Source organism: Neopelma chrysocephalum, unplaced genomic scaffold, assembly GCF_003984885.1.
Source record: "Neopelma chrysocephalum unplaced genomic scaffold, ASM398488v2 Primary Assembly neopelma1_75, whole genome shotgun sequence".
Lineage (NCBI taxonomy): Eukaryota > Metazoa > Chordata > Aves > Passeriformes > Pipridae > Neopelma > Neopelma chrysocephalum.
The window spans coordinates 8580393-8682590 of NW_020897736.1; the positions used below are offsets into that span (position 1 = coordinate 8580393).

Here is a 102198-nt window from a genome sequence, read left to right on the forward strand (position 1 = left end):
TGGGATTCCCCTCTGCTTACAGCTAGAAACATTCCTGTATGTCAGCAATAAGAAAAAGAAATAAAAATACCCCCATGTAATAAAGAACTCTGCTAGAGAGCTGCAACATTTAGACCCTGGCTTGGATTTTATTACCGCGATGAAATTACACAAGCATTGCCTCTCTCTCTGCCTGCTGTGCAGCTCCTCGCTCTCTCCCCTTCCCTTCGGCAGCCTCCGCACGCTCCCTCCGCGTTCTCTCCGCAGCCGGGCTGGGGGCGGCGTGGATTTAGGTAGGACGCGGAGCCCTGGGCTCCCTCCCAGCGCTGGGGTTCCTGGGCAGGGATCCCCTGGGCCGCATCATTGGCATGCGGCTCCTGGCAGGACTGCATCACTGCTAGAGGAGATGCCAGCGCAGAGCCGCGCTGCGCCGCTCGCCGCGCTGCGCCGCCCCGGCAGCCGCTCCGCCGACAACTTGGGGTGCCCGAGGTAAGAGCCCGTCGCTCCCCTCTGCTTCGCGGAAAAAAGGGGTGAGAGCTGGCAGCCCGTGGGGGCTCCGTGCCTGGGAGGCAGCTCGGGGGGGGGAGGGGGGGCAGGGGAAAGCTCTCTGCAGAAAACTAAAACAAAAGGTGCCACTGAAAACAAAGATGCTCAAGGGCGCAGAGTCGGTTCCGGAGTTGGGATGGATCAGTAGGAACTGTAGGGACTCCCGTTAGCTTAATGAGATTGGAGGGGTCAGAGCACCAGCCTCGTTACGCTGCCCTCACTTTCTGCCAGGAGCTGCTGCGCTGTGGAGTTTTAACTTGGGCTGAAGCAATTTTTAGGAGTGCTCCCGGTGTGTGCTCAGTTTGCGGTGGACTCGGGGGGAGGAGGAGAAGGTGTTTGCTTGGGGGCAGGGACTGTCGTGTCCGGAGGGAGCTGTGTGGGACTGTGTGGGTGTTGGCACCCCAGGGCTGTGTGTGGGTGTGCCGGTGCCCGCGCACGCCGGCCCCGGTGCCGCACCCGCTGTAATTGTCCTCCCTTCATCATCCTCCCCAGACTCCAGGAGAGCTTATCTGCAGCTAAAGCTAAAAACTGCAGTTAGTTTTTTCCGACCTCCTCTGTTAGGAAGGGTTAAATGAAGCCACAGAGAGAAAGCAGCGATTTGGGAGCTGTCGCGGGATGCGGGTTCTGTGGCGAGAAGTTCCCGTGCGTGTGTGTGTGTGCTCGCTGCACATCCTGTAACACATCCACGCACACATCTCTGCAGGACTATTTTTCTTGTAGAGGGCAAGTGTTGTTCAAGGGAAATTTTTATTACATGTGTCAAACTGCAGCGATATGATCCATAACACTAAGATTCCATTAAAAATAATTGGTAAGAACTGCCTCCACAAGGATATTACTTGTCAGGGATGACCTCGTCTCAGGAAAAAATGAAAAAGAGTAACAATCTGATGATAATAATGTATAGGCGAGGAGCATGCAGTGCTCTGTGTGTGCCGAGGGGGATCCCTCACTGTGTTTAGGTCAGGCACTTCTAAGCACATGCTAGAGCTTAAAGGGGTCTCCTGCCATTGGGAGTCAGAGTAGAAATTCCAGATAGGATGAGATTAAATCTTGTGTCTGACATGACATGAAAATTGCTGTTTCGTGTCCCCTCTGTATCCCTGGTGTTATTATTTGGGGGAAGGGAGAGGAAAAGGGTTAATTCTCTGTCTTACTTAACCAGATATTGAACGTACAATAGTGCCGCACTGATCATCCCAGGCATCCAGCCGGATGTTCTGCTGTGCATTTGGAAATATACCTTGGTGCCTCTGCCTTAAATGACATGGGACCCAAACACTTCATGCAGTGGGATGTCCATGGTCAGGATAACCTGGAGGAAGGAGTGGGAACAGAGGCAGCATCCAAATCTTTTTCTACTTCTTCATGATGGAAAAGCTCTCTTCCATCCTCCAGCAGAAACAGAAGGGGAACATCTCCCTTCACTGCAAGAGAACTACCACAGGTAGCAGCACCTACAGCGAGACCCTGGGTCTCAAGAGATCCATGAGGCCCTTATTATCTCCAATGTGTTTCCCCTCTTCATGGCTTTGTTGTGAAAGGCATGTCCACCACTATTAGATGGACTCAGCTGGAGATCAGATCTGCAACGATACCTTAGGTTTTTCTAACCCAGTTTTGCAAATGCATGATGTGAGTGCTGGGGGAACCCTTCTGGATAGACACAGAAAACAGCAAACAGGAGACATCTTGCCACTTCAGCTTGCCCAGTTCTGAGAGGTCTGTCCCATGAAGTAGCTATTTGAACCCATTTGTGTTCTGTAACATCTTTAAATGAAAGTCTCTGGTACCTGACAGCTTCTGATTGAAAGAGCTGAGCTGGATATGGAAGCCCACTCAGGTTCTGATGCAGCCCTGAAGCTGCAAGTGCACAGCTGGGTGCTTCCCAAAAGTCAGCCTTGCACCTGCAGATGATTTCTGAAAATCTGTCTGCATGTCTGCAGGAAGGGTGTGGGCCCCAGCTTCTGACAGCGCAGTCAAAAGGGTGCGAAAAATCCCACAAGGAGAAGAAGAGCACATAGGGAGGTGCTTGGTATAGAGGGTGCAGGAGTTTTGTTTCAAAACAGGAATTGATCAGCCTGTACCTGCAGGGAAAAGGCAGAATGATGAAAACGCATCCCTTTCTTGCTCTGAGCTGGGAGCATTACTTTTGGTAAAATGAAGTGTGAGAGACAAAAAAGGCAGGAAAATCCATCATGATTCATGGTGATGCTGTCCCACCTGTACAGCACACATTTGGGCAAAACATGATGAGGCAGGTCTGGGGTTTGAGGCTCATCCTGCAATTGGTGCAGCATGAATCCAGTTCTTTTCCTTGCCTGAGCCAAATGAGAGCCCTCGGGTCCTCCTTCCTCCCCTCGGAGCTGTTGTGGGTGGCCCCTTCCTGGCCACCAAGTCCCAGAGATGATAACAGTCCTTCCGGGGAAGCCAAAGCCAACCTTGAAAATCCTCCTCCTGCATTGCCAAGCCAGCAAATTGATTTTCCAGATCATGAGCTGAACCTCTGAAATTGTTCTCTTCTGAAGAGATTATGGAATTACTCCTGTGCTAATGAATGCTTTAATGTTACGGTGACTAAAGTCCCATAAGGACTTTAACAGCCAAAAAAAAAAGACACTGTAGGAAAGGGGAGCCTGTGGTGATTGTGTCAGATCTCACTTCACCATCTGGGGCAGAGAGGAGAAGGAAAATGAGAGGAGGGTGAAGATGAACTCATGGTCTCCCAGGAAGCTGCTGAATCCATCAGGAATATCTTCTGCAGCTCCCAACTCTATCCCTCTGTCTTTGAGTGCAAGCAAGGAAACTATCCTAATTTTAACTATTGCTTCCCTGCTCACCAGCTCTGGTAAATACCTGTCCCCTCCCTCAACTGGAATAACCCAGCTCCTGGTGACCTGCTGGGAGAGCCCCAGGGTGGGCAGCAGAGCCAGGTCACTACTCCCAGGTCCTGTGCCAGGCTGCTCTAACCTGCCACGGGATTATCTGAGTTTAGCAATTCCCTTCTATCTTCTCAATACATTACTGTCAGGCTCTGTAGTTTGGGATCATGACACACTGGTTTCCAAATATACAGTAAGACGATATATTCCCTGACACCCCCCCCCCAAAGGAGTTTGGCATTTATCAGGGAGAAAATATGCTTGTGGGGATGAGTCTGCATTGATCCTGCTGGTGTTCAAAGAGCACAGTCTTGCCTCTGCTTTACTAACCCTGGGTTTATGGCACTGTAACTCCACAGGTTAGAAGCAGGTTGTCCCAGTTTTGAGCAAGAGCAGAGTTAACCCCTAAGCAGTGCAGGGAAAACGTCTCCATGCCACAAGAGCTGCAATGCAAGGGGAAGGCTGGTCTATATTTGGGTTACGGTCTCTGCACAGAATGGGTAATCCTCTTTCCATGAATTATCCAGGGGATTAGACAGCTTTAAACTCCCCCAGGCCTCCCTGGCTGCAGCCGGGCTCGGTGGGAGCCAGGGGGGCAATGGCCAGGGGGAGGTAGGTGCAGGCAGGTTGCTGATGACTCATTTGGCTGCTGCCAGCCTTGCCAAGCACTTCAAGAGGTCACCAGAGGCCCAGACGCAGAGTGACATAGGAGTGACGTGCAAGGCAAAAGGGAACATCCCGATTAGGAAAGAACACAGAGCTTTATAAATAATTGCAGAGACGAGGGAGTTGGCAGCAGGTAGGAGGAGGGACAGCAGACCCGAAGCAGCAGTTTTCCAAAGTGTAATATCCTCGCTAGACTTTTCCAAGCTGTTTCTCAAACCAGAAAAAGGGATGCTTTTGGAACTGCAGCCGATACATCCGAGGAGATGCTCCAAACCCACCTGCTTGGGCTGGCTCTGCAAATGCAGTTCCGGGGATGCAAGTCAGGTTCATCTATTTGGAGTGCGAATGGATCACTGTCAATACTCCATTAAAATGTTGAAGGGAGGCCAACAACACAGCTCAGGGACGGTGAGGGGGTGGGGAGGAATGAGATGCAAGGAGGGAGGCAGGCTGGATTGCACCAAAACCTGAATATTCCACACAGTTATGGGGCAAGTGCCCATAACAGATTTCTGCCCTTTACCTAATGCACAACTGCTAGAAAAAGAAGGAGTCCTGTCACTGGGGGCCTGTACATGCCATAGAAGAGACATTCTTGTCACCCCTGCGTGTGGGTCTTGGGACAAAGCTTTGGTGGGGAGATGAATGAGAAAGGCTCAGCTGTGCAGGCTGGGCTGTAGCTGACACCCACCTGTGCAGGGATGCCACAGGGGGCTCTTCCTCTGGTGCCAAAGGCAGTGGAAAAACCAGGGAAGAGGACCTGCCTGTGAAGCAGGAACAGAGTCCTTGTGTGGGAGACTGAGCTAGCTGCCACTTCTGGTTTTCTATCTGTGGGCTTGTGGTGCAGCCACTCTTTTCCTCCATTAGTCTCTAAAAGCTGGGATCTAGCTCAAAGCTAGTATGGTTTGTCTTCCTTCACTCAGTTTTCCAAGCTGTAACTAAGAAATTGGGGTTTGATTTCCCCAATTCCCTTTGCCTTCTGTTGCTGCCTGGACATCTTGCCACCTTGTCCTGGAGTTACATTCCCTTGGATACTAACCCTGTGGACCCTCATAGTACAGCTGCCATCCCCCAGACTTGCCCTTTTTCTGGACTGCAGGTTTATTCATAGGGAAGTTAAGTGCACCAAGGCACTTCATTATCCCTGCATTTAAATCAATTTATTCTACTTTCTGCCACTTATGCTACATACTCTAAGTCAGGATTTTGACCCTATTTTATTTTCCCCTGCCCAGAACTGGGACAAATTGAAAGCCTCACCCTGCTGTTCATCATTCCCTCTTTTACTCACATCATCTGGAGGATGCCATTTAAGTGATGTCAGGGGAGCTTGAGTTGAAGAGGGAATAAATGAGCAGTCTCCCAGCTCACTGCTAGGATGGGAAATTCTGTGGCTGGCCCTGCAGCTCCTGCCTTGCCCAGACACTCGAGCAGAGTCAGTGTCAACCCTAGCTTGTTTCTGCCTGTGAGGGTAGGGCTAGAAATCACCAGAGAAAGCCTGAATGGAAGAGGGAAAGCAAAGAAGGGAAAGACCGGAGAAAGTCTTTGCCTTTAACGTGAGCTAATGTCTTTCCTCCCTGCGTCGAACATCCTCAATTTCCTGTTTAACTTAAAGTCAACACATCTGTCACGTTAGCATCGCCCGCTGCCTGGTTCCCCCAAGCCACCCCCCTCCCATCTGCTCTCCCTGCTGCCTCCAGCCTCCCTCCACTCCTATTGCTTTGTGGCTGGGGGTGTGTGCCTGCGATTGTGTTTTCTGCTGGCTGATGGACTTTTCCGTTGCTCGTGATTCAGTACCTGGATGTGGTCGCAGCGGGATGATCTGCTTGGCTTGCAGAGCATTTACTTCTAATCTCCGGCTTGTGACATCCTAGCGGAAAGGGGTGACCCTTCCAGGAGCAGCTCCACAGGCTAGAAAGAGGGGAAATGGCTGGTGAATGGCTGTGATGAAATATTTCCTAGTTCTGGTAAGCGATGATGCTTTTCTCTTTGGTCTCTTTCTGGACTATCAGTCCTGCTGCAATAGTAATATGGCTTAATGGGTTAAAAGCAAAGGGAGGGGAGCAGAAAAAGAGACAGAAAAAACAGTGAAGCTCATTTGGTTTGTATTGAAGCTTTTCCAGGGGTCAGTGCTCATCAAAGCAGTTTAATTACTGTTGGTGAGAGTCTGGGAACCAAGCGGATCAATGTGTGTGCCTGGGCAGACGGGCCAGCTCTCACTCACATGCAGTTCCATTGCTCACCCTGCATATTTTTTCCTACTGGATTTCCAGCTTGATCTGATGCTTTCCATGGGGTAGTCCTAGGTGAGCTGCTACCTGAGTGCTGCTTTTTCTGCCCTGCACTTGTTACTGCAGGAGTTACAGAAAGTCATTCATAAATTCCTGCCCCTAAAACCTCTCAACCTTTCTAGCTAATAGACTGTCTCCATCATTAAGTCTAAGTGAATTTTTCACTGAAACCAGTCCCCTAGGTTTTGCCAGTATCTGTTATATAGAGAGGTGCAGATAAAGATGTTTGGGAGGAAGAGGGTCTCACTGGACTACACTCTGCTGGGACCATGAGCTATCTGGTGTCCTGGACACTGGCTTACTCTAAATGAGAGGTTTGCCAGTCAATATATCTCACAGGACTCTCAAAATGGGCGTCCTGCTTCTTAGTCAAGTGACAGCAGAGCTCTTACACTGGAGATGAATTTAGGGCCCTTGTTTAAAGAGGATCAGGGAATAATAAACCTAAGAGCAGCCTTTGCAATCTGGCTGAATTGAATCTGCAAAGGTCTGTGCGTAACAAAAAACCTCAACCAAACAAACAAAAAAAAAACCAAACCAAAAAAAAAACAACCCACAAAAAAACCCCCAAAAAACACAAACAAAGGAAAAATACAGCGGTGAAGCTTTGGCAGTTTTTCTGACAGGTACAAAGCCATGACCTTCTTGACAGACCTGTGTTTCACCCAAAAACTGACACAAAATATGGTTTGGGGATACCAAAACGATTTTTTTTTCTGGATTTCTTTATGACAGGCAGAGTTAAAAACTACTCCTGGAGAACATTGCTGATATAACTTGTTTATAAAAAATATTCCTCTCACAATGTATTCATACAGAAACCTCCACTTGCCAAAAACTCACACATTTCCTACCCTTTGATGTTTAGATACTGTGACACTGAGAGTGGGACACTCTGGGTTTTGTGCTTATTCTAAAGAAACCTCGAAGTTTCAAGCACCAGTTATATCAAATATAAAGAAAAAGATTCTCCTCTCTTGAGCAGCAAGTTTTGACTTGGGATTTTGTTTCACATGTGTTTCAGGGTGACCGTATTTTGTGCCAAATCTGTGTCTGGCAAACAGTGGGTGAAGAGGGAAGTGGAAGGGGCTTTGCGTGACTGAATCCCAGCACTGTGCAAGAAGGAGAGAGTGCAGGAGTTGCCCAATTTGATGTCTTTGGGGGGTTGATGATTGTGTCTGTGAGGAAATCCTCTTAGGACAGCTTTTGTGTCCTTTAACCAAAACACTATGGCTTTTTTCAAAAGGCTGAAAATCCTTCATTCCCTATTTCCTGCAATATTATATCTGAGCGCCAGAAATTTCTATAAATTGTTTTTCTTGTTAGATTATCTTCTAAAACCTGCAGTAATGTTGATGCCAGAGTATCTTTGCTGTCAATTTGGTGTTTGTGCACTTGACTTTTCTCTCACGTTCAGTCTGGGATGTTGGCCAGTGGTGACTGTGCTTTCCTGATCCCTGCTACAGTGCTGCCTGGAAGGGTTAATTTCCTGAATTTAATTAATGACTCTGTAATATTTATAAAGAGAAAATCATCAAACCCATCTGTGATAATTTTGGTACTTCTGCCAAGATGAAATTCTAGGGCCAAATTAATATTACAATATGGTGGATGTAGAGACTTTTCTAATGTCCTGCAGTTATTTCCTGAGGGAGCCTGATTTGATGTTGGGGAAGTGAAGGACAGATCCTTAAGTCTTTGTCTCTGGGTGGAAACAGAATTGAATGTGTTACAGGATTAATGAATGTTATTACTTTTAACTTAACTTTAGTCTTTTCTCAGGGACATTTGGGTTATAAAGGGTGGATTTCCCTTGTGAAAAAAATCCATTTCATGAGGGCAGGGAATCATGGGATCCTAAGGGAAGAATATTCCAGATCATTCCTGTGATGGCACTTGGCATTAGTGTTATCATCTCTTCAGGGCAAGGTAATCAAGGAGATGGAAGATGAAACCTTTCCTTGCCAGGGAGACTTCCACATTATTTGATTGAAATTGGAATCCAGTCACCTCATGCTTGTCTCTCCAGATTTTTCTTACCACATCTGCTAAATTACCACCAGCTATTTGCGTTTTAAATGAGGGCTTCCTCCCGCACAACCCATCTGCTCAGCCTGTTTGTTCTTCCCGTGCAGTCACGACTTAGTGATCACATTTGTGTCAGAGGAAACACACTGGTGTTGGGAGTAGAAGGAAGAGGGGATCAGAGTAGCCTTGAAGATTCCCTTGGCTATGTTGAGTTTGAAAGAGGAGCTGGGTTAAAATTGAGGGAAGAACCTCTTATGAAAGAGAATTAAGCCAGGTCAAGGGAGCTGGGAAGCTCAGGCCACTTTGAGGACGATTCTTCTTGTTTTCTAGTACTATCCCAGGGAATCTTTACAATTGGACATCATAGACTTTCCCACATCTAAGGTGACATAGCTCACCTGGTTATGTTCTTGACTGCCCTAATGCCAGGGAGGTAGGAGAAGTTAAGGCCTTTTTTGCTTGGAGGTGATCGAAATGTGTGTTTTAAGGTATTCTAATCTGCCTCACTAACATGGAGGGACTACAGGTCTTCAGAGATGCTTTCTGCTCACCTTGATGTGACAAACCTAAAGATATGACTACAGATATAGAGGGATGTGATAGAGATCTACAAAGTTGTGAGTGACATGGAGACAGTCAGTAGGGCTATTGACTATCTCTTCCAGTCCAAGACCCAGGCAACGTCAGAACTGACTAAGAGAAGCCTGGTACAGTTCCAGGATACCTCATTGTGTGGGGACTGCAGCAAGCCTGATGCTGGGCAGGCTCCTACAGGAGATCTCCAGGACTGTGCGGCAGCTGGTTCTCCGTGATTCAGTGTCTCCAGTTAAACTCAGTGTTTTGCTGTGATTCACAACAGCTCTTGTGCAAGATGGGTTTGCGGGAAGCTGGAATTCATCTGCTCCTGACTGGGTGATGGATGGATTTGTTCAAGCTCTGGTTCCCTCTGTGCTGCCAGCACAGTGGATGCCTCCTTGGCCCCCCATCCTCCCAGGCTGACAGTGAGTGAGAAGAGTGGTGTCCTCTGAGCACTACTGAAACACAGAGACTTTCCCAGTCCTGGCCTGAGGATAATCCCTGTGGCATGTTCTGTAAAATGTGAGAGGGTGAGTAGAATCCCTGCAGGAGATTTTTGACCATGGGGAAAGTACAATGGGAGCCAGTCTACTCCTGAATGTGATATGCTTTACACCCATCCTACTCTCAAGGACTGAGCTCTGGTACTGCAGTGGTAAACTGAGGACAAGTCCTCTGTCAGGACACAAGTGGTCACAGCCTGTGTCAGGGATTGCTCCCACCACATCCCTCCAGACAGCAGGGAAAAACTTGCCTCCTCCATGGGACATTTCTCTTGCCCTTTATGACAGGTGGTCAAACTGCTGCAGATTAACTGCTCTGATTAACTGCTCTAATTAACTGCTTACAGGTTCCTGACCTCCTGAACTCATATCCATGCCATTCTCAGACATGCAGGACTGTCCTGGTGTCTCTGCTCTGCCTTGGCACTCAGAGGAAGCCCCAACAGAGGAAGTGGTGGTGACTTTGAGGAATCTCAAAGATTTATGTTGCAGTCCTACGAGTAGTGATGGTCCTCCATCAAGCCTGGTGACATCTCCCGGGGGGATTAACACAGCCAGAGTATGAGGTTAGGGGCAGATTTAATTGGATGACTCCATGAGGATGATTGAGGGACTGGGGAACAAGAGTGGATGTATGCAAAATTCTTCTCCAGCTGTACTTGGCACAGAGTATCTGTTGCACCAGACACTCATACTAATGGACAAAAGTTCTTTTAGATTTACAAGCTATCCTGAGTGGCTGGATCCTGATATTAGTCTCAGGGCTGTAAATCTAGTAAAATAAGTTAAATTGCTCTGGGATTTTGCTCCTCATAGTGTCATAAACACAGAAAGTGATCACTCTGCTCTGTACACAAAGTCCAAGGGTCTCTCTGCCCTGATAGATGGGAGGGAGCAGAAGCAGGGATGATTTGGGCTCATGGCTGCTTGGGGCCACAAGAGGTGTGGGCTTTTTGCAAGTGGCAACTGGTTCTGAAATGCTTTCAGCCCACTTCAAAGGAGGAAATCTGACCCAAATTCCTTTCATCTGCTTCTACTGAAGCTGAGAGTGGGCACCAGTGAGATCAGCCATTTCTTGGGGAGGGAGGGTACATTTGTCCTTCTGCACCCCCACATCACATGCACTTGCTGCCCAAATTCACAGATATTTTATCAGGACTGCCTCATTTCAGGGATCTAGTGTGCATTAATTATGAGCATGTGTAAATGAGATGTTAAATGATTTATACGCAGACCCAGATTGAGAAATCCCAGTGGTTTCTTCTCTGGATGTGTAGCCGCTGTTGAAAAAGTCAGACTTCCCTGCATTCAGGAGGAGCTGAGGAGCCTTTTTGCTTGTGATACAGACCCAAAATTGCTGGTCTTGGTGGAGACTGAGCCTCCCTGGTGAGCCAAGGCTCACCAGTGGGGCCAGCATATGCATGAGGAATCCTGCCATCACCAGTGCAATTCACTGGCCCTCTGGGGACTGTGGCAATGCTCTGATGTCAGGCCACCCTTGGGAAGATGGGGAATGCCATTTGCATCCTCAGAGCCTGAGGATGGGAATTCAGAGCAGCATAATTTTAATTAATCTTGTATTTATTTTTTTATCACTAATTGAATATGCTTTTGGTGCTTTTTTTCTTCTTTTAGATAAGGGTGTTTAGGGTTGTTTATTAGTATCTATTTTATAATTCTATTTGTTCTTAGTAGCTCAGACAGTACAAACCATCAGAGATGCTGCCTGTGCTGTGGCCATGCCTGGATTGGTGCCCAGGGGTGCTGTGCAGCACAGGCACCTCCAGCCCAGGGTGCCCAGCAGCAGGAGAGGGAGAAGCCAGAGCCTTGTTGGGCTGCTGGGGACTGCTGGGGACTGGGAAGTTTGCAGGGCTGGGGGTCTCTGGCAGGGAACACTCATAGACCATTTCTGACCAGAAGGCATTTGGTGTTTTGACACATTTTTGAAAAGCCAGGCGTGACCACTGACTAAAGCAAGTCACTGGGTACTCCTTCTTAGGGCTTTGTTTTCAAGCAACTCTACTTAAGCATGGTGGCCACCAACAGAGTCTGCCCTGAATGGTGCAGAGCCAGCCCACAGAAGACTGATGTCCTTTCAGCTCCTGTAATCCCCCTGACACATACAGGACAGGCATGAAGGGAATGAGGAAAGATTAGGAAAAGCCTAATTTTCCACACACACACACACCCTGCAAGTTCTGCAAAGCCTTTTCTGTACCCAGGGCTTACACCCTGCCTGCTTTAAAACCAGAAAGAAGTGGGAGAAAGCTCAAGTCCTGCTGACTCACAGGGTGCTGAGCACAGCAATTTCCTAGCCATCAGTAGGAAAGAAAGATTTACACCTGGAAAGCAGCTGAGAATTTGGAAGAGAGGAATGAAAAATAAGGTGCTTCAAAGCCATGCTGTTTGAAAGCTGTTGGAGCTAAAGCAGCAGGCTGAAACAGGGCTCCTGCTTGGCTTTCTCCACAGCAAATTTGTAAAGGAGGCAAGATCTCAGGATGGAGAGATGCTTGGTGAGGGTGGGAGCACTCACCCCCGCTCGCCGGCTCTGCACCAGGCAGCTGCTGCCGGTCCCTGCTTTTCCAGGCCATGCAGCTGATTAAATATTGAAAGGGTTTGGTTGCTGTTGCTTAAAAAGCTTCTGTCTAGATGAAAATGAAGTTATGTGAGGACAAGTTTGTGCTGGTGCAATTAGTCTCTGTTTAAATACATCTGATCATAAACAGACCAAAAATAGCTTTGTGGGTTTAAACGTAAAGACACCCTCAGGACGTGGGTTTGGGTTACTCCTTCTTGGAGCCATGTGGGAGAGCTCAGGGAGGGGGGTATTGCAGATGGAGGTCAGGCTGAGTTATCAGCAACCCTGTGGCATTCGGAGGTTGTTGCAGGTGCTCAAAGGCTGGTTGTGATGGGAACCAGCACCTGAGGTTTGCGTGTTCACACAAACCCTGCTCCAGGCTCACCTCCCACACACCCCCCAGCACCCTGGGAGAGAGTGTGGTTGGATTGAGATGCAGGCAGAGAGAGGGGAGGGAGAAGGGATTTGTGATGAGTTATAGGATTAGGCAGAGGCAGGAGGGAAATTGGGGAATTCCCTTGACCACGGGAAAACTTTGGCAAAATGTTTCTTATCTTGTTAGGATAAATATAAACAGAGAAAAGATACCAGCTTGATTTAAACGCTGCTATAATCTGCAGAGATTCTGAATAATCTATCCTAAAAGCACCTGGCCACCCAGCAGGCACAGAGGCCATCCAGCCTGGGGGAACAGGACAGGCTGGTTAAAGAGCTGCTGGTCCCTCTGGGTCATGTAGGGGTTCAGAGATAGGAAGGAGAGACAGGATTTCCATCCTTCCTGCAAGGGGAATTTAGTTCTTGCATGGAACTGCATAGGTTTTAATAGATAATCATCACTGAAAATTGGTTTCTAGTTGTTCTTATCTATAAGTTAAATCAAATTTGCAATAGTGTTAATAAATATTTCTTGAGTTTGATGGTAGCATCCGATGGGAGAGAAGTCTGTAGAAACACCTGTGACTAAAGAGACAAGCAAAGCTTTGCTTTCTTGCAGCTTGAGTGAACTGGACAGTATTTGCTAAACCAAACAGGAAATTTAGCAGCTTATTTTTTTTAAATGGTAAGGAAAAAGGGATCATATTTATCTTTTTTGCTCAGAATAAGATGGTATGTCTGCAGCAGAATTTGCAGTTCACATTTTCATTATTCTTTAGACCTAATTGAAACTTGATTTCAAAAATTGCATGAATCAGCTCAGTTTATGGTAGTCATTGATCAGTTCCTAAGCATTTTTTTAATGGTGTTTCATGATAATTGTTAATTGTACTTGATTAGAAGAACATAGTCACAGTAGGGCTGATGGATGGATTCTCAGCTGAGCAAATCTGGATTAATTTACAGCCCTGAGGTTGTGATCCATAACATATTTGAAATCAAATTAAAAATCCAGACTGGTGTTATGAGAATAGAATGTGTGTTCATGGTGAAAATAATTTAATGTAATTTTGGCATCTTTTTCATTCTTTCAGAGCATCTACTTTAGCTGTTCAGTTTCAATTATTTTTTCTAATTGTTATAAAAAAGTTTTTGGCCTGGGAAATATTCCATCTGGAAGATTCCCAAAAGAAAATATTTCCTTTGGTATTTAAAAATCAAAATCTGAAACGGATTTTTATTCCTACTAGATTTAGATAAGCAATTTGATTAAAAAAAAATCCAGAATTTCTGTCTCCCAGAAGTGTACTGAAAAATGTAGGACCTGATTGTAATTATTTAATTAACCATTGTTGGGATTTTTTTCCCTCATACCTACTATGAAATAATACTGTGATTTTGGCAGGCTTACAACATCTGAGCCCCTGTGGCTCAGCAGAAATGTACGGCAAGTAAGGAAGAAACGCAGCCTGTTACATCTGTGCTACACAGGTTTTCCCTCAAGTTGGAAATAATGCTGGGTCTGACAACCCCAAAAGTTGCAATTAAGCTCCCCAGGTAAACAGGTCAGTCCCTTTCAGAACAGTCCCTTCCCAAGGGTCTTGATCTCCTGTGCATCTTCCTGGCCAAGGACTAGCTGAATGAGAGGATTTTCCTCTTTTGATGTTTTGGGAAGGCAGCAGCCTGAGGGATGTGGGGTGGGGGCTCAGGGCCCTGTCAGAGGCTGAATTATAAGAGACAACCTTTGTCTTCTTCCAGTTAACAAGTCTAGCTCTTGTTCAGCTTCTTCCTTTAATTCCTCCTTTCTATCAGTGTAAAGTGTGTGGGAGGGATTCACTGTGCAGGGATCCCTCCTGGATGGAAAGGCTCTCCTGCTGCAGGAGCGGTGGTGCAGGGCTTGGGGCAAATCCACCCACAGACATCCATCTCCCTGCCGGGAAGCTGGTGGGAGCTTCAGGGGCCTTTCAACGGCAGCCAAACAAGCAGCTCCTTGCCCTGCCTTTACAGCAGGTGGGAGGTGGCAGCTGGTGGATCCCTGCCCTGTGGGGGTACAGGGGATAATGGAGCTGCTTCCCTGATTAACTCTGGCAGCGGCTGCTGAGTTAATTAGTGGGCAGATATAGGATACAAGGCATTACTAATTTGTCCACAAATGCAGCTTGGAGCTGAGTGGGTTTGGGGTGAATTTCATTCCCGTTGTTTGCAAAAATAATTTTCAGGATCTGTTTCAAAATGAGCGTTTGAGCAGGAGATCCTTTGACTGTTTCCCGTGTGAGATTCCATTATGAGGTTTAATCTGTGTGAGATGTCAGTGCAGAGTCTCCTTCCATGGCTTCATTTTGCATCCATCTGGCCTTGTTTGCTCATGTTTGGACTGCCTTGTTCTTGCCAGGAGTGGTCATTCTGGTTTCATCTTCCCACTAGGAAGGGGAATCTTGCTTGCTCCAAGTGAGGGGGATCCAGTTAAGCATGAGAGGCTCCTGAGAGGTGTCTAGAAATAATTTATATACTGTGGTTGCAGAAGCAGAGGCTTGTTCTGACCAGCCATGCATGGCTAAAGCACGTAAAGGCAGAGAGATCTCAGAATCCAGCTGATAAAAACAAGGACAGCAGGACTCACAAAGCCTTTAGTAATTTCACAGGGAGCAACCACTCAGGTTTGCATGAACTCAGAGCATCCCAGTGAGGATTCCTGTCCTTGCAGCTGGAAAAGAGTCGTTAACAAATGTTCATTACAATAGTAACCACTTAGCCATTGGCTTGTCTCCATGCCACGATCTGTGCATCAGCAGCTCTATTTCCTGCTGGTTCAAGGTAGACAGATGTTTTCTTTGGGGGCGTTATGGAGACTGTAAATGGCTTGGATCAGGATATTGAGTCTGTGTGCATTTGTTTTCATCAGATGCTCTTCCTATAGGACATTGGAGATAACATATTCTGAGCGGGTGACAGAAAATAGGTGGAGTAAAAAGGGAGAAAGGTTGAAAACGGAGTTGCTTGTAGTTACTACTCAGTTACTCAGCACAGAGGAGGGTTTTTCTTTCTTTTTTTTCTCAGTGATTGTTGAGTCAAGTGTGCAGATCAAACTTTACCGAATAAACCTGTTCTGCATCCTTATGCAAAGCATTTCTTGCTTGAAGATGGAGTCAATTACTGTGCATGTATTTACCCTGCTTGAGGAGCCTGTCTAGTTCCCATCTATATTTCATGAGTCTCAACACTCCCTGAGGCTTGCAGCACTCTGCACTGCCTGCACTGAAGGGCTCCTCCACTGCAAAAGCAACAATGACTCAAGAGAAGCACAGAAACAGATAAAGTTCCCTGGATTTACATCCCCTGGCAGCCTTGGCCTTATGCCCTTAATGCTGGGTGGCATTTGGATGCTCTTTCAGAGCCTACCGGGAGTCAGGTACCAGCTGATGTTCAACCTACCTGCCACTGGGCTGATGTAGAGAACAAGCTGCTTCTCACACCCTATGTGAGTTGGAAGTCACTAACAGCACTAACCCCCTCTGACAAGCTCTGGTGTCTTTTCCATCTTTAATTAATTAATTAATAGAAGAGTTAATGCAAGATCTCTTACATCTGCTGGCTCGGCTGTGCGGTCAGTGCAGGTTCACACAGGTAACTGCCATCAGTTTGTCTTTGATTTTCAGCAACCCCACTGATGAGGTTTCTGTCTTTCCCCTTGAGATCCGATCCTATCCTACAGCCCCAAAATGTTGCTGTCAGAAAGCTCTGTCTAAACTTCAGTATCAGTTTGAATTTCAGGCTTTCACATCTGCTGCAAATGCCCCAGCACAGCTGGATCCAGCTTTAAACTATCCAATGAAGCCAGTGGGTTAATGGAGAAGAGAAGCTCACTATCCCTCTTTGGAGAACATGCTTCTTCCCTCTGGTCAAAGAATGTTCATCCAAACATTTTATTCTCCAAAGAAAAGAAATCTGTTCTGGACAAATTAGAAATGTTTGAGAAGCAAGTGTTTTCTTTTGTCCATTTTCACTCAATATGATTGAACCTACTGCAGAATTCTGAATCCTCAGGGAAAACCTGCCAAAATTCCAAGGAAAAATATTACTTATATGAAGAGAAAGTTTATTTGCATCTCTTTTTCGTAGAAAACCAGTCTATTTTTTTACTCTCTCTTCTTGCTTTATCTGTCTGATGAAACAAACAGACAAGCAAGGAACAGAAAACACTTCAGATTGATTTTTTTAACCTTCGAAGTTACTCCCCTGGTTTCTAGTCAATTCCCCATTTACTGGGCTCTTAGTCAGAATCACGTGGAAGAAACAATGTATGTTCCTCTCAGCAGGACTGTATTTTTAGAAGGGATGCAGAAAATAGAGGTAAGTTGGTTTTTCTTCAACTGATATATGGGCTTTCCAATGGTGATCCCCTTTTTTATTTTTTTTATTTACTTTAGGATTGAAATACTGTGGGTCTTGTTGTTATTTTGAACCCAATTATGCCAATGCGATTTCTTTATATTTCTTCATATTTCTTTATATTTCTTTATATTGCTTTTATTGTGGAAAGAATAAATGACACATCAGAGTTAAATCTTCAGTTGCTGATAGTGCAGCTTGCTTTTCTTGCAGTTGAGATCAAGCCAAAGGAATAATCATGTTTGTCTAGTCAATGCATATCTGAAATCTCCAGCTCACATTGCTCTGGGATCCAAATGCAGGTGATTTTATGACAGCTAATAACCACTGTAATTAGGAACCTAATTAAATATGCTCTGATCTTACCCTTCTCAGAGTTGATCAGCTCAGGGGCTGATTTGGATTCTCCATCTCTTTTCACCCAGTCTCCTACAGCAAGTAAAGCATGGGTGATTTTTAGCATCCTTTGAAGTATAGATACTGCTCATCAGCATCCCAAAGCTTGGGGACAAATAGACCAGCAGCGTGAGCCAATGTCTCTAGTAAGTTCCTAAAAAGCATACCAAATGTGTTAAAAAAAGAAATCACACAGAGTGACTGAGCTAGAAAGGAGCCAGGGAGGGCAGGACAGCTGGAAAGCTTTGCCACCTTTGAGTAGAGAAAGTCAGCAGTGCCTCAGCAATCTGTGGCAGCGCAGCAGGCGATTTGTCAGGTTACTGTTGAAACGAGTCTGAGAAGGAGCTGATCTGTGCCTGGGAGCAGGTGCTGAGGGTGCTGTACAGAAGGATCAGCAGTTTTGCCTTTACTTGGCAGGCAGGGTTACTCTACCAGAAGAAATCAGCCCTGTCCACGAGCCAAGGGAGCTCTCTGCATGATGTCATGCTGCAGGGGAACCCCTTGCTGCTGAGACCACAGGCAACGCTTCCCTTCTGCAAAGCACCGGAGATGGGAGAAATAGAAAAGTCAGGCAAAAATTCCCTGCCTGTACTGGGGGCTGTGTTGGCTCGGACTGGCTGTCAGGGAGAAGTGGGTGCCCTGTATAAGCAGGGCAGAAGTGGCTGTTGGGATGTAGGAACAACACTGAGGCATCCTTGGGTTTATAGCAGGCAAATATCAAGGATGAATTTGGGTTCACAAAGCTCTCCTGTTTGCAATCCACTGCACTGAGTGGCAAATATGTGCTGGCCACCCAAGTATGACCACAGCGGAGTTCCCCAGAATTTGCAACAGTCAGACACAGCAGCAGATTTGGAACCCATAGGGAGAGGCATTTTCTCAGTTTCCAACAAGTGATGACAGTAATTTCTAATGAATTAGGGGGAGTTATTTCCCAGAGAAAATCCTGCTCATCTCACGGTAAAATTCCAAGGTACATTGCCTGCAAACAGGAAATCTGTGCAATCTTCTCACTTCTGCATCAAACTCTGGTACCCCAATTCAGTCACCATGCAGCTGGTTTTGAACAGAGACCTCCTGCAGAGCCTGGATCTCCACCAGGAAGACTCCTCTTCTGCCTTGGAAGGAGAGTCTAGATGAGGACACGTGACTAGATGGGCACATGACACTTAGGAAGTGGGTAAAGCTGTTACCTGCATTCTATAGAGGAGGGACACAGCTTTTAGACACAAACTTTTATGAGATAAGGTCTTACTAAATACAAAAAAAAGAAAACGATGGACCAAATGCGTCACCTGGAGGATGTTGTACCTGGCTCGGGTTAGTTGGGAGGTGTAGTGTGTGTTTGGTCTTTTTATTGCTCTCTAGTCCTGTGGAAAAAATCCTACGTGGTGAATCCTACATGGTGCTGAGCAGCCTTGCAGAGCAGCATGTGGCCATGGAAAGCAGTGAGCAGTGAATATCCATGTGTCACATCCAGACAGCTGTGCAGGTGGCCCATGAGTGCCTCCACTGAGGGCCATAGGAGTGCACCTGCATCACAAAGGATGGGGATCTGGGCAGGACCCAGCCCTGGTCATGTCTAATTAGTGACTATGGAAGCTGCCACTATCCAAGGCATGTCTGACCCTCTGCTTCTCTGTAGGGAATAGAGAAACATGTTTAATTTGGAAATAAAAGATTCTTTTCACAGACCAGTTTTAAACCCACCTCATCCCAATCACAGCAGCAAACCCATTTACTGTGGAATAGAGGCAGGCGGTGCTTGGCCCTCTTCCAGCACTGAGCTTAAATCATAACAGGCATGTCGATGCCTTTAGCTCTCAGCTTTGTACCCATCACTAGATCAGTTGGTGATTTTCTGTGGTTTGTGGAACTATAGAGACTTGGAGCTGTCCTCGTTCCATATTCATTGCCTGGGTTCCTCATATCTGTGCCTCACTGCAGAAAGCTGGTGAGCGTATTTAGTGTTCAGGCAAAGCACCAACTCTACAGCCTTGAAAACCAACCTCCTTCACAGCACAAACACACCAGTTTTCCCAAGGAACAGCATTTTGGCTCTCCTTATCCAGCTGAAATACAACATTGTGTACCTCTGTTCCCAAGCATCTCACAACACATCTGGAAAGTAGAAAGCACTCAATCCCATTTGCAAAATGGGAAATAGAGGCAGAGACAGCAATCACACAGAACCTTATGAAAATTCTGTTGCAGAGAAAGAACTTCCTATACAAAATATCCAAAATTGATACGCTAATCAGAGGTCCATATTCCTCTCCTATCATCACTTCCTCCAGGGATCTCATACAAGCAAGAGGGGAAATGGTCATCTCTTCCCCCTTCTGCCTGGCTTGCAGTGACAGGATCTGTTCCTGCAGGCCTGGCACTGTGGGCTTCGGTGCTCTGGCTGCTTATTCCTGGGTAACCAGAAAGATTTTGCAGCCACCAGCAGGTTTTACTTCATCACTAAAATGCCATCAGAAAGCAGTTTTTTGGCTATCCAATCTGGGTTAGCTGAAAAGCTTGATATCCACCTGCTGTCTGCTGGCCATTCCCTGGCTCCCTGGCAAGGAAGTGTGATGTTACACTTTGATAAATAACTTTTGATCATCACCTCCTTCTTGCCACTTTCTTCACCTGGGAGATTTTATCCTCTTTCCCCTGAAAAGGCACTAGCATGATCTGCCTTGAAGTATTTGTTATCCCCTTGAAATTTGCCAGCTAATCCCCCCAGGCTCATCATCTGGAGGACACCTGCTCTCACACTCCATTTCTTCCTGCCTTCTCCCATATATCATGGAGGATTCCTGCTTCCAGCAAAAGTCTTGAGTTTATTTTATCCTAAATTTACTCTGGGTCTGATAGCCATGCTTCTCCCTTCCCCCTGGGGATCAGAAGCCATTTGCTGTGATATCATTATCTTCTTGTGTCATTTCTGTGTCAGTAGTCCCAGTGTAGCTGGTTAAGGGAAAGCCATTCTATAGCCCAGGAACCTGGGCTTAGATCGCTCAGGATCGCTTAGGATCGCCTCTCTAACAGTTGGCACCAGCAAATGAATCCAAGAAATCATCTTGGTGGACGGTTACAGAACAGCCCACACCAGAGTGAAGCTCTCGTGGTGTCTCGAAGAAGAACTTATTTCTCCCAATAGAAATAAAAGGTTGTGGAAACTCAAATGAAACTCATGTTTTCCTCTCCCTTAAATACATCCAATCCCTACTTTTAATGATGCCAAGGCCTTGCCTTTTATTACTAGGAGCCCCACAGGTTAGTGTGTAGGTAGAGATTTCCTTGTGCAAGATTTCTATCTCTTCCCTTTCAAATTCCCTTAATGTCCCTTTGTCTCCTATTATGGGACTGCAAGCCCATCTCATTTATGTTTTTAGGACAAAGGGACTGATTTTTTTTTCTTTTCTTCCCCATAGCAACAGATAGTTTCCATGTCCCAAAACATGCTTGGGAACAGAGCCCACACAGAGGGTGAGGAAGGCAGATACTTAGTGGAGACCCCTTAGAAGCCTGGTGCCTCATCGTGCATTTCTTTCCACCCAACATGGGGCTGAGGTGCTGATCTGACACCCACTTGGCCACCAGAGCCATCTGCCAGTGGGTGACTTCACCCAGTCCTGACAGGGCATCTCGTAGGAGAGTTGGCAGCTGACTTGGGGTTGCAGGGAGGAATGAAAACAGAGCCCTGAGCCAGCGCGCAGGACATGATCTCTGCAGCTTGGTGGGGAGGAACAGCATCAACAGTAGGAGTTACGTGTGAACAACACATTTCAGGCTGCACTGGGCTGCAGACACTGCCAAGTTCCCCTGTGAGTCCTGGGGAAAGCAGGAGCTAGAGGAAAGCCCATGCTTTCTGATCCCACACATCTGCTCATCGGAAGCCAGGTGGAGGGACACTGCTGTGGGCAGGGTTGGCAACAGGGGAGCACTTGAAGCCTGAATCCTGGCAGCCAGTCCCTAGCATGCTTTTCAAGGATAGATTTCCATGCTCTTTGAGGCCCATTCTACCTGGCACTGCAGCTCTCCTGAAGTTCAAGGCTATCAAAATGACAGTCAAAATGTCCCTGAAGGAGCTTGGCGAGGTCTGATCTCAGCGTGTGGACTGGAAGCTGGGTAATAACACGCTGACAGATGAAATCCTCAGAAGGGGCCACGTGCAGCTGCCCACCAATATCCCTCAATACTCTTGCTGACAAGAAGAGCCATGTTCCAGCTGAGGTGTGGAGAGGCATGAGGGAGAGGGTGTCCCGGTACCAAATAACATTTTGCAAGCAGGCTCAGGAGAAGTGGAGACCAGTCAACATGTACATGAGGCAGGTCCGGGACTCCCGACAGGAAGGAAGATGATGAAGTTCCTTACTGCTTAAATTTTGCTAAAAGCCATATTCCTCTATCAAACTCACTTCCAGGGAGATGACAGCTGGAATTTCTGCTGTACAGTCCCTTTGTCAGGCTTGACCTGGGTCAAAGAGACTGGGCTTTGGGAGCAGGTAGAGGGACTCCCCTCATTTCAGTATCTGCAGGAAGGAGCACACTTAGACCAGGGACAATGAGGACAGGTCGAAATATACCTGCCCTCCCCCTCTAAATGCCAGAGCATCTCCTTTGCATAGGGATCCTAGAATTTCAGGATCTGTCTCTGTTGCCTTCTCATTTTTAGGAAGTCTGATGACTATTAGTGTCCTTAGCATGTCTTCTTTGGCTAGAGCTGAAATAAGAGGAACAGAAGGAGAACTATGAAACAGGGTGGAAGTATTATTGATTCTGATTAGAAACAGCACTTTGGAGGTCATTCACAGGAGACTCTGTCCTTGCCAGGATAATTTCAAGATCACAGTGGTCTTGGCAAGGACAAGATGATGTCCAGAAAGGTGAAATTCTGAGCTCTCCATCAGTGGTAACAAGATTCCCTTTTCAGTTAGGCATGTATTTTCCCTACAGAGTCTCTGATAGGTAGAGAAAACAAGTTATTACAGGTATTTTGCAGACAATGCCTCCTAAGAGTAACTAAATGTCTTGTCTAGGGTTAATCAAGCCATTTGTGGCATTACAGAAATCTGCACAGAGTTCTTGATGTTGCCCAAGACACTAAACCATCTTTCCTCTAACCGAACCTGTCCGAGTCCTAACTCACGTCTGCACAGGCATGTATTTTTCAAAGTGTTGTGTTTTTTTTTTTTTACCCTTTTCATATTTTACAGAAGAATTCCAGGTAAAACATAAGCAGAAGTTGCCTGAATTCAACTCTCCTGGCATAAATTACCCTGACGGCAATCTGACTTTAACTCCCATCTGTACTGTCGCGCCCCTGCCCACAAGCATGAGTCACACTGAGCAATAAATAACAGCTAAATCCTTCTTCTGCCTCGACAGGTGATTCTGAGGATTTTCTCCCTGTGTACACATGAGCTATAGTGCCATAGCCTGATGATGTATTATGGCTATTAATTTGGGGAGATGAAGCTTTTTCATCATTAATGTCCAGCCTGAACACACTAATTTATTATGCTGTTTGGGAAGGAAATTCAGAGCCTTCTCAGTGCTATGAAGTGGAAAGCCTGTTTTTTTGTTGGTTTTCTTCCTTTTACTGGCTCAAGGCAACATTAGTTTCCAAGACTGGGTACTCCAGCTACTGCTATGCCTTTTCCTCTCCCTTCCTTTCTGACCTTCACTATCCCCTGCCTTGTCCTGCCTCCTTTCCCATATCTCATGCTCTGCTGTTGCTTTCTCTCATTCTTTGGCTTCTGCAGTATCTGCTCCTTGTTTCAGTGGTTTCCTCCTTTCTTTCCCTATCCAACAGGGGTATGAGCATTATTTCAAGAGACTGTGAGACAGTAGTTGACCTGTGGCACAGCTGAAAACCACATGACTTCGGGTTGTCAAGATACTGCCCAAGCTTAAGGCTCTGTGTAAATGAGGTGCTCTTGCAAAGAGCTATCCTAAAGACTCAGGCAGGAACAAGAAAGGAATGTGGGATGCTTAGGAAAAACCACTGCCAAGTAATCCAACTTCCCATAATATTAGGGGGCCCATTACATGTGCTTAAATTAGCCACACTCCTCTTTGCAAGTGCGAAAAAACCTGCCAAGGGCTCTTTTGAGTCAAAATCCTTCATGAGTATAAAACACAAGTATAAATGTAGACTTGCTATATGCAAGGTCTTATGTTGCTGTTAAGTCTGTGCCAATATATTCCAGGCCTTATGGCAATTTTAGTTTGTGCATTTAGTCAATGGAAAAAAAAGGAAATTTATTTTTATGATTTTCTTCATGATGCTGGTTTCAAAAGCAGGTTCTTCAAAGATCTGAGAATATGAGACATTCAAGATACAGCCTCCCAGCTAAGACAGGCTTTGCAAACTGCCTTCTTACAAAACAAGACATCACTTTGTGGGTATGGGGTTTTTTGTGCTGCAGTAATATATGTGGGGCATATAGTGAATTTGATAACTAGGTAATGGAATCTGTTGAATGATCATGGTTGCTGCAAGGTTCAGGTCTCCTCAGTAGTGTTTCACATTTAAAAAAAAAAGAGGTCAAACTAATCAAAAGGCTATGAACATGAATGAAACAAAAGCAATTGCCAGTACTTTCCCTGCTACTTAACCTTGAAAGGTGTCTCAGAGTGAACGTCTCTTTAAATTTGCTTCTGCTTTCACTTGTATTTCTCCACAGAAAAGGTGCATAATGAACAGCACATTTGCAATTTTGCAAGCTCTTGAGGCCACAAAACAATTGTGTTGGAGGGCTTATGCAGAAAAGGAAAAGGTTGGATTTAGCTTGAGAACCGCCCCTCTTATTTGATCTCAATCTCAGCACAATAATAACTGTCTTCCTCAGGCTTGATGTTTGGGCAGCCCCAAAGGGAAATACAGGGATCAAACCTATTAAAGAGCATGATGGAAGCATAAGGTTGGCTGTGTCCGTGACAGGCTATGGAGGATTTCTTGCAATGAGCAAGAATTCTGGCATGACCAGTGCATTCATACACTTCATTGGAGCTGGCAAGCAACTGTCTCAAGAGACTGATCATCCTGGGCTGGGAAAGAGCTGTTCCTGGTAGCAGGAGCGGTTTCTGGCAGGGAGATCTCTCAGCCTGTGGAAATGTCTCTGCTAAAACTCTCTGTTAACACACTCTGATACCATGCTGGAAAACTGGACAAACCCTGCCAGGGCTGCTGTGAGGTGCAGTAAATGATTTGTCCTTCTGTCCCAAGCAATGGGAAGGTGATCATGGACAATAACTGATGATGCTTTTCAGTACCTGAAGCACTACAGTCACTTCCCATCTGAGATCAGAAATGATGAGATATCCTGGCCACAGCACTGTGGTAACGCTAGGATAGGGTCATTTTGTGGCACAACACACTGAAGACACTTTGGCCGCATGGATCCAAAGGAAAGGGGGAACTTCAGGCTTCAGCAAGGCAGAAAGGAGGGAAGAACAAGAGCAGGGAGTGAGGGGGGAAAACAGACACAGCAGACCCCAATGCTGTTCTGTTAGGTAGGGACAGGAGGAGGACTTAGGTATTTAATTAAGATACTTGCACAAATAAAATCCCTTCTGAAAGAAAGCAGTACTTAGAAATCACTCAGGGCTGTGTCTGCTTTCATGACTCTATCACTGGAGCAAATCTATTCATCACAGGCATGTATTAATGAATTAGTTAATTAAGTGGCTCATTATTTAATAACTCAGGTTGCAAGTGTGATGAAATAAAAGTCCCGTTTGCAGCCAGAGGCACATCTTTGCCAACAAGCTAAGCAGTTTACAGTTAATAAGGGATGTTTGCTGTCTGACACAGGCAGAATCTGCTGAATTGCAGGCAGTTTATTTCCAAGGTTATTGCTTACAGTCTTCTCTGAGAGCTTGTCAGGTCTTCCAAGCCCAGTAAGGTTAAACCTAATAAGCTGTCCAAGGGCAAAGACATGTAGAAATGCTCAAATTCATTAAAGGCACTAGGGCACCATTGTTTCTGAATCAACACCAAATTACCTATTGGTTTATACTGCCAGGTGCAATCCTGATAGAGAGGTTGATTTATTAATAAACACTAAAGTCTCAAAGATTCTGGCTTGCTATGGTATTTAAAAAGACAAGGACATAACAGAAACATGTGCTGGATATTTGGCACTGATATTGCTCCCCCAGGTGATCTTGGGAAACCTCCTTGATTTATATCTGCGCTGGGATACCTCTGAGTATTACTTGGTATCCAGGTTGGGGTTTGTGCCTCATCTCCACATAAAAGAAAAGATTTGTGGGACAGCAAAGCTCACGTTTATTTTGGTCATCATGTCAAGGGTAGCTGGGTGTGAAGGTTGGAGTAAAGCCTTAGCTTACTGGTCCACAGTTGCCTTTGGAGAACGGGACACAACACACAGCATTTCCTTTTCAATTCTCAGATTAAATTATAGTCTCTCTCTGCCTCAAGTCATGATGTCCAAACCTGAGAACTTTTCCCAGCCTTTCATGGGAGCTGTGAGCACTGTAGGCTGCTTATGTACTGTGATAATGAGAGAGGAGGAGAAGAGGAAATAGATATTTAGAAGAACTTTAGAGACTATGAGTATTTTCTCAGCTAGAAGATGGTTAATCTCAATAGGATGGGCAAATTCCGGTTCAGGCACGTGCATTTCTAAGTTTTCATTATCAACTCCACAAAACTCTAGCACTTAAAACTAGACAGTGCTTTCCCACCAGTCCTCCTGCTGTGATTCTCCCCCATCCTCTGTGGTTTTGTTCTTTTCCCCTTCACCACCTCCCTTCTGACTAAGCTCTCAGCTGCGATTTCTCCCTGCATTTGCTCCTTGAAGCAAGTTTGTTCATTATTTATTAGCTACCCTACTCTTACACCATCTGTCTCAACTCATTATCCATATTCAGCTTGTCAAATTGACCTTTTATGGCCTTTCTCTGGAATCCCAATGTGTAGTCTGTCCCTCCATATATAGCTTTGTGTTGCTAAGCCATTGCTTTCCAACTCCTACTGTTAAATATTCCTCTCTATATCTTTCTCACGAACACCCCAACTTGCTAGTCTGTGTCCCTAACTTCAGAAAAGCTGTGCACTCTGCTTCAGTGATGCTTGTTCCTTGTTTCATCTGCTATCTGAGGCAGCTTGCTGCAGCACATAATTAGATACGACCTTTAAAGCATCTGCATCAACAAAGTATCACTTAAAGATATAATCTCCCTCTAACAGTCTGGAGGACTTTCTGTCCCTTAGTTCATGTCATAATATAGTGGATTACAAGTTGAATTCAGCCCACAGCCACTTGGCTGGGACAGTCACCACCACATAAGGCAATGGCATTTCAGTGTCCAATGTGCTGGAAAGCAGAAATCTCCCCCAGTGGGATGGGTTAGTATGAAAAAATGTACTGGCCTTGGAGCAGTGCAGCCAGATTCTTACTCAACATAAATCAGGACAGTTCAATCAAACAACTGAACTATTCCTGTTCATACCTCATCTGTCTCTGCTGCCAAATTCAGGAGCTATTGTAAATGCTTCATCTTCAAACGTGATAGTTTCTCTTCACAGAAGAACGTGTTGTGTAGCAAAGTAATGCAGGACTCTGGGGCCAAGTTACACAGTGCGTGTTTCTTCCTGGTGGAACAAACAAACACAGAGTGCACCTGCCCAGAAATATGTAAAACCAACCACAGATCAATAGAGGTTACCCAGGAGCTGCAAGGCAACTTCAGTTCAATAGATTCTGTAGCACAGAATTTTGAACTAAAATGCTTTGTCTGATAAATAATTGATCAGATCAACTGGTAACACACTAAATTGCTCCGGCTCTGGTTTCCCTGCATTTCTCAACATACCAGGGCTGCATCAGCACCAATCTTCTTCCAATCTACAGCATGGGAGAAGTGAATAAAGGAGTCCTGTCCTAGAGACCCTGGCAGCATCTCGGAGAAAATCAATGCTTTTTACACTGAACAGAGGACTTTTTACCCTGTGTGTCCTACCTGTGCTGCAGGGGAGCAATCAGTAGGTGCCATCTGTACTGCTGAAAGTCAGTTCTTTAAACCAGATGATTTCAAGTCAATGACTTTCAAATATCTTGCTCTTCTTTACAGAATCTGTGGCACAGATAGCTTGCTTAATAAGCTCCATGGAGAGTTTTTGAACCTGTGTTACATATCTATCAAATAATTTCTTAATAATAGAAAAAGTCTCAGGAGAAACTAGTTTTTATCCTCAGTCTTCACTTAATACAGTGCTCCCCTCAGAAGCTACAACAAAAGACAGCTCTTTATGCAGAGTTCAAAGCAAGCTCTTTTTAAGGTAGGCTCTGCTACAGCCTTTGATTTTTAAATCTCTTGTTGCCCAGACCCAGTTACCTTCCTGTAAGTGTTTGCAGATACAGTTGATTGTTGTAGCCATGAACACAACTTTGTATCTGAAAAACATATATTGACATGCCCTCACATGTAATCTTGGTGTCTTTGATGGCAAAGTATCTCCTTTTTGCTCCCAGCTACCATGTCACTGATTAAGAGAACCAGAAAACTCAGATATCTGCCTTGATTTTTTGAACAAGAGCAGAAAAGAGTCCTCAGAAATTATATCTGGGGCTGATATTCCTCCAGCTGCTAGGGATTTTCAACCTGCATCTGTGACATAGTCCTCTCTCAAGAATGCTTGATGACCATGGCTGCTTTTTGGACATTAATTGCAAGGATAAATTTTACTTCCAATCTTATGAGACGAGAGAGAAGTCAGATGGCAATTTTTTCCTAGTGATGTATATAGTGCTTCCTTACCTGTCTAAAATCATGTATAAACTTGCATCCCAAGGGCTGACTTGTATTTAAAAAAAAAAAAAGAAGACCAAGTTTTCAGCTGATTAAATCACACCGATTCACTGGCCAGTGTTCAGATCTGAGAACATCCTACTGGAAATTCCCCGGAGACTCACTGCTCATCACCACCATCTGATTAGGATATCTGATGGAAAGGCAAAGTAAGGAAAGTGACTGCTGAGAACCTGCAAGAGATGTAACCTATTTTGATACAATCACCCCCTCAAATAACAGTTAATAATTGTTTTGGGTTTGGTTTAGTTTTTTGTTGGTTTGGGGGCTTTTTGGTTTTTTTTTTTTGAATGAGTGATGTCCTCCACAGCCAACTTCTTCCAAAAGGACTCCTGTGTTCTGAAACTTTTCTCCCCGTTATTTTGGCAGTGAAAGAGAGATGCAAAAATTCAAGCAAGAATTAATAAGGCCTAGGGCTGAGCTCTAACAGAGATGGCACAGGATGCTTTTATAGTCCTTGCATATGAAGGCAAGAGCTACTGTCATTACAAAGTGGTAACTGTCATCTTTTTTCCACAGTTTTTGGATCAGTAATATGTCAGAGCTTCCATTTTTCCCTGGCTATTTCTTCATTTATTCAGAGCACAGTTTGGACCATTAATCCCTGTTCTTGCTCCTTGACTTCTGATTTTACTTGGTTACTACCTCTCTGCATTTGAAGCCCCCTCATTTCCTTTTTCTAATTTTCCTCACATATAAATTCTCTTCAGAGCCTGCCGCTTTTCCCTCTGCAGGATTCTTGCCAAGAACCCAGCGTTGCCATCTGTCCAGGAAAATGATGATACTGCTCAGCTCTCTTCTGGATGTTGAATTGTGTAGCTGCAGCAGCAATTTTAATGTTAGAAAAGAAAAAAAAAGAAATCAGAACCCAGTGGAAGAAAAGCCCTTTTCTGGCTTACAGAGGTCAGATACTTTTAGTCCTATGCATATAAATAGCAGGATTACTTTTCCTATATTATACTTCTTTATATTGCCTTCTTAAAGATGCACCTCATAATTTTTCATCCATGAGAGCAAAATCAGAGTTCCTTGTACAATTTTTGTTGATAAGAAAATGCCATTTTTTAAAACCTGAATTATGTAAGGGGAGAATATCAGTTTCAACTAAGGTTTCTAATAAAAAATGGATCAAACAGCTGACACTATGGCATTTCTTAAGTGAAATATTTGGTTTCAGGTTGAAAGAACTTTCCATGCACCTGCTTTTTTTTTTTTTGTGCCAGTGAAAAGGGCAACCTTGTACAGTTTAAGATGAAACATTTCTAATGGATCTTATCTGAAGTATTATTTTTTGTGAATTGTGGGACTGCAGACAAATTTTTTAGATTTTTTAAAAATTATTATTATTTATACTGGTTGGAAAGAGGGAAAGTTTCAAAATTCTCCTGAGGGAAAATAGTAGTTTTCTTAGGGGCAAGGGGTGGGGGGGAAAGCTAGACTGCAAGAGTTCAGTGAAAACCTGAGAAAGACTCTAGACCACTTTTCCCCAATTTCTGGTTTAGTTAAGGTTTGGGGGGCACAAGTTGCCATCTATTTATGTATCCACAGCTGCAAGGGTTTTCAGCAGCAGATCTGCAGTTCCCAGCAGGGTATAGCTGTGCTGTTCTGATGTGCAGTCCTGAGGGACACAGAGATGCCAAGAACTCAAGGGACAGAGCTGAGGATGCTCAGCCTGCAACACAGTCATCAGTCACTGCTACAGTTCTCAGCCTGATAATATTGGTGTAATTGCTGGGTGCCTGAAATCCAGGATGATCTCCCCTGGGAGCTGTGATTTGTTAGGCACCTCAAAAATCTGACCCTTTGTGTGTACAAACGGATCCATTAATTACATTCTCAATAAGAATCTGAGATTGGAACTTCACAGAAACCCATCTAAGCCATTTTCTTTCTCCTTTAAGTGAGGGACATTTCTTCTCAGGAATTTTTTTACAGTCAGCTTTGTGACTGCAGTGTCCTTATGGTCACTGTAGGATCTGGGCATCTTCACATTACTGTCAGCAGAAAGCAGCTCTAGGGGTGAGGATGTTTTGCAAGAGGAGTCGTCCTTCAGGCAGAATATTAAACTGCTCTGCCATCTGTTTTACAGGGATTATTCTGGTGAACGCTAAAGATCCCTTGAAAGCACTTTTATAGTGTGTGCCTGTACTGCTCCTTCTCCACAGCGTTCAAATAACCTCTCCCTTCAGCTGTTGATATTGAGAGTGTTCCCTTTCTGAGCACGCAAAGGCAAAGAGAAAGGATCTGGATAGCAGCTCCCAGCCTTGGCTCTCTCCCCCCTTTACACAAATCTTGTGTGTGCAGCCACTGTTCCTTTCAGCTCATGTTCCCAACAAAGCAACGATCTCACTCTCTTTACTTTTCCAGAAACTCCACCGTGCCCCAAGGTTCAATATTTCACAAGAAATCCCCACTCTATATCTGCCCTGCTCACTGGTTTGCCATGATGTCTATTCTCTGCTAGAGCTCACCTCTCTGACAAGCTCTCTTCATTTAGTGCCAGATACCAGACACTCTCCCTTCTCTGCGTCCCCTCCAAGCTCTGCTGCCCTCCAGCCCCCAGTTTATCACCTCAGCATGCCAGACCTACCTCATGTGCTCTCTCACAGAGACAGATGCAGGTGTTAAGCTGCTTTTCTTAAAACGTCCCTTTTCCTAGAGTAGATACTGTTTCTATTATGAGGATATCTAAGACTTGAGGTTACTATTTTAAGTGGCACATCTCAAATGACTGAATTCCTGGCTAAGTATGCAACATCTGAGCTGACTAAAGAGAAAAGGAGTGCGTGGTGGATAGTGTGTTTTAAAGAGCTGCTGTTAAATAAATTAGAGTGTGCAAGATGCAGGGCTAAGTGAAGGATGCTCGTAGCATCATGATAACTGATGCAATGGACTGTTTGGTGGGGAAATAAGGTTAAGGTAAATGTGAAGCAGAATATAGAGAAAAAGCTACAGTACAAAATAAGGAGAAGAAACAGCAGGGTAATGTATTGAGAAATAAATACTGTGCTATGGAGATTTACAAATGAGGAAAGAAACTTGTATTCCAGAGTTTTGTGTCCAATGCTCAGTTTAATGGCTCACTTTGGGGACACCCAGAATGAGGCTTTCCTGCCTCTGCCTTCCCTCCCCTGCAGACTCTGCCTGGTAGATCCTGACATTTGTTGTGTGTTAAAATCTCGCTTGCATGTCTCAGAAAGGGAACTGTCAGTTTAAAATTGCCCAAGGTTGTAATAGAATCATTTAGGTTGGAAAAGACCTCTAAGGTAATCGAGTCCAACCATTAAGCCAGCACTGCCAAGCCCACATCCCAAAGCACCACATCTACAATCTAAGTCCCTTAGGGCTGGTGACTCCACCACTGCCCTGGGCAGCCTGATCTTGACAACCCTTTTGGTAAAGAATTTTTTCCTAATATCCAGTCTGCACCTTTCCTGCCACAACTTGGGGCCATTTCCTCTTGTCCTGTTGCTTGTTATCTGGGAGAAGAGACTGACACCCACCCTGCTACAATATGCTTGGTGTGGTGTGTATATTTGTCTCAAGCTCTCATGCATCACTGTGAAGGGTAATTATAGCAATCCAAGCCTGCCATCTCTAAGACACATCATGATTTCGCATCTAAATGCTAAATGGGGCTGTTAATGTGAGTGAGTGAAGCTCAGCTTGAGTGAAAGGGTGTTAAAGAATCAGGTCTAGAGTGAATCAGCCTGTGCATATGTGGCAACGAAAGGAAACAAGTGGTGTGAAATATGAAAGTGTAGCATTTGAAAGTCTGAAGTTCCAGCCTGCCTTGGGCAATGCCCCTTCTCCTAGGGTGATCCTAGAAAATATCCATCCTACAAACTGAATGGGAACCCAGTGATTATTATTTGCCACAATCTTTTCTCTGAATTACATGTTCTTACCACACAGGTGGCTGTCACTGGTCTATGAGGCTCATCAGCTCATGTCGTTATTTCTTAGGCTGCCCAAGATGTAAGTGATTCCATTTGGTAAATACCAATCTTTGGTGTCAGTGAAAGAGCACAGATGCTTCAACAGGTTTTTTCCTAAGTTTGTGATCTTTGGTCCTGCTGTTGTGGAAGGCAAAAAGCCCAACTTCCAGCCTCAGCAGCTTTTTAATAGAATAAAAAAAAGATTTCTAGTGCTTGGTCCTTAAGAACATATTTTTACCTTCTGGGAAAGTAGGTGTAAGGTGAGGGGTAGGGTTTGTGAAGACTGAATCTGATCAGTTCTGTTATTGGTCAGTAGTGTTATTATTGCTTCATTTCCTAAGATGAGTGTTCTATCTAGTTCTGTAGCAACCAGAAAGGGACAAATACAGTGAGGTCACATGCTCCAACACTGGAGGTCGCTTTGAAGCATAACCTGCCAGAAGATGATATATAAAGGCTTCCAAACTAAGGCCTAATGTTCCTTAGCACATATTGTTCTTTTTTTTTTTTCCAAATAAAAGGCTCTTTTCCCTACTTTTCAAAAGAAAATATGTCTCTGTGGAACTACATTTGACTGTCTTGGAGAACAGGATGTTCAGTCATGACACAAGTCTTTGTGTAATCAAGAAAGTTGAACTTCAAGACTTGGAGGTTCTGAGACTCTAAAGTACTTTTGGATTATTTAACCATTTGAGGTGACAGTTCAGCATTGAAACAAGAGCTGTAGAACTCACTTAAGTGTTTCTGATGGCTCTCAGATGTATTAGCTCCCCTGTGCATTAATACCTCCATTGCCAATGCAAATACTTCCTTTACTGCTGCTTGCACTGTAGACTCCTGATCTTTATAACATAATCATAATGCCTTTGGGATCTTTTTGAGCCCTGGAAGAATGCTCCACTGCCTTTTTCACTTCATGCAAAATGTATGGTGTGATTCAGCATAAAGAAAGGGAAGAGGAAACAAATTGAATGCAGTAACAAATAGCAGAGGGGCAGAGAAAAGGAAGATGCTCTGGCAGGGTCTGCAGAGGCCATGTTGTAATTAAGTGCCATAAATATATAGGCAGATAAACAGAAATGCAGAGGAAGCTTTTGTGAAGTTTCTTGGAGCATCTCCCATGAGCAGCACAGGCAAGGCATGGCCATTAATCCACACAGAGAAATCAAGCCTCTGCTCCTTTCTTACTCTGAGCACCTGGGCTGCCAGAAAATCACAGCATTTGCAGCAGGAGCGATGCCCTTCTTAGCATTTTGTGAAAGTGCTACTGAATTTCTCCTCTGAAGTCATTTTAGCTGCATATAGCACTGTTATTTACAGTGTGTGCGTTTGTGTGCGCTTCTATAGGTCAACTGACTGTGTAGGTAACACCACCCACATATGGTGCCTGCCCATGTCAATCCATAGCTCATTTACACTTTATTTAGGCAAGCAGCTCAAAGCTTAAAGCAAAGTCCACGTTCTGTGCATGCCTACGCTGTGCTGGCTCCTCAAGCATGACTCCACTCTGTTTCCCACGTGCGTCTCCTTTCAAACTCCATGTCTACAGCTGTGTGTGGCAACAAAAGCAGGGGAACACTGGAGAGCCAGCTGGCTGGAAAACGCTTGAAAAATAATGGAAATCAGGTGTCCAAAATGAGTATGTGTTTAGATGTGTCTTGGCTTCCCTTGCTTCTCCCTGCAGAGAGCAGTGATTCAGTATTAGCTTTGTTTTTTGCTCTCTGTGAAAATCATCCCCTGTTGATGGTTAGATATGGGAAGAACAGAGCTTGGTGTGACTTTTGGTGACTTTATCTTGGCAGACACTGCGTGCTAGTTCTACATCTGTCATACAGATGGAGAGACACTAGAGGAAAAAAGAAGCCAATAAATAAAATTAATTTTGGGATCTAGGTGAAGAAGAAAACCGAGATCATATTTTGTCTCATTATGATGTTAGGTAGTTGTATGGAGCAGGGATGACTGTACCCTGAGTAGACGGATAGAAACATATTTAGCAACCTGAGAGGTCTGTTCCAGCAATTCAGCCCAGTGCTGTTCTGCTCTCTGTGGAAACCAGGACCACATGTGGGAGGCAGGACTTCTAGGAACGACAGAAATTGGGACCACATGGTACTTTACATTTTATTTTATGTTCCCATTGAACTTGGTACACTTTATTGATAATTTTTGCTGAGGCTTTGGGTTTTGATGATGCAAAAACATTCCTCTGTTGCCATATTGTTTCAATGGAAAAGCATGTACTCAAAATGTTGGGCATTAAACTCAGTGAATGTGTGTTTGCAATCTTACTGCTGTCTCATTCCTATTGTTTCCTCTTTCTCAGGACGTGACCTTCACCACCACAATGAATCAGGAAAAACCTGTCAAATCCTCCTAATTCCCTGGCTGTGCAATTTGCTGTTCCCTTGCTGTTCCCCAGACAGCAGCTCTTGTCACCCGAAACACAGAAGCCAGCAAGTCACAAATGACAGCTGAAAAGTGAAGCATTATCAAAAGCTGTGTGAGACTCTGTCAAAGAGAACCTTTATATAGTAATTCTCCTTCCGAGCCTGAAAAGCTGTGTATCCCATCAGTGCAAAGAACAGAGAAAAGATATGTTCGAGTAACCAACACCAGAAATTGCACAAATCTATACATATTTTAGAGTCTCTTCACACTGTCATCTACAGCATTTAGAAACCTCCATTCAGAATGGATGATGGATATAGAAACACAAACCAAGTCTCAGATGACTACAGGTACCAGGATGGTAACTATGATGCTCCCAGTGATGGCTACTACCGTGGCGGGGATGAGCCCGCTCAAGAAGAAGATGCCCAGAGTGATGTTACAGAAGGCCATGATGAGGATGATGAGGTCTATGAAGGGGAGTACCAAGGGATCCCACATCCTGATGACATTAAAGAGAAGCAGAAGAAGCGAGCTCCTGCTGTGGCTGATGAGTACAGAGACCGTGCTGACCTTATGGCTGAGAGGATGGAGGACGAGGAGCAACTTGCCCACCAGTATGAGAACATCATTGAGGAGTGTGGCCACGGACGCTTCCAGTGGACCCTCTTCTTTGTTTTAGGGTTGGCACTGATGGCAGATGGGGTGGAGGTGTTTGTGGTTGGATTTGTTCTTCCCAGTGCTGAGAAGGATATGTGCTTGTCCAGTTCGAACAAAGGGATGTTAGGTAAGTGCCGCTGGCAAACAGCTCTTCTAATGCAGTAAACAGCAGCTGGAACAGCTTTTCCTAGGGACCAGCTGATTTCAGGATCTTCTGATGATTCTCCTCTTGTGTTGTATGTCATGCATAGTCATGTCTGGGTGGATCTGACTCAAGAGGGGTTCGTGCTACTGAGAAGGCAGCTACCCAAGAGCGGTGGAATTGTACTGGATGTGCTTTGGGCCCAGTGCTGGCCACTGTGGGCTGGGTCTGAGCAAGGCAGCTCCCAGTCTGCAGCTCCACAGGGCAAAGCTCAGAGGGATGTTCAAGGACAAATAAGGGAACAGTTAAAGGTGGATCAGTGACTCAGAATTCAAAGCTTTTAGAGAGTACAGGTCTCCCTTTTCTTCAGCCCAAAGTCCCAGCTGGCAAATCATCTGTGCAGTCAGTTCCTTCTGCCTGCTAACTTCCCAGTCAGAGCAGTTTGTTCATATGTCCTGGATCTCTTTAGGTCTGTGGAATTCAATTAAAGTGCTGCATGTGGATCAAAGGCTGAGGCTACTGGCAACATCCCTTTTGCATCACTATTGACATCTCCCTGTGGTCAAAATACAAAGGCTTAGTTATTGGGAGTGAGACTGGGTGGAAAGGTTTGGATGAACAATATTTTCCTTGAACAATAGGCAAGCCAAATTCCATAAGCCAAAGACAGCAAAGCCTCCCACATTTCCAAGAATCAGGAAAGTATCCAGCATGGCCCGCAGTGAGAGCCAGTCACACAATAGTACAGTCCATCTGGAAGGAAAATAAAGTAGCTCTTGGAAGAACTGCTTTAGGAGGAATAGAGTGTGTTTTAGTGGACATCTACTGGGATTGCAGGGAATCATCAGGGCCTGTTGCTCATACATTCTGGGCCAGAAGCCCTGCCTGATGTGAGGTAAATGCAGATTTGGGACCAGACCCCAGCCCTTGACTCAATTCTATTTGCATTATTTTCATGTGACAAAGGCAATAGGTAATTTTCCCTATATAGAAGGCAATAGGTAATTTTCCCTATATAGACCTCTCCTCTTGGTGTTCTGAGGTTATAGACACATTTCTGTTTCTTCTTTTTACTTTGAACTTGAGGATCAGGATGTTTCTTGCTATAGTTAGCTAGGTTTGTTCTTAGTTTTAGTCTTTAAGGGCTTACTAACTATTTTTGCTTCACAAACCACTTGAAAATTCTAGCTCAAAATATCTCAGGTCAGATATCTAAAAGCAAACCACTCACAATTGGATCCTGGTTTCAAAGGGACTTCAGAATTCACCAGCTCCCTGTGGGACACCAGGCTTGGTGTCTTTTCAGTGATGAGACCTTTTTTGAAAAGCAGGTCATTTATTTTGGTGACTCTATGAAAGCTGAGATCTTCTGAAACTCTGACCCCATAAATATCTATCTCTGTGGAGCTCAAGCTCTGGCAGGCACCTGAATGAGAAAACTTCAAATGTCACAAGAAAATCTATCTTTGAAGTATTTCTGGCCCAGCCACAGGTAAAAAATGAACACTAAATCTCCCCAGAGAGCTCATTCTGCTTTTTCCAGCTCAGTATTTGCAAGGCTGAAAGTTCAGGGTGTTCTGATAAGCTCTGAATAAATAGGGAGACATTTGGGTCTGTATCCAATCCCGGCTCCAGCCTCCTGCGCACTAACTGAGCTAATCTGGGACTGCTAATGAGGGGAAGAGAACTCTTCTTGCTGCCTTTCCTGCCCACCTTTGAAGACAACTTGTGAGAACCTGATTTTGCAGAACAGTTTTTCCTGTTCTCAGCTTGTTTGTTTGGGGAATCTGCTGTCAAAACTTGTATTCACACTATTTGATGGCTTCAATATGAGGGGGGGAAAAAGAATTTTCCTTAAAACAATAGGAGTTGTTTCATCTTAGATTGAGGCAGAGAGGAAAGTGGATATTTATGGTAGCACTCAGTTGTTATTGACTGGTGGTGTACATGGGGCAGATCGCTGATTCACTCCATCTTATTTGTTAAACACACTTTCTTGCCTGCTGGATATTTCTCTGCTGCTGGGTCTGTGGTTTGTGAGATGACTCTTTGTGAAAATGAATTAAGTGGGGCTTAGAAAGCCTTAGATTGCACAGAGGTGCACTGATACGCGTAATGAATGCCCAGGGCATCGAGAAGCAGGCTGGAGTGGGTACAGGGCTGCTGGAGGGCATAAGAAGTGAACAGTGAAGATCTCTGGGTCTGGGCTTTCTGCCAAGCAAAGGGTGATAGCAGCAGGGGACAGAGGGTGTTGGAGGTTTGACAGGCTGCAGGACAGTGCAGGGACGTGAGGTGTGAGTGCAGATCTGCCTCCAGCACAGCCTGGCGTCCCAAGTACTGCCCCTGTAAGAAGGTTTCTTCCTTTTTCTGAGCAGCTGTGCCATGATAAATATCAGCTCTTGGAGGAAAAGGCTGGGGAAGCACTGTTGCTGGAGACGAGAACATAATCTTCATCAAAATCTTTCCTGGGTTAGCTTCAGCACCCATCCACCTGCAACTAGGAAAAAGGTATCTCCCACAAAGCCCAGAGCCTTCAACACATGCTCATCTCCCTCTGTGATTCCATTCCCTCGATGGTCTGTGGTATTGCAAGTTGATCTCACTAGAACTCAGGGATCAGTGACACTTGGGGGTTGACTTGGCAGCAAGTCAAAGAGCTCTTCACCTCAGTATCTGCCTAATGTGCAGTGACAGTCTTGCAAGAGTGTGTCTGCACAGAATGAACAGGCGGGTGATTAGTGAAGGCACAGCTTTCCCTCAAATTATCACAAGGTTTTAGGGAATCAGGGATATTTACACATGAGCTACTGCCCCTTGCCTTATCCCCATGTACCAAAAAGTCTACTGATAAGCTTGTGTTTATTCCCAAGCAACCACGTTTATCTCACCACGGTTTTGCTAAGGAAACATAACCAGGTTTTCCCAGGTGCAGTTAAGAGGCTTCCAGGCAGCTGCTAACATTTAAACACACGAGAAGGTCTCAGCCATAACAAGAGAGGCCAGCAGGGAAAAAATGGGAAATAAGTCAGGTGAGTAATCAAACTTCAGCAGAAACAGGAAGGGACAAATAAGAGAGATAAAGTAGATGCCTCCTAAAGACCAATTTAGTGAAGTTCAGCTTCTGTTAAAAGGACATTTTGAATTAAACTCTCTGCAGATTGCGTATTTTTCCTCCCTTGGAAAGCAACCATGGGAAAATATCAAGCAAACTATGGCCAAATTATGCAAAAATTACAAATAAACAGATGCCCACGGTGTTTCATGAAATGTGTGAAGGGGATATGACACATCTTAGAAAACGTTTACATTTTATTCTGAAAATAAACATCTCACCATCAGATGCAAATTAACAGCTATTTTCACCCTAAATATCCCTAGTGGGACAAAACATATATTTGGAATTTTTCTGTTATGAAAAATGCTATTTTAAAGATGATTTCAAGGGCATTACAAAAAAAAAAAAACAAGAAAAAAAAGAAGAAACAACACTATATATATTTTAGCAGTTTGATTTAATCAACTTTTAACACTAGTTGTTAAGAATAAGTTTGGTAACATATAATGACATAATTTTTACATATTCATTTGATAAATCTGTTTTGCTTGAGCTTTACCAGCAATAGTCAGAACAATAATTAAATTCTTAATTATGCTGAAAGAGAATATTCCTTGTCAGTATGATACAGCCTATCAGAAACATAAATTTTTTTATTTGCTAAGGATAATCAGAAGAGTCATGAAATTTGTATTTACTTATTTGCTGAAAGGCACATTATCATTATTTGGAGGAACTTCTTATAAATATATATCTTCAAGTGCTATAAATCACCTCTCAGAGGATGAAATATTATATTTGCAAGCACAGAGCAGTAAGTACACAGCAAATATAAAAGATGGTGAAATAGTAATGTTTTAAACTTCTTCACGTCCTGCATATAAAAAATTCGAGGCAGATTTAAAGCATCAGACCCCCCAGATCCCAGAGCTGCAGTTGTGTTATCGTCATTTCACAGCTCAGTAAACTGAGGAAATCTTTAAGGGCCTTGCCCATAACTGTAAAACAGCCACAAAAAGGCTGAGAATAAAATTGCTTTTTCAGGCACACAGCTCTCTATTCCTTTTTATGATTTAATAATATTTTTTTAAGGAGAATATCATCTTACAGACTCTTAACCTCACAATGTTGGATTAAAAAAACTAGGAAAAAAGATCCTATTAGTAATTATGCAGTTATGTAGCAATTCAAGCTTGTCTGTGTGAGTCAGGTTAAAGAGGATGTGTAACAACATCCCTGCTTTTAGTTGTGTGAAGAGGATGTTTTAGTATCAGCTGAGATAAAATCTGGTCTCAGCTTCTCATTGACCTGAATTCACCTGATATGACAGTAAATCCTAATCCCCTCTGCAGAGCTCAGTGGCTTTTCTCCACTTCTTTTTTTTTTTTTCCCTCTGGCTAAGCACAGACAAGCCCAGCCATGGCTGCCTTGCTCTGCCATGGCTAGTTGCTGCCTCTTTTGTTCCTTCACAGCCACTAACCCCCAACCCAGCAGCCAGCTAAAGACCCCAGTGAGACCTACCCATGTCCACGTCCTGAGAATCAGGCACGGATTTCTGGCTGCAAATTTGCTTTTGGGCAGAAATGCTCCTGCAGACAAGGAGCATCATCGCCTATAGTGGCAGGAACATATTAGGGGAAAAGAAAAGTTGTTTTTATGATTTGGGAACACCCCACACCTTGCGCAGGTCTGATGCGGGGATGGCCACATCCCCATTTTCATCTGGCGAGTTCCAGCACGAGCAGGTTTTTGTTGAACAGCAAAGGATTTGTTTGGCTTCCTCAGCTGAAAACTTAGCTTCAGCAGAGGGGTTGGGTGGGGAGAACCAGATGGTCCCATGAGTATTGTGGCGATGGGCAAGTGCCGTGGGGAGACTGTGAAGCTGCCTGAGCGTAAACAGCCGCCCACGTCCTGCTGGCAGCGCTGAGCGCTGGGCGTGCGTCGCCCCGCCTGTGCTGCGTCACAGAACTCGGGGGCTCACCCTCCACCTTTGGCTCCAACGTGCAGAATCCCATTCACCTGAGCAGCCAGATTCGCCCAATATCCACACACAGATCTCCAGAAATGGAAAGCTGTCCTTCCCATGGGTGATTCACTTCCCGGTGTCAGAGCCATCGGTTGTAGAAGTCCCACTGTTTGTACTGATCTACAAGGCAAGTGTAACAAGACAAGCCTTTCATTTGACTTCCATTTACAGGGTTATGTTCATTCATGGGGAAAGCACTGATAAGCCTACAAGGAAGAGCAGATTAGAAATTTCAGGAAGAAAGGGAAAAAAGGTCACTCAGCCCTCATCTTGTCCTCTGTTGAGACCACCCCCTGTTCTGGCACACGCTGGCCATCATTATGGCACAAGAGAATTAGGACTATGTCTTCTTTATTCCTTTCTTTCAGTTACTTACAACAATTGGATCCTGTGCCTTATGACATCCATGTCCCAAATTGTCCAGATCTGACTCACAAAATTCCGTTTGTGCCCATAAGGTTCATCACTAAAAGATTCTACACCAGTAATACAATGTTTGGATTTTGGTTTTATTACAGTTTGAACTGCAAGATATACAAGATTCTAATCATTTTCTGTTGTCCAAATGCCTTCCCTCTTCAACAGCCTCTTTTTTCCCATAGGGCTGTACTGGTAGTGTTCTGGGATTTGTAGGCAGGTAGGAGCTTTCACTTTCCTGTGGTTACTGGCTCCCTGCAGACCAGAAATAACCCTGCACTTGGGCCCAGGCAGCCTCCTCACCTTCCTGGCAGCCCCAAGGACTCTGGGACTAATTCTTCCCATTGAGCTTTTTGGTTTTTTCTGTTAAAATTTTCTATTTATTCCCCAAGTCTTTGTCCTGTTTTAAAAGGGATTATTTTCAGATGTGCCTCTTCTTTAGGAACTTTAATCCTATTAACTAACAATGAGAGAAAAATTCATGCTTGTTATGGAGATTTGGGTAAACCTTGATTTTTTGTTTTCTTTCTGAAACCCTTACAAGTGTACTTTTAATTATATTGAAATAGCAAAAATACAATTTAGCAGACACATAGCTGTCTACCATATCTGCATTATATTCCTTTACATATTCCTAGAACTTCAGATCTTAAATCCACAATTCCTGTCTAACATGGAGCTCACAACTTCAGTAAAGGGTAATAAATTTCTTAGTGTGAAAATGCTGAATCTGTTACTTCTTTTCTAGTGGGAATAAGCCCAGTCAGTGGTCACATATTTTCCTTATAACTTCAGCATTGGATGAGTCATAACCCAAAATTTATTCTTAGAATTTCAGCTCTTTGGTTTTCCACCACTTTTATGGGAGGCTGTTGCAGACCTTCCCACAAGCATTCATTATACTCCAGCACTCGTGGAATAGTCTGCAAATAATGGATTATTCAGAGCTGCCTTTACCATTTCCTCTAAGCACTATATGTGTCAATCTGGAAGCTGAGCCCTCCTAGTACAGTGTAGGTCTGCGTGGTTTGAAGCTGAGGTTAGAAGTCAAGATTCTGGTGCAGACCACTGTAATGTTGTGCCGTAGAATATTTGATGGGCAGAAGTAACCCAGCAAAAGAAATACGATTTCATTATCACTTTTCTTGGACTACTTCTCCTTAAAACTTGACTTTCCTTGATATGAGCTGGATCTCTCTCAGAGGTAGCAACCATCACTGTGTTCTCCAGAGGACTGTCTCTCCTGCAAGGAGACTGTACGAGTAACTATTCTGCTCCTCTTTGAGTCCCTGCCACCTTCTTGTTACTCCAGGACACAGCAATCTGCACAGCAGACATTGTTCTGCACTTTGGGTCCTGAGATCCATCAGCTGACAGACTGTTTTATAGCAGCTGCCCCAAAAATTTTAATTATTTTGGCCAGAACATGCAATCTTCCCCTCCAAAAAAGACTTCTCCGTTATAATGAAGTGTCCTTCTGATTTTGTTTCAACCCTGAAATACACATTTCCATAACCAGGATCCCTCCCCTCAGAACCTGGCCAAGCAAACAGTCCCTAGTTGTCCCTGAGGTTTCCTTTACTACAGATTTTCATGGTTTTAAATTTCTTGGCAATCATGCATTAGTTGGTTTATCATATATGATAACTAATTAAAGCAACATCCTCTGAATGAGTTTGTGACATTAACAGCTCTGCTGTGTTTTATGCTGCTCACTATTTAATGGATGCTGTCTTGCAGAGGTGTAATCTTCCCTTCCATCACAAGTTTGGGCTCACAGTCAGAGTCTGCAGGGGTTTACCTAGAAAAGCAGCTTCACTTCACTTCTTGATATTGAGTTTCAAGCACTGCCACATCCGGTGCTAAGCCCACTCTTACCCTGGCCTGTGCCTGTCACAGCATCCAGCTGCAATAAACCACCAGCTAGAAGACAGTAACAATCTCCTCCACCTCCTCCTGACCTGGGATGTTTTCTCTTACTAAGAGGATTTGGATGAACATCTGCCATCCAGGGATTTTCTCTGGAAAAAAAAATGAAAATTAAAAAAATTAAGTTTGGCAGATCATTTTTTCTTCCTCATCAGGGTCTGGCGGTGCTGGCAGGACTCGCTGTCAGATGGGTGCCAGTGATGCACCAGAGAGGAGACACAGGGCTCATCATCACCTCTGTCTGCTGCCTGCCATCAGAGCTGCTCCATTAAATGCAGCTTAGGAGCTGTGGTAAAAGCATTAAGCCATACAGCATTGCATTAAGAGTCTTCCTTCAGAAAGGTTTTGGACTAAAACAGTTTTTGCTTTGGCTCACCATTGTAATTTGCACTTCAGTGAACAAGGTGAAGGTCAAAATTAATAGAAACAGAGATCCTGGACTTTCAGATGTGTATGTATCTTCGCTTCAGATCAGTATCTGAAACCTTTACACACCTTCAGATCACCTCACAAGGACAGCTCTGGTCAGGAGGGTAGGGCAGGGAGAGCGAGCATTGGTTTCACAGAGCCACGTGCTCATGGTGAAGGTGCAATTGGGATGGCAAAATCCTGTGCTGCGGTTCTGGTACAAAGGCTTCTAATAGGCAAGAACAAATTTTTTGCCTTTGATACACAAAATCCTGACTGCCCAGCAGACATTTTGTGGATAGAAAAGAAAGAACCACTCAGAGAGGTGACCCTACTATGGAACAGGGAGATTTCAGAATCTGAACTTTTCCACTTCTGATCAGTGTGAGACAAGTGTCCTACAAATGCTGCAATGGATCTCTGCTGCATTAGCTTTTAATTTAATAATGCATTTTAAATCAAGTGCAGGCAAGAAAGAATCAGCTGCCAAGTAACTCTCTGCATTAGCCCTTTTGTTGGGTGGCATAGAGCAGCCTTCAGCCACCAGACTGATTGTTTTGTTTAAACAATGAATTGCAAAAATTTCATTGTCACCTTGTTTCCCAAGCGATGTGTTTGACAAAACAGGTGCTGGTGCAGGCTTGGCTCTCCAGAGAAGGTAAACTTGGTTCAAGGTGAGGAATGACCCTCCAAAGGGTCAATCATGCCTGAAAAATGTTTCTTTCAGTTGTATTTGTTCAGTCAGTGAATAGGAATGTTTCCTATTAAGGCAGTGTATTTACTTGCTCAGCATCCATTGCCTTCACTAGGGCCCAGGGATGCAGGAGCACTGCTGCTTTGCTTCAACCCCTGCTCAGCTGGGTCTTGAACCTGACATGTCCCCAGACTCCAAACATCCTCAAGTATCATTTTTTTCCTTCAAGAACTCTCTGCACTGCAAGTTCTGCTTTCCAGCAAGCAGATGTTCTCCATCCTGAAATAGCTAAGTTCATCTGGATCACATCCAGCCGTGATCAGGCTCCATCAGGATCTCCACAGCAGGACTCTGCATCCTATAGGCAAAGACTATAATCGTGCCTCTGGAGTCTGAGATGATACAGGAGGTATTCTTGGGAGCAGACTCTTGAACCTCTGTATTCCCCAGGAAACACAGTCATTGTCACCACTTTCTGCTGAACAACATCTGGAAAGCAGATAAAATAAATGAAAAAAAAATTCCTTAACCTTTGAGCATTACTAATTAGTGCTATTTACACTGCTACCCCCATAAAGGAAAAGGCAATATAACCTCTGGTCTTTCTGGCAGCAGTGGCAGTAGAAGAGCCAAGGACAACTGCCACAATCTCCAGGCTAGAGTAGCAAGCACACAGTGAGGTGGGTACAGAGAGACTGTTTGGAGAAGGAACCCATTCTCTCCTATTCAGCGGGGAACTAAATGAGTCATTGAGACTATCTTTTGAGGACTGCATAGTAGAAGATCTAGGAAGTCAAGTTAAAAAGAAGAATCCATTTTTCCTAACATTGATAGACTGATAAATCTATAAAGCAAACTGTCAAGACAAGTTCTACCTTCTCCTGAAATTTTCAGGTCAAGACTGCAGTCTTGAGCAAGATGTCCTATAGTTAGGTGCCAGGTCTTGGCTCAGTAACTAAGGAGGTAGCTGTGCTGCACAAGGTGAGTCTGGGTAACAGACTGATCCTTTCAGATACAGCTGTGATAGGCAGAGAGTGAAAGAGATGAAATAATGCAAAGAGATTTAGCTGTGCTTCACCAGTCCCTCTACTCTCACAGCTTTCTGAACATAAACAGCAGCCTGACAGTCTCTCCCTACATATCCTCCATCCCACCGCACTCAGGGGGGTCAGAGGAGTTAAGACATTAGACTTCTGTTGTATTGTTGGTGGCACATAGCTGGGACACGTGCATCCTAAGCTGCTTATGCCTGGCCATTGCTTACGTGCAGGGGATATGTGAGCAGTGAGGTTGGGGAGGAAAGATGTGAGTCTGGGCAAACGAGGGTATGTCCATACTGCATGTTGAGGTGCAGCAGGGAGTGATGCAAGATCGTGGGCATGAGATGGGAAAATTAGGATTCACCAATGGACAGAGTTTCTGGCACCTGAGATCTGGGGAGATGGGGGCATCTTTATTGCACAGTTTGCCAGGACAACATCAGCTGCTGTACGGGCACTTTAAAATCTGCTTTTATGTTTCGTACTATTTCCACCCGGTTACCAAACTCACTGTCTCTCTCTCTCTCTCTCTCTCTCACTTGCAGGCTTGATAGTCTACTTAGGAATGATGGTAGGGGCTGTCTTGCTGGGTGGCCTCGCTGATAAACTGGGAAGAAAGCAATGCCTCATCATATCACTTGCAATCAATGCTGCCTTTGCTTTCCTCTCCTCCTTCGTCCAGGGATACGGATTCTTCCTCTTCTGCCGCCTTATCTCAGGCCTCGGGTGGGTAACTGGTGAATCCATCCCATGTCCTGGAGGAGTCTCACCACAGCTGGGCAGTTTGGGGGTGTGGGGTGGGCTAAAGAAGGCTGCTCAGGAGAAACATCCCTGGTCCTGAGCCAGGATGGCACTGCTGTTTAGCACGTGTGGTTGTGTTACCACACTCTTGAACCTTAGAGCACCAGTGGTAGCAAAGTTTGGTCATTGAGATTCTTCTGGTACTGCCCAAATTGCACAGGAAGGTGAGTGAGACTGATAAATGCCCACCTCAACTTACAGTCCTGATTGCCAAGGCCTCCAGTGAGACCCTCAGCAGTTCCAATTGCCTGCCTGTATTTTGCCTCCCTAAAATGAGTGATCACAGAATTACAAGAGAAGATGTCTAGGTGAAAAGCAGGGCATTACACTGGCTCTGTACAAACTGTACAGGAAATTCAGCTTTTAGAGCATGAGAAGAACCTTGTTTATCTTTGATGTCTAAAGCTAGTCCAGCCAAAGAGAGATTTGCATTTTCCCTCCAAGTCTCACTTTTGAGCAGCATATCTGTGGTTGTGAGCTCCCCTCTTAATATGTTCAATCCTAACTACAAAGACATTGAAGAAGACTCTCATTCTTCCCATGTGCTGTTTTTTCTCCTCAGTATTGGGGGTACCCTCCCCATCGTGTTTGCCTATTTCTCTGAATTCCTGTCTCGTGAGAAGAGGGGGGAACACCTGAGCTGGCTTTGCATGTTCTGGATGATTGGTGGCATTTATGCTTCAGCAATGGCTTGGAGCATCATCCCACATTACGGTAATTGCTTTGAGCTTTTGACTTTCTACAACACCACATTCCTGCATCTCTACACTACCCCAAGCCCCTGCACAGGTAGAGATAGTCAGTCCTTACACATCCCAGCATAAACACCACTGAAAATAACAGATATCTGAAGTGCAGGGAAAGGTCTGACAAATAGACTGCATGACTGACTCATTGATACTAAGGCTGTAAATAGGACTGATGAGGGCTGTTTTCCATCAAAAACTTCAAACACACCCCTTGAATCACATTGCCAGAGTCTGAGCTCTTAATCTATATGAGAAAAATGGACTGAGATTATATTGCAAAAATTGATCCAGTTTTCAAAAATAAATAACTTTAATCAGGGAATTACTGGATACTGTGAATCATAGCAGTGAGGAGAGCACATATGCTTTTCCTTAGTTAAATGTCAAACTGTCAGGGCTGTGTACCTGGTGACACACCTGCCCTGCATGGGATGGGCTGAAGTCACATCTGATTTCACCTAAATTTGTTCAGGAATGGAAGAGGTTCCCTGCCCAGTCCTGGAAGTGGGAATGAAAAAGTAGATGTTTGTAAACTGAAACATATTTGTGCTCTGAGGGGCAAAAGTCTGCATGTCACATGGAATTCCTTGTAATTCGTAAATAACCTAGGAAAACATCAGAAGCAAATATCTATTGGAAAAGATTAATTTCCTCAGTATTCAGTGACACCAGCTGTTTGCGAAATCCTATTTGAGGAAAGTAGGACAGTCCACAAAAACCATGAAGAAAACCACTAACATTTACCTATCTATCAATCCATTTTTAGCATGCTTAAAGCACATTCAGTATAAAGAAATGTTCATGCTTTTGATTGATATGACAGAATCTGTTGGAACAAATAGGCAAACTTAGTGCAGCAGTGTCAGGTAGAAATAATTCTATTATCTGCAACTACGTTTCCTTTAGTAAGCCCTTATGTATTTACATTACAATTATTTTTCAGATGACTTTTTGATGTTATATTTTCATAGCTTCTCTTCTTTTTATTTCCAGTGTTCCACCTACTATTTTGGAGCTTTGTAAAATTGTTAGAACACCATGACTGGCTCAGATGAGACCTCTGCAAAAACCATTGCTTGATGATTTTCTTCTTATGTGACTAGAAACGTTTATAGAAAAAAAAGAATGAATTAAACATTACTTCTGAGATTTGAGCCTAGGGAAAGTAATTGGAGCAATGTAAGAATGACGCTGTACTTTCCAGTCCTTAGCAAGGGAATACCCAGCCTGGTCAGACACCGGGAAAAAAGCAGGAGAGGAGGACTCTCCAATGCAGGATTAGGATTTGGATTCTTCCAAATTTGAATCCCATCTCAAGTTTTGTAGGTCTGGAAAAAAATGAACTTGCTTTCCTAGCTCATTTCCATGAAATGTTTAATACATATGTGATGCAGGAGATGGAAAGGAGCCGTATCTAACGTGCCTCTCAGATCAGACATTTAACCTTTGTAAACTTTCGGTAACATCACTGAGCAGCAATAAATTATGGCCCTGATTCCTGTACCATTTCCCACCCTTACTTGCCTACAGCTGCACGGAGCTTTTCTAATCACTAGGTGATTTCTAAACTCAAAGATACAAGAAGGTTTTTAAAAGGGCAGAGCCTGAGCAAGTATTTTCCAATTTTTGTAATGAACATGAACTCGCTGCTACTTACTGAGCATGTTATTGAGCCTCCAAGAGCTGTCAGCACTAAGAATAGAAAACTTTCAACCTGTCCTCATGTTGTACAGAGCTGTAAAGCTCAGAGCTGCTTTAGGAGAGAAAAAGTCAGAATGCCTGGTCAGTATTTTTACTTGTTGGCTCTTGCTGTTTCCAGGCTGGGGGTTCAGTATGGGAACCAAGTACCACTTCCACAGCTGGAGAGTCTTTGTACTCGTGTGTGCTCTGCCCTGTATCGCCTCCCTGGTGGCACTGAAATTCATGCCTGAAAGCCCACGTTTTTTGCTGGAGGTAAGATGATTCATCTGAACGTTGCAGTTGGATATCAACAGAGGACAGTAGGTCCCTAATGTGTCACTGTCTGTCTTTCTTTGTCCTATCAAACACACAGAGCACAAGCTCAGAGGCAGAGCCACTCCTACGTGTCTGCACTAGCTCCACAGACTGCTTAAACCCCAAAGATTATAGACTATGGGGTCAGTCACTGATGGTTAGTGTGTCACTGATGGATGGAGTTCAGAAAGAAGGTGGTGAGGACTGGGAATTTGTTAAGTCCAACAAAGGCACTTTGAAAACATCTCACAAAATTTGGGCACAGAACTACAGAATCCTGGTGGAAGAGCAAAGGAAGGAGTACATTTTACTGAGTAAAATACATAAACCTCAGAAATCTTAAGCAAGTTATTCTGTATTCCCAATTCACAGATGTGAAATGTAGCAATATCTAATTCAACTTAACCCTGCAAGCCTTTAGCAGAGTTGGGGTAAGAGTCCAGGTCTCCTCATCCATCTCCTCTTTCATCTAGTTTTAAAGCTCTATTTCTGACTCCTTTTCTGCCTCAGACAGTTTTAGGACAACTCCTTTCTCCAGCACAGAGATGCTGCACTCTGTGAATACCAGCCATACTTTCAGCACTTCACTTTTAATGCAGCCAGTGCTGTCTGTGTGCTTCTCCACTGTGCTGGACCTCTAGACTTGGTTTCTCTCTGTGCTTTGATATATTAAAGAGCTGATATCTCCAACATTTGTTTTCCTTTTCTTTGATGTTTTCAGATTGGTAAACATGATGAAGCCTGGATGATCCTCAAGCAAGTTCATGACACCAACATGAGGGCCAAGGGCGAGCCAGAGAGGGTGTTTACGGTGAGTTTAACAAAGCCATCAGTGTGTGAAAAGATGGACATAACCTTCTTTGGTGCAGCACAGCACCACTTTGTTCCTCCTTGGGCCTCTTTCAATGTAATCTCCTCCAGCAATCAGAAAAGGGACTCTGAGATACATTTTGTATATTTAAACTTAGGTGCCAGTCTGTTTTTTCAAGAATTAGTCAAGTCTGGGAACTGCAGTGAGTACTCACTGTTCCTGGTGTTACTCTACATCATACAGACCAGTGATTTTCCAATTGCACACATGTTAATTGGTCTGCTCTAAGAGACTAAAACAAAATAAGAGAGATATTAGTCACATGGGAGACCTGAGTCACTCCTTTCTCCATTCTGGTTTCTAATCAAACTCTGATTAAACTTCATGTACTTTCTAATGAGCTTTCCAAACTCCACCTGCCTCACACCCAGTCTTTAATCTCTCCAAGGGAAAGTGGGATGAGTGGCTGTTACTCATTAGTCTGCTGCTTGTTGTGAAAAAGGCCACACCAGTGGATTCATTAATAGTAAAATCAGGGAAGAGGTTTATGCTGGGGTTAGCTGCAAATTACTGTAATTCAGTTGTAAACTCCTGGTGAGCCAGCCAGGGAAGAGCTCTTGATTTGTGCTTTTAAGATCAGATGACATGTACTCTTAAAGGATGGAGAAAAGAAGATACAATTGTATGTAAAACATATATTTTTGATCAAGAAGGAGAGCAAAGCTTCATGTTCAGCAGGGTTGTCAGGAAACTGGGCCCCTTGGGAACGATCCTTCAAGGAAATCAAAGTTTCGTATCTGAGCATGACAATTGTGTGCAGCTTCAGGTAGGAACTTAATGAGCATGTGTTATTTTTGGCTACTAACCATTTGACTAATGCAAACTCTGATAGAAAAGGTGAGAGAGACCTTCTCTTTAAATCCATAGCTGGCTTTGCTGTAACGCTGAGATAGGGATTGAAGCTCAAATATACATAGATGTATATAATCACAAAGTAGGGCACTAGGAGACTGAGCTCAGTAGGAGAATGAAGAAGCAGCTGTACAGCACCCATTAGTGCTTGTTACTCCATCCAACAATGTCATGAGTGCTGCAGCAAGAGCTGATCTCGGTATCACACCTCGAGGTGCAGCGCGCCGGCTGAATCGAGATGTACTGACATGCGTTGACACAGGCAGATGATCAGTGTGGCTGGTGTAGCACAAACTGTCAGATTTTGTGTTTTTCTGATAGGCCAGAAGTTGGCAGTTTGTGGTGAGTCAGCTGGTACCGGGACACTTCCCAGATCTGACATTTAAACAGTGCCAGGAAGAGGAACACGGAGACTCCACAGCTGAGCCAAGGCGCTCATTCACGCCCAGAAATTTATTCAGCAAATTTTCACCTCCTTCATGTGTTTACAAACAGATTTGTTTTCCTTGAATATATCCTTCATTTAAAGTTACTGAACAAATATCTGAGGCCCATTTCTAAGGTTTCATGACCAGTCCAGTTCAGGTGTTCAGCTTTGAAAATTAAGAGTGTTTTGGTGAAGCAAACTGACTGCGTGGTGTGGGCTCACTTGATGGCAGGATGCATTTTCAGCTGCAAAGATTCCCATCTACACATTCATTTGTCATAGAAGTTCTGCCAGTGGTATTTAAAAGGTGTTGAATGAGAAATATTTCGCTAGCTGTCTTAGAAGAGAGAGATCCTGAGGGCACACTTTGGATAGAAGTGCCTGATCTTGGGGATAATTTTTACTATAATTGCCTACTCCTAATTTCTAGTGGGAATCTAAAGATAGAGAAATAAGGTAATATACAGGCACATTAGCTAATAAATGAAAGAGTGAAGTGGACACGATGCACTTAAAATATTTCATGGAAGGAGAGAGAGAAAGGATGAAAGGATGGATAAAAGGAAGAAAGGCAGGCTTATTTCTGTAATAGTTTCTTACTGTAATTAAATCAATTAACTCAATTGTTAATGCTAACTTTTAAGGAAAAGATAGTAAGGGATATCAGGTGGAAACACTGCCCAAAAGATGGTAGAATTTTAAATCCACCCAAGATCAATTCTAGAAACTTCAGTGCAATTTTTTTCTCTTTCTTTTTCTTCTCCAGGTTTCCTATATCAAAACTCCAAAGCAAGTAGACGAATTTATTGAAATCCAGAGCTCAACAGGGACCTGGTACCAGCGGTGGCTGGTCAGAATCACGACTACTTTAAAACAGGTAAAGAGAAGAAAAAAACATCACACAGGGCATTTTGAGCTTTGGGCTCCAGTGCCTCATTGCTTCAGGTCACTGAGCCTTAAAACACTGACTGTCACCCAAAAAAACCTGCAGTTTTTTTGCAAAGGGCTACAATCTGACTGTTCTTTCTGTGCAGATGTGTGCATCTGCAAGCTGCCACCCTGCCAGCCAGGCCCCAAAATGCCCCTGGGAGCATCGTCATAGTCCAGCAGTGCAGAGCTTCCAGGACCAGCCACAGGCCCAAGCACTTGGCTCTCCTCCTGAGCTGATAAATATTAATTCTCTCTCCCCACGTCTGGAGAGTTGAAATTACCACCTGCAGTGGATTCAGAAAGTGTTTGCTCTTTGTTTCTGCTGAGACTGAGTTTCAAACAATGTCTCCTTCCCTAATTTAACCTTTCACATGTGCTATGCTGCTCACCTAATACCCACACAGGACTTTTGTTAGAACTTCTAGTCTCAAAGGATGAGCTGAATGTAAAGGAAAGTCATTATTAATTAAAGTGCTGTACTATTACTATATTGATGTGGCAAGTAAAGAGCATGAGGAGCTACATCCCCTCATGTTCCTGGCAGTATTTTCTGCAATGGACCAAGAGGAGCAGGTCTTGGTTTGCCTCTTGCTTTGCTTGGCTTCTTCCCTACCTGAGTTTATCTTACCCCTCCTGAAGTGCCAGCTGTGTTTGGGTTTTTGCTCTTCAGTTAGCTTTGGAGCTTGGTCTGAAAACACCTCTGGGTCTATACATATACTTGAAAAGATCAAGTTGTCAGAAGGTCTGAGAAGGGGCTCATAACCACATTTACTGATATAACCAGAGAGAGACACAGCATCAGACCAGCCCAGACCTAGTCATACACTCCAGCACATTACAGAGGCCTCAGATCAAGAACCCTGGCATATAGCTGAACAAGTGACCTTTTTGTAAGCCATTTATCTCAATAAATATAATTTTGAACAAACACTGAATATATGCCTGTATAACATCTGACCTTCCCCCAGTGAACCCATTTTTCTCACATTAGATTTATGATGCACTTAGAGATTAATCTGTTGAGTATCTGCAAGGGTGTCCTGACAGATAATTTCTTCTTGTGGATTTGTAGGTCTGGGACAATGTGCTATATTGTTTAACAGCCCAGTACAGGATGAACACACTGATGCTGGCTGTGGTTTGGTTTACAATGGCCTTAAGGTAAGATACTTTAACTTCTTCATGAAACTAAAGGACCCTCAGAGTTTGAATAATTATTTACACATTTAAATAAACTATTACAAAAGTAATTCTGGTCTTATTTTAAAGAATCTTTGCTTACTAAGCTTTGCTTTCCTATATTGATCCATCTAATTGCTTGTATGAGACACAAGGTGCTTTGAACAAATCAGGGCTTGAGAAGTGATCAGTAGTGCAGTAATATATTGACTTTCTCACCTCTACATCTTTCATTTGATCTTGTCCAAACATACAAAAAAGATACAACCCTGCCTGATTCTCAGCTGTTCCTTACTCTAGATCAAAACTATTCAGGTGAGCCTAAATCTATACTACAGGTAAATTTTGTCTAATTCTCACCTAAACCTCACACTTGCAGAAATCTGCAAAGTTTCTTAGTGCTCTGCTAGTCTCTTGGGCAGCAAGGAGAGCACACTGCTTTATTCCCCAACGAAGGGGAACTTAAGTGAATTGCCCTGCTTTAAATGAATGGGAATGGACAAACATGGTTCTGAGATTAGGGGAGTGTTTAGGGTGGAGAAACACTTTGCTCAGTCCTGTGTCAGAGCTGAGCAAGAATTTGTCTCAGAAATGCATTTGCATTAGAAGTTTAACAAGTTTGCAAGTTATGAAGCAGATCATTGGAAGTATCTTGTATTCCTGATGTATTTCTCCCATCCTGCTTTAGTTACTATGGCCTTATTGTCTGGTTCCCTGATATGATTCGGTATCTCCAAGATGAGGCATATGATTCGCGAGTGAAGATCTTTGATGAGGAAGAAGTGTCCCACTTTACCTTTAATTTCACCCTGGAAAACCAGATCCATAGAAATGGGGAATACAGGAATGACAAGTAAGTGAACAGAATTTGGTTTGATGTATTCAAACAGAAATAAATGTCTAGAAAGCTCTTTTTTTCTTTCTCTTTTTCCATCAACTTGAACCTCTCTGTTCCTCTTCTGGACATACAGTCTAAATCTCTCAAATCCCAAAGGCAGTTTTCCACAGGCCAGATGTCCTTTTTTTCCTGTTTTTCCACATACTGTGCCTCAGTCACTGGCACCTCCAGACCCCAGGGGGATGCCTTTGAAGAGTCCTGTTTCCAGCAGCCCGTTGTTGGCATCAGGGCAGTGGGTGCCCACCTGGCTGGGCTGGGCAGCTCTGGATGGAGAGATGGTTTCTCTTTCCTTAGCCCACACTGACATCTACTGGGCTTGGGCAGCAGAGACCATCACTGGTAATAAAACTGCTCTACTGTTGTATTTCCAAAATAAAAAGCTATTTTCTCTTGAAGTCCTCCATTTGAATTACCCCAGGCTCTATCCTGCAGCCCATTAGTGTGAGCTGTGCCGTGGCCACACTGCTGTGCTTCTCCCATTCCAGCCAGTACCTCCCCACAGCTGAGTGTGTCACCTTCTCTTTTAATGCTTTGAAGTCAGTGAAGTTGCTCCAGCAGAACATCATTGCTTTCCTTCATTTTTTCTCCTATTTGGGCTGAGCTTGGTGGGTTTTCTTCTGTATCCAGCCTGGACCCCAATCACTCTGACCCACAGCGATATAAATCCTAGCCATTCCATTGCTACTTTTCAAAATTCCAATAAAAAAGGGTGGAAAAATACCCCTATGTAATTTCTGTGGAGATCCCATTGCCTCAGACAGACTTAAGAGGATGTTGCTCCAGCTGCCTTGCACCATATGGGAAGTTCCCACTGTATGTTCAGTATTACACAAAGCACTCATTGTTTTAATCTTCACAGCTGAAACCACATCTCATTGCCTAGCCAGGTGGTTCCTCTTCCCTCAGAAACTATTTATCTCCATTCCCTTGGTATATATTTGATAGACATCGGTGGGGGACCCCAATATGTGTCCTCCTGTCCTTCCAGAGACCTTCCCTGCAGCAAGGAGCTGTGCTTGGTGGTGAAAACCTAGCCCTGCAATTCCTATTTCCCAAAAGAAAGTGGTGATAAGTGGATGTTAGTCAAATGTAAGGATTGAGGACCTTTTTATTATGCCCAGAGGAGATGCTGAGCTGTCACTAACTTCATTGAGAACTAGGGATGCTCAGCACCTTACTGGACAAAGACATAAACTGTGATGTACATCACTGTGCTCCTGCCTTGTCCCTCTTCAGTTCAAAAACTCAGAACCTGATCAAGCTGCATTCCAGTAATGCCCAGAGAGTATCTCAATGTGGTTTACAGCTGTGTTTTTCCTCCAGCCCTTGGCTGTGAGCTAAAAGTCCACGGATCACCAGGCCGTTGCTATCTGACTTTTAAAGATGAATGTTAATAAAGCAAACTGCAGGAAAAACAGGCTTCTAATAGCCTTTGGGAGAAAATACATCACAGGCTATTACTGAGCAAATGCAGAACAGTTTTAAGTTTTGCTATAACCTGTGAGACCTTCTACATGGAGCAAAAGACTTGAATAGTCTTCTTGTGGTATTTTGTGCATTAATAATTTCTGTTAGTGGGTTCAGTTTAGAAGCCCTGCAGTGCTCATTTAAAGGTGTAAATAGCCATCACACTACACTGTGTTGTAAGTGCTCAATTCAATTAAGCTTCTGAATATATGTTAGAAGGTTTTTTATTTGGTGACAGTTGTGGCCTCTTTAACTAGAGCAATAATGCATGTTCTTAATAGCTCCTTGCATCGTCCAAACATGCCTGTGCATTACCTAATACATCTTCTCAGTGTTCCTGCGAAATCTCACAGATAAATCAATATTGTGTCATCCTTCAGGCAGTCAGGTCAGACATGTCAAGCTTCCCATCAGAGGAGAAATCAATCACCTGACACAGTTTATTATTTTTAGTGAAATCTATTTTCATTATATGATAAGCAATAGACCTCGAACAGAAATGGTTGCAAGCAGAACTCAGATATCTCCCCACTCTTTCCAGAAACCCTACTGCATTTTCACTTAAAAAATCACTTTGAGTTTAAACAACTGTCAGAAACCTTTCACCAAATGGCTCAATAGGCTCCTGATAATGTCTGCTTTTATTTATGCTGGGGGAAGGGTGAGAATAAGGAAAGCAGCAGCATCAGCTTATGAAGGAAATGCCCTGCATTGAGTGAAAGTCTGTTTCTTCAGATGGCCTGGAACTGAACATGAGAGGATTTTTGTCCCCTTGGCCTTAGAAGCACATTTTGTTAGATGTGATTATTTGGAGGAATAAACTGCCAAAGATCCTAAAAGGTCCATATCTCTTTTAAAAAAAACCCTCTTCAAACCCTTCTCTCCAACTAAAACACAAAATATGTAAGCATGGAGTTGGAAGAACAGTTGTGCAGCCAAGCAACACCTTTTCTGTAAATGACCCTAGAAACTACCATTAGTGTCTGTCTCTTGAGACAGCCACTGCACAATACACAATGTAGAAAATACCTTAAAGCACAGAGTGAAGTTCTGTTTCCTGCCCCACAGATTTATTGGCATGAAATTCAAGGAAGTAAAATTTGAGGATTCGTTGTTTGAGGATTGCTACTTTGAAGATGTGACATCCAGTGAGACCTTCTTTGAAAACTGCACCATCATCTCTACTGTCTTTTATAATACCGGTAATGGGATTCCTGCTATGGTGTCATCTCCGTAACTAGGAGCTATTTTGTCAGAAAACTATTTTATCAGGGAACTATTTTATCTGTTTTCTGGGAAAAAGGATGATAGGGATCTGTGAGTTTGAGTGTGTGCTGGGTAATGAGAGTGATGATGGAAAAAGAAGAGGGTGATACTCCTTCAGGTTGTTCCATTAGTTGATTTTAACCACATGGCTTCCAGTGTCACTGGCTGCTGTGTGGCAAATGCAAAATTCAGCACTCAGACCTTGACAGCTTAAAGTAATGGCAAAATTCTCAGCACTTTACAGCTCTATTCAGTAAATTTGGCTTAAACTATAATTTTAACCAATTGGTGGTTGATGACTAAGTAGTAGTCATTAATTTATCCTGAAGAAGCTTTTCATTTCATTTGCATTTGATGAGGAGCTTTTCTTGGGTCTTTGATTTGGTTAGATCCTGGCTCCCATTGCTGCTGTATGAAGGGAGTTCAGCCAAGCAGGGTCAAGACTTTGCCTCTTTCGCTCACAGATCTCTACGAACACAAATTCATCAACTGCAGGCTCATAAACAGCACATTCATGAAGGAGAAGGAAGGCTGCCACATCGACTTCGAGGAGGACAATGATTTCCTGATCTACCTGGTCAGCTTCCTGGGCAGTCTGTCTGTCCTGCCAGGCAACATCATCTCTGCATTGCTCATGGACAAAATTGGGAGGATAAAGATGATTGGTGAGTGGGGACGATGGGTGATGGCACAGGTCATGGGTGGGAACACAGCCCTGCAAAAAAAGAGCTCACTGCGTCTGCACACCAAGAGGGCTCTGCTGGGAATCAGTCAACCCCATATCAAAAGGAGTAGAAGGGTAAAGACTAGAGGGTGAAGCAAGTGATCTACTCTATCACAGTGTGCAAGTGACCTACTCCCCGCCTCCTCACTCTGGTTTTCTGTGTGTCCATGACATCCTACTTTTTATTTTATTTTGGCTTTTGTGTCAAATCCTTCATGTTTATCCACGGGTCGGAGCTGAAGCAGGACCTCTTGGTGCTGTTGAGTTGATGCTGAAGTCCAAAGCCTCTGTATAAATAAATGAACACTTTGCTTGTAGCAGTGAATATTCACAAAGTTTATTTGATGTAGCAGCTTGACAGCCCAAGAGTTCCCTCTTTTGTTTATTTCTGATTTTCAAATGATTGCACAAACAGCTTCAGGGACCATATGGTAAATTAACTGACCATGTCACAGCCAAGCAAGGTGCCACCCTTTAGCACCTTGGAATAAGTTACCGAGTTATCACCTAATCAGCTCTATGAATACTTTGAGAATTTCTGCTGTTGCTTCCTCTAGAGTTCAGACCTTTTTCTCTAGATACTATAGGAATCATGCCCAAAGGGACAGCTAAGGGAAGTTAATAAAATCAGGGATGTATCTCAGGGGTAAGGGATGAATCACTTTCGAGCTCACCTCTCTCTCCTCTGAGAACAGAGGGAAGGTTAGTTAGTTTTGCTTCACCGTCAGGCAGGTTAAAGTAGAGCAAGATGACCCCACTGGTGTGTCAGGAATGTACCTGGGGGAAAATGAGCATTCATTTGAATTTGGAAAAGACCCAAACAAACTAGAGGGTATGTGGGAAATAAAGGAAGCTGAATGACAATAAGATTGTCCATCCTGAAAACATGTCAGCATTTCAGCATTTTCATCTGGAATTGAGATGACAGCTGGAACCCTAAATGCTTATTTCTTCTGCAAAATGAAGAGCACAGGACAAAAATTGGTAATGACACACTGAAACGTTTCACTATGGAATTTTCAATGGAAACAGCCTTCTGGCATCCCACCTGTATCACTCTGTTGAACATATTATTTCTGGCCAGCTTAACAGGAAAACTGTATTTTGCTTTTGTGTTATTTGCCTTTCTGGGACTTCAGTTTAGTTTTATCATGTCCCTCCAAACCTTCTCTTGTATAAAACAGCAGATCTGGTGCCCTCACGATGACCCTAATGCTGGACTGTGCATTTTCAGCAGGGAGAAATATCCCACTGCACTATGGGGATGTGGTTTGGCCATGTACCATGGAGGAGAAGTGGACATGGGGTCCTGCATGGCAGCTTTTCATAAACAGGGCACTACAGTGGCAAAATGCAATGTAATGTCCAAAATGAAGCATTTTAGTTCCAGTTCAGCACCTGAATTATTTCAGATGGTGACAAATTGGTTAAAAAACCCCCAAAAACAAAGAAAATTGTTTGGTTTTCAGGTAGTAAATGGAGCTATTTCAGTGATAACAGAACTTTCCAGTGAAAAATAGTGTGATATTGCAAAAATTGCATCTTTCAGGTGAAAATTCTCAATGGGGTAGAAGGCAGTGATGTAGCTATTAATATTTCTAAATCTGAACTGTGCCTAACTGAGCATGAATGCTCTCACTTTCTCCCTTGGTGGTGTTCATAAAATTATGGCTCCTGTGCAAATGTGCCATGAAATCTAATGATGTTCTTATAATTAAAAGAGACCTCAAGTGCTTCATACAAGTGACTGTAAATTATCCTAATTGGGACTAGAAATGCGTCAAGTGACTTCAATATGATATGAAATGCATTAGCTTATCACTTGAAACTCAAGTTGAAAAGCCTTCACAATGATGCTTCCTCCTCATTGACTTTCATGTTTACTTGCCTCTGCTCTTCCTGGGTCCCTCTGGAAGTATGAGATGCTGGAAACCTGCCTGGAAAAGCCTGTCTTCAGAGTCTTTGTAGAGCAGGACTATCAGCAAGATCAGATGATCATTGAGAACAGTTTCAAGCTGGTTTCCAGCATCAGAGAATGAGAGATAGGAAGCATCAAGGTATTTTTGGATTCTTACAGATTTAATTCCTATTGGGATGAAATGCCATTGCTTGAAAGCCATCTTTATCAACAAATGTGTTTGCTCAATTGTGGACAGGGGATGCTGGTGCCAACATTCTTCTCTTGGTTTCCCCCTGTAGGTGGCTCAATGTTGATCTCAGCAGTGTGCTGCTTCTTCCTCTTTTTTGGCAACAGTGAGTCAGCGATGATTGGCTGGCAGTGCCTCTTCTGTGGGGCCAGCATCGCTGCCTGGAATGCCTTGGATGTCATCACCGTGGAGCTCTACCCCACAGACAAAAGGTGCTCAGGATATTTCCCCTTTGAGTCTCCACATTCTGACTTTGTCCTCTTGGTTTCTGATGCAAAAAGCCACTCTAGAGACATGTAGATGGGGGAAGTGGTTATTTTATTTTATTTTATTCTATTTTATTTTGTTTATTTTATTTTCACCAGTCCTTCAGGGCTATGTAGTCCTGGAGCTACATGGAATCAGCACAGACATTTGCAAGCGTAATTCTGCATGCTTGGTGGGTTGTACACAGGGATCATGTGGGCCTGTGGAAATTATGGACAGATAAATCATAGGGTCATGGAATCACAGAATGGTTTGGGTTGGAAGGGATCTTAAAATCATCTAGTTCCAAACCCCATGAAGGGACACCAAATGAAATAAGTCCTCTGTCATTTCCATGGATGTACATGGAGGTCTGACCTTTCAGACTGCATCCCCCAGACTCTAGTCATGGCTCATCACTGTGGCAGCCTTCCCCTCCAAAACCCAGAGACAACCATGTGCACAGAAAGATTTGGGACATGGGACAACACAGGAAACTTCAGAAGACCGTGCTGCAGATGAAAGCTTTCCTTACAACATCATTATAAGTGCCTTTTTGCCAGAAGGGAAGGAGAAGGACTGTGCATTGAAAGTAGTGTGCTTTTAGCTGCTGGGTGAAACAGGATTTGGAGGAGAGCTGTTGTTGCTTCTGTGGTGACTACCTACTCCAGGCAGCCCTTGGAAGAGTTTTGACAAGTTCTAGAGCAAGGCTGTGTCCTGCTGCCTCTAAGGAAAGCACAGGCTGACAGAGTGGGCCACTCTAGGGCTAGGAAGAATCTGAGATGGAAAGGTAAAAAGAGTGCACACAGACATTCTTCTCATTCACACAGATGTGCAAAACAACAGCATCTATTTATCTATTTTTCTATCTATTTATTCTGCTAGGTTTTATTTCCAACATAAGATCATTCACAGAATTACTCATCCAGACCTTCTGTAGCTACGCCAGAGCCTCCCTCCTCACCACTGCTTTCTGCTTTTCCTCCCCACAGGGCAACGGCCTTTGGCATCCTCAACGGGCTTTGCAAGTTTGGTGCCATCCTGGGGAACTCCATCTTTTCCTCCTTCGTAGGGATAACCAAGGTGGTTCCCATCCTTCTGGCCTCCTCCGCTCTGGTTGGAGGTGGCCTGCTCGCTTTGCGCCTGCCAGAGACTCGAGAACAGGTCCTGATGTGAGCAACAGAGGCTCAGGGGTTCAGGGGGGGCAGACATAGAAGAAGAACAAAAAAGAGCCACGTTTGGAAAACCCAAAATGTTCATTTCTATACTGTTCTGTCAACACCTCAGAGCGAGGTGGCAGAGGGATTGAAGAGCCCAAAGGGATATAAACAAAACCCCGTAGTTTCTGACCTTTTCACAGCCACGACTGGTGCATGCAGCTCCCACACGCCTCTTGCAGAGCTTGGGTTCAACCTTGCCTATGCTGGGAGCCCACCCTGTCCCTCCCCATCCCACTGTAAGGACACCAGAGGTAGCAGTGGCTCCGTGCATGTGTGCACCTGCGTGGGCGCGAGCGTGTCCGACAGGAGAGCAGATCCTCACCCCCTCCTGCCTTTGCCGAGCTGTGAGATACTGCCCGCCCTGCCCAGCACTCCTTGGCAATCCATATCAGCTGTGCTCAGACACGAAGGGCATCTGAGGGGAGGCAGGTAACAAACTGCTGTAGGTGAGCTCCAGCAACAGGGGCAAGAGCTACAAATGTGGCCAGTGACCCACTGTCTTGATTTTGGGGTTACCACCCCAACCGCCTGGAATAGTGTGAGAGTCCTGATTTCCAGAGGATTCAAGGATGGGTGCTTGGCTCTCTCAGAAGACTCAGAGTTTCAAAGCCTTTTACTGTCTTCACTTGGGCACAGAGAATCACTAGGCACCTTCTTGGTCTGAGAGAGAAATATCTACATAATTTTATATATATATATATATGTATTTACACATATTTGCAAACATACATATACACACTGAAGTGGTCAGCTATTAAAATTTAGAATTTTTAATTTCTGCGCCCTTAAGAGGATTTTAAGAGAGACACTAAAAACTAATCCCAATAATTCAAGATTATCTGAAGTCATGACCAACTTAGTGCCACTTCATTCTTTATATCCAGACACCAAATATTTCAATGTATTGATGGCTGGGAATATATATTTCTATAATGATTAATTAGTTGTAGTTTTTTTCCTACAACTTTCACAGAGGGGAAATTGATATGCTGTTGGAGCATTCCACAAACCAAATGTGTACATATTATCCAGTGTAAATAAGGAATTTTTGCCTAATACCTAGAGTATGGTAACTGTGAATTTACCAGCATTTTAGCCATATTATTTAAAGAATATGATGCTTGACTTTCTAATATACTTGGGTCTCATTGAAACACTGTAAGCACAGTTACTTAAAGCCATTCAACTTGTTACACAGGGAATGCACACAGCAAGCTTTCACTGTACAGAACATTAAATTCTCCATTTAGTGGCACAGTTTAGTTTGATATCCTGTGAAGAACATTCTTGAAATTTGTGTGCCCTTTTTATCATATAAGTCCTGTTGCACCTAGAAGCAAAGTGAGCTGTGTATTTTAGAGTATGTTCTCTTAGGAAGCCAGAATAAAATGCATCCTGTTCAAAAACACACTAATGTTCACAACAGAGGAGATAACACTAATTAGATCCTTTCAACAAGTTCAGCAATAGACCAGAATTGATAAGAAACCATCACATAGCGCAGGGAATTTGTCGCACCAGGATATTTTGTGACATAAAAAGTTCTTTTGTACTTTTGTTCATGATCTTCCTGTTTACCTTCCTTTGGATCCTCTTTGTTGCTTTTTTCCCCCCTTGTTTGTTTGTTTTTGTATCTTTGGGTTTGTTTGGGATTTTTTAAGACAACCAAGGAAGGCTAGGCTGAAATCCTGCCTAGGACTGATGTCTCACACCTCTACCTTTGGCTGCACAGGGACAGTCACCTGCACTCACGCTGGCACCAGCCCAGCCCACGCTGCAGCTGTGGGAGTCAGCGTGGTGCTGCTGCAGAGGGCAGCCGAAGGACACACAGCGGGGTTAGATCACAAGCAGCAAATCCTTGCTGATGAGGCAAAAGCCTCTAATGAGCATCACTTTCATCATTGTGTCAATCAGGGCTAAACACTTCTGGAGTAGCGAGGCTACAATGGGCTGTTTGGGATTTTTGACATTTATTCTGAGGTTTATGAAATGGATAAAATCACAAGCTGCTGTAATAACAGAACTTATTATGCATAATTTCTTCATTTTATGGGTAGCTTAGGGCCTTTTTTTTTTTATTTGTCTTCAAAACAGCAAGGTTCCTTCTCTAAGGTAGGAGTGAATGTAATAATGTCCTTTGGCAGCAGTTCACAGCTTCTGTTCAGAATCCCAGCCCAGTACGTGTTTTTTTTCTCTAGTCCTTTTGCATGATGAGAAGCAGCTAAATATGTATTTTAACACAAAAGATCACCATGACCTTTGGGTTTCATCCATTTTGTTTGGCTGTGCTTGCCAATTACCATATTACAACTGGGGACAGGAGGGGGAAATTTTGTTTCATTTGCTGGACTGTTCGTTTCTGCTGCTCTGTGGAGCGAGAACCTATTTATTTAAATATTTATTTTACATAGCACTCTTAGTTACTTATTACCCAATGCTCACAGAAAATCTATTTTTGTTCTCCATTGCCATTGTGCAGTGACCTTAATGACATCATTTATTTTGCAAAACTTCTCTATTAATTTTCAGAGAAGGAAGAAATTGAGGTCTTGAGGAGATATAAATGGCAAGATAATATTAGGAAATATATCCAATCTTAGAAACCTTTCCTCTTTACAGAATGGCTTACAGGCTGCTAAACCTCACTTCACAGACTAGCTGGGACAAAGTAAATAGCAATAGGATCTTGTTATCAATGTTACCCAGGCTACCCATGTGACTATAGAAACTCAGCACCCCTAAAATCCACGGATCAGTCACTTGAGGGCTAAGGGATGTTGCATGTGTATTGGCACAAGCCTTCTATCCATGGCTTGGCCAGGGAGTTTGTGCCTAATAGTAGGAGAGAGCAAACACACACTGCAGCTGGTACAGGAGAGCCTGGGAAAGGACAACACTGAGCAGAGAAGGAAGAAAGGAAAAGCTAAGAACTCGTATCGCCTCTCTGAGACACCTACGAGTCAGGGGTCTGTGGCTGAACTCATCACCCTGGGTCCCATTATTCTCAGCTGAAAGGCAGATGCAACACATATCACCACGCTCAGGCACCGTGCTGAGCTGAAGATGCCCTGGATAGCCCTGCTTCTTCAGGAACAGAGAAATCCAGGGCAACAGCTCCAGCTCAGGCATTTGCCTTTGTGACACCCGGGCTGACACCTCCCATCCAACTTCAGTGCGAACACGTCTAGTCAATACTCTTTATGTGTTCATTGTCCTCGTCATGGTGTAAATCAGCGTCGGCCTCACACTGCTGCTTTCCAGAGCAAAATGGTTGGCGGGTGCAGACCCCTCAGCATTGGCTCTGGTTTGATTTGGGCTCAGTTTCAAGCCATGGGCTACTTGATAGGCTGAGCCTGAGTCAGAGTCCCAGAGCCCTGTTCAGGGGAAGATTTCCCAGCAGGCACCTCCTCTGATGGCTCAGCTTTATTTCTTCTGTAAAATCAGCATTACACCTGCTGTGCAAGGGCCAGCATGCCTCTTCCATTGGTTCCCCTGCCCACATTTGCCATAGTGAACAGTCTCTGTCTTGGATACACTGGACAATCCACAGAGAAAACTGCTGACCACGGGTCCCCTGGTGATCTCTGCAGAGCGCTATTTCCACAGATTCATGAACTTTACTGCAACAGGGACACAGAGGACCAAGACAGAGGACTTGCCTTAAATCCCAAAGATCTCTGTTGTAGAGGACAGCTGGACCTCCTCATGGATGCGTGGCACACCAGTACAGCCACTTATCCAGGGACATTGTGGCATAGGAAAGGTGAGTCTGGGGAACCCAAATGGACCTGCTGTGACTCAGTGTCTTCAGCTGTACAGCCATGTAACAGGGGTCACAGGAGGAGTCCTTCGCTGAGTTTCTGAGCATGCAGACACAGACATTTAGAGGGACACCAAGCACTGTTGATACTATTATAAAAGACCAGTGGTATTATAATGAGTTCTGCCTCCTTATACTCCTGTTGATTTAACAGGTTGTCGTATATTAATTTATTTACTTCAGTTGTGCAGGACAGCTCCTGTTACTGCCTTTGGCTATGCTGTGTCCTAGTGATGGTGGCTGCTGCTTCTGCTGGGTGGGGTGATCCCCTCCTTGCCCATATGAACGTCATTCTTTGAAATTCCTTGAAATGCTACATGATTTATAAACAGTGGTGTATGGATCTTTTGGACTAAGAAGAGGATCATTCTTGGAGAACCCATACCCAGAGCCAGGTGTTCTGCACATTGGGGAGTGCTCAGGCATCCTGATGTCCTTTGGTGATATTGAAGAGGGGCACTGAGGGATGTTCCCCAAGCCTGGGAGTGGTCCAGCCCCAAGGCTGGATTCACAAAGGGACACAGAGTGAGGCTGCATGGAGCTGAGCTTTCTGCAGATGTGCAGGTCGGTCTCCTCTAGGTCCTGCTTTGAGACCTCCAACAGCAGAGTATACTCTGATGCTCTTAAGGAGGCCTTGGGTCCATTTATATTTACTGCTTAAAGTCCTTTGACTTTCCAAAGGGCACACAAAACCCAAGTGGATATTTTTAGGTTATGTAGATTTGTGCCCTATACATTTTATTTTCCATTAAGTTTCTCCCCGTTTCTCACCCTTGTATTAGTAAATGCTGCTTTTAGGCAGAATCACGCCTGGGAACTGTGAAGGAAACAAAATGAAATAAATTTCTTTGCTGTATGTGATGCTAGTGCTGTATAAATGTACACACACTGCAAGTCCCATTGTAAATAACACCCGGTGTTGTGCTTTAATGCAAAGTTTCATTTAGATGTTCTGTCAACTCTGTGTGTGAAATAGCCAATTCCAGTCCCTTGGTTCCTTTTCTTCATTTAAAACCTTCTTTTATTTTTTTTTATTTGATCTATGTCTGGTTGTCACTGGAAATTGCAGCTGTTCCAATGGACTTTGTTTTTGTTCTCTCTGTCACATTAAAAAGCTGGAAGAAAAAGAATGGCTCTTATAGTGTTGGTGTTTAATGTGCACTTTGAGGATTTTTACAAGGGCTGTCATGAGTGACTTTGTATCCTGACAATGTGGAGGCTTCCTCTGATGTTTGCTACTTGTACATCCTTCCTCTCTCAAACAATCCCACCTCAATTAAGTCTTTCACACCATGGACTTCCAAACACAGTACATGAGAAAATCTTTACCCTGAAAAGTTTTCTGGTAGGAGGAAGCATGAAATATCTTTAAAGGCCGTGCAAGACCAAAAAGCTAAACTCTGCTTTGTAACAAGAATACATCCAAAAAAACCCCCACTGTTTCTTGAGGCTTGGCACACCATTTGACCACAACATACTCCCTTATTGGATGTATTTCTAAGGATGTGAGCTCTTCCTTTTTATTTGCAGCTCTTTGTATAAACCTAACTATCCAGCCCATGCTTTCAGAGCAGTGATAGAGACTGTGTGGGAAAAGAGCTCATGGCATAAGCAGTGGAGGCTGGCAGCCAGACTATGGGGTTTATGTATTAATTTCCTTATGTATTCCATAAAATGCAGTGATGTCTCTTCTCCAAGACCCATTGAAGATCAGCAGGGTTTTGATTCTGAGTCAAATCTGGCTTGTTGTTAAGAAATCTAAGCGTTGAAATGTTGTCAGGTCAATCAGTGATTAGTTCTCTCTTCACGTACACTGCACATGCAACATGCTAAAGGCAATATTCAAGTGAGAGATAAAGAGCCAGAGAGATTGGAAATGTAATAAAGGATCCATGGAGGTACCTCCATCATCAGGAGACTAAATCAGCATTTTTCCTCAGCTCAGGTTCAGCTGGGTCCCATAGGACCCATCTGAACTGGGGTCCCACTGGGTGAACCAAAGCCAGCAGCAGTCTGGGGGGACTGGGAAGGACTGTTCTAGGTGGGAGCTGCCAATTGTGAATTTTGCGGTGCTCACGTCTGACTGCAGAGTACAGAGTTATGGAGTCAACATTCTGTAAGCCCCTTATGTGTGTTCTGCCTGTAGGAAAATGTGCATCAGCAGACACCATCAAAAAGCATTTTCTACGACCTGGGTTTTTAGATAAAGGTCAGAGATTTGCACTGAAAGCCTTGGAGGTGCTTTCGAGTTGTCCTTTCTCCAGGCTAGTTGACATTCTGCATAAGACTGAAGTCTCAGCAAGCAGGAAAATCCCATATTTGAATGTTCAGAGAGGGTTGCTGATAAAAACAGTGCATAAAAACCCCTGACTAATTTTAAAGTAGGGAACAGGGAATTTAATAGTAGGATTATGTGACACAGCTGCCTGAGATCACATAGGATGGACTGGATGATAAGAAAACCTTTTCAAACCTGTGTTCTTACTTTTCCGTATTGATGTTTCTACCCTGACCAGCTCATGTTTCTCACTATGTGGAGTTACTGGCACAGATTCTCAGAGCTACTAATAAATGACCCAGATTCCCTGGATATGCAGGTTCATCCAAGCTGTCACAGAAGGTTACCTGGTGGAGGAAGAAGGCTGGAATTGACGGCATTCCCAGCAGCCACTAAATCCAGCTATAGGTCTCAGTGATGCTTCTGAATTGTGAAGTGACTTCGTACTGGGAATATGATTTGAGTTAGATTTTGGTAAAAAGGCAAATCATTTTACCACTGCACCTATATCTTAGATCCTCCTATTTCTCAGACCAGTTTCTTGCAAGCAGACGTATAAATCAGAAAGAGCTAGCCAAAGAAGTTCCCACAGATTTTTTTTTTGCTGTTCTCAGTGGGCAAGGAGAATTAACTGAAGAACTTTCAGCCACCTTGTGCCATGATAATGCAAACAGTTAGGGGTTATATATAATTTTCAACATTCTAAGTGTACATAGTTATTACTGAACTAACCCAGAAAGTAGTTTGAAAAAATCTAAAAGTCATATTTAAATGTATTGCTCAGCACGTTTCACCTATGAAACCACGTGTGTATATACACAAACATACGCATATATGCACGCATATGTGTTTATATTTGAAACTAAATGACTACACCTGACCTTACTGATGCTGCCTCAGGTTTTCTGGGAGCGAAATTAGCGCCAGTAAGACCAGGAGATGGCAGCAGTTGCCCACAGCATAGACCGGTCCCTGCTCCAGTAACTGCTGGAGCCTGCACTCAGGACCCACACCATGCACAGACGAGGTGCTGCAGCAGTGCCATCAGGTACAGCTCACAGGGGTCTGACCCCCAGGGAAATCAGGGAAAAGTGTGTAAATAATAATAATAATAAAAAAGCAGTGATTAGAAGGTTTAGGGAAAAAACAGCCCTGGCTAGTGCCAAAGCTTTTGAAATGGGAGTTGTGCAAACCTGAAGCAAAGCAAATGTAATTATGGGGAAGAAAATAAGAATTTCTGCTTCAGTAGGCTAGTGCAATGGTTTTCAAGCTTTCTCAGCCTGCAGCTCCTGAGTGTTTTCCAGAGGAGATATAGACTCCCTGTAAAAATGCAGTGAGTTAGAAGAGAAAAGCTCTGATCTGGCCAGTGCCTTACCTGCAGAGCTGGGAACAGGCCGGCACCAGTGGTGCCTTCTGGGGCAGCCTGCTGAGGTGCTGCAGGGAATGGGGTTTGTAGACAAGGTCTACAGCCCAGCTAATCATGGAGGAACGTCACCAGCATTGCCTCATGGGTTCCTTCTTCTACAGCCTCAAGCACAGGCAGAACCTTCTGCTGTTAAAATCTGAGCCATTAAAATGAGAATTCTCATCACAGAGTGGTTTCATGAACTCCTCCTACATCTCTGTATGAGGAAGGTAAGTCAAGAGACAACACTCATATTTCTAAGTGTTTTGCTTCTCACCTTGAAGCAACCTGGGGCCACAAACCCTCAATGCTTTCCCTATATGGGTGATTCAGATCAGAGTTCTGAGCCTGCTGAGAATTACCCAAATAACACCAGTAAGCACTGTAGCTGTCCTGCTTACAGCTTCTAGAAACCACAGAGCCCAGCTGAGACTTGTGATCCTGCTAAGCAGGGCTTTACCCCAGCCTTATGAACTCAGTCCCACCACAGCTGGGTACAGCTGCTGTCCGCCAGGGGTTTTGTGTTGATGGTTTCTCTCTGAGAACCAGGAGTTTAGAATTCCCTGGAAAGCTTTTGCTTCACCATAGAAAACAAACAAAGGAGCTATTCAGTAAATACAAACAGAGTTAATTGCGAGGAGACCAAAGCCAGCTCTCAAGTGGCTTCATTCCTTGATTTTGTTGCCCCGGCAAAGTAAAGAGACTTACTCCAGGGAGGATGTATCTTCCCAGGGCTGTAGCCTGTCTCACAGTGGAGTGCCACGAGCAGGACAGCAGCTGGAGTGGGATTCACTCCAGCTGTGGGGTTTCAGAAGTTTGTAGGATTTCTCCAGAGGGAGCCCTTTCTCAGCCTTGAAATCTTCTGCTTCAGACTGGGAAAAGAATATTGTACCCAGCTCTTCAAAATACATCTTTGAATTATAAATTCAGCTCTTTTATCCTTTCTTATTTAGTAAAAGAGCTTTGAAAACATCCCAGCAACCCTATTCCTTCCCTTAGACCCCTGAACAACAAACTGCTCTGCAAAAACCAGCCACATACTGAGCCCTTAGGCCTATAAATATTTCAGAACAACTATTTACAGTCCTCTTTTGACCCTATCCAAAGAGACTACAAAGAGTTCACAGCCCTGGTTCAGCCCAGCTGTGGGACCCTGCTAAATTACTCTGTCCCCTTTCACATCCCACCTGCAAGAGGACAGGAATAGTGTCACCTTTGTGTTGGTCTCTGTGGCAGATCTCTTTCTCTGTGTGGGGTCATCCCTACCTTAGGGACCCGAGAGACCTTCTTGGGCAGATTTTCCAAGGGTTTGGGGTGCCAGTTTATTCAATGTCCTGAAGCTCTGATACGTTGTTGACTTTTACCTCTGGTATTGCAGGATGTCCCTCCTTGGTCAGTTAAAGGAGCTGCTTCTTTTAAGTGCTACATATTTAACTCCAAGTAACCACTTTGCCTGTTTCCTCAGGTCAAGGTTCAGTATAAAGCTTATGTGGGAGAAATGCTGGTTAAAGAGAAAGAAAAGAACTGACCCTGGGTGAATGCCACATCCACCACAGAGGAGTTCAAGCCTGAAGTTAAGTGTATCCCTAAATCATGACCATGGTTATTGCAACCTTCCCATGTCCGCTGGGGATGAAATACTGCCTTAGATAGGCTTTGGAGATAGGGTTTCACAAGAAAGAGGAACTCCAAATAGAAAAATGACGCAAAGAAATTTAAAAAGCAAACAAATAAAAACCCCCAAATTCAAACCCAAACCCTTTTCTAACCTTTTCTGGTCTTAAAACAATGTTTTAGCAATTGCAGCTCTTCAGGGTCACTCCACTTTTGGCTCCAGGAGAAATTCTTGTCTGGAAATGCTGACAGCCCAGCCTGCTCCTCTGCAGTGCACAGATAGCTTGAGCAGCCTAGAGATACTTGTCTCAGACTGCTCAACCAACAGCAATGAGAAGATAAACCCCTTATACCCTCTAAGAGAGACAAGAACAAAGCTTAAATCCACTTTTACAGGAGTAAATTATGCCACAGACAAGTTGAAAGAATTTCCCAACTCGCACCCTGTGCTTATAGGGGAGAATTCCTGGCTTTTTGCTGGAAATATTGTTCACGTGGGGATGGTGTTTTGAATTACAGAATCATAGAATAGTTTGGGTTGGAAGGGATCTTAAAGATCATCCAGTTCCAAACCCCTGCTATAGGCAGGAACACCTTTCATTAGACAAGGTTACTCAGAGACCTGCCCAACCTTTTCCCAGTACGAGTCACAGTGCAAAGCAAAAGCAGAGGCCTCAGCCTGGATCTCTGCTGTGTGTGCAAGCCCCAGGCTAGCAGAGGTGTGGGTGGCAGGTTCTCTGAATGAAAATTAGGGTGGTGGTGTGGCTCACTCGAAAGCTGACAGTTCCTTTCTCACTTCAGAAGAAGACTTTCTGAACTAGATCTCTGAGGTGCCTCACAGCACAGCAAAATCTGGGAAAATCACCTTCTGTCTCCTTTTCTTTCTGGTTTTTCTCTTCATCTTTAGGTATGACTTCCCTAAGTATCCACCCTTGCTTGATGCAGTTGGAATCTGGTGACATGATGCAAATGAAATGTTGATTTTTAAGCAAGATTATGTAAGTCCAATGTGTTCAGTCACAGTGGTACTGGGAATCATTGAGAATTAATTCCTCCAATCTGTGAGACAGTGGCAGGGACGGAATGAGGGCAGAGCTAATCACCAGGCATAACTCAGCCAGGACTTCCTCCTAGATGTCAAGGAGCGAGCACAAGGTGAAATGTTTGTACCACAGAGATTTCCACTGCAGTGACCCTGCTCTCAACAGGCATCTTGTATAACTGCACAAAGCATTAAAGCCAAAGTGGAGGACAATCTAGATCTTTCTGTTTGACACAAAGGGATCCTGATCTAGTTTGGTGTCTGCCCTTGAGCTGATTTAGGGATAAAGCACTAAAATTTTCTGTCCTGAGCTGCTTGGTGGTTGTAGCCCTGAGCTACTAGTTCTTGTGTTCCCCTTTTACTCCACAACAAGAACCTGTTGCCTGACATTACAGTTATGAATAAAGTCCTTGGGTGGTGGTGCCTGATTAATCTGGTTTCAAAATGAGATGTGGGGAATAATGCTGCCTACTCATATTATGTCCTTGCTACCTTCTTACTACCAATCTTTGCAACCACAACTCACAAGTGACTACTTTGTTTTCCTCTGGGCATGATTTAGCTTTATTTATTGACATTGTTGTTATTACTATTCATAAAAGAAATTATCAAGGTAACCTGGCTGATGGACTTTGAAGCATTGGGTAATGACTTCTGCAAATCACAAAGAAAAATGTACCCTGCAAACTGAAGGCATAAGCAAAAACAAGGCAAGGGGAGGATGAGCTTTAAAGAATAGGTGTCCTTTGAAGTCAAAGATTAATTCCAGATTGAAATTATCAGGCAGTAAATAACACACCTGAGTCTTTGTCAATAGGAAGCAAATTTACCCTGCTGCAAATATACTAATCACTAGCATAGCCACTCACATTATTAGTTGAGAATAATTATTTTCTCCAAGGAAAGTATAGACCTTCAAAGGAGATAACATCTTAAATCACAGCAAATTTTAATTTAAATTCAAAGTGTAGGAATACACACAATACTCCATCTCTTTCTTATCCATCCAGGATGGTGCCATTACAGTGTTTTAAAGACAGCCCCAATCATTGAACTAAATACCTGCAGCCTAACACTTTGCAATTTCATTTTCTCCTTGTCAGACTGTGTAATTGATATTTGTACTGGAGGAAACAAAACAGAAAATGTGACGGTGTTGGTAACTGTGCCATTACTGTCTCTTAAACTGCCTGAGAGATGGGGAGGACTGGGTGACAGTGAGGAACTGGTGCCTTTGTAATTGGATACAAAACCTACATGGCCTAAGCCTGTAGTCAATGCCTGCTTGGATTGGGGTAGGTGTGAGATCTGACACTGGGTTGTCACTGGTCTTGTGTGACCACTTCTGCCACCTGAAAGCCAAGTCCTGCAAAGAACCAAGCCCACTGATTTCAGCAAGATCTCATCTTACTGCAGAATATGACTATGTGGAGATTCAGTCTCTGGCACGTGGCAGAAGTTGGGGCTCTCCAATGTATCTGCAGGGACAGATGAAAGAAGCTGAAACGTTCCCTGTTGACTTTGCTGTCTATCTTCCACACTCGCGCTGTCCTGAGGACTGACAGTTCCCATCTACAGTCATACCTGGGGAAGTGACCAATTCTGTTCCCCTTGTTCCCAGCTCAAGGACAGGGGAATGGGATCTGTTTCATGGGCTTTTGGCTGAGACTGAATTCACCAAGTGAATTACAGCGATCTTTCTGCCTCTGTGGGAGTTTGTTTTCTCCACCAAATGCCTTGGGTTCAGTAAGAGCACTTCTTCTATAGAAAATTGCTTTGAAGTGTCAAACTATGGTGAGGGCCGGGTAACTGCAAAACTTTTCTCTGAATAAGGCTCACAGACTCCTGCCTTTCCAGGCACCACAGCAAGCTTTGCCTTGGCCATCATAGCTCTGAAGCTACGTAAATGCCCAAAGGCTTAATCTTCTCCATTGTTTCCTGATACTTTTCATGTTTTGCTTTCAAGTTTCTGCAATCACAAAGTGCAATAGGGCTGATGGGTTAGAGAGACGCAAATGCCCTGAAGAGGTGACCCTCAGTCTGAACCCAGAAAAAACAGGACTTTCATGTTGAAATTATCAGGAAAACAAAAGAAAAGAAAACACCATCCCAACACCCTTCAAACGTGAATAATTTGTTGAGAGCATCTTCCGGAGTGATAGATAATTGTATCTGTTCCACCTCCGAAGCAGCTCAAATCAGCCCAGTGACATTTGTCACAAGTGGAGGCAGTTATTAATAGGCTGCATACTTATAAAACTTCTTTACAATGCAAATTGCTTCTTTCTGCCTTTATCCCAGCTTTTAGGGTGTTTTATCCATGCATTCCTGACATCTCACTCCTCAGTGGTGTCTGAATATCCTTAGAGGAAAGAGGAGTGAAAGCCCAGTTGACTCTGTAGCTTGGGGCAGCTACAGGAACTCTGGAGATGCCCCAAGCTACAGAGTCAACTGGGCTTTCCAGCAGGGATGTAGGACAGTGGTCCAGCAGGATTTGAGGGCACTGATGCCTCCCTTATTGTTAAAAATTTATCAGAATAAATCCCAAAATATGGCCAATCTACTTGCTCACTACTGGAGATGCTTGTACCCATTCACTTGGCACCACTGATTGAATAAGAAGTTTAATTTATTTGGATTTCAGAGATGCTTTGGCAAACGTAGAGTGGGAATCACCTTCTCTTCTTTTCAGCTTTACATAAAATGTATATTTTTAGCACTTGAGTTCAGAACTACTTTTTCAGGAATTTCCCAGCTTAAGCCTCTTGATTTGAAAAATAATCAGGGAAACATTAAGAAAGGCTGAAGAAGTTAACAGGGCTGTGAGCTCTTACCAATGTCCCATGTTGATTGCTGTTTTCATCCTCAGTGTTGGGAAAAAAAACAGGAGAAAGCAAATACAATGCAGCCTCCAAACAGAATATGTAAATGTAAATCTGAATATAACAGTAGCAGTGACCCAGGGGCAAGCACTTCTTGGAGAGTAGAGGCTTTCAGACTCTCAGATGAGATTTAAAATCAAAGTCCTGAGCTCTTCTTGTCAATAATGGTTTAATGAAATGAAGAGACACACTGTGCATTTTATGGGAAGATGTCAGAAAATTAAGTACTGAAATCCTGGCTGTATTTATGTGTGCAGCACAGTAGACTGAGTTGCTCTAAGAACTGAACTTTTGTTTCTCTGAAAACATGCCCTTACACTGAAAAAAATGCCCCTATACTGCAATATGTACATTTTATAAGCAGACTCTGGTAGCTCTTGGGGTCAGACGTGATTTAGAAATGCAGATTACTGTTATTATTAATTAATAATTATCATTAACTATGATCATGACCTGCGGGGGTTTATAATTCAGGATATACTAGTCCTGGCAGTCTGTTACTAATGTATGTGTCCTGATCATTATCTTATAAAACAGCCAACCAAAGTGCTATACTGTGTGTAGGAAATCATTCCCTCTGCACTTCTAAGTGAGCTAAACACATAGGTACCATTAGTACTCCATTATAGACTCTTCCAAGTACAATTAAGTGCAGACAGGGTCTAAAACTGGGGCCTGTTGTTTTTCCCCTGTGCATGATGTAGGTGGAGTTGGTTTATTATGCCCATTTCAGTTCTTGTTTTTTCTAAAAAAGAAATGCTAAATGGTCTCATTAAAACCTCATAGAGGAAATGTATTCATCTTGCTGAAATATTTTTGGGCTCTTCCAAAACCAGTAATCAGCATCTGAAGACAGTCATCTGCCTTGCTAATGGACCACAGTTATATGTGTAATTGATTAATTAAGGAATGAAAATCACTGCTGAGACTAAGGGAGGAATCCACAACTTCAGCAGGCATTGAAGTGAAATAGCAGCTCCTCCTGGGCAAAGCAGCTGAGTTTGCTTCAGGTATTTTCGTCCACTTTCAACTGCCCTATCTTTTCTCTACAGGTTCTTGTTTGGAATCCCAGTGCTTAATGTGGGGTAAAAAAATAGGAAAAACAAGAAACATCCAGCCTTCCTTTTTCCAGCTGGCAGAAGGAACATAGCTTGGTAGGGTTTGAGCATGTGTGTGTTTATTCCCATGCATTTACTGGCTTTGTGTGTGTGAGCAATTGTGTAAAAAGGCAACGGAGGGAACTCAAACAAACGAGCTCTTTGGCAGCTTTGGCTGAGCATGGTGGCACCTGCTCTTCTTTGCAAGCTTTGTTGACATGATTTACCCCCCTGTGGAGGTTGTGCCTCCTGCCTCATCACTGGCTTCACCAATCTGGAGTTTCACTGGTGCCTTGTAGCAATGCTTTTTTACAGAGTCCTGGCTGAGGAGAGGTTTCATACATAGGCAGAGCCAAATATAAATACCTCAGCAGATATTTTGAACAGAGGAAGTGGTGCAGGGTCACCTCTGGTGAGCTTATGGTGATGAATTGTGCTGTACTGGGGCTCTTTCAAGGCATAAGACTTCTTCAAGAGCAGAAAGAGGTGGGACAGCAAGAGATGCTGCCTGCAGATAGCATGGCTAGTGCTGAGGTCTTGCTGCTTCTACAAAATACCTGACCTGAGAGATTCCATGCACTGTGAAAGAACTTTTGGATGCTTTCAGTGATATCAGCACCAGTGGCTGCATCTAAGAAAAAATAAAAGATAGGCTTAAATGTTTCCCATCACTAAATCTATTGTTTTTCTATGGCTCTCATTGCCTTAGCTTGATCTTGCACAAAGCTCCAGGCAGATCCAAAGATCAGAAAGATTTTTATAGCAGGTTAGAAAGAACCAGAGAGTGTTGAAAATTGATGAAAAGCCCTAAACCTATCTATAGATAAACATCTTGAGCCTTCTAATAGCTGAACCATTGGCAGTTTAGCCAGGCAGCTCAACCAAAGCCAGTTTTTAATAGTTAGAGACTGAGCTGTTCAGCTTGGTCTGTTCACCTGCTCATTAGACACCTCCCATTAGGCATTGCCACTCCAGTTGTGCACTGGTCAACAAACTTTTGCAGAACAGATGGTTCAGAAAAATTTTCTGCAGACCAGAAGCAGGCAGTTTTAGTTCTTTTGTGTTCTTGGGGATATGGATTCTGCAGGTACAGCTTTGGACTCCTCCCTCCCAGTACTCTGGCATAGACCCTCTCATAGCCAGACCACTGCACGTCATCCAGGAGGTTATTTCTGCTGCTGTTGATGTGCACATGAACTGTTTGCGTTAGTGATGAGTTATCTCAGTTGGTCATGATGAGTCAGGAGCATAAGCGAGATACTGAATGGTTTCTACTCAAATCATTTTATTAGATGATGATTTTCAAGTGTTGGAAATTGTAGGTAGGCAGCTACAAACCAGCATCTCTAAGTTACCTTCAGGTTTTGTAACATGTAAATTTAGCTTTTAGGCAGCTAAAATGAAATTATATGGAAGTTGTCTGGGTTTTATGGCAGCTGTGAGTGATGGCTATCCTCAAAATTTTAAAAGCAGCATTTTTGTGCATTTATTCCTCAGAGCTTATGTGAATTTTTGAGAGCAAATTGAACCTTCTCCTCTCAGCTCCCTTGAGTTTTTACTTGTGACTGGCAAAGATCTGAAGTTTGGTACATTTCCTTAAATGCACCTTAAGGTATTTGTCCCTACCTGCTATGAACAACTGTAATAAGCAGCTTTTTGGAAGTCATTTAGGCCTGCATTGCTAACCAGTGCCACATAGAGATTTGACAAAGCACTACTCAACTGGGCTGAATTTTAAGCATGACATTAACTGTGTTTAACTCTGCTTGGCATCAGTGGGGCTTACAATGAGTTTTAAATGTTTCACTGAATAAGGATGGATTCAAGCAGGTGCTTATTGTTCAGCATGCACAAAAGTACCTGACTGATTCAAGTCCTAAGAGAGATAAATGGAGAGAGTTACAGAGGCTGCTTCCTTCCTAGCAGTGCAATTTCCATTCAGAGAGCAGGTGAAAAGGGAAAGGAATCGGAAAAGAGACAAACTAGGTTAAATTAAAGAAGGAAGGGAGAAAAATAGGTGTTGGCTGCATTGTGGGTATGTTCAGAGTGACACACTGGCTCCATCTGACAGATCCCTGTGTATGGATGTGTCCTTTGTGGTTATGAATGATGGCTGAATAGAAGGATCATCAGGATAAATGCAATCTTATTCATAGTCCATAAACTAGCAGAAGAGAAGCTCCTGGTCTCATGATTTATGTCAGTTTTGAGACTAAGCCAGAAAACCTCTTATTATGGAATGACTTTGTATGCAAGTGCATGCACGTGTGTGTCTGTGTATGCAAAATCTGTCATTGTCAGAAAAATTAATGGCATTTTATTGGAAAGAAATTAAACTTTTGTTGTCTTTTTGGGTTTTGATTTTGAGAGGCAAAACTGAGAGACCTGCTGCCCCCTCAGCTTCACTGGCTTTTGACTGAAGCTTATTTTATTGTGCATTTTGTTTTCTTACACATTCAGATGTAACATGGTTGAAAAGGGAGAGAGCAAGAGTGACATCCAGAATTTCTGTTTTCTTAAGGATTATGTAGTCTGTCTGCTGTTTGATGTCTCAAACAATTTCACTTCCATCATGGATTTCTATTTTATCTATAAAATAAACACTACCTACCTAAGAGGCCCCATATAATCACAGACTGGTTCGGGTTGGAAGGGACATTCAAAGATCAGATAGTCCAAACTCCCTGCCATGGGCAGGGACATCTTTCACCAGATCACATTGCTCAAAGCCCCATCCAGCCTGACTTTGAACAATTCCAATGATGGGGCAGCCACAGCTTCTCTGAGCAACCTGTTCCCATGTTGTACATAAAAGCAATTTTGTGGTTTTCCTGTCTCTCCAGGATTATACCAGTAGCTCTGTATTGAACTGTCATTTCCACCTTATCTGGATGGAAATCTATTTTGTGCATGCGCAGACACACACCACTCACTTCATGTTTTCATCTCTTGGGGATATTTAGTCTTCTCATGATACCCAACCCAATTCAAGGAAATCAATTAATTGTGACTTGTGAAGACAATACTGCAGAAGGAAAATAGATGAGTAGCGGATGTTTAGTCTAATGGATGATGAAAAGTTGAAGTGTTTTAAACACTAATTTATTACCTCTGAGACTAACAGTGGGATTTAGAGGGAGGAAGAACTGAAGCTCATGACTTAGAGCCCAAGGTTTGTACCAGCTGGTTAACATGGACAGTGTCAGTGAGGCACAGCAGATAGACTGTAAGGCAGGATGGCTACTTAAAACCAGGGGCCACATTCTACCACAATCCGAAGAGAGGAGAAAGGTGTCATGAAAGTGCTTATGACTTAAGACTAAATCAACAGAAAATAGAATTGAGGATAAAAAAACAATGAAGTGATAGCAGCGAACACGACACGCAGAGACATCTGCAGAGCAACTTCTGCAGACGAGGTTTGCAGAGGGTAATCATATCAAACTCCTAGTTCATCCTCATGTAATTAAGATCTGCTACCACAGATGCAGTCTATGGTTTCCCTGAAGGTGTTACAACGGTCAGAGACCACCTGGTAGCATCTCACACGTGTTTGATCCAGCATAGGATTGTCTGAGTTTCAGGGAAAAGAGAGCATGAGTCCCAGGCTGAATCTGAGGGATGAACACTTTGCTAACACAGATACAGCTGCTGCAGCTTTCCCTGGTAAACTGCACTTCCAGGAGCATGTCTCCTTCCACCTCCTCTGCAGAGGTAAATGCAGAGGGTGTCTGGCATCACTCTGGCTCCTGTAGAAGATTATAAAAGTGCAGTTAAGAGCAGAACCATTTTACAGCCTTGACCATCCCAGCTGCAATGAAAAAGATCAGCAATGTTTCTTGTGGGTCCCTTCCAAGCCAGGACATTCTATGATTCTATTTATTTTGTTTTATTCTTCGTTTAGCTCCTAAGAGAACAGAGAACAGTCTACTTTGTGCCCCTGACTCTGTTTAGTGGATCTAGGGGAGAGATCCACACAAACTCGATCTCCACAAAGGAATTTGGCAAAACAAGCAGGGACACAGATGACAAAGTTGATGACTACAATCGTCATTTGATTTTTTTATTTGCTGCTGCCTAAGAAATTATGCTGTTGCAAAGGATTTGTATATTGATGATGGCCATCAAAAGCAGAGAGTGTATGAAATACTTAAATTTGTAATTACTTACTGCAGTAAAATGCAGTTTAAGTGCTCATTCCTCTCTAAGCTCCTCCTCCCTTTCATATGCCTTCCTCACCATCCTGCAAAGCAAATTAGCAGCTGAAAGGGTTACATCATAACAATGTCCCAGTGAAGAAAACCCTAAAGCAGTTGGTCACATTAATGTAGATACCTGGGCTTGAGCATGGGCTCTTTCCTATTGCAGATGAAATGTTCTTATACTTCCTTAACACATGCAAAATGAAGCACTAGATGACATGGTCAGCTTCACTAACTGGATTTCCTTGAATAATATCAACTTTTCCCCCTCCTCCCTTTCATTATTCCCCTCCTGAAGTCATTATCTATAGAGAGGAATTATTATTTTTCATGTAGGAGCCAAAGAAAAAGCCTTTTGAAGATGTGTTTGTCAAATTTGTTTGAGCTTTGCTTTTCTAAAGAGGAGTTTGGGCTGGGAACTCCCAGTGAGGGTATGCATCTGTGTGTTCCTCTCTCCTGTGAAATGTGCAGGAGTCAATGCTGAGGGGCAGATGGGGAGAGCTGGTTCCACTGAGCTGTACCACAGGTAGGGGGGCTGTTCCCCTCTGGGCTCACTCCTGCTTCTTTGAGGTGAGTGGCTTGGTTACTATGCCAAAAACCAGTCCTCAGTGATGGCTCAGGACTAAAATGCTCACATGTCATGAAATGCATTCTTCAATTTCACTTGTCAGCTTTAAGCTGGATGCCAGTGTTACTGCTGTAAAATGTGCTCTTTCTTCATACCTTTGTTTAATTGTTTTACAGTCAACTGGTCTGGAACAGCACTAGGAACATCAGGGACCACAATCACTGCTGCTACACCAAAATCAATTAAACTCTGCTGGTTTACCCCACCGGAGGCTTGGGTTGTCTTTTCCATTTGTCCCAAACCTGGCAAGTTTCTGGGTTTCTATATCTGTCCTGAATCAACATCTGACATCTGAAGTGCTCTCAGCACCTGCAAACTGAGCCCCCAAAGTGGTATATTCATCTGACAAATATAATATTTAGTATCTGCTAAGACAGAGACTCACTAGAACAGGCCATCCACTTAGGCAGAGGAAATATAAGAGATTGTGTTCAATGTACTGTATACAGCAGTCCCTTTTTCAGCATATATCCTATTAAATTAACTGGAAATGAGTTTTTATCAGTCTCTAAGGGAAAGACCCTGAAGCCTTTTCTTTTCTCTTCACATCAGACATTCATCAAGCCTTTGATCTTACTGCTCCTGACTACGTTTGCTTACAGGAAAGGTCAGAAAACAGCTTTGCAAATACAAGTTGGATTTCCTAGGGCCAAATACCTTAGTCCTTAGGTGGGATTTTTTCAATAAAATAATGGTCAAATTCAGTAGGTCAATCTTGTTCTTTTTATTCAGTCAATGCTGTCGGTGTTATATGGAGACTTCAAATTCCCCATTGCTTCTCTTCAAAAGGAGGGTGAATTCAGAATCAAGGTAAAGTTATCTTATTTTTGCATGCTCCAAACCTTCAGGTCTTTCTATCTATTGTTCCCTCTTCAAGAAAATTCACACTGGTGACCATCAGATATCCTTCCAGTTTTTGGCAAAGAGCTAAGGATTGAATTTAGGGAAAATGGCTGCCCTCAGCAATCCTTTTGAATGCCTCTTCTTACTTATGGTGGAGATTGAATATCTCCTCTGCTTTGGTGAGAAGGTCAGAGATACACCTAAAGCCACTTGCTTACAGACATGAAAATAAAGTCCAGGTTTTGTTTTAAGTGTCTCATTTTAGTGCCTCTTGTTATATAATACTCTACATAACTTCTTGGAACAAAGCAGATAATTTTGTCACAGAATTCTGCTCTGAGAAATGTGAATCAGACGAGTGCATCTTACTTATGCTCTTCGTTGTTGAATTGGGTGGCAGAGTCTCTCTGCAGAAAGCAGCCCAACTCTCCTACTTCTTCAGTTTTTATTTCTAAAATAGATTAAAAGCAAACTCCTGAACCCAGGCTCTGGAGAGAGGTTTAAAGCCTCACTTGCAATCTGCATGTCCCCACTCTGGGGAGGGAGAGCCATCAGGCAGGCTCCATGGCAGATGACATCTCCTGCAGTTATGACTCCATAAAGGGGCCCTTCCTGTGCATTGTGAAGCTTTTCCAAGTGATAAATGGTGCTTTCCTGTCTCTCCATATCCATCAAAACCCCTTAATGAATTTGATTGCGCTCTGAAAGTGCACCCTTGCCATAGAAGTGAATTAATATCGAGGGGAAAAGTCAGTTTTCTGCTAATTCACATCATTTTTTCATTTGTCACTTTATCTCCTCAGCTTTAAAATCCCTAATGCTCTGGGTATAAGCTACTGATTAATGACACAAACTTTCACTGCTCATCTAAGCGCTTGTATAAAGCATGAAAAATGCAAGGAAAAATCAGAGCATCCACGGAGCTTCTCTGCCCTGCCCTTGATTCTCTGCAGTGACCTGCACCAGCAGATGTGTTTTGGGGGATGTCACGGGTAAGTTAACAAGTCTGAGCGATTTCAAGTGAAAATCTGTCGTGAAGCCGAAGGAGGAGCACTGTACTGTCAACTCCTGCCTTCAGAGCGAGGACGATCTAGCCCAGTTTCCTTTGGCAAACGCAATCCTTGTGTTACAGCACAAGGAAGGTTTGCTCTAAAGACCACAGAGCCTTCAGGGCAACCTTGAAATGCTTCAAGAGCAAATCCTCTGGCAGATGCATATTTGCATTTGCTTTTGCAATGGCTTTTTCCTCTTGCTAACTTCCTGCATGCAGAAATCTGTCTAAATGTTTGTAGAAATCAATTCTAGGGGAATGCAACCACCAAAATGAACACTTTTTGTTCCAAGGGAAGGGAGCAGAGTGTCTCAGACTCCATCCACGAGCAATATGTAAAAGCATCCATAACAGCCCAGGTTTTGCCTCCCTCCTTCACAGTTAATGCACTCAGAATAACATCCAGATTTTGAGCTGCTGCAGCCACCTTATTTCTGGGCTATACTGCTTTTATGGGAAAACTTAAAGACAAATACTTTGTCCCCTTATCAGATGCCTCATCACTAAACAGTTCTGTCTTGCTTAACTGCTCTAAATGATACTTCTGTTCTGTCACACTGACTAATGGGCACTGTGGCCGCTATTTTCATTTTTAAACTAGAGCCAAACTCAAGTCTCTATGGATGAATAAATGAATTAATTTATTTTATTGCAGTACTCAGTCCTCAATAAAATGTCAGAGGTAAAGTGGGGTTATTTTTTTTTTTATGTTCTTGGGTAGGAATATTCTGAGCACATGCTGTACACCAGCTTCCTGAGGAAATTAATTATTGTTATTTTATTATTATTACCATTTAACACTTGTATGGAGTTTTACATCTTCAAAGCACTTTGCAAACATTTAGCTAATTAATTAAAGTGCATTTCATGCAAATCCATTTCCATCTGGATTTACAATCAGCCCTCCTTTATGGGGAAATTATGTCACATATAAACTAAACTGAAACTAAAAAGGCGGTTGTAGCTCAGAGCAGTAGCGGTGGGAGGTAGGCACTAATGACGCCTCCACAGCTGTCACCCTCAGCCAAGGTCCTGGCAGCTGTGGTACCACTCAGACCCAGAGACCCACAGCTCCACACACACCCAGCACAAGGTTTAGAGACGACCCAGTGGCCTTATTTCAGAGGAGAGTTTTGGAAGCACTGACGGCTGCCTGTTGTCAGCAGCGCTCCTCCACCCTGTTCTCATCACGGCATTGACAGCAGTTATTTCAGCCTTACCCCGAGTCAGAGTGATGGCAGTGACATCCTCTAAACGTCCCTGTCCTGGAGATGATGATCACGTTCATTGTAAAGATTTTTTTTTACCCCCGTTGGAGTTCAATGAGGCTTGAAAGACAGTGAGTGCGAGTGACTAAATGGGAACATTGCTTTTGACAATGTGGCATCAGGGAACCTGTGGCTTGTTGGTCAGCCTTCTCCAGCGCCCCGTGACAGGTCTGGCTCTGCCTGCCTGTCTGTCTGCCTCCCACATCAAGCTGTTAAAAGCAGAGATGTGCTCAGCCATTTGGATGAGGAGGAAAGACAGTCCTTGCTGCACCTGGAGATGCCTTTGCTGGCTCACAAGGGATCAGTCCTGGTACCTCCAGGAGGTATTCTGCCAATGACTTTGAAATTCTCTACAGCGTTTACTCAACAACCATCACAACCTCCAGAAGTACCAGATACAATTCAGTAGATGTAAATAGGGCCCTAAAATTGATAAGCTCCTGATGTCTCAAATAGATAAGGCCAGTGTCACCACCCAACAGCCTCAGCTAAGGACATCTTGACTTAACTGGCAGCCAGCTGCAAGAAACTAAGCATATATAACATACATTTGCATATTATATATACACACAAAGAGGTCTGGTCAACCATTCCATTAAGAACTGTGGAGAACTGATGTGAGAATGGAAAGACAGTAGAAAAAAAATCCACAGCTGGTAGAACTCAGAAATTTTACAATATACCAGGTCCAAAAGGAATTTTAATAATGCAAATGACAACCAGATTTGTGGGTGGTTCTGGAGAAAATACTCAAAAGAATAAATGTTAAGTTGCTAAAAAAAAATCAATCCGAACACAAGATCCAAACATTTAAACACAAAGATAAATTAAGCAGCAAAATAATTTAGTGTCACAGTTGTCCCATCTTCCATGTTCTTGAAAACAGGATTGGATGCTCTATTGGAAGTTTCACATCAGCTGAACAGTTTGTACACCCAGTTCAACTGCATGAAGCATAGAGATCTCTGAAACAAGAGGTTTGCTTAGAATATTAAAGCTTTTGTCCTTGAACTCTGCAAATAGCAGAGTGTAGGACACCACTTAGAAACTGATGTAAAGGAAAGAGTTCAGCAGGGAGGATTCTCAGCTGACAGCACAACAGACCAGCAGCATCTGGGGCTTTGCCAGGCTTGTGCTCATGTAGGGACTCTGGAACTAAACTTGCAGGGGTGAATATTTCCAGGGAAAGAGTAGAATTGGAAAGAGATGTGCTGGAGCAGTCAAGGAAGAGGAGAAAAGGACTATAGCTTGTACCAGTGACCTGGTAAAGATAACCCAGAGGAAGAGATGAAGACTTCATCAAACATTTTAATTTTTTTTTCCCCTTTCTGTATGAAGCTGAAATCTTGGCACTTTGTCCAGTGTTTTCCAGCTGAAAGTTAAAAATCCATTTTTAGGACTCCAATTATTTTTTAGAACATGACAAGACTTTGAAGGAACAAAGATACGTCTTTAGAATTTTTCCCTCCAGTGAAAATGAATGTTCTCTTAAAAAATAGGTTTTAATGAAAAACCTTGATTGCTGTAAGAATCTTTGCAGTCACGGTAACATAAGAAGTGTGGTAAATTGTGTCTATAATACTTTAAAGCTATTCTGCTTCTTTCTTATGTCACTGCTATTGGACTATGTGGTCATACACAGCACAGCTATGGACCAAGTCCATGAAAATCCTGATCTTTCACTTAAGCAAGAGTAGAAAATATTTTTGACCATTGGTGCAGTCAAGAGAGCTGTGTTTTCCTTTACAACCTGTTAAAGACCTAAGAGGAGAGAACTAGAACTAACGAGATCTCAAAATAAGCAGAAGCTCATGGCTGTGTTTGTTTTTTTAATTCTAACACAGAAATTGCAACATTAAATTCTAATGCACATTTTCCTCAAAGGAAAGGGGGATCAGGTGAAAGTTAGCTCTGCATATGCATTTTTTGCATCATGGCTGCATTCCAAAGGGAAACCTCCCCCTCCTTCTAATGATGCCCTTTGGCTCTTTATTTTATATCTATCTTGGTTTTCCACTTTGATGATCATTTCTAAATTGCTTATTATTGTAATATCAGTTCTTAGCAGAACGCTTCAAGCAAAATGTTTTAAAATACAATGCATAAATACTGTTGTAACTACTACTGATTATCTCTACCACGCCTGCAAGAGCTTTCCCAGGCTGGGAAGTGAGGAAATCCCAAAGGTCCTGCAGAAGGATAAATTATCTTTTTTGAACATTTGTGAGTGCAGAAAAGTCATGACCAAACTTTTGTGTCTTCATAGGACAAAGCAGAACTCATCATACTGAGTCCTGACCTAGCTCCAAGGACAACATGGTCTTGGCTCCTGGAGAACCACAACGGCTCCCAGGTAGGTGACAGCCCTGGAAATTAAAGCACCCTGTAGAGATGTCCAATCTGGCTGGGGTCTCTGTGCAACACGTGGGGTGGGGGAACTATTTATCTTCCATCCATTCCCTCTTCAACCCTAGTGATAACTGAGCACCTAGTCCTGGTAAGTGAACATCTTAGTGGCTTCAAACTACCACGCACTGGCCATTGCCCTCAAGATCCCTGATGTGTGCAAATCGTGCCCAGACTGAGCTTTGTCCCCCCAGGGAGGGAAAGGCTCCCCCTCGTACAAGAACAGCCAGCAGGATTAGCCATGAAACAAATTCCTCAGCCATATAGTTCATACTTGGCTGCTGGGTGCTGGGGTTGCAAAGTCTGGCCTGCAGTGGCTCACTTTCCTGAGCACAGGAGGCAAAGCTATGCATGGATTATCTCTTGGCAAACACTGGCTTTAGCTAGAGGAATCAAAAGGGAAGATATTTAAGAAATTATTTTCTTTTCCCTTTATGCCTTGCTGCTTTCTTGCCTTCCTGATACTCATTTTCTACAGCTGAGCTTCAATTTTCAGCTCTGTGTCACCTCTCTGAACTAAAGATTGAATTTAATGCAATCAAATCACTAAAGAGATTGACCCGTCACATTCAGATCTTGGTCTACTTTCATGCTTCATACTGCTCCTGTGTTTTGGTTTAGCTTGATCGTCGAAATGCCTGGTGAATTTTCAGATTGTCAGTGCAGTTCAAGACATTTCTTGCTCCTTCAGCCTTTTTTTCCCACTTCTCAAGTCAGAGTCCAGCTAAGGAATTTCTTCTGTGTGCTGGTTCTAATGAAGAGGCCTTCTTTCCACAACAACATCGTGTCTTCTCAATCTGATGAAATCAGCTTGCCCACCTGGAAGGATCTACTCTGGAGGCTTGAGGTTGCAGCAGGTTTAGAGGGACAGATCTAAGTAGGGCATCAACATAGTCTTCTACTTTGTCTCCATCCCCTTGCTCCACCTGGTTTTGCTTTATTCTGGAATGCTGAATTGAGCAGTACATGTACCTTGTTCACACTGTTCCCTCTCTAAACATCTGGGGGAGGCAGTAAATGAAAATTTCAGTGCCCTACACTCTGCTTTTATGTAATGAACAGACACCACAAGGAAACAGTCTTCAGAGACTGATGCCATGTCTGGCTGGGATCAGCTATACAGATGTACCTATCAAGGCATCCTTTGAAGAAGGGACTTCGTAAATCATTCAGTCATCACCATCTTGATGGTGCTCACCCCTCCTGGCCACAGGGCAGGAGCAGAGCAGCTCAGGGGATGCAGAATGTCTTTATTCAGAGGGTTATTTTCATTTCTCCAGGCTGCCAATATCCTGTAACATTTCAACAGCCAAAGAACTATTTGTTCTTGGGCACCATTTGCTGAACAGGGAATCTGTCAAGTACATTTGCATGGTTTAATTTCAGTGACTCTTTGTTTGTTTAAGCCCTGATCCCCTCCAGGTTTTGAAAAGTCACTTTTTCTCTGTATTTGGTAAAGGCTGATTTCTTCCATCCCTCAAAAAATCTTATGAAGCTTAAAATGAGCCTTCCTTTTCAGTCCAAAACAAACAAACAAAGTTTGTGTCCTTCCATACTCAGCTGCCTACCACATTCTTGGAAGCAGGTCTGTTGCTTACCTCGCGCTCCCAGACTGTCTGCTTTTCCTCCTACAGCACGCGCCGAGTGCAGGCACAGGATCTTCAGGGCTGGCATGAACAGGCTTCCTGGCAGGGCTTCTTGGTGATAGATGAGGGGAAAACAACCCACATGAATTTATGAAACCTCTTTCCTGCCATTTTGCGTCTGGTATTTGGATTATCCTGGGTTTAATCGGCTGGGTTGGAACTAAATGTGAGCTGGCAGTGGGCCCAGGTGGCCAAAAAGGCCGACAGCATCCTGGCTTGTGTCAGCAACAGCGTGGCCAGCAGGACAAGAGCAGTGATTGTCCTGCTGTGCTGGACCCTAGTGAGGCTGCACCTTGAATTCTGTGTTTGGTTTTGGGTCCCTCACTACAAGAAGGACATTGAGGTGTTGGGGCGAGTCCAGAGAAAATGGAGCTGATGAAATGTCTGGAGCATAAAGAACAGCTGAGGAAGCCAGGGGGGGTTCAGCCTGGAGAGAAGAAGGCTCGGGGAAGACCTTCTTGCTCTCTACAACTATTTGAATGAAGGTTGTAGCCAGGTGGTGGTTGGCCTCTTACAAGCAACAGGACAAGAGGAAATAGCTTCATGTTGTGCCAGGAGAGGTTTTGATTGGATATGAGGGAAAGTTTCTTCACCAAAGATTTTCAAGCACCAAAGATTTTGAAGAGGTGGAGTCATCAATCCTGGAGATATTTAAAAGATGTGGCACTTGTGGACATGGGTTAGTGGAGGGCTTGACAGTGCTGGGTTAATGGTTGGACCCAATGATCTTAAAGGTCTTTTCCCAAATGATTCTATGATTTTTCTGCTGCTGGGATATTAATAACAGCTCTGGCTTATGTTGATTCTCTAGTATCTAATAAGGAACGTGTGTTCAGCCCTAGTATTAGCCTACACATAGGTACAGATGCTTTTCTACTTGCTGGCCTATTTCCTTCTGGGAACTTAATATCTTTCAGAGTATTCACATATCTGGTTCAAATCAGCCAGTGGACATCATGATTTTTACAGAGGCAGAGGCAGAGACAGACGGTCACACAGCGTGGATCACATAAACCTCATTTTCTCAGGTACACTGTCTACAGAATAATCCATCTGTCACTGCCTTTTTCCACCACAGCTGTGGCAAGGAAGGACTGTGGTTAAACCACCTCACTTCTGTTCATCTGAATCTAGATCTACCAACCCATTTTTGTCTTAAAAAGAAAAGAGTGAGAACCCCTGGCTCCCTTTTCCTTTGGTCTGTGCTTCTAAGTCATTCTTAAAGCAGCAGCAAATCTCACCCTCCTCAGCCCCCTGGGCTCCAGAGGAGCAGAACACTGTTAATTAATTCTAATGAACATCAGACAGCCAGTTCCTCTCTCTCTGCATTGGGACAGGGGTTACTTTTATCTCCATCATTTGCCTTCCTTGATCTGATTCCCCCCAGCTAAATTAAATCTCCATCCTCTGTTTCAATTGATTTTTCTTTTCTTGCTCTCTTTTTAACTGAAATAAGTTTACATAAATGTAAAAGCAACAAGACAAGGTCTTGGAACAGACACATCAACTGTTTAGTGTGGTCCAGGCTGTTGTAAATCAATAGTAGTGTAGTTTAATTTGTATTTTCATAACTCATTCAGCTTCCCCTCCCTTCTCCCCCACTAACCCTGAAAGCTAAATTTTATTTAAATGTCACAGGGTCCTGGGAGATTGGGTGAAGCTGCCTGACCCATTGGACCATTCATTTGATGCAAGAGCCATGAAAGACTCAGACTTACGTTGCAGAAGCAATATTTCTTGCATTAGCTATTTATGGATTTACACATCTTTTCATTTCTCAACAGTAAATAAAATAAGCAACAGGCACCAAAACCCTGGCAGCATGACAGGGACCTTTATAGGATGCAGAACAAGGACAAAATTAAGAGGGGAGAGCGTAAATAAATTTGTGGACCTGGTTTCTGACACATGCATGGGTAATTGCTGCACTCTGTGCTTTACAGTCACCATTATATCTGTATGTGGTCAGAGAAGTTGGTATTCTCCAGAGAGAATGAGGCTTTTGCTGTAAGAGACCAGCCTTGCATGGGATTCTGGCACGGACAACAACCTGGGGATAAGATAGGAAATAGCTGGAGAGCTAATGGCACCTTTGGTTATGAAAGCTATTTCTTATGTTCACCTCATACACTTGGAAAGACTTGGCCAAATGTGATGGCTGCCAACAGAAAACTGGCTCAATTATCTGAAGAAAAAAAAACATATAAATCTTTGGGGTTTATGAATAATGAAGGGCAATATTTGTATCTATCTGGACAAAAACATAACTCAACAAACTTTTTGGATTGTGGGCAAAATTCAAAAGTATTTACACTGTCTGTTGGGTATAACTTGGAGATGGCCAAGGAAAACTCCATTGACCTGGGAGATTCCTTAGTGGGCACAGTGGCTCCAAGGCTGCAGGATTTGGCCCTGTTTGCCTACAGTATCAGCCGTACCTGGGAAGCTGTGATGGAGTGTGACAATTTCCACTCATTTGCCCTAGATGATCTGACTGCTCCTGGCTTTCCGACTGTCCTTGAGCTCCCAGTTTCACTCAGATAACAAGGTTCCTGTCAAGAAGCAAGTTTAAGCACGTGTTTAACCTTCACCACATTCAGCTTAACTCTGTGGTTTTAAGTTTCTGAACTTCTGGCACTGAATTATTGGATTTAGGCCCAAACCCTGAACAGATGTGTGCACACAAACAAATATGTGTATAAAAACTATCTAGCATTTGCTCTCATGGTAGCAACAGGATGTCTGTGTGCTGCTGATGCCTTGGTAACAGTGCCTGTGTATGTCTCTTTGTGTATCCTGAGTTGTCATGGGATGGGGTATGGAACATAGTGAAAGAGAATAAGTTAAAAAAAAGCACAGGAATAAGAAAACCTAACAAAACATCCATCTGCCAAATCATTATCCCTTTTACACATCTCCTTACAGCCTCTGCATGCAGTTCTGCTCCTTGTTATGACTAAGGAAGACTGAAGACTCTCCAGAGCATCCCTTTTTTGCTGTGCTTGTCCCCAAAGCCCCACACATAGTAGACAAAGGATTAATAAAATTTAGGGGAAAATAATTGCATTACAACAAAATGAAATGTGTACAGGAGTGAAAACTGTTTTCTTCAGTGAATCCTCTTTTCCCCTGAAGAATCAGTGCAACAGAACACCAGTAATAACACACCAGGGAGAAAAAAAGCAGTGCAAAGTCAAACATATCTACCTTGGTAAAATCATGGTCTAGTCCAAATGCTAAGAAATACCTTTTCTCTACAGCAGCTATTAACAATTAGAAATAGTTCTGAATTCCCAATTTTCTAATATAATAGTTAACAACACAGAGCACTGAAACAAGCATTGATACCTAATAATTGCAGTAACATTAATAAATTTGTTGGGTGCCTCCTGAACAGAAATAACTCAGGCTTCTCACATTGATACCCAGAATTCAAGGCTACATTGGCCTTTTTCTGAAAGCCATCTTGAATCGTTAGGTTCTGATATATCCATAAGTTGTCTTGAAATTACGTAGTTCTCCGGATTTCAGAAGAAAAATCCCAAATCCTAGACAATAAACATCAAACCATTATAAAGGACTACAGGACAACTGCCACTGTGTGAAAGTCATGAGAGCACTGCTCATATCATATGAAATCAAAGCTACTATTTCCATCCTATGCTATCATGCCTACAAACTCAGGGATCCTTGAAATTCCCCTCCTGCATTTTTCTTGCATTGATTTAACAGATCATTCTCACTGGTTTTATTAAACTGGAAGAGTAAACCTGGCCTGACTGCCATTGCACCTCAGTCAGTAGGAAATTATATTCATCAGTGATGAAATTAATGCTTGAAAGGATACAATAAACCACAAAGGAAGAGTAAGAGAAAGATAGAATATCAGGGAAGGAAAAAACTAACAAAAAAACCCCAAGAGGTAGAGTTGCATTAGGCTGTGTTTGATTGCAAATACCACTCTGATGGCAGAGCTCAGCTTATTCTTCTTCTAAGTATTCATGCAATCAAAATGTGGGAAGTCTGCCTTTGGAACAGGGACAAACTCTTCTGCAGGGCTGTCTTCAGCTGCAGATGAAAAGGGCTTTTTTTCTGTTTCAGAAAGTTTGATTAATGGTGCCTGTCTTTCTATCCCTGCCTGTACCAGTGACAGTGTTTTACACTGTCAAACAGGCTCATTTGCTGGTGAATTTGGCCAAGAGGTGCTGTAGACTCATGACACATGAACTAGTGAATACCCAGTGCCCGACATATCATTTCATTGACCATTCCAGTTCTTGTCAAATACCAGATTTCTATAGAGATGTGTGATACCAGCTCCTGGAAGCCTTTTCTAGCAGCACACAGGGCTGGGTTTAACCAAATCCTGTCAACAAAGGGCTCTGTAATGTATCCATTGAGCCTCAGAAGGCCCCATCTCTAATGTGATTGTGTCTTCAAAAGGAATCTAATTTTAAAAGCAATGAACAATTATATGAGCATGAGGAAAATCTTTTAAGAATGGTTGATTTCTGCAAACTTCTTCAGCTCTTACGGAAAAATTCTATAGAAATCCATAGGAAAAAAAATAAACTTCTCTGAAGAAGTTTGGGGTGAGGAGGTTAATAGAAAAATCATATCTCTGGTGTGGAATTTATTTTTTTTCCTGTGCACCTCAGTATAGCATTCTGTAGACAGCTAAAAAGGAAAAAAAAAAATCTATCAGAAAGTAATATTTTCTAATCTAGTAGACTACAGTTCAGCCCTGCAAAGAAATAAAGACTCTCTCATCCCAGGAATCCAGCAAGTGTGAAAAGCAGATAGGAAATAATTTGTCAATAGATTTGCAGATATCAAATGGATGCGAGAGGTTAGAGCAGGCACAAACCTCTGCACAGAGCTACAGCTTGACTAACATTTTCTTCAGCAGCTCAGGGAAAGCAAATAGTTTTCCATGAACCTTTTCAGGGGAGGGCAATAAAGAAGCAGGCTCTCAGCAGCTGTTGCCTTTAATTGCTTTCTGGGTGTTCTCAACACTGGCACCTCTCACCCGCTGCACAGACCAAAGGCCAAAGGCAGCTTTTAAGTAAGACCCCAAGGAAAAAACAATCCCTCTAGTTCAGAAGTCTGTTGAAAACAGGATGTACTTTTTCAAAATTTGCATTTTTAAGGTAAACATAAGCATCGGAATGGCCAAAGTAAGTCAGTGTGGGCATCTAATTCCTTTGGTCCCTTGCAAATTCACCCCCTGGGATCAGTGATCCAACAACAAAGGGAATGCTGGGAGTTGGTCCAAGCAAAGCTTTGATTTAAGCTACTGTACACCAAATTACAGCAAACACTCCAGTGATTTCATCTGCCATGAAAAGAAAGTCCTACACACCCTAAATGCAACAAGCATTAGCTTTCCGTGGCAGTAAGGTTTTGTGGGTTTATTTATAGCCTATTGTTGCTCATGGAAGGCAAGGAACAATAATCTGAGCCAGAGTCAGCAGCTCTGCTGCTAGTTAGAAAATGTGCCATTTTAACAATCCAGCTTGCTCCTGGAGCAAATACCCCTTTTCCTTGTCCTGCTCTCCTGCCTTCTCATCCTCATTCACTTCACACTCTCCAGCTGGACTATCGGGCCCAAGCTCAGGAGTTTGCATTACTGCTGAGCAATGTATCCAAAAACACAGAGAGGACAGAACTATTGAGAAGGTCCAGAAGGTGATTGTTCTCTCTCAGAAATACTCTGGTACAAGTAACATTCTTTTTCCTTTCTCTTTTGGATCCAACTTTGCCAAGGGCTGCAGGGTAAGTGAAGAGAGGAGTCCACTGGTAGAAGATGGACTTTAGGATCTCATTCATGAGTGTGGCAGAAAAGGATTGACAGGAAAGGGCTGACCTGTAAGGACACTTCAGTTTAAACAAGAGTAGTCAATGTAGAGTTAATCTTTCCTAACACCCCACTTCAGCATACTATGAGAGTGGAAAAACTCTTCCAAGATATAAAAACTGTTTTAAATTCCTGCCACGCAAACCTGCTTTGAGCACATGAAGCTCCAGGCTCCCGAGACAAGGGCTTATACAAATTACCTGCTATACAGCAATGAAAGCTGCTGTAATCATCCTGCGTTGCCAAAAGTGTTGTAGAACCGTATTCCCAGAAAAGAGTGGAGAAGTAGATTTGCACTGTGCATATGTAGACCCATCATGGCACATGGATTCATGGGACAGGGAGAGATGAGGAGCATGTGTTGGGAGGAGACCTGCAGGAAAGCAGACTTGATTGAGTATTAAAAAGGGATCATAGGCCCTGAGGTATAAACCACTGTCAACTTCAACCTCTATAAAATCTATCCCATGCATACCTGAGCTCCAGTACAATCCCCAGTAAGCAATGTCTCACTCCATGAATTACAGTAGAGGCAGAAGGACACATCACGTCCCACTTACACTGAGCTACAGCCCAGAGGCTCAGCTGTGTGCCAGAAGACATCTATACTACATGCCAAGTCCTCCAAAGTCTTGTTCTTAACCTCAAACTAACCTCTTCCCTCTCCCACTAGTGGGAATAATGTTGGGTAGTTTCTTTTCTGTACACCTGATTTTTCTTTGCTAGAAATCTCAGATTTAAATTGTCCTGGAGCTCAGAGATGTCTGGCAGGTTTAATCATGAGCTATTCCACATGTGAGATGTTGAGATTGTGGAGGAATAATTCTGGAAAGGGCAGCTGGGACCCAAATTCTGGTGATCAATGTATTATCTGTGTGGCTCACACAAGAAAATGGTTTGTATGTTCTAATTTAAGCTGCAGTGAGCAGCAGAGCATAAGGAAAGGAAATGTAAGTTCTTAAATGAATCCAATTACTCATGCCATTAATTTAGATTTACTTGAGTAGTTAGAGCATGCTAAATAAACAACAATTGATTAGCTAGATCATGTTCATTTGAAATTTTACCATGAGTGGATGGATATTTATTTTACAGTCTAATGGTAAAGGTTTGCCAATATGTTTCTGTGGCATTTAAAAGAAGGTCACTCAGACTTTATCATCTTGATTTTGCAATTATTCCAAAGATCATTTTCATCTGCAAGCCTTTTTTACTGGAGAAGTGAAAATGCTGTAGTGATGACAGGTGTAGGTGATGCTGTTTTCGCATGTTTCAATCAAACTAGACACACCTACAAAAGAGTGTGTGTGGAATGAACGCTAAGTTTTGCCCCTAGCTGATGTGGCAATCAGCTATTGTCCACAGGAGCCAGCATTGATTTTTACTCTTGAGGGAAAGCAGCAAAATATTACTTGAAACCTGCATCGGTTGCAGAGAGAGAATAGAGTCTGCATGGGCTTTGCAATGAAATCAAGCCAAGAAAGAGCTGGTGGAACAAACGTGCACACTGAAGCGGCTGAAGAACAGTATTTCATATTGTCTGCATCACATGCATTAGGAGGTAGGGGGAAAAAACTGGATTTTTTATTTGGAAACAAGAGATATTTCCCTAGCTCCCATTTCCTCTTGATAAAATCACTGTCAGCCCTGTAACTCAAACACATCTGGAGGTGGGGCCTTTCTCTCTTCCCTCAGACATAAAAAAATGGATGCAACTTCACCCAATGCTTCCCTGTGACATGTTATGCCACAACCCTTTCCATATGTAAAAGACAGCAAGTAGTACCTCCCCTCTGAATTTTTCTAGGTACTCAATCTCTGACAAGAAAAGAGTAAGAAATCACTTCTTCTGTGACTTAAAAATCTCAATCTGAACCCAGGTAACATGATTATAAAATAATGTGCTTCTTAACTGCATTACTATCTGCCAACATTTCCTGTCCATTAATAAGTTTCTGAGGTTGCCACATGGATGAAAATGGAATTTAAAAATAATGTATTATTTCCTTGAGTGAAAACAGAGTTCAGAAGTAGGTGTATGTAAAAATAGAATAACCTCTTATGACTGGGGAGGGTGGTTACCTAATCTTCTCTCCAGAAGGTACATCTTGATTTTCATCAGACATTGGTGAATCTTTGTGGAGTTTTTTTTCTCACCATCAAATCTGTATTCAGTTCCAGTCAGCCTGGTCTTTTAAGAAGGAAACACCTTGACAGTATTGAGATAAAGCCCAGTTCTCCCAAACTTGGAATATATGTGTAGAGAGACGAGAATATTAAAACATTAAAATAAATAAATAAATGTATTGTGGATCGCAGTAGTATTCTGTCCATGGCTTATAGAAAAGTGACAAAGGTTTAGATGGCAAAACTAGGCTGTTCCTTTGTAGATTTTATTTGCTTATTTTATGTGAAGTCCTTCACTGTTTTTCAACTCAGATTTTTTTATCTTTTTCATTTTCTATGTCTTGGAGTGCCTGAGTCAGTCTTCCTCAAAGAATGTCCTTGTAAATGAAATATTATCCTCTCCAATATACTTTTAAAGAAATTAAAGTACTCTTAAGTTCATACTTGGGGAAAAAAATCAGATCTGTCAACTTTGGAATATTTCAGTTGTGTCAGGTTGTATTTCAAGTAGACAGCTCTATGTGCAGTCTTCTAATTAAAATGAAAAGATATTATCAACTTATTCAATTAGCTTCCCATCTGGCAATTTTAGTGTTTAAAATAAAATCTTTTCTGCTTAGAAAAAAAATCTGAAACCAACATAACAAGTGCTAAACTGATCTTGATACTGTCACTGCAACAAAAGTCTTCAAAGATGAGGGTGACATTGAGGGAATAGAAGAGTTGATAATCCTCATACAAAATCTATAATAGAAGATGAAGGCTTCTTGGTGGGGAAGGGAGTGACAATGATCCTGAATGTTTTACTGACTCCAGATCAGGTTTTATTGTAAGTTTTCCCTGAAAGTCCCAGAATCCCCCTTCCATCACACTCTGCATCTCACATGAATGACTCCTGCCCCTATTCTAAATAGCATGAGTATATTTAGAAATAGATTCATCTCATTAATGTATATCACATATTAGATACGCCAAAAAGGGGTGAAGTTCAGCTCAATAGTCAATTTATTTCATGCAAATCCATTGTCAAATCCCTCAGTTTGCCCTTGGTACCCTCTAGCATTGGTAACAGTGGCCATTTGGAAGGGGAGGTGTGGGTTCAGGTTTTCAGACCTGGGCTCAGCTCATCACCACGTGTCCCCTCCAGACAGGGAAGTCAGGAGTGTTGCTTCCTTGCAAGCTGTGGCACTATGAGCTGCCAATACTCAGCCTGTGCTCATGCTTGCCCCTGCCAGGGCCAGCAGCAATAACACACACTCCAGACCAATCCATGTAATTCTCCTCTCCTTTATCCCAGCACCAAGGGATGTGCTGAGAGCCACATCCTGAGAGCTGAGATGTCTTCAACTGCTTAGAAACAGGCAGTCCCCCTGGAGTCCTGCTCCCCAGGGAGGACAGCAAGAGGAATTTCTTCTCAGCTCTTATTCCAGAGTGTCCTGACCTTCTTAACTGAAGGATTGTCTAACTTTGGAAAAACAAACGCAAAGAAAAAATTCCAAGGACACTCCAGTGCAATGTAGCTACGTGAGTTATCACTTATTAAAGCCTAAAACAAGGTTTAACTTTGAATGCTCTTTAGTTGAATTCATCCTTCTCCATTTTGTTTGTTTGCATCCATGGGAATTTGTGCGTGTAGCTCAAAATAGCTTTCCCCTTAATTTCTTCCTACTTCTCATCTGGAAAATCAGTTCCTGATGCCTTGAAGACTCCATGGGACTGGAGGCTCATGGATTATCAAACACTGCTCTGGCCAAACAAGTTATTGAAGACCAGCTCCATAGTCATTCATACACATTCCCACTGCCAAAAGCTACACAGCAGGGAAGAAAGAGTGGATCAAATAGGGGTCTACATTCCTGAATGTTTTATGAATCAGAATTTCTGGGAAAGTAAAACCTAATAGACAGCATCTGCTGTACCTGGCAGCAGTTGCCTAGAATAGATTCAAGTTCTTGCAAGCTTATTGCCTATGACTCAAAGCCACACTCCTGAAGGTGCAGAGGCTGTAGGGTCTTGGGGAGGAAAGGACTGGAACCCAGTGCACCAGTTCTGGGAAGCAGGGTGACAGGATGCCAGCCAGGTGATGAAGACAGATCCATCATGTCAATGTTTTCCCTTTTCTTGGCTTTCCACTGCCTGGAGTCAGTAAATAAGGAAAAAAATTACAAAGGAACAGCTACAGACAACCATCTGCTGGAAGAGAAGGGAATATAACAGGAAGAATTACTCAGCTGGCTGCAAGAATCACTTTTGGCCAAAGGTCCTCCCAAACAGCCGTGTTCACTTCTGAGAATGGAGATGCCTCAGCTGAGACCAGGCAGAGTGTGATGGGCAAGAGCAATCCCACCTGGATCCCACCTGGTCCTGGCACAGCCAAGGACCACTGCATTGTTCCCTGCAGTTATTCTCCTGTATTAAACTGTCAGCAAGGGGCAACAGCTCAAGCTGCACCTTCACTTGTCAACAGATTCAGGAAGATTTCTGGTTACACTGATCCTTGAGGTAACAGCTAAAACCAATGTAGTTTGCATCAGTGATAATTTTTGCCCATTTATCCCATGAGGACAACCCACTGACATTTCTATGGCAGCTTAGTGGCCCTTACATTGTCTGAGTTGCCCTTAGCAAAGCCTTCACTTCGTCAGAAGAGCTGTTGTGTTGAGGGAGGGGCAACTTTACTTCAGCTTTCTGTTACAATACACTTTTTTCACTTTCAGTGAGTGCCTCCATCCAGCCATAAAGTGAATGCAGATTCAGAAAATGTGTCTCCTTCCAGTAATGGGTCTGGGATAAAGACCTCATCAGTCTGATATCCAGTTGGGATTCTGGCCTAGTAATGATGAGGTAGTAACATTAATGTTGGATAATAAAGCAAGAAAGAGATTTTTTAGCCCTTAAATTACTGTGTTTGGCTCCCTCCCCAACAACCCTGCCTCCACAGGAATGGAAAAAAAAATAAAATCAGAGAGAAGAATTCTGTTAGCAGACAAGGCAAGACATTCAATAGAGATGACATTTGCTTTGCAAAGCAATAAAATAAGCTCAATCTGTTTAACCGTTAGGTACTTCCAGGTAGCATTTAGCACAGAACATTTTCAAAATATAGCAACGTTAAACACTCAGCCTTAGGACAGATGTGGGGTGGAGATGAGGAATCAGAGGCAGAGAAGTTGAGAGAGGCACCTCGAAGATGATTTGTGGCAGAATTGCAATTAGGACTCCTGGATTTTGGGGGTTTATCCCAGGAGCAGAATATGTCTGATCCTGCTTTCCTGGGTGAGGTAACCAGCATGGCAAAGAATAATCAGCATTTCAGCAGCGAGTTGGGCATCTTTTAATTTGTGTTCTCCACCACAAGAGGAGTGGGATCTCAGGGGGGTGGTCCTACATGAGACATGATGGCTCACGCCTACCCAGCTGTCAGGATTCCTTGGGTCCCAGGGCCATGGAGCATCTCCTGCTCCTGTCTCAGCAGTACTGTGTTAATGGCTGCCAGTGTTTGCAGCCCTAACAAAGACACTCCTGCAGGTGACACCGCTGTTTCTGTCTCTTCTGCTCATTCTTCCAAGACAGAAACACCAGAAACCTGCTTTAAACAGGGAGCTCTTTTATTACTGCAAGGGAGTGTACCAGTGTTTAGCATCTCAGGGCAAGTCATCCCCACAAAAGGGCACACCTGCTTTCTCCTGAGATAAACTGAGATCACCAATTCAGGCTTGTGTCAGGAAATAATTCAAGAAATTATAATCAAAGGTCAGCAGCTCCTGCTTCCCTGCATAGGTCAGTGAGGTTCTATGAAGGGCTACCAAGGAACCAGAGCAATTAGCACACGAGCACCTAATCACTTACTGCAAAATGGCCTGAAATACAAAGGAGAATAAAACCTTAGCACACGATATTTCTGACACAAACAAAAGATTCAATTAATATTAGAGCAGTATGCAAAATACCTATCACAGTTTCACGGATGTTCAGAAACAACAGCTGGTCCTTTCATGGATGCTTGTGGTTGGGAGACCTAGCAGAGGTTAAAAGTTCATTGTTCCCATTATCCTCTATCTATATGTATATATACATAGCAATTAATGGAGTATGGTGAGGCTGGGTACCTCTATTGGCATTCTCCTCCTAGGAGGGGGGCCTGCCTGTGTGTATCTGCATGATGGAAAGATCTTGTTCATTAGCTCAGGATGCTCATATTATGTATATTCTATTAAGCACATATTGAATATGCATCTCATTTTCATTTCAATTAGGATCTGAGGGCTGAATTCATTCATGACTATTGATTCCTTCCAGGCCATTTGCATTTTATTCTGTTCATTATTATTTATAAGCTCTGTGCTCTCTGAGTCATTTAAATATCCCTCTCATGATTGCCCCCAAGTGATGAATTATATACCGTCCTTCAAAAACCAACACAACAAGCCTTACGTTAATCCTCTGCTTTTTCTCTGTGTATTTATGGGGCTTCCAGTACTTGGGCTCTAGTGCTTTCTGTTGGGTTAGGAGCAGGTGATGCATTGCACAGTGAATTCGATTTACTGCATGACAAGCTTTTGTACCGCCTGTAGTTTTCCAGTAGAAAGGCATATTTTGCCCCCAGCTCTGGTGGGTGGTATTTCCCTGCCCTGTCAGGGCACTGGGTCTACAAGAACAGTTGACAATGTGACAGCTGAATCACAGATACCTCCTCTCTTCAGAAAACCACTCCAGACTTCTGCCCTTGACTCGTGAACCAGGACAGCCAACACTTCACTCCCAAATCCTCTTCCTCTCCAAGGACACCCTCTTGCCTGACATTTCGTCGTGTCATAGGATTAATTAAATCTTCTCCCCCTGTTTTTGTAGGAAGGCTTTGTCCTTTCAGGCAAGATACTGTGTTTTAAATTTTCTAGAGAGAGGTTTTAGTTCAGTGGTTTCGTACACAGATATGTGTGACTGGATCTGCTGGTCCCTGAACTCCACAGGGGTGAGTGAAGAATTGGAGATTCTTCCTGACACGTGGAGGCTCCCCAATGCCTTTTGATGATTTGACAGGTACTGCCTGAGATCAAATTTGCACAATCCCTAGCTCGGAATGAACAGACAGGAAACTTCAAAAGAGCTGGAATTACAGTTTAAATTGGAAAGAAGTTGTCTTTTCATTAGAAAAGCTATGCCATAATTAATTGCTTACTTAAATGTAGATTTACATCTGAAAAGGCTTTTGGGAGATTTAAGAAGGTCTACACATTGAATCTGATAGGAACATATGCTCCTAGATTGTTTTGATCTACCCTAACAGAGCTGGAAAGACACAAAATGCAATAGAAATGAAGTACAAATTTTTCTACATGTAAAAGAAAGTTGTTTGCTTGATTGAGTTTTGATGCAAATGGATAAAAAGAGGAGAGAAAAAAAGGAAAAGGCCATACATTTTTCCTTTAACAAATTAACCCCTCTGTCCAAAATTCAGGCTTTTATCCACCTGTCAACTAAAGCAATGGCAGCACACCATGTGTGCAGTCAGATAGGAGAAAATGAAACCCTGGTTATCAGCTCTGACACTGTTTTTCTCCACTCCCTTGGGGAACCCTGTGATATCAAGGTGTAACAGAAGACAAGAAGTCCCAAGACACTTCTCCAGCACTCATGTTAAGGAGAGATTTAAGTTGGATGGATGTTATCTAGAGATTACATTTCTGAGTCTCCAGTGACCAAGTTAACTGATTAATAATTACCATCCTGCCTACTCCTAAGGAGGATCAACACGGAAGGAAAGAACTCACAGTGCAAGTGCAATTGAAGTGCTGAGGATTCCCATATACATCAGCTTGTCAGCCCATCAGGCATGTAGGGTAGATGGATGGCACACGTAACAAAAAGAGAGGAATAGTAAAGCTTTGAAAACTGTACCAGGAATGCTTAAACAGAACAGAGAGAATGAGATGTTGGCCAAACTTTTAATTCCTTAGAGTGAAAGGTACATAAAAATTATTTCAAGGAAGAACAGTCATACCTTTAGCAATATAATATTAAGGTTGATGACCAAAGCAAACAATTTCACGATGTTCTGTGTGTAACTAGATGGAGTTTCAGCGATTTATTTTTATCTATAAAACCTCACCTGTCTTGTGATTTAGACAAACAACTGTTGGATGCCCTTTCTTACCAGGCTGCTGAAATCAGCAGAACCCTCTTAGCTGAGCTTTGTTTATCTTTCTTCCTTAGAGAAGAAAGTTTAAAATCTACCCTGTATCTCACTGGAAAGGTGGCACAACCTGCACCAACTGGCCCTGCCCTGGAGTTATTTGGAACTATTGACTCTACTTCATCTATATTTCAAAAGACTAATCTGAAGTATCCTGTCTGAAAACACAGGAAGAAAGTGAAGATTTTGGCTTTAACCAGTAAATGACAACATGAATTCAACTGCCAGAGAGGGACAGACCTGTAAAACTTCTATCCCTTAAGGGAAAATATGTCAGAAGCTGAAGGACACCCTTTGGTAAAGGTTATTTTCATGGCCAAAGACCTGTTCCATGGGTGGTTGTGGACATGCAGATCTTGCACCAATGAGCTTGTCAGAGCTACTCACCTGGTTTCTGTACTGCAACAGAAGTGGAGTGTGTGCGATGTAGGACATACAATGGAATAAATCCCACCCTTATATCTCATTATCCGCTACCTGCACACCTCACATTAATGGGAGTCAGTGCACTGAGATGGCCAGATGAACTCAGAACAATTCTAATAGAGGAAAAGGAGGGAGCGAGGGCTTGATAAGATGTCTTTGGAGTTTGCTCTTGCTGCATCAAGTCAAGGAGAGTTAGTTATTAAAATTCTTGTTGCCAGTTGTCAGACACATCCAGCTCTAAAACCCAAGCCAGTTTCTGGGTCATATTTTTGAAGAAATCCATCATATTATTTGGATTTTCAGGATCTTGTAAGGTGGAGCAACCAGCCTTAATTACAAACTCCTACTATAAAAGTTGCTTATTCCCAAAACCTTGGGAGGGGAGGATTTATTTCCAAATAAATTACCAACTTTGCCTGTACAGAGCTGCAGCTGAGAAGCTCATCTCTTTACTGCCAGCTTCTGGGATAGGCCCAAGGAGTCCCTGGGTAGATGCACTTCCCTATTTTATTGTAAAAGTAAAAGCCCATTTATATCAACATAAAAAAGGCCCCATTGACACCAGAGACTACTCTTCGTAGAAGTCAATTACGTTGTACATACCCTCTAAAAAAAAAAAGTTTCATGATTCTTTCTTATGTAAACTGGGTATTCCCTAATTTGTCTTGAAATAAATGCTATTAAGCTGCCTGTAATGCAGCAGGGCAGATCAAAGGGCTCTCGTCCTTGCCTCTCCACAGCAGCCACTGAAGATGCCAGAGTGGTTCACGCTTCCCAAAAACTACACTGTTCAGTCATTTTACTCCTTGAGTCTAAGTTACCACCACCCTCTACAAAGACTGTGGGCTGTACGATGGAGATAAGACCCAGAATGAAGCACTTGCAGATGGCAGTCG

General features: G+C 43.3%; 1 protein-coding gene across 2 annotated transcripts; it reads left to right on the top strand.

The window, feature by feature from the left end:
• The first annotated feature begins 298 nt into the window (after positions 1 to 298).
• SV2B (synaptic vesicle glycoprotein 2B) lies at positions 299 to 65467 on the top strand. 2 transcript variants are annotated; one of them, XM_027688478.1, is made up of 13 exons: positions 299 to 468; positions 34310 to 35161; positions 45291 to 45471; positions 46109 to 46260; positions 48115 to 48248; positions 49012 to 49101; positions 51207 to 51317; positions 52443 to 52531; positions 53238 to 53402; positions 55983 to 56116; positions 56645 to 56845; positions 59104 to 59263; positions 60290 to 65467. In XM_027688478.1, the coding sequence occupies exons 2-13, from the start codon at positions 34678 to 34680 to the stop codon at positions 60471 to 60473; spliced, it is 2085 nt and encodes a 694-aa protein (XP_027544279.1). In that variant the 5' UTR covers positions 299 to 468; positions 34310 to 34677; the 3' UTR covers positions 60474 to 65467. The 2 variants fall into 2 exon arrangements, with proteins under 2 accessions (XP_027544279.1, XP_027544280.1); XM_027688479.1 differs by lacking the exon at positions 299 to 468 and adding an exon at positions 5834 to 6040.
• Positions 65468 to 102198: the final 36731 nt, after the last annotated feature.

What these genes read in the sequence shown, in the direction of transcription:
- SV2B (XM_027688478.1), top strand. Translation starts at nt 34,678, where the DNA reads ATGGATGATGGATATAGAAACACAAACCAAGTCTCAGATGACTACAGG. An exon ending in TGGTTTACAATGGCCTTAAG is followed by an intron (nt 52,532 to 53,237) that starts GTAAGATACTTT and finishes ATCCTGCTTTAG; the next exon opens with TTACTATGGCCTTATTGTCT. An exon ending in TACTGTCTTTTATAATACCG is followed by an intron (nt 56,117 to 56,644) that starts GTAATGGGATTC and finishes TTTCGCTCACAG; the next exon opens with ATCTCTACGAACACAAATTC.